We start from the raw sequence: 143,432 nt of genomic DNA, 5'->3' as shown, positions 1-143,432 counted from the left end.
AAAACAAAAGCAGTGTTGGACAGAAGCAGCTAAGAAAGTAATGGACTCAGGTTGAAAACAGACAAAAACAATGAAATGTTGGATTGTGAAAAAGCAAGTTGGCTTAATGAAATGGACAACTGGTGGACATCAATGTGAAATTTTCCAGGTCTGACAAAAATGTTCATTAAAGAGTGGACGTCCAGTAATGATGCTGAATCAATTCGATACCAGTAAAACCAGTCTGAGGCTCAGCGGAGGTGCAGCACCAGATGAATGTGGCTCATTGTCTGTTGTTGTTTTCGTCTTTCTGTCGATCTCTGAATCTTCCACAGAGCACCTGTCCTCACTTCCTCGTTGCGATGACTCCTGTTTGCTCCATCCATGAAAGATTGGCTGGGAACATCCTCTATCTGGGAGGAAGCCGTGCTCTGTGAAATTCACACCACTCGCCCCGTTTTGGGAATCACCGGTAGGACTTCCTAAAAAATAAAAATACATAAAAATATAGTCTAAATAAAGGGGGGAGAGGGCAGAGTGTCATGACCCGGGTCAGCCGCCTTTGTTGTCTCATTGTGTTTGTGTGTGAACGAGTGTGTCCTTGTGTGTGCATGTGTTTGTATATGTGAGCAGCTGACACATGCGTTTTTCTTGTGCGCATTTGATAAAAATCTGTTTATTTGCGATTTATGGGTTGATTTTATTGTTTACTAAAATTTGGCTAAAAGTAGTGGATGGTCAAACATGAGAAGTAACTCTGCTATTGCGTTAATATTTCAAAAAAGAGAGGTAAAATTATATGAAACAGCTAAAAATAGCTAAACTAGCTAAAAGCTATGGGTAGCGTCAATTAGCCGAAAAACTAAAAGTGGCAGAAAAACTGCAAATTGCTCAAATTAATGAAAAAAATATTGAAATAGTTAACTAAAAGTACTATAAACTTATGAAATAGAGTACATTTAGTTAATGAATACATTGCTGAAACAGTTTGCTAATGACTAATAGCTAATAGGTAATTTTCGTTAATCAATAAATGTGTGATAAAGCTAGCTAAAAGCTATGCTAGCACAAAACAGCAACAAATAAAGTTAAAAAAGCAGTCAATAGATGATTTATGTTGCTGTTTACCTACATTCGTGTCTGTTTTCATCAGTTTATTTCAGTTTCAAGGCAGATTTTTAACACTAATCTACTGATATTAACTTTAAATGTTGTATTTTAAACAAAATGGCAACCTGAATGATCAACATGGTTTGTTCTTTTTCATTACAAACAACAATTAGTAGTTTATATTGAGTGTATTCTTAGATTCAGTGAAGTGAAGCTACAGCGCAGCGATGTCTAGACACTGTTTGCTGTTTTTATTTTTCAGTAACACTATCAGTCTGAAGGCTGTCTCTGACACAGGAAGAGTATTTGTGCTCATGTTATGGGATTATGAACTTCAAACAAATATCAAACACATTTCTACAGAAATAGCAAACAGTCCACTTCCAGTTCCCCCAGGAGCTCATGTGGGTTCCTCCATCTGCAGGTCTCCTCCGACGTGGGCCGGTCCTGTTTGTCAGTAGCTCACAGGAAACGTTCACATGCAGGGTTTCTATATGATTTCTCCTGTTTGTTGCAGGACTTGCTGGCTGAGGAGGAGCGTGTTGTGTTGTTGGCTGCAGCCACCAGGGGTCAGCTGAGCACAGGGCGACGTGAGGCTCTGTCCCACTAAACCTCCAGCAGGCCTCATAAACCTATAAAACAACAGGACTGCTCACTGTCATAAGAGTAAGAAACAGAATATTTATTATTTAACTGCCTGACAGGTAAAGTGAGTCCTTTATTCTGTGTGAAACAATAAAATCCCTGATAATTTAATCATTATATTAAATGGCTCGTGTGATTTTCAGCTTTCTTTTAAAACATTGATGAATGAATTTGAAATGTTTGAATGTGTAACAGCAGATGTTACGCTAATGTTTCCTACATATGTTCATATTGGTGAAACTAATTTAATATAATATCATGAAACAATTGTAAAAATGATGAAATCTGATTTATCAGCGAACAGGTTTGACTCTATTTTATTATAGAACATTTAACCTCATACCTGTCTTGCATTTTGACTGTTACATAAGTAGTTATTATGTAGTTATTATGTAGTTATTATGTCATGTATTTGTGTATTTATAAATGTAGTTATGATGAAAATGGATCTTAATCAACCTTATTCCAGTAAAGGTTTAGTTAAGTCTTCCTGTCTTTTAGTTTCAACATTGTTAGATATATTCTTATTTACTACATGTTATTAAACAACAAGTTTTCCTGCATTTGTGAAGAAAAAGACAAGATATAAATTAATCAGAAAACATGAAAGGAAGAAACTGGCTCGTCACTGACGCTTTAATGATCCCATGACTTTATGTGAAGGCCGACACAGTTTGGGAGTGAGTTCAGGACCACCACAGGCGTTTGAAGTGGCGTTGCAGAGCGAGGTCACCGCAGTCCTTTGGGGGAAACGTACGGGAGTGTGGCAAGGTGAGAGCACGTGAGGCCGCCACCATCCCATATGGATCCAGGTGAGGTGACGAGGCCCAGTAATCCCCGACAGAAGTCACACGCAGCCGGTGTATTTTAAGCTGCAGCTCTGCTGCCCTCACTTCTACGGCAATAGACGAGTGAAAGGCTTCGCTGTAGCTGCACCGCAAGTCATCATTAACACATGACAAGAATAATATAAGTACATATGATTATAGCTGCTATATAGATGTGATCATGTGTAATGAGGTGAGCTTATGACACACAGTAAATTAATTAAAGTGTGTAGGAAGTTTAAAGAATAATATTACATGTTGTACATAGAGAAGAAACAAACAGAAATATCATGTTTTTAAATAATTAGCCTTCAAACAGGGTGAGGCTGAAGTGTATTATAACAGTTTTTGATGAACATATAATTGTGATTATTGTTGTTCTCTTTTCAAATACAGGTTTTTTAATACTGTTTTGTCTTTTGTGTATAAATATGGTTTTAGAACCCCTGTAATTAAGAACATTCAATAAAATAATTGTACATTATATTAAAACTGTCATTTTGTTGGGGGATTATGATGGTTTTGTACTTGTAAGCCCATATAGTAACATATCTGCTATAACCAAGAACTTTATGGAGAAAAAGTCTTGCCAGATGAGTCACAGAGCAGAATAATTTTTTATTTAACACCCTGATGAAGAAACTATTGTTATGTCAGGATTTGTATGTTTAAAATCAGTGACAGTCTTCTGACATTAATAAGAAGGGGGACAGTCTTTCTTTTATCTCAATCTATTGCTGTCATTATTCTTGAAGTCCTGATTTTGTTTTTTCTTCACTTTTAAACAACCAACATTTTAGTTCTTGACTCTAAATATAAACTTTATGAACTCATAAGAGAATCACAGGTGGACTTGTGAGTCCTTATACTAACATATATGACCAATAAGATGAGCTCTTTTCTTTGTTTATTCCAACACTGTTCTTGTCCACTGATGATAATTATTTATTACACCAATTCTGTGTATGTGTCTGGGTGTGTGGACATACTCTGGCTGCCTCTGGTTATTATACTGAGCTTGCCATGTGATGTTTTGTGCAGCTAAAAGTCAGATTTACCCCTAACAGTATCAATGGCATCACATTCTGTATTTAGTCACTACGACCAGTTTGGACCATCTGGATGTTCTGCTCTGAGCAGAAATCTGATGGAAATGTGGACTCCTCTGAATATTGCATAATTTCTACATGTGACATCATCGTTTCCTGGTTTTGTCCCGTTTCCTCGGCTGTCGCAGAGACTATGAAAATCAGATAGCCATAAAAACATGAACAAGCGGATGATTGTTGTATGGTGTATTGTTCACATCTTAATCTGAGCCGATAACCGTTTCCCTCAGCAGCTGCTATCTGTCATTTGGTTGTGTGGAAATCTGTGTCGCTTCCCCAGAGACTGATGGTTTTTAAAAATCTATATGTGATTTTTAACATTTTTTTTATGACAGTGTTTTGAAACCGAGTACAGTCTACAGTAAGTGATGAATAAATGATGATTCAAACTTTATTGTAAATGAGGCATCAGGCAGTGAGACATTTCTTGTTGAAGTCTATTTGAATGAGATACTGAACCAGTATGAGCTGCATTTTTGTGGTACTACCCTGTTTTTGGTCTTTTTTTTCCCCATTTTTTTTTTTTAAACTTTTTTTTTTAACAGAAAATTTAACTTTTTCACAACACTAGACTGTTCAACTACATTCACAAATTTAGCATAATTTCACAAATATGTTACTTTTGATTAATAGATGAAACTTTTACATTCAAGTTTAATACTGTAAATATGTTTATAAACTGGATACAATCAGTGATAATTACCAGAAAAAGAAGGATTGATTCTGTAATTTTACACAGATTTATCTGTTAAAGAAGAAATATCTTGGATAATTAAAGACGTTTTCACAACAAAATGTGAAATTAATGTGTTTTCTTCAGTGTATGCTGTATATAAGCACCAAAAGTTATTATCATCATATAGATTATTTATCTTTGTGCCTATTTATCTATCTAATATATATTTATTATAGGAGATTTCATCGTTTGTACCCATGTAAATACATTGAAATATACCATTTAAAAGCCAAAAATACACACATCCCCATGTAAAATTAAGGATCGAAAATGTTTTTTTAACTATGCAAAACTACCGTTTCTGTTATTTAACTCTCTTTTTGACAGTGTAATTACAACTCACAGACAATCCTAAAAAAAAAAACTGTCCTCGGGGATGAATAAACTCTAATATTGTACATGCAGGAATCAAGACAAACAGGATCCAGATTCTTCTCTTTTAACGGTTGTGAATTCTGAGTAAAGCAACAACACCGTAACTTCTGTCAGCGCACAGTTCAGTATCTGAACTGGAACGAGAAGTTGAATTTCCAGCTTAAGCAGAAGTACTGTGCATGATTTAAATATGAGTTCATTAAAAAGAAGATTCATGGGAGAGCTGCTGTTTTTACGGAACAAGACTGAGTGCAGGAGGACGGATGAAGTGAGTGAATGTGAGATTTATAGTTGACATAAGGGTTGTGACAGGGTTTAACTTTACCCAAGTAGAGCCCAGATTTCCTAAAGACAAAATACACACCAGTAATAACAAAACACTTTAACTGAAAGCAGAACTCATTTCATCTCATCTGATCATTTACTCAAGACGCTGTAGGTACATAAAAAAAACAACACGGGTGCTTTTCCCCTCTTGGCAGGATTCGTGTACATGCATACAAAACACAAGCATCTTCCCTGACATTGACGGAGGCACTAACCTGCTTGTGAACCCTGAACATCAGGAACACTGATCTTTAACAGCCCACAGAGACAAGTCAAACAGTGGGCGACTCAGATTCACCACATCCTTTTGTTGTCAGGTTGAAAGAAAGTCAAGGCCAACTCAATAAGTCTTTATCTTGGCTTCGCAGTGTGTGTGTGTGTGTGTGTGTGTGTGAATGTATGCAAGACAGCCAGTGTGTATCAATACAAGACAGAGGGCAGAAATAATGACTACGTGCACATTCCTGTGTATATGCCCGCTGGTTACAGTGTGAGTAAGTGTGTGTGTGTGTTCAGTGTACATGTGCTGCTTACAGCGTCTGGAAAGTCCATTTGTGTGGCGGTCAGGATGCCAGTGTCTCACACTGGGAGGCCGCCTGTCTCGCCCTCTACGCTCAGTGACTGACCCTTAATCAGAGGAAGGTTGTCTGATGCGAGCGCAGACGGATAAATCACTCCTCACCCCGGGCTGCTATCTAGGCCTGGTTGTCCCGTCAGCCGACTGGCCCTCAGCCCGGACCCACCAAAGCTAACAGCCATGTGGTGCTGAGCCCTGCGGTGAGGAGGACCCTGCCTGCCACTGCACCCTGGAGAATAATAGTCCACATTCTGTGCATATCAGTATTTAGATTTCTGTTGAGAGACTCGGTTGTTGATATGCTGTATCCTCACAATCTGCAGACGGCGTAAAGACACACCGGCTCCCTGCACATTTTCAATTCGTTCATTGTATTTTGTCTTTGTTTCCTTTATATAACTAGTGTTTTCAGTCCACAGTGTCTCTTTCCTTTAGTCCTTATTATCTTGAAACTGTACTTTGCTTATATGGTTTTATTATTTTATGTTCTTGTAACTAGTAAATATGTATTTAACTGGTTAACTTAAAGCAGCAATGCCGTTTTTCAATTTAAAGATCAGCAGCAAAATGTCCTTCAGAAGTTTCCATTATGAAAGAATAGACCAACTCAGTGCTATACTGTATGTTACATTACTTAGTAATGAGTACCAATATTATAGAATTTTACTGCTGTAGTTAATAAAGGAGGGGGACATTTAAACTACTTCATATACTGCTGGAGAATTGTATGTTTAAAATCTTTTATATTCATGAACAGATCTTTGGATGGAAAGTCAAGTACTTATAGCTGTCAAATAAATGTGAGGAAGAAAAAGTACACCAAATGCACAAGAGTACAAAAAGCATAAAATGAAAATACTTAAGTATAGTCTTTTTGTCATAAAAATGGTTAAATATGAAACTTTTTGCTAAAACAAATTAAATTTTAGCCATCTTGTCCTTAGTATGAGCATTTTAACATTAGTATAAATCATATTATGCTTAATGTGTGAATTCTACCCGTTAAGGCTAACTGCTAGCTAGCTAACTAGTCAATGTATTGATGGCTTGCTAATGTTAGCTTCCCAGTTAGCTAATGTTTCAACTTTTAACTGAAAATTTCAACTTCATATAGCAAGTTTAGCATCATAGAAATGATTACGTAAGTATGTCTTCTTACAGTTTTTATTAAAGATTTTTTAGTTAGAAAGGACCTTGACTTAAGTTAATACGAGCTAATTAGCCATGATAAAACATGATTTAACATTCGAAAGCCCCCTGTCACATGGGTCACACTTAGCTAATGATGTAGAAATAGTTTCAACACTTCAAGGTTATTACAAAATTTCTTTTTCCCCTTGAAATAGTTGTTGCCTAATTCACCAAAGCTATTTCTAATGCTAAGCTAACATTAGCCAGACTGGTAAGCTAGTGAAGCTAGATGGGCTAACTGTGGTTGTGCTCGCAAAACATATGGGTGTTGAAGTTATTCAAATGAGGTTTATTTAGTTCCTGTTTGAATGTATAAAACTGAATAATACATAAATGTAGTAAATAATATTTTGTAGAGTATAAATAAATTGTAAATAAAGATCTAGACACACCGTTGGAGGTTGAGACACTAAATTCCCAGTTAATAAATCTACAGTAGATTTTTCATTATAACGTTGCTTCTTAGATTACAGAAATAACAGTTAATTTATAGTCTGCAAATACCTCAAAACATGCTTAGCTTCTGATAAACGCTTTAGGATGTTAGTCACTGAACAATTAAAGCAGATGTTGCCGAGAGAGCAAAAGATTAGAAGCGTGACAATAAGGTCCAGGCCTAATTACCAAGAATTGTGGTCGGTTTGAGCGCGGCCTAATTGAATAATGGCAATATGAGGGAATGAGTGGGAGTGCGGAGTGATTTACGGCACAGAGGACCGTGCTTATCTCTGCCTCTGTCCCATGCAGGAAACACTGGGATGTCACCAGGCAGATTAAAAGCTTGGCACAGCTGATACGGAGCGCTCAAAATGGACGGGGTGGGGACCTCTGACTGCTGGGGAGGGGATCGGGCGGCGGCGGCGTGACCTTATGAGTCCCGTTTGGCAGGAATTCATTCAAAATCTGGGAATTCCACTGGAAGTCGAGGATAGATGTAACCTGAATGGAATTTGGAATAGTAAGCATATTTTTGTCTCAACCGCTGCCAAACCACATTTTTTAGCTCACACTAAATGGCCCCCAAGGGAAAAAAGTCATTTATCAACATTATTGCTTTTTTTTATTTTTTTTTTTTTTTATTTCTGGTGTGATTTTGGATACCACAAAAGCTAAATTGCACCGAGTGTTTGAAACGGTTTTTCGGCCACAGTGCAGCTGTATCGCTTTTAATTGAATTCCTGACAGCTGCAACGCCAGGAATTTTAACCAGTTCTGAGGGCTGGGGGGAAAAAAAATAAAAAATAAGCTGAGCATTTCATTTAACGTGACACGTGTTCAACATCAGAGCAAACTTGTGTTCCATGCAGCTACAAATGTATGTCTGCCGTTTTAAGCGGGCGCTAACGGAGCCTCTTGAATTGAGGCAATATATGCCGACTAAAGAGAGGTGTTTGATGGGAACACAGGGGGGACAGATCTGGAGGAGCAGCTGCATAGAGGACGCTGGGCCAAATATAGAAAGGGGACAAGGGCCAAAACATATCACACATTTTTTCCCATTAACAACATAGGTTTGAATCTAACTTGGCGCCAATTAGTTGCAGTATAGGCGCAAGGGCTTAAAAATAGAGCGCGGCGGGGGGTCGCAGTGCACCCGGAACGCGGAGGCAGATACCTCCGACATGGCGACGTGTGATTTCACGTGTAATCATGTGAAGGGAAAATAACAGTATTCATATCAGCAGCTGGTTTGTTATAACCATGTGACAAATGGCGCCTCACGCATTCGCTGCCGCTACCTGTCATGCTGCATTGAGCGCTGAGCTTTCGGCCTATTTCCAGTCCCGATTCGGGTATGTTTGGCAGGATCCGCGCCGCTCTATCAGTGTGACCAGCCGGTTTTTTTACCCTCAACATTTGCTCGCCTCTTATCTCCGCAGTGGAGGGCCAGGAATGAGGGGCATGCAGGCTTCAGGCCTACCTGTTTACGCTGAGGGCTTCCTCCATTGTTCCACCACCACCACCCCCCTCCTCGGCTTCCTTTTGAAGGATTTTTCACATTTTTGCGCTGCTTGTTGTTTTGGGAACAGGTCATGGGTTGGATCACGGGAGCCTTCCTGAATCTCCCGTCTGGTCGGGCTCAGCAGGAATCCTTCCCTCTCTGTTTCCTACACACCTGAGATATTTTGACAGCAGCAGCACTAAACAGTATGATGGAGTGTTATCACTTTATCCTTTTATACTGAGCTGAAACCTGATAACGTTTGTATATTCCTTTGATTCCTTCACTCCAGCCCCAGGTTTACTGTGGAATGAAGTCATCCCTTGTCCACTAATCCCACACAGGAATAGACTCCGTTCGGTCCGGTTTTGGTAACTGTTATGCAACACGAGATAGTTCATGGTTAAGGATATACATGACCGGTTAATACCTTCAGTAATACGCTTCAACCTAATCTACTGGACTCCACTAGCCTTCTGAACCTAATTGTATTTCTAGAACACTAGCACTATTTCATTACATGTGTATTTTAGTGGCGACTGTGAAGGCCCGTCAGTGTGTGTTTGCTATTATAAGAATGTTCGAGTTATTTTTAACTTTCTGCTCATGCAGTGTGTGTGTTCAGATCACACAGGGTCAAAGCAAATGTCCAGAGACAAAAGGAATCTGTGATATGATTTATGAAATAATAATCTGATTATTTAGATGTAATAAGGTTTGTTTTTTTTCACTCCTTTCATTGAAAACAAGTGCTCCTCTCTGAGGGTCGTAAGAATGAAGAACCCCTTAATCCTTATTACCTAAAGAGGTCTCTAATGAGATTACAACCTGCACGAATATTACAAGAGGATGGCAATTTAGCATCTGCCGTCACTGATAGAGGAAACACTTCTCACATTTAGCCTGTGTGGCCTCCGACTTCAGACTCAAGGAAACAACACTGGAAGATATTTAAAACATCTGAAACATGGGTGAGATTTCTGCCCTTCAATTGGCAACATACATGTCAGCAGGTTAAACTGCATGCATGAACGTGTTAGAGGCCCATTTTAATACAAAATAAATACTTAGCCGAATAAATCGGTGGCCCTTACAGGCCTCTCCTCCAACCTGCAGTGACAGCTCTGCTAGCATCTGTGTGACACACCTTCCCGAAGAGGATTTCCAGGCACTGCACTTGCAGCGGAGATTAACTCTGAGCAAAGATTAGGCAAATTAACCACGACGACGCCTCCCGAAATACACTGTTACTGTGCAGTTCGTTCAGCGGCCGTCATGATGTAGAGCACGGAATCTCGTTTCATGGAGCCTTTCGAGACTTTTGTGATGCCAACGAAGGTGAGTTTCCTTTCAAATCCTGCAGCGGTGCATTTGTTTGCTGGCTTTTGTTAATTTTTGTTTTAAGTGGTATGCAGTCTCCAGGTGTAATGAAGTGTTAGATTAACAGTGTCTGAAATGCCACATGGCCAAAACACTTTCATTAGATTTGTTTTCATTTTGCTATCAGGAACTAAAAATACTTTTGCCCTAAAAATGCACAAAGATTTCATGATGGTTTGCTGAAGGTTGATACTAAAGCTGCTACTACTGCACTGCTAATGCAAATTAAAACCTCTGAAATACTATTTGTCAACTTAAAAATATGAAATTTACATATTTATTTGATAAAATCTGATTTATTCTTTATTTCTCATGTAAAATCCACAATACATTTGCAATTCAATGCTTAATTTTTTAAAAAATGTATTGATTTAAATTGTTTTGAGAGATAAATATAATTAGTAACTAACACATTTGGTATAAAATTGTTCTTTTACTCTTACATAAATGCTAAAAGAAGTTCTGGTAAAAGAGAATTATCTGCCAAACATGTCTGTATCACTTGCTGAGCCTCGGCGTGTTGTTAAAACCTAACTAATTAAATAATTGAAGATAACGTTCACCTGACCGGTTTAGCAGAGGCAAGGTCACGCTACCTGATGGCCGCAGTCTAACCAAGTAAACAACATATGCTTGCAAGACGTCATTTAGCTGTTTACACATGATAAATTATTTAGGTTGCCTTGAACAAGATGTTGTGTTGTTTGTGTGTTGATCCCTTTACAAAGGTCCTGTGAGACGGTTTTCTTTACCACAGAGTTTTATGTTTGACACTGTGGCCCAGAAACATGTGACCAGTCAAACAGTTCAATAGCAAACTTTAGTGAGGATCAAAAAGTACTTTTATGAAACGTTAAACTTGTATTTGGTCCATTAAATAATAGATTTAGCACAAGTTATGAATCATTTTCTGCTAAAACAGCTAAATAGGGTTATTTGGACAAGTTCTGTCTGCATCTACTATAAACTACATAGAGCTGGTTAGAAGTGTCAAAGACAAGTGAATTAAGCTCAGAGAAAAAGGTAAACAAAGTGTTTGTTTTCACACTGAAGGCCACTGTATTGTTAGATCAGCAAAAAAGAAACCTCCAGCTACCATCTTCAACAGCTGGGCAAACTGTCAAAGTATTCAAGAAAGGAGGTCCTGTGATTGAAAACAAGATTGGCAGAAGATTTGACCCAACAGTTGTGGGTAAAATCATGAAAAATGGCAGCAACAATCACTTTAGAGACCAACGAGATTCACCAGATACATTTCGGTTTAGAGATTGTTTTGAATAAGATTGAGTGTGAGAATGAAACTGCATAAGAAACTGCATAGTAGCTTTTGGAGATGCCTTATTTTTGAATGAGTCAGAGTTCCTCATTTATGGATTTGATGGTACAACTTTCATTTAGACAAAACCAGGGGAGGATTTCAAACCACACAACTCCAAATGTGAATGTCAAAGTCTGGGGCTTGTTTTTCTAACAAAGTCCAGCAGCCTAAGAGTAGCAAGACGAGAGGAAAGTTCATTGTTCTTTCTAACCTGTATCTTCTCTTTTCTTTCCCTTTGCAGCCAATCAACGATGATGAATGAAACAGGGCTTCGCAGGATCCTCCCTGAACAGTATTCAGGGAGTGGGCAGACTTTTGGCACCCAACGCCACCCGAGCATTATTGACCCCATCCTGTCAAAGCGGGTCTGCTTCTACAAAAGTGGCGACCCTCAGTTCAACGGTCTGCGCCTGGTCATCAACAACCGCACCTTTAAAACCTTTGACGCGCTCCTGGACAGCCTCTCTAAGAAGGTTCCCCTGCCGTTCGGGGTGAGAAACATAACAACCCCCCGGGGAGTTCACGCGATCAACACTTTGGATGAACTCGAGGATGGAAAATCCTACATCTGCTCTGACAGCCGTAAGGTAAAACCTATCAATCTGGCCCTGGCCAGGAAAAAGCTGCCGCCTTGGTACCACGCCAGGCCCGTTAGTTCTCGACGCCGGACTGTACAGCAGGCCAGGTTTTTCCCAGGCCGAAGCATCCACAAGCAGGAGCAGGTGCTTGTGCGAACGCCGAAGAGGCTGCTGGTGTTTCGCAATGGAGACCCCACTGCAAAACACACCGTGGTGCTCAACAAGAAGACCATCCTGAGCTATGAGGCTATCCTGGAATACATCTCAGCACTGCTGCAGTTCCATGTGGTGAAATTACACACTCCTGATGGCAGACGTGTGAGTGTTCTCCTCTGTCACTATAACACAATTCTTTCTAAGAAAAAGTAGGATTTTTACAGGCAGCGTAGCCTATCGACTTACTGGAAACACCAGAATAAAGTCACAGGACTCTTCCTCTCCTGCTAATGCAAAGAGATCATTGTCATTATTAACCCATGAAGCACTGACCTAACCCTGGCACGAAATAACCGTCACATGAGGAGAGAAAGTCTTAAGCTTCTTTAGCAACTCACCCTAATACCCAGAAAGGCATTCTGGGATACTGCACTGTAAGGCTTTAGGTCAAGGCTCTGTTATTAGTTCAGAGCCTGCAGGTATCACAGTAAAGAATGCATTTAATTTGGATTTATTGTACACATACATGCATTTAATTTGGACTTGTTGGATTGATTATTAGAATCAAGGTTAATAATATTTTTTTAATCAGATGATAATTGTGCCACTATGTAGAAGAGACTAATTGTTGTTTTTTTTCTGTCTGCTGCAGGTTGATGGTCTTCCAGGCTTGATATTGTGTTCTGGGACTGTGGTTGCTGTAGGCAGGGAGCCTTTCAGACCTGCAATCTACTCTGCACAGAAATCACCAGCTCCAACATGGCTGCATACCAACCGAATGGGTGTCCGAAGACAAAAGGCTTTGAACCGTACGTTTATATACTCATCTAGATTTTCAGTAGACGAGACCATTTCACAAGTACATTTTGAGGAGTTGTGTCAGTCCAGTGGACCTTTACTAGCACGGCACACTTCAATGTGGCTACAGTAATCTACCTGGTCTCATAGGATAAAGCTTGGCAAAGTGCTGATGCAATAATATTGCGCGTAATACCGTAGATGGCCTACATACACTGTCTGCACTGCTGCTGGCTTTTGTTCTTGATAAGCAACGTACTGTCTGTCTAACTTTTCTTTTCTTCTTTCTCCTGTCACGCTTCTCTGGGATTGTCCTTCAAATTGCCACCTATCCTTGGATATTTCTACTTTATCTCTTGACATTTTTTGCATCTGATTGGCTCTTTCGACTGACTCAAAAGTTAAAAAGAAGTCTCTGCCATACTCTTCAAAGTCAAGAAATTTTTCCCCATCATCTGAGAGGTACATTGTTCATCAGATTCATAACACCATCGCAGAGAGTTCGTGTGAAATACACAGCAATCCCACGAACTCTGTCGAGTTTGAGTCCAGTCGTATATTGGAGTCGGTAGCAGAGACGGAAGGAGACACCTGCCTCGGCGATGGAGTTGACGGACAGACATGTTCGCTGCCCAGCGAGGACGACATTGAGAAGTCCTTTCGGGTGAATCAGGATGGCAGCATGACAGTGGAGATGAAGGTGCGGCTGACGATTAAGGAAGAGGAAACCATCCACTGGACGACCACCCTGTCACGCTCAAGTGTAGCCAGTCAGCTCAATGCAGCCTGTTTACCGGAGCCTGAAGCAGAGCAAGAGATGTGCTCACTGAAATCCACCTCACTGGATTTACAAAGTCCTACTTCTTCCATCGACACCTTCAACAAGGATAGAACTAAAGACAACAATGACGAGGATCCACCGTCGCCGAGCAATGGCGCTTTCAGTGAGACTGGTACTGAAGAGGATGAGATCAAAAACCACACCGATGTGGCGTCCCCCGGGAGAGCTCCTACCCCAGGACACAAACAAATTAGCACAAAGCAAGCTTCTATGGAGAGCATCAAATCGGTGACGCCAGATGGGATTCAGGAGGGAATGATTGGATCTTATTCTTACAGAGAAAAGACAGAAAATCGAACCATGACAGAGCAGTACTGTATGATCAAACAGAGTAGCACTAGACCAGTGCCTAAACCGAGAAGACTTGGCTCTGTGGACACCAATAGTAGAAATGTCTCTGCATTCAAATCAACAGGAATAATGCAGATTGAATCCAGTGGAGAGGAGGTCACTGAAACTGTCTTACACATATACGAACAACAGACTTGCCAGGAAAATTTCCTTGCAAATGTTTGTGCACACAGCATGTCTGCTTCTGGGATTACTTTAGGCAGGCCAGCAACTGCAGGAACTGGGCATCTTTCCTTAACAAACGAATTTGAACCAGAGCTCTGGAGACCTTCAACTGCCTCCGAGTCCGTTAATATCTGGAGAGCTGAAAGCGTGTCGGAAACATCAGAATTAAATTTGCCGTCACTGAAGACTGTTTCAGTTCAAGCAGCAAGTAAACAGCAATTCCAAAAGCTCACAAAAGGCCAAGTCAGGCCCCAAGAAAAGAGGGTATCCCCAAAAACCAAGGTGATCAACAAACATGTTCAGCGGCCTTTTACACCAGGGAAAAGACAAAAAGAGAATTTCACAGGAGCAACCGAGCCACGTAAGAGAGTAAGGACGCCTCCAACTTTCTCCAGCGCTGGGTTCATAAAGAGAATTTATGGAAATAAATTTAAATCAGCAAAAACTATGAAAAGGCTAAAAAAGAGGCAGAAACAAAACGGGGATGTTACAACAAATAGCTCACAAGTGACGGATGGTACAACAAAAACTGTGGTTAAAGACCCAAACAAAGCTTCAACACTGAAAGAAAACATGACTGAGAGAGGTTCTTTTGAATCAAACAGGTTGGGCACTGTGGTGAGCCAACCACGAGGAATATTGACACGGCAGACATCAATGCATATGGAGAAAAAGAGCGAAAACGAATCCTGTGATATTAGCGAAAGCATGTCACTGCCTGCTTTTAACTCCTCCACCTCTGTCACTAATGAATATGTAGAGAACTGGCTGGAGAAAGCTCATCTCAACCTGCCACTGTATCCAAATGAGGAAAGTACAAAACAAGAGGAAGTAACAGAAAATGACAGATGTGAAGAGTCTGAGAAGAAGCATGGCTTGATCATTGCAGAAGAAAAGGTAAAGTGTTTGGCAGAGACATCGGAAACATGTCAAACTTCTGAACAACCACCAGAGAATCCGTTGGGGACATCTGTCAAACTAAGAGTCCAGTCTTTCGAAAACAAATCAAGTCCACCAGCGGAGACAACTTCAGTCGGTCAGCATATTGCTCATAATCAGACAACTACAACAAAAGCAGACAACTGCAGAAGCGTTTCTCAGATAAATACTGAAGAAACAAATCCTCTTTCAAATGGCATCTGTTCCCAAATGATTGCACCAACTAGTAAGACCTCAACAGAAATGCCATTATGCGGTGAAGTGGAACATAAATCATCCGCAATCAAAATCTCATTTCAAAAAGCAACACCTACCAATACACTTTCAATGGATCTACCACCACCTCCACCTGAGCTATCAAACACTGAATATTGCATGAGCGATGTGTCATCAGTGGCCAGCAGCTCAATATACAGGGTCTCATCCTTGAGCAGTGAAAGCACAGATAATCACCCTTCATCTAACAGTCCTACATCAGACAAGGCTGCATCACCAACCGACAGCACGATGGAAATAACATCAGTTCACACTGACGTTCCTTCCCCATCGAGGGAAGCACCATTACCAACAACTCCATCTATTAAAAGGGCCCCTTTGGTCAGTAATGTGTCTCTTGAAAAGAAAATGTTTCTCAGAAAGGCTTGTCTGGATAAATACACTTTAAGCAGTGACGTCCATTCAGAGACGAGTGCATTGTCTGCTCCCATCAGCACTGTGGGTTATGATGGGCTGCCAAATGGCATCTGTTTAACCGGGACTGAGCAATCAATCAAAGCAGCACCAGACGAGACGCATCAATCAATCTCAGATCTGATGGGCAGTCCATCATGTTGTACTTCTGTGTCCCCAGTAAGTTTAACATCTGAAGAAAGAGCGTCATCGCCCAGCGTTTCATCAAGTGAGGCTTCGATGAAAAGAAATCTTCAAATTAAAGAGACAAAAACACCATCTTTACCTCAAAAAGACGCATCCTCACCTAAAACAATGGCGAAAAAAGCAAAACTAACAAGCAGCCCTTCTCCAGAGAGAAGATCCCAAATGAACAAATCCTCTTTAGAACTTCCAAGCAACCCTCAAAAATTATCATCAGTGCATATCCGTCTTCCAGATAAAAATATGTCTTCAAATACTGGAATACAAAAACATGCTGTCCCAAATGCTGGAGCTCCGACTGAGAGAAAGCAGAAGCTTTATAAACCAAAACTGCAAAAAAGATCTTCTCCATATTCTCAGTCTCTAGACATGGTGTCAACACCTGTCAAACACAAGACAAGCAGGAAGTTGCTCTCCAGAAATCTCTCCTCGGATAATCCATTAGAGCCAATAAACAAGACACAAAGGAAAACAGCATCCCAAAGGAAAAGCACTCAAACACCACAGTCAGTAAAATCAGAAACTAAACTGGACAAAACACCAACCTGTGGTCCTCTTTTATCACCGGGAGCTGATCAGAGAGATGAAAATAAGGAGGATCAAGAGAACTCCTTGACAGATATGCAAATAACACCACAGCCATTAAACATCGCAAACCAGCCAAACATGAAACCAGTCCTCGAGAAGATTTGCTTCTCAATCAAGTCAATAAGACAAATGACTCAGAACAAGCGGCCGTCGTGTCTGGAAAAGTCCAACAGCTTGCCTGACTTCTCCTCTCATGTGGCCTCCACATTCGGTTCCTCATCTAAAGCTCTCCTTGCTTTCCTCTCCGTCATGACCCTAAAGGAAGGCATAACTAACCTGAATATGGATGAGCTGAATGCCAACAACGTCAGCTGTGCAGAGGCTTTAAAAATGATCGATTCTCTCAGAGAAATTGCCAGCATTGAGGATTCCCACAAACTGAAAACTAGCCTGTCAAATCTGCAACAGTCAGCTTCGAAGCAGCTCCTGCAAAGTTGGAAGGGCTTTCAGGAACTCGGCGACAAGTGCAAAAGTCGCAGTTCGACGCCAGAGAGCTTAGAACTCATAACCGAGGATGGTCCAGAGCAAGACTGTGGCATTGAAGAGAGCGTTATTAATGAGATCATGGAAAGCCTCGACATACCCGAGAAGCTCAAGGAGGAACTGGCTTCTCTTAGAGTCGGTGCAAAAAGTGACAATGATGAAAAGATATCACCAAATGCCAACGCCAACCATTTCTCCACGGAAGATTGTGCTAATGTTACTCAGGAAGATAATGTTGATGTGAGGTCCATCATTAAAAGATTCACAGACATTAACCAGACAAAGCGATCTGGAACTGATAATACTCACACAATAGCAGAGACAGCAAAACACAAGCCAACCAGACCAGCAACTAAAGACAGCGACGGTCAATATGGGCAGAATGGTGAGAGCAAAAATCCACCAGCTGAACTCGATTCTAAACAGAATCCCGAAGAAAGGCAGCTTCACAGTGCAGAATTGTTTGTGCAGGAGAACGGGTTGGACTCATGTAGGGATGCAGTAGATCAAGAAAATCAGGAAGACGATGAAGAAAAAACAACTCACAGGACGGCAAATCTTAAAAAAGAGCCAGAGGAACAAGATGTAGAATGTAGGCAGCTGCAGACGGAAAGTGAGGAAAGCATGAATATCCCTGACAATGAGTCAGAGCATGATGATAAGTCAGAGTCAGAAGAGGAAGGACAAAAGAGTGCCAATAAAGATTTAGCACGAAAAGACAGCTGTGAGCAAACTGTGTCCAGTTCAGAGGCAGGTGAGCAGCAGAGTTCAGAAGAGGAAGAGCCAGAGGTTGCATGTGAGGAGATAAACCAGGAGAGCAGTGAAGCTGACGATTTGTCCAACCCTGAAAGTCCCTCAGACGAGGAAGAGGACAAGCAATCGAGTTCCAACTATGTGGAACTGAACGTAAGAGAGAAGAAAAGCTGTCCAGAGAGCGAAAATCAGTTTTTGTCAGAGGAAGAGCAATCGGAGGTCGAATGCAAGGAGCTGAGCAACAGAGATGACTCATCTGAACCTGCACGTCCTTCCAGCTCAGAGAAAGAGCAGCAGAGTCAGACATGCAGTATGGGTCTAAATGCCAGCGTTGAGGAAAGCACAGGAAACTCAGAGTTCGATGAATCATCTTCAGAGGAAGAGCAGCCAGAGGTTGAATTTAAGGAGCTGCAGGTTATTGTTGAAGAAAGTCTGTCTGGCATTGAAGACGAGGAGGAGGACGTGGGGGAAGAACACCGTCATAATCCTCCAAATGATGGGGTGCAAACTAAAAAATTCAGAGGGTTAAATGCTTTGATAGAAGAGGCAGAGGAAGACATGGACAGCTCAGAAAATGAGGACCTTCATGCTGATGAAACACAAACTTGTGACAAGAGTACTATAGGCAGAGATTTGATAGAAAACAAGGATTCATATACAAATAAAGATAGCAGCAGTTTGATCATGTCTGACAGTTTAGGAAAACATTTTAGATTTAGTGCAGATGACGACAGTGGGAACGACCACTGTGACGAACATGTAGAAGAAGAGCAACCAATGGTCAACGATGAGCACATCAGCAGCTCAATGGAAGAAGAATTAAGCTACTACGACAAAGAGTCCAGCTCTGAGGGGGAACAAGTCAACATGGAGAGATACGTAGAGGAAAGTCGTATACAGTATAACCAAGCTCCAGTAGTGGAAACACAACCCGAAGATACAAAATGTGAAAAGGCTGCGGAAAAGCTCAAGCATCACTCTGAGGAAGTGACATCCCAATCTGTCGCAGAGAGAGTAAGCCTTCTAGAAAAGCAAGTTGCCGATGCTCAGAAGCGAAAAGACACAACAAAAAGTTCTCCCATCAGACATTTCTCACAAAGAAACGTCCCTCTGGAGTCGGACGAGGAGGACTCGCCCTCTGATTCGCCCACATCTCAGCTGGCTCTCTGCACCCGATCAGCTCCTCAGTCGTCGCTATCCTTCAGCTACGACTCCAGCGGCGTTATAACCACGGAGCCTGAAAGCAACAGGGTCAGATCCATCAGGGAAATGTTCTTGGCGAAGAGCGCCACGGACGTCCAGGAAAGACGATACCCGAGCTCACACGAGTTAAGAGCCGAGACCTCGGTCAGCGGCGGCTATCAGTCTCAGACTTCGAGTGAGCTGTCCAGTGGTGAAGATGACTCGGCACGAAAATCCATTACCAAAGGCTTTGTGAGGAGAACAATCGAAAGGCTTTATGGCAAGAAAGACGCCGAAACCAACGAGGAAGCAAGTGAAAGGCCCCCGTCTGAGCAAAAGCAGAAAAGAAAAGAACATCCAAGCATCTTCTCTCCTTTCCACACAGCTCGGGCGAAAGCGATGTCCGAATTATCGTACTTCAATTCCGCCAATGCACTGGACACCTTGAGCGAAGCGACGAGATGCATTACTTTTAATGCACAAGTCGGGCCTGGAGACGGCGTTCGTCTTGATGACGGACAATGGCTCCTCAGAGAGAACACGCTGATCAGAAAGTCAGTTTCAGATCCAGTCGGAATAAACAAAAACTTTACAAACGCTCCTAAAGAAGAGGACATATGCAAGGACACAGAGGAGGACACTCCATATTCTCTCTTCAGCACAAAGCCCGAAGTGGAAGAAAAAAACAAAGTATTGTCTAGAAAGTGCACCTACTTTTCTTTACCTCATGCCAGCGACTCAGATGCATGTCAGGATGACGTTAGCATGGTGAGCAAGGGCAGCGCGAACAGCAGCGACGGCGTCGTGGAGCCGAAAGACAACTCGGAGGACACCAAGTCATGGGCAGAGAGGAACGGCATGCTGCCCGGCGTCCCTGACTTCAAGATAAAGGACAACAAAGTGCACCCGCTGACCGAGCCTCCGCCTGATGGTGAGGTTGTTGTGGTGCAGCCTGGGAAAGGTTACGGCGTTGTCAACAGGAGGTTACAGGAACCTGATGTGTTGGACATTTTGTACAATTTTTGTGGTGAGAATTGCCCCATCCTGTAAGGGCCTTCTTTTTACTGAAACCATCATCACAAAACACAGAATAAGGACTTCTTTTTCATCTGAATTCATGTACACAGTTGGGCTACAGTTGAATATATTCTCTTTGGTGCCTACATTTTGATGTTGCCATAACGTTGGCACGACACACGATCATATGTCAACTCATCCGAGCGAACTGTTGAATGTGTAACAATGTGTCACAGATGCACAAGCCAATGGATTAACCTTTATTCAACCTCCACGTGTGTATAAAGAGCTTGTGGTATAATTTGTCGGTTTATGCTCCTTGTTCGGTGTAAAGATTGGCCATGCACACTCCAGAGCAGCTCTTTTCCTCGTATAGGTTGCCTGTCAACAAAACAAGTAGCCAGAGCATTACTGTAATCTCATCTTAAAACTCTTTAAACAGATCAAGCCCCCGCAGATGTCAGGCGACAGGGCCAATCCCAGCTGCACTGAGCGAACGGGTCAGTTTGTGGAGTTCACGTCACAATGGTGCTGTTTCTTTTCTAAAACAGTCAACAAAAAGCAGCTCAGTATCGAACAAGTTGTGTGCAGATGGTAGAAGTTAATACGAACGTTGTATATTGTATATTGGTTGTCTACAGTGTAAATAGGACTTTTTTTATTTTCTTGAGGTAATCATAGCTTCTTACTCATTTAGGTGATTTTTATTGTTAGGATTACGTGTTTTATGGTTTACAATGTGGCAGCTGTGAGATTTTTCTCTTTTTAAATTGATGTGTAAGAATAAAAGTGTGTGTTTGCAAATATGTGTCTGATTTATTTATTTATTTATTTTAAATTCTGAGCTAAAATCAGTCCAAATACTTTTTTATGGATCCTGTATTAACCCTGTGAAACTCAAGCAATTTGTAGGTGTTTTTTTCCCCCCTTTCTGTCACATTTTTACTCATTGTGGGCTCCTTTTTCACGGAAATATAAAGTCCTGCACCTCTATGGAAACAGCACAACCATGGCTAGAAGTTCAGAGAATTCATCATTGTCCTCTGTGCAGTAACACACGGTTTGATTATTTTCCAAAAACTTAAAAAAAAAAAAAAAGTTCTATCAGTAGGGACAACCCAATGTGTGCCCACTATTATACTAATAGTAGAAAAAAAAATGGTAGCTTCACATACTACAAAAAGCTTTACTAACATATAACAGTTTTACAACCTTTACAAACTTGGCTTTTTCACACTACTCTGCATACAACTCTACAAAGATATTTCACCGTGCTGAATGTGTCTTCCAACAACTTGCTCCGCTGTATACCGTTTTTGAGCCGTGCTGCGTTTAGTTTATTGTTCAAATATGCTTTATTTTCCTCTTAATCTCTCTTGTTGTTGTCTTTATGCTCTGAGTAAACACAGCCTGCAGCTCATCTGGACATTCTTTTGTCATGTGACTGTTGCTTCCTCAGTTGAGCTGAAGAATGCAGATTTTGTTTTTGTTTGTTTGTTTTGTTTTGTTTTTTTTACAAAATCTGTCTATTTTTGCTCAATTCTTGAGACATATAGAACAAAAGCAATTAAAAAAAAACACACACACAATTTTTCCTGCACATAACACTTAATAAAATGAAGAATCTGACATTTTTTAACTCTAATAAATTGTGTTATTTTGGTGAGATAAAAAAAAAATGTGCCTTTCAAACCTAAAATTTTTGGGGTTCAGAAGGTTGCCCGTATACTGCGCATTTATTGATGGATTGATTTATTAAGATGACCCGGTACAAGTCCAGAGGCCAAGGTGGACGCTGTGTCAGACACCTTAGGAAGCTCAGCTCCGTTGTTGTTTCTTGCTGATTAGCATCAGATCTCCGAGGAGGAGCGGAGACCTCTGTTTTCTCACTCTGTTTGAGGAAGCTTTCGTGTTGTTCTAAGGTTGTTTTGCTTCTCAGAAGTTGCCATCGAGCTGCCCCGTGTTGTGACAGGAGCGTCGAGGAATGCACTAAGAGGGGAGTGTTTACATCTGCAGCTACAAAGAGGAAACATCACAATTCCCACAATTTCAAACTAATGTCGAATTCTACATCAAAATAAACCGTAAAATCTTTTGACCATTAAACGTTGACCACATCGACCACCACTAGATGGCATCGGTCATCAATACAACAAACAAGTGGTCATACGCTCACCTGCAGCCAAATAAAAAAGTGTTTTAAATTGTTTATTTAAATAAATATTTACATAACAGCTTCGTATAAATCAAATTTCTTTTTCTTACACAACACATCTTTCTAAAAGCGACTGCTTCAACAAGGAGGAAGAAGAAAATAAGGGATGGATTACAATGACACTGTTAATCGGTGTGTGTTGAGAGAGGCATGTTGATCACCTGTTTTCAATCATAAAGGCAGTTGATACTCATTTCACATGTACGACCTTGCTCATCTTTCATTATAAATCTTGTTATAGTATGCATAAATCTACATGATAATTTGATATACATTTTAATCATCGATACTAAGGAATAGGAGGATGATACTCTACACTAACAGAATAAAAAAAAGCCACATGCTGCTTAGAGGACCACGTGGCTAAAAAAAAAAAAAGTAAAGAAAATAAATCAACATTTTAAGTCAAACATGATTCATTCAGGCACAAACAAAGCAAAAGACAGCCTTGGTGAAATTTTTAAGACACCACTCATACAGTATAGGCTACAATGCCCTGCTAAACGGTGTACAGTATATATGGCTCGGCTCGGAAAAACATTTCAGGCGAGGTGATCTAAGAAAATTAGAGCACACGATTAATGCCCAAGCTACAGTTCTAACCCACATCTCTTCGGATAGTTGCAACGAGTCCTGTTTTCCACGGTTAATTTGAAATATTACAACAAAAAACATGACACTGTAATCGATGGGACTAAAAAAAAAAAAAAAGAAGTTAACCGCTCAATAGGAATTGTGCAGTCGTGCCCTTTGAGACACAACTTGAGACGAAGGCAGCGTCATTGTCGACGGTAAACAGATGGACCCTCGCTGCAGCAGAGTTTGCTGCACGATAGAGGCGTAAAAACATTAAAACAGCATGAGGACAAATTCTAAAATAACCGCTTTTTTGAAACTGATGTTATGCTTCTCAGTGATTTCAAAGTTAAAACAATGAAATGCTGTTTCTATTGCTGTCAGGTCATGCATGTAAACGCTATACTTCTAATAAAACCAATTGTTTACTTAAAAATGTATAAAGAAAATACTCTTTTCTTTTTTTTTCTTCTCAAAATACTATGCAAGGAGGGATTAAAGGGTGAATTAATAACATTTTTCAACAACGCCTTGTTGTTTTCATCCTGAGATTTAAACCAATGTGTAATCTCTCCAAGGAGTAATTTGCAGTTTGTTTTTTTGTTGTTGTTGTTTTCACACACATGTAGATTCAGTGTTTGGTGAGGGCGGCTCCCGCTGCTCGGCCGGCGTCTCAGATGGATCGTTTTCCTGAAGGCCGTCATACCGCGTCGGTTTTGGGTTGGGACGAGCGTGTTCCGCTCACAAAGTTATAAACCAAAAACTGAGAAGTGCCGAAATATTGTGTGGCGAAGAGTTTTCCGTCAGGAGTTGGGTCTGAGAAAGCGATCTCGTCTTTGCTCAGGTACGAACCGTAGATGAAGTTATTCCTGCGGAGAAAAACACAACATGTCAGTTGGAGCTCGTCTTCGGCTGATGTGGGATCTGGGCGGTTTGCGGATGCACTGACCTGAGGCACTCGATCATGCGCGAGGCGATGCCCTGGCGTCTCATCATGTTCACCACCCAGATGCGGCTGATGCCACAGATGGCCGGCTCTGGCGTCGTGGAGCAGCACCAGGCTCTCTGACGCTCAAACATCACCTTCTCCCCCTCTGAGCCCTCCGGTACCGGCTCCTCGATCACCCTGTAGCCCTGTGAGAACCCACAGGCCTCAGCATACAGCGCAGACTCATTCTGACATGATGAACACACATCTGCAGTCTCCTACCTCTTGTATGTGCTCCGCTATGAGACACCCGGCCACTTTCTTGTCATTAGAGATGAACAGGAAGGTTTTGGTCTGAGAGGGACACTTGGTCTCCACCTGCTGGAAGCCGAGGTCGTTGTCCACCATCTCCCTGATCTCCTCCACCTGAGGAACAGCGGTCATGCAGTCAAGAAACAATATGTTGACGGCAGCTACAAATATTCTGGTACAGCAGCGGGGAAAATGTGCTGATATTTAACTTGTTGTTCTTTGTAAACACACCTTCTTCAAGGCATATTTGGGATCATCTGGCAGGACAAGAATGATCTTTCCATCAGGATACTCTCCCAGAATCCGCTCTTTCTTCCAACCCTGGAACAGAAGATGAAAAGTGTATATTGTCACTTATATTTGCTTCAGCATTTCTTTGCTGCACCTTCTCACCTGCTACACAGTTTTCTCAAAGGAATAATGTCACATCATCTTAATGAAACTGGGGCGGCATAATCTTAACATTTCAGTTGGCAATTGATTCTAATACAACGCAGTGTCGTATAATTGTTGCCACAACACGAGGCAACACAACAAATTTTAAATAAGCTCTGGATGACAAGTGCAAAGTCAGATGTGAATGCCATCCAAAGTTAAAAACTATTTTAGATGCCTTTCCCCAGTGTTGCACCAGATGGGAAAGCTTTCAAACAGCTGCTTTTTAAAGTAATGTTGAATGTTCTATGCAGATCCCTTAAACAATCAGCCCAATCATTATAGAACGATTAATTCTTTCCATATGTAGCTATTCAAGCAATCTGGTGAAAGTTCCTGTATGTTTTCATATTGGAACTCATGGAAATAGTGATTAAAACTGGATATTTCTGTTAGTTTCATGCAGCTGCTTCACACAGGTGAACATAAATGACTCTTGTGACTGAATCACTTCATTCTAGACGTCGTATTTAAAAATTTGGCAAAAATAAACCGTTTGCACCGGATTCCACCGAAGACAAAAAAATGTGGGCTCCTTGGTGCAACCTAGAACACATTAGTGACTCAGCTATAAGCATGTAACAAAGATTCAGCAACGTTTTGGCTCAACTGTAGCAGAGTTGAGTCAAAACAGGGGAGATAGGGGCAGATAGGGGCTGCAAGGTGGAGCAGTTGGTAGCACTGTTGCCTCACAGCAAGAAGGTCGCCGGATTTGCGTCCCGGTGAGGACACCCGGGATCTTTCTGTGTGCAGCGTGGGTTCTCTCTGGGTTCTCCAGCTTCCTCCCACACAGTCCAAAAACATGTTGAGGTTAAGTGGTGATTCTAAATTGTCTGTTGGTGTGAATGTGAGTGTGCTTGGTTGTCTGTCTCTAAGTGTAGCCCTGTGATAGACTGGTGACCTGTCCAGGGTGTCCCCTGCCTTCACCCTGAGTCAGCTGGGATAGACTCCAGCCCCCTACGACCCTGGTGAGGATTAAGCGGTGTATAGATGATGGATGAACAAGGGAGAGCCATTATTTCAGTATTAGTAACACCTGTAGACACTTGGAAAAATGTTGTACACGTTGATTTTCTTTTTTTAACCTTCTTTGTAAAGTAAACAATCAAAAAACAGATTTCAGTCATTATCACTTTGTTACTTTCTACAAAAGACATTTTTGAGTTCTGCTGTTTCCATAGAGGTGCATGATTTTATATTCCAGTGAAAAATGAGCCACCAGTGAGTAGACAACATCTCTGAGGTTCTGAGGGTTAACACTGATTCTGTCTTTTTACCATTACAGAAGTCAGAGAGTGATATTTCATATGGGCAGGCTGTGATCACACTTAACCAATGTTATAACAGAGATGTGCTGACCTACTTTACTGGTGGTAGAAAGTCAGAAGCAATTTGTAAGGAAATGCGCTCAACAGCGAATATTCAGGAGGAATCTCATCTAATACCTGCAGCCTCTGCGGCACGTTTTACTCCCGTTATTGGTTCAGATAACCGTCTTGCTTCCCGCTGTGCAGCCTGCTTGGAAGAGGGCCGACACTCACATTTTTAGGTGCTTTTAGTCGCTTAATTGGTACGCAATTTAAGTTCGTGCTGAACACTAATGAACCCCTCGACTGTGCAAATAAATTACCAGCACATGCTCGGTGTGAACGCACCTCCAGTGTGTTTTTTTAAAAAGACGCATCGTGCATGAACGCTTCTGTTTATTGCCTTGATTAGTCGGTACAAAGAGAACAGACAAAGGCAGCTTCCCCTCACCACGTATTTGACAGCGCTGATGAACTGGTTGTGAAAGAGTAAATGCTGAGATTCGTCCTCAGGGTTGGCAGCAGAGTAGAGCATCCCACACACATTGCAGGCCACTGCTCCAAAGTGCTTCTGTCCTGCATCCTGTGAGACGAGAGGAGACAAAAGATCACTTCTTACATCCTAATATGTACTTCAGATGCACAACAATTCAGTTTATAAGCGACGCACAGCAAAAACAACTCAGCTAATGACCAAGCGTTGAACTAATCCACTCACAATAATAGTTTGGGTGCCATCTTTGTCAGCCTCCTTTAGTTTCTTGACTTCTTTTTGCAGACAAGCATCAGAGAGAGGAGTCCCGCCATCTTGTGGCTTCGCGGCTCCGCTGTGATACGAACACACCTCAGATTAGTACAGATTTCAATTGCTAAAGGGAAAAACACGTCAAACAGCGAAGGAGAAGCTTCTTACTCCTGACAAGGCTTTTCCAAAGTCTTCTCCGCTGTTTTGACTGTTTCTGCCTTCTTCTCTGGAGAAGGATCAACAGCAGTGACTGTAAGAAAAGGAAACGATTTTACAGCAGCAGTACAGCTTTGTAGGAAGGTTGCTGACATCAAAAGAGGAAAAAATATACTACGATATTTATAACATCAGATTACCAAACTTTTTGGCAATTATAACCACCAATGGGTTGAAAAAAGGCATTTTATCTTTAAAAACTACCAAAATTACAACCTTTGTTACAGAAAAAAGTGTTAAAACTGTTCATGAACTACTCATTTCATCGACATCACTTCATTCTACACATCTCTTTTGAAAAACAAGATTCTGCAAAAAACAAAAAACTGTGTGCTCTTTAGCGCAACCATTAGTAATTTAGCTGCCACAAAGAGTCATGTGAGAAAAATTCGGTGACTTTTCAGCTGAACTGCAGACGGTGTTCACACAGAGCAAATAAATATCATACTAATATACATAGTTAAGTATCTATAGTGTGTAGAACCAACTTTTTCTTCAGTATCAGTATTACCTGTTGGCACTTGGAAAGATGTACATGTAGGCTTCACTTTTTTTTTTTTTTGTTTTTTTTTACCAAATACTTAAAGAATTCTGTTTTTTTTTTTTTCTTGTAAGATTTATGACATTACAACTTTGTTATTAATTATTTAACAAATTGAGTTCTAACCACCTCCAGCCAGAGTTGTACTGTTTCCACAGAGGTGCAGGAGTTTATATTGAAGCAAAAAAAATGAGCAACACCCAGAATCTACTTGGAGCTGAGAGGGCGAATAGTAAAATAAACACAAGCTACAAAACTATCAGCAGCACTTTTTATAGGTCAGTGATAGCAGGGCAAATAAAACGAAATGCTTACTGGACGATATCTTGAAATCTGAATCAGCCCTGCACTGAGCGATGCAACAACATGATACAACAAACACAAACCTGCAGGCTTTTCTTCACACTGCTGCTTGTCATCAGACACTGTAGAGTTTTCCTCTGGGGCAACGGAAGAGGCGGAAGCTGATGTAAGTGGATCAGTTGTAGCCTGTGAATGAAAGACAAGAGGCCGTAAAATACCAGATACAGCGTACTACACAAAGCTGTCCGCGGCACACATTAGAGAGTAATTATTCTGACTTACCTTGCATGTGCCGTCTTCCCGTGATGGGAGATTCGGTTGTTTCTGAGGCACTGAAGCAGCATCAGCCTTGAGAGCAGCAGGTTTGGTCTCGGATGTGGTTGAAACAGACGGCTGAGCTGCTGCTGGAGTCGACTGCTTCAACTGTGCAACGCTTGCACCAGCTGTCTTTAACAGGGGCGAGGCAGAAGCAGCAGGTTTGGACTGACCTGCAGCTGAGACAGCTTTAGACTGTGGCGCGGTCGATACAGGAGGCTTCACGGGAGCTGAAGAGGCGGGTTTTGATGAAGCTGCGGCCTTTGACTGGGGGGCTGCTGGTTTTAACTGGGCAGGAGCTGCAGCGGTGGGCTTGGACTGAGCTGGGATGGTCTGAGCTTTGAGTTTTGCCTGGTTGGTAGGTTGTGATGAAACTGTGGGTTTTGATAGGAGTTTAGATTGGGCTGCAGGGTTTGACTGAAGGCTGGGTCGGGGCAGTTGTTTGGCTGCTGCTTGTGGATTCGGCTTCGTCGGAGCAACTGGTAACGGATCATCATCCAGCTCGAAGTCATCAATGGAGTACTTGGGTCTGGGTCTGTATGGTTTGTACTCGACTTCAGGCTTCTGTTTTTGAGAATTAAGCCCGTTGGGCATCGGAGGAGGCACTGCTGGGAGGGTCCTCTTGGCTGCTGATCTGGTCACCTTCGGGGCAGGTCCAGGAGCAGCTGCAGCTTTAGAAGTCTGAGCTTTGCTTTGCCTCGTAGATCTACGGGTCTCAGTACTAGGAGGTTCGGTTTTAGAGGCTTCGGTTTTGGCAGTTGGAGTTTTAGAGGGTTCAGCTTTTATGGGTTCGGTTTTGGGGGTTTCTGTTTTAGTGGGTTCTGTTTTGGAAGGTTCTGTGTTGTCCGGCTCAACCTTTGGAGTCTCAGCCTTGGGAGCATCCGTCTTGGGCGTGGCAGGTTTGCTGCTTGTGGCAGGACTCGGCGGGGGCGTTTTGGATGGACTGGCTGCAGGTGGAGGCGTCGTGGAGACTGGACTCACTGAAAACAGAGAGGCGGCAGACAAAGGCGACTGCCAGTCCATGTCTGAGAACATCTGGTTTGCTTGGTCAGACTTTAGTTTCTTTACTCGCGCCCAAGACATTTTCTCTCTCTGCAGCTCAACCTGTCGCAGCCTTTGATATCGAGTCAGCTTCTTCTTCTCGTGGGCTTTCAGCGGCACTGAAACCTGTGTGATGAAGAATCGTCTCTTCTGAGCCTCTGCAGTAGGTTTGGCTTCGGCTGGATCGGCCGTTGAGGACCGGGCTGCATCAGGCGCCTCCTCAGCAGGCGGCGCCGAAGCAGAGCATCCTTCTGGTCCAGCAGGAGTCGCCACATTGACCGTGTCTGCATCCTGCGTGCTAACAGGTGGACGCTCCTTCTTGCTGGCTTCACTCTTGGCTGCCGCCGCCGCCGCCGCCGCCGCCGCCGCCGCTGCTGCTGCTGTTGCTGCTGCCGCCGCCGCCGCCGCTTGTTTCTCTTCCTCTATCCTCTTCAGCAGCATGCTGTCTGTGGCAATGTCCTCTGCGATTTCCTGACACAGGGCTAAGAGGTTCAGCTGCTGTCTGTTTGCTGTTCTCTTAGACGCTGCAGCCTTTTGCTCAGCCAGAGCTGCCAGACGAGCTTTGGTTCTCGCCTGTGTATTCATTTCTTGTTTCTTGGGTTTTTCTACCTCCTGTCCCGTTTTTTCATCTACAGTCTTTTCAGCTGTGCTGTTCTGCTTCAAGTCGGTTCCATTAGTGCCATCTTTAATTTTCTCATTCACCTTTTCCTCCGGCTTTTTCGGAGGGCCTGCCTCAGGTGTTTGCTGTGGTTTTTCTATGATTGTAATGTCACTGTCTTCCTCGTTCTCCTCCTCTGCCACTACAATCTCACGACCGATCTCTATATCTTCCAGAATCTGCACTTCTTGCAGGTCCAAATTACTCTCAGCATTCTCTATCACCACTTCATTACAGTCTTCATTGGTGCCTGGAGCACAAGAGTTAGTCACCTCGACCTCTGGGGTATTAACATCCATAATGCCAGATGATGTTTGCTGATTAGAATTTTGAATATTCTGAAAATCTCCCTCTAAAGGTGAAATGTTTGAGCCCGTCTCCTGCTGCGATACCTCACCTGAACTGGTTACTGCAGCATCTGTGACCCCATCAGTTGTTTCACACTGCTGCACTTCTGCCTCCAGAGATACAGTTTGTTGGGAACCAATTAAAATCCTCTCATTTTCCACTTCACTGTCTGGACTGACCTCCTCTGAGAGCGAGGCCGACAGACCCGACTCGGCTGCAGCCTGAGTGAGGATATCAAAGTGAATGTCGCTCTCTGGGACCGGCTCTAAGATCACATACTCCTCAGATGCACTATCTGGCATCTCAGCTTCAGTGGCGGCTGTGGTCGTTGTCACCGTGACATCTGCAACCTCCTGAACTCCGGCGTCCTCCCGCACCTGCTCCGAAAACTCCGTGGCACTGACGCACTCTGGAAAGCCGTTCCTCTCACTTTTTTTGGCGACATCTTCTGACCGACCATCTGGCACGCTGACGTCATCGCTGGAGCTGATCACTGCGACTTGTTTCACATCCACGGTCGCGTTATTCTGCTCCAACTGTGCGGGAACAGGACTCTCTGGCACACTCATAGCTTGTACTTCCATTTCAACTACTGCCTGGCTGTCCGAGACGCAAATTTCTCTCTCGTCGTCCAGCTGTGGGTTGGCACTTTCTCTGTCTTCCGCATTGTCGGAAAAGTTTGATGCGTTGTTTTCTGTCTGCTGGCCGTCTGCGCTCTGTATGTCCAGTAAAGAAAGGCCATCGTGCCTCTCTGCTGCACAAACCTCTCTCTCGTCATTACTCTCCGGACTGCTAATGGGCTCATACACTATCTGGTCTTCATGAAGCTCAGCCGCTGACTGATTAACCGTCTTAATCTGCTCCTCTGCTGCCTGAATTACAATATCATTGTCATCTGGTTGGCCGCAAACAAAAACGATCACTTCGTTGCTTTCAGCTCCTTCTCCTTCAATATTACTGACGGATTTGTCAGCCTTGACCTCATTAATCACTTGCCTCCCCGTCTCCTCTCCTAACGCAGAAGCTGCCCTTTCTATTGATCCACTTATTGCATCCATATCCACTTGTTCATCCTCAGCACCAGGCTCCGTCCGTCGGTCGTTTTCTTTATTTTCCAGAGGAATTTCATTAGATAAGACCGTAGTGTGTTTGCCGACGTCCTCCGTCACGTGGTTTTGCTGTTCTGCCACAGCTGCCGGATTAGAGCTCTCTGCGGTAGTTTCCATATTACTTTGAATCTGAGGAACATTAACGCATTCAGAAGCAGCCTTGTCTTCATTCTGCTCACTCTCGCAACTTGAAGTCATTACATCTCTTTCAACATTATTGACTTCGCTGACCTCCTGGCATCTCTGGTTTTGTATTTCCCCTTCAGGAATCTCCCCCGGTGTTACTGTTGTCTGCACGTCCATGTTTGATTGATTCTCAGTAGCGCTCACACATCCAGCGCGTACCTCGTCATCTTCACCTTCAGCATTGATGAAATCTTTTTGTTCTTCAGTGTCTGCGCTGAGTTCTCTGACCTCCTGACCCCCCTCCTGGCTTTGTGTTTCTACTGTAGTTGTTGGCTTTGTTACCTCCTCTTGTGTTTCCACTTTTACTGGCCTCTCAGCACTGACACATTCTATGAGTGCATCGTTCTTAATTTCTTTACAGTCATTTGTGGGAATGCTTATTCCTTCTTGGACTTTTTCAGAGATGTCAGAAATGACTTCTTGGCTCTGGATGGAAATCTCTATCTTGTCTTGATTCTCTGCTACAGTTTCAGATTGTGTATATGTGTGTGTAGCATGTTCACTGACATCCTGGATCTCTTGGTTTTGTATTTCCACTGCAGGTTCCATGTTCGATACAACCTCTGATGTCGATGCGGCCTCCATATCCACCTCATTTTGGCTTTTCTCACTTTGCATTTCCACTGAAGGGGCTGCGTTGGAAATCTCTGATGTTGATGTAACCTGCATTTCCATTTTGATTAGATTTTCTTGTACAGCAGCACATTCGACGTGCATCTTGCCCTCATTCTTCACATTTTGACAATTTTCAATCATTAGGTCCCTGTGAACCTCTTTAGACTTGCCGTCTGAATGTTGCATTTCCACTGCAGGTGCTGATGTTGCAGTCTGCTTGCCCACTTCTGTTTGATTTTTTTGGATTTCCACTGAAGGGGCTGGATTGGAAACCTGCATCGTCACCGCTGTGCGCTGTTCCACTTCACTTCGACTCTCCGGCACAGTCACAGATTCAAAGTTCACCCTGTCACTTTCAACGGTCTTGACATTTTGAACCTCATGATCCTGATGAAACTCACTTGATACACCTGTGGTAGGTTCACTGACCACCTGGCTCGTCTGTCCATGTGCTCCCACAGCTGGTGCAATGTTACAGACCTCCTCTGATGTGGCTGCAGTCTGTGTATCTACCTCTATTTGATTCTCCGCAGCAGCAACACATTCAGCATCTTCACTGCTCTCACACTGTGCAGCCTCTAGAGGAGCAGGTACATCTGTGGTGAGTTCACTGACTTCTGCTCTCTCCTGGCTTTGTACTTCCACTTCAGCTGCTGGATTAGAAAACTCCAAAGCTGCTGCAGTGTGCATTTCCATTTTGCTCTCAGCTCTACTAACAAACTCAAAGTTTTCCATGTTGTTAGATTTATCAGCTGTAACACAACCGGGAACTTCAGCAGATATAACAGTGGTGGGTTCACAGACTTCCTGGTGCTCTTGCACTTCCACAGCAGGTCCTGGATTAGAAATCTCTGATGTCTCTACAGTCCGTGTTTCTAGTTTGTTTTGGATCTCAGCTCCACTGACACATTCATAGTTCACAGTGTTTTCCATCGTTTTACAGCGTTCACCCACGTGATCCTCGTGAAAATTTGTAGATACGTTTGTGGCAGGTTCACTGACATCCTCTCCTTTCTGGCTTTCTGTTTCCACTGTAACAGCTGGATGTGAAACCTCCTGTATATCCATTTTGATTTGGCTATCTGGTGCAGTGGAACACTCGATGCTCACATCCTTTTCTTTTTCTGTGCTTGAATCTTCTTTAGCTTCAGCCGCTTTTTCTGCAGTGTTGCCATAAAGTTTGTGGTTCTCCTGATTGTGTATTTCCACCCCAGGTGCTATTTGACCCTCAGGAAGTGTGAAACATTCAGAAAGGAGCTCTCTTTGATTTTGCTCATGAACAGCCTCACAATCGGGTGTCAGTATTTCAGTACAGCTGTCAGTTGTCAGAGAGCCAGAGCTCAGTTGTACCTCGACCAAAGCTCCAGGACAAGCAGCAGCCTGAGTCGAATGGAAGTCAACTCTTTTTCTGTCACTTTCTTCACATTTTTCCTCTGGCTGTATAACTGTTTTGTTGACATCATCACACGAGCTGGTGACTGTATCTGAAACCTGGTCCTGCACGTGTACCGATTTGGATTCCTGCTTGAAAGTCACTTGAATTTTGACACTGAGGTCAGTTTGAGTGTCCGAACTGCCAACAGACTCAGCCGTTGTTAGATTTTCACCGTCCTGACTTTCTGGATTACTACTTTCTACCAGGAGCTGTTCTGGTGCAGAGTTTGTTTCCTTTGACGGTGCTTCATGCAGTATAACATTACTGTGGGCTGCAGAGACTCTTATATTCAGCTTATCATCTTCAGACACAAACTCTGTGGTCTGATTTGTTTTAGTTTGAGTGTTCAGGTCTGTCTGACTGTCTGATGAGTCCGTCTTTCCATCTGCCTGTTCTTCATCTCCACAGCTTGGACTCACCTCTCCAGTAACAGAACAAAGTGTTTCTACTTGTGCTTCGTTATCTACATCCTTTTGGATTTTAATGGACTCTGCTTGATCCTTTTCATTGTCCTCGGATGTGACGGGGAGTTCTGGTGCTGCTGCAGTGACAGGGTCTAACGTTTGTCGAGATGACGCTGGTGTTTCGTTATCTATGAGGTTTTGGCTGTCTAACTTTTGTAATTCCTCGTGTTTACTTTCTTCAGCGGTAGACTCACATTTGATGCTAACATTAGTGCTCCCTTTTACAGAGGCTGAGGTTTCCTGTGACACCTCCTGTGTTGCGTTATCTGAAATGTCTTGCCTCTCTCGTTCAGTAAGAGGCTCTGCAGATTCTTTCTGCTCAGACTGATTAGCATCATCAACGCTTTGAATACTTGCTGAATCTGAGAATCTACCATAATTGTGGTCCATCTGTACAGGGTCCACAGGTGCAGTTGGTAAATTCTCCTGTGGATCGGAAGTCGACTCTTCAGCCCTACGCTTGGCTTTCACTCGGTTAGAATATTTCCTTATACAGCGGGCCTTGTCTTCGTCATCCCTCTCTCTAAAGAAATCAACTTTACTACCGTCGCTACTTAACTCATCGTCAGACTCCGTGGAGGCTGTTCGCTTCAGGGAAGCTTTGGAGTTCGCTCTCTGTGCGGGAGCGTCTCCACAGGAGGCACTTGTGGCTTTTAGGAGCTTGGCTTTTTTAACAGGGGGGTCAGAAATGGTTTTGCTGGAATCTTTTGGAGGCGAACTCTGTGTGGATGACTTGGCTGGTTTATGTACCCCTTCCACCGACAGTTTTTTCTTAGTCCGTGGTGCTGCTGTCTTTTCTTGCATATTTCCTGTTTTGAGGGACTGATTATTGGTAGCTGGTGCAGTTTTGGATGGCAGCGCCTCTCCATCGTCCTCCAACTTCCTTATCTTGGGCTGAGAATCATGAGGAGCTGGTCCTCTCTTTGGGGCCGGCATTCTGTGAAAACATTATACAAAAGCACAATGAAGCCAAGACAACACAACACATCCCACTTAATCCTATATAATAAGCACAATATGTTGTTTTAGCATCAGCATTTTAACGTATGTGTGTACAACTGTGACATCTCAAATGAATTCAAACGCATTATTCTGCAACCTTTTTGCTGATTAATCCAAAAGGAAAACCTGCATGGTTCTCGTTTTCTGATTTACTGGAGAAATTTGTCTGTCACATGACACAGAGGGTGTTGACATGCAGGCTCCACATGTGCAGCGAAATGACCAAAGAACAGGAGAGAAACACTGAAAAGGAAGATTTGATTGCAACAAAAAGAACAAAACACGAGCTGTTTGGAGATATTTCAGCTACAGAAAGTGTAACACTGATCAAAACAGTGTCTTATAGTAACACAACTTAATTATCTGACCATTTAAATCAACACCACAAAGCTCTGTGGTGCAAAGTCAGATCTGAATGTTATCAGGAGGAAGAAAAAACTATTTTGGATACCTTTGGCACTGTTACAACATATGAGAAAGGTTCCAAACGTCTTAAATCACATTTCTTTAGATAATATTTCATGTCTAAACAGATTCACTTCGCTGTAAAATCACCCCAATCACTACAGAGATAATCATTCTTTCTACATAAAGTTATTGAAGTAATCTAGTGAAAATTCCTGTTTTTTTTAAATAGAGCAAATAAAGACAATCTTGCAATTAAGTTTATCTAATATAGTCCAGGTTTGCTATTGAACAGAACTGGATGAGATTCACATTTTTGCCGAGCACCTTACAGTTTCTCTTGTTGGTGTAGTAACACAATAGGAAGTCCTGCTGAACAGAAAGCATGCCTTCAAATGTCACCATAAACATCATACATGTATACAAACACTCAATGACTAAATTTAAGAGCTGTAATATATTAATATGGGCTATAATCAAAGCCCAAGTGTATAAACTGAGACCTGTTTTTTTTTTCTACAAGCAACAAGGCTGGCTAACGTTGGACATAAACACTGAGAAATCGCAGTCAAACTAGCTGGCTAGCGACTCACACAATATACGAGCTGCATTTACTCACGTATCCTACACAAACGCCCTTACAGACTGTGTGACAGAGACTGTTGTCAGCAGGAGTTGAGCAGTCAGTCAGAAATGGTCAGTTAGCTAGCTGAGAGTGGCTAGCCTGCTAGCTGAAGTGCTCAGTGATGGGAGCTAACGTTAGCAGCAGCAGCAACTCGCAACAAATGAGCGAAGCGAAGTGAACCTAAACAGCAGCCGGACAGGCGGAGCGGAGCTTTAACACAGCGGTCTGTACCCTACTAATGTCAGCGAACACGTAAAGACGCGCCGTTCATCAATTAAACTCACTTTGATGTTTTCTTTTCCAACAGCAGCTGTTTTTTTTTTTTTTTTTTCCTGTGAATAAAAATTAACTGTACTTCCGGAGGGAAGCTGCGGATGTGACGCAGGCGCACTAAAGAGCAGGGTTGTAGTTTTTTTTTGTTGTTTTTTTTAAAAATAAATTTTAAATTTTATTTTATCTTTTGAGATACATAAAACGCACGAATGGACATTACTGGAACTCTCTGGACAGTTTAATGGTAAAAGTTAATAATAAACACCCGACAGGAAAAAAAACAACAAAATAAAGAAAACATCGGCGCTATATTTAATAGAGGATTAACAGGGAAGTTTAATAAGGAATCATAAAAAAAAGCGCACATTTCATACAGAATTACACACAAATCAACATAAAACATGTGATTGTAAAACAGTAAACTGTTCCATAAGGTGCATTAAGAAAAGTGGGGATCAACTCTCAGGCAGTATCTAAAGTCCTGCACCTCTGTGGAAGCAGCACAACCAGGGCTAGAAGTGACACCTATAAACCTCTTTTGCAAACTTTATCAAGATTATAATGCCATCAATCAAAAAAAAAAAGAAAAAAAAGAAAAGAAAAATAAACACGTGTTTTTACACAAAATGTGGAAATGTGGAGTCAGCAGGAACAACATTTGCCAAACTCTGAAAAAAATGAAATGATTTTACATACTGTAGATATTTTACATTTTTATAACTTCTACGCACTAGGGATTTTTCACACTACGCTGTACATCAACTTTAGGAAGAGGTTTCACCACATTGAATGTGTCTTCCAACAACTTGCTGACCACTTGCTCCTCTGCAAACAATCTCTGCCTTTACTTTACTGTTCCAGTGAGTTTTGTTTTCTTTCAGTTTGTCTCTTCTGTGCCTCGTGTAAACAATCTGCAGTTAGTCTGAAAAATCTCTTCATCTCTGTTTTGTATAAGTGTTTATTTTTGGCATATATTTAAATTAGATATGAATAATAAAGTGATTTTGATGAAATATCAATATTTTAAGCTTAATTTGGTTAATTTATCTAATGGAACCATGCATTAGTCGGAACATGTTCATAGATCAGATGAAAGCTGAACATGGTCTGATTCATTGTTTTCACAGTTTCTGGCTCTGATAAATGGTGTCATTGTAGTGATTTTTTTTAAATGCCGATCAAACTGATCAGCAGGTTTTGGGGTTCAGAGGATTAAAGTCCAACACATGACTGAGCCTAACAAATCAGTAGGTGCTGAAGCGGCTCCATAAAGGTTTGTTCAAGTTAATGCAATCAGGCCAGTGTTACACAGGTTCAGACTGTGAAGATAAGTGTGTGTGTGCACATGATTCCAAAGCAGTCCAAGAGGTTGAATATGGATCAAATCAATGAGCTCCACAGGAAATAACCTCAGTAACATAAAACCTGCAGGTAGAACACAGTGGCCAGTGTGATGGGACACCCTGGTTAAGCAACAACTCAGGAGCAGTCTGACACTTCCCCAGCATCAGTTTACAGATTAACTGAGCTTAAATTATGTTGAATTTGTTTTATGGAACCGAACCAAAGGACAATAAGTCAGACTAAGCGAAATCCTCAGTTGCTAAATTTGTCAGGTGAAGTGTTGAGAATGTGAACTTTCCTTTATTGACACTAAATCAAGTGAGTCTTCTGTGGGGCATCTGTTGCATTTATACGTTGGGAGTCTGAACACATTTGTATCAGTGGGTTTTAATGTGACATCTTTACAGTATTTTTAGTACTTTTTGAGGAACCAGCAGCTTTTTTCTAAGTCTTAAGTATTTAGATCCTTCAATGAGGTAAAGGAAGCCGTAAAAGCCGCAAAAGTACAATAGTCATTATAGTAATTGTGTTTTTCTTCAAATCTTTGTTGATAAAGAAGAAAGAAAGAACATTTAATCTAAGAAGTGATCAGTGCATCTGAATATTTCACAAAATTTCCAGACTCTCAGTCTATCCAAGCTTTCTATCAACAGTTCTACATATATGTGCACCAAGTAAAGTCGTTGTATGTGGAATTCAAAAGAACAGTCAAATGACACCAATGAATGAGTTGAATAAATTAATGTCTTCTTCCCTGACAACCATTTTCACATGTTTTCTGAGTCATGCAAGTCTGTTCCCAACTACAGACACTCCAGTACAAATCCCAACTGTTTCTTTTTGGAATTATTCAATGAAATCTTTGATAACAACATAAGATAATGTGCATTTCTCTAAGTTTTCCCAGCATTTTGTTGAATGAAATAATTGTTAGCACACTACATATTATGTCAAAGTTGTCGGCCACTTAACTGTCCTTTAACTAAATTCTTTGGTTAAACTGGAATAAAGAAAACACGTGTAATCATCACACACAAACCAAATAGAGTTTTTACATGATTTTATTTTTCAGACATTTCATCACCAACATTAGTGGCGAGCAGAACAAGCACAGCACGTAACAGTTGTTAGGAGCAAATATACACAGACGGTCCAGTGGATATGTTTAGCATTTTTGCCCGCATATAGTTCAGCAACTGGAGGAAAGTGATTTTCTTTGATCATTGCACCGGGGAAGCCAGGGGAAAATGAGACATAAAGCATCAATAATAACAGTGAGAGTGCACGAATCCTTGTTACTTTTTCATCTCGAGGATTCCACTTCCAGGTCCTCGTCTCTTTGCGCTGCAGATGTTACAAAACTGCACCCCAGGAATCTGAGCCGAGGAGGAAGAGGAGAAAGGCACACAAGTCTTACTATGGGACAGCCAAGATGTATTCATTATTTGTATTCTTATTTAAATATATTTTTAAGGGCTGACAAAGATGCAAATGTACCCTTTAAATGTATGTGACAACAAACTTAAAGTTATATTTGAGATTCTCAGATAAAATAAACATACGAGGACATGACTTACTGTTCCTGAAGATGGTAAACATTCCTTGTGAAACATGTGTCTGCAGTGGAACACCACCACATTGAAGGGTTTGGCCATGTCTGAAACACAGGTGTGGAAGCAAACGTTTGCGATAAATAGCTTTTAAATGCCTCATAGCTCTAAAACAGTAGGATCCACTGATTTAAATGACCTACCTGAGGGTAATATTGTAGCGTGACATGACTCACAAATGTTCTCCTCTGAAAAGAAAACCAGAAACAACATGTTCAGGAGGTTGGTTCATTATAATTCACCTCCAATGCTTCTTCAGTAAACAACAATAAAAAAAAAAACTGCACCCACCATCGACTCTGACTCCTCTCATCTGTGTTCGATGCATCTTCTGGAGGAGGGACAGAGAGTCGGCCACCAGGATCTTCTTGCATCCTTCCCTTAGTAGAATCTTAGACACAAGACAACACAAGTCGGTTAATGAAGAAAACAATAAGACGGTAAAAAGTCGACGGAGCGATTTAAAAGTTCCCTCCTATTTATTACAGTAACACAAGTCTTCAGTATAAATGATTATACTTGCAACTTTACACTCTTTTTTTTCTCTTTTATTTAAACAGAGTAGACAAATAGAAGAACAGTGTTTATGGATGTTAACTAATAATAACCTGTAAGGAAAACAAGAGTTTAAATGAGTGTTATTTCTACATTTTAAGGACTTTAATCACGGTTTCTAAGCATCTTTTTGCTAATGTCACATTTTATAAAGTCCTATATAAACATAAAGTCCTGCACCTCTGTGGAGAAGTCAACAAAACCATCTGTGCAGAATGACACGATTGTAATGCCATAAATTATAAAAAAGTAGAAATCTTTGAATTTCCATGATTATTTACTTTAAACTGAAAAAAACCCTGATATCAACATATGCAACATTTTTCCAAGTCACCACGGATGTTACTAGCACTAGAACAAGACGGTGACCCTGCAAACTATAAATACTTTACCACTTAGGCTTTAAATTTGCCTTTCTTCTTGTCTCCTATCTGCTTTGTGAAGCACAGACTGCAGTTCAGCTGAAAAGTCCTTGAATTTTTGTGACGTGGCTGTTGGTTGTTGCTGAGTCATTAATGGCTTCTAAGTTGCACCAAGGAGCAAAGTTTTAGGTTTCTTTTTGCAGAATCTAGTAACTAAAATGATTTATTTTTGGTCATTTTCAAATGAGATGTGTAGAATAAAGTGACTTCAATGAAACATCACAATTTGGAGTTTCGGTTTTCTGAATTAACGGCATGTCAGATGATTCATTCAAGGATCATCAGAAAGTTATAATTTCTGAAGAGCCTCTCTGCTTTTACAGTGCTGGCTCTGATAAATAGTGTCATTTCGGCAATTTTTCTGTAAAGATAACATTCCTTTCCAAGCAGCCGACAGGTAATAGGGTTGAAAAATGATATTTTAAGAGAAGCTCGTCTAACCTGTAGATTGTAATCCTGGAGGATTTTCACGAGTGAATCTCTGAGGTTTGGGATCTCCATGCCTTCCTTTATGCGGTGGATGAGCAGGATGGGATCAACATGAGTGCCGATATTGTTGAGGAGGCCCGTGATGAAAGCTAGAATCAACAACAAGGCGAAAACACAAAGAGAGAAGACATGAATGATAGTTACAGATAACAGGACAGATGTTTATTAGAACTGAGTCGGTAGGAGACGTGGTGTCATACGCGGTTTGTCAATAGAATAAGAGATGAGATCCTCCCACAGCTCTGCGTCGTCCTGCTCTTTAGCAAACTCTATGGCCTTGTCCACGTCCTCCAGCTCCTCCATGATCATCTGCAGGGCTCGTCTGCAGTTCCCCATCCTGCCTGGGAGCAACGTGCCGGATTAGTTTCCTCGTTTCAAATCGCAGACACAGCGGACCTTAATTAACACTTACTGAGCAGGAACACGGTCTCCTCTACAAAGTTCCTCTGCTGACAAATCTCCAGAGCCTGAGTGAGAAGTCAGAGAAGTAACGCCAGATTATTCACGTTTTGTAAATTCTGCAGACGTTAATGTGCGACGGGATGACATGTACCTTCTCAAGAGGGCAGTGTGTGCTGTCTCTCAGGAAAGGTAAGAGATTAGGTCGGTCGTACTCAGCGTACAGGCCGATCTGCCTCTCGTGGTACTTCTGGCCTTTGTGGTGGTCCCGCTTGAACAGTTTGTGGAGGTACTGCGGGAGGAGGGGGGAGTTGTGGTTGAAGTCGCTGTGTGATCAGTTTGATTTTGTGAGCTGAGGTTTTTTTTTTAAAATTTACACTCACCACATGAAGAAGCTCTGGCCTGTCTGCTAGTTCTTCCACCACTCGGTCCGTCTGTTAGCGGAGAGGAAGAAAAAAAGGTTTAGCGGGCAACAGGTTCATCAGAACAATCATAAAAAAGATTCAAGAGAGTCAGGTGCACTCACTGATATCTTGTCTTCATTGTCGAGAAGCATGTCAACAGCTTTCTAAAGACACAAGTTCATACAGTTCTTTACTTACAAATGCAACACAGATTGTATTACAGTCGGTTTGCGATTATGATACAAATGAACGTGTTTTGATTTTCACCTCTTTGTCAAACTCCATGAGGAGGACGATCTTGTCCTCTATGGAGGAGAAAAGGTTGTGTTTGTGGATCAGCTGGTAAACATCTTTGTGCCTCAGCTTCAGGTAGATTTCTAAGGCTCTGTCGTACCGCTGGTCGTAGGTGTATCTGACAGAGCATCAACACAGCGTCAGTGTCAACAAATACCAGTAAGTTATGCTGACCTCCATAAAAATGTCTCTAAAATGATACTTTTGCTATTTAGCTCTAATATTAAAAGGAATCTTGTGTTTTGTGAAGTAATGCACATGTTACGATCACTCACAGCTCCGCCAGCGTGGTGAGCAGAATGCTGTTGGTGGGATACTTCTTCAGTTGATCAGTGACGGCCTGAACAATGGCCATGTTGTTGTAAAGCTCTCCTGGCCATTCCCGGATCAGAGTGGCGAAACCCTTCGTGGAAAGAAAGATGGGCAAAGTATCAGTGAGATTTGGGGGAAACATAAAGCAGCAGGAATGGTAAATGTTCTGCACAGATATGGCGCTTGTCTAACTTGGCGGTGCTCAGAGTTCTTTACAGCGTTACAAAGACTCAAGGGAGAGTTCAACAGTCAAGTTTTTGTTTGCTCTCACAAGCGACTGTTCAACAAGTTCTGCAATAACAATAAGACATTATAAAGAAGAAGCATTCTTTAAAAACAATAGAACAATAGAAAAAACTCCTCACGTTACAAATAAGTATCAATAAGTGTTCAGCGTCTTGCCCGAGGACAGTTCTGCATTCAGAGGAGCCGGGGATCAAATTACAAGCCTTCTGATTAGTGAACAACCTGCTTTCCACCTGAACCGCAGTCGACCTTTTTAATTTGAGTAAGGCAGCATTTTGAGATGGATGTAAATCATGGTACAATTTATCAAAAAGTCATATAAGAAAAATGACTTTATTTTGAAAATTTAGGAGTGAAGACAACCCCAAAAAATTTTGAACTCTAAACACTTCTTTTCCTGCATTCTGGTGACTTTTTATTACCAATTTGTGTCTTTTCTGCATCAATTTATGAAGGAAATGACTTCATTGATTCAGACAATTCAGGCATAATGAAGAAACGTGATGGTGGCTGAAAGTTTGAGGCTCTGGGTTACTAATCCTAATGATGGGGTTCAAGTTTTAGTGTCGCCACAACTTCCAAACAAGTCGGGTTATGTAAAAAAAAAGAAAAAAGAAAAAAGAATCTCAGTGCTGTAATGTATTTGTGACAAATAAAGGCTTCTTTTTCAAAAATAAAACTCTTCTGCTTCTATCGTGTTTTTATTTGCAGATGTTCTAAATATCGACAGGGACATATCCCCTCTAAAATCTACGTCTCTGTGTTCATCAACCAATCAGGTAATACCAGATTTGTTACAGGACTTCAAGATTACAAGACGACAACGTACCTCATAGTCAGTTTTAAGAAATTCATGCAAGATCATTTCATAGATGGCTGGTCTGAGACGCAGGTCTCCTCTGGGCAAATACTGACTGATGGCCTGAAATTAGAAAGAGGTGTCAATATATTGACGAGAGACACAGCTTTCCTCCTTTTCACTGCAGATTTAACAACTTTAAAAATGCAATTAAGGTACAGAAATCTGTTTGCTTAAAACACAGACACTCGGGCCTACCTTCAGCTGTCCGATGGTCTTGAACCGGTACACTTCGTTCTCCCACAGTTCCATGTTTTTCCCGAGAACCTTTTGACACTTCCTGAAAAACGTATTTAAATCATTCAAACCAGACTTTTACAACAGCGGACATGCTTGTTGCTGTCAGAGTCAAATCTCTCAAAAGTAGAGTTGGTGATTCTGGAGAAAGGTTGTTGATATTTATCTAGTTAGCACATTTAGACCGTTACAATGTGCCCGATTTATTTGGTTTGAATCGACCTTAACCCAACATTAATTTTCCAACCTATCATCAGATATCGAACAGTGTGAGAAGATACAGAAAACAGCATTAAAGTTTATATCTGACCTATGAAATAATAGTTACACAAAATCAATCTAAGAAAATAACAAATAACTGAAGGCGTGTATTTCAGATCACCAAACTCTCCTATTACCGATTCTGTAGCCGTGATAAGTTAAAATAAACCTGGAATTCATTCTTTTTAAATATTCTGTAAATCTGTGTGCACTTCATTCAAACTGTCTACAATGGTTTTAAAGCATTTTTTAAAAATAGAATTTTATTACATGTTTTATTTTATTCATTTGTTTTTACATATGTGTATGTATTTTTGTTGTTGTTTTTTTATTTTTTTATTTATTTTTTTTACATATTTTACATACATAAATAACCTTGCTTGCACTGATTCTGTATAGATGATCTGAAAATAGCATTACGTTTATGTAATATGGACAAAAACCAACATACACTTTTTCAAATATCTCATACACACCTTTTATCTGCAGGACACGTAAAAAATAAAAACCTACCGTGCAGCGCTGTCATAGTCTCCCTTCTCCACTAAGTGATTGATGTAAGCCATTCCAATTTTCTGAACATCATGTCTCTTAATGTTTTTGAAGCTGATCTCTGCGGCCATCAGTGCCTCCTGTCACAGTTAAACCACATTAACGGGACACAGAATTAAACCCTGACATATCCGACCGTAACCTTTAGCAGCATTCGTACCGTTCAACAACACAAACCTCATATTTCTTCTTTTCAAGCAGCCAATCAATATGGTCATCCTGGTCCCGCTCCTTGGCCACAACGATGTCTTTGGGACTGATGATGTAGAAGAGCGACTCTCCCTCTGCATGCTCTGTTAATGAAAATACATTTATGGCTCTGCGTGCAGCGCATTACAGCTGACATTTGATAGTCGATGCATAATGAAATCAGGACGCAGTAAAAGGCTGTGTGACATTTCTGCCAGGGCGGGTTTTATAGTCTCACCGAGGCGGTAGTCTCTGCACTCGTTGTCTTGGAAGTTGCGCACCGTCAGCGCGTCTGAGGAAATCTCCTCGCAGCTCTCAGGGAGAGGCTGGATGATGTCCAGACGAGGCCGCGCACGAAACTCCTCATCCTACACACACATATGATGGGTGATAAAGTACTTTTCTGTACTTATATCTCCTTTATATATGTATTTAAACATCATAGCTACCATTTGATCGGAGTTTTCCTTCACAAAGAACAGTGTGACCAGCTGATCTGCCAGCGGGGCCAAACCACTGATGAAGAACTCTGTTTCAAACGCAGACACTGAAAGAAACGCAGAAACACCTTTGAAATATTTCACAGGTGAACGACTGAGTGAAGCTATAAAGAGAGCTGAGGGGGTTTAGGGTGACAGGATTTAATTATATCGATTCTTTGCTTTGTATCACACGTCTGTTGGCTTTATAACAGCTAAACTGAATCCCTGTTATCTGTCTGTGAAGGAAACTGTTCAGCGGAATATGTGTGAAAGTGAACCAGAAAGAGAAACCGAATCAAATCGTCCTTATTTATGGTGCATTTAATGCAGTCATATGTTGGATTCTTAACACAGTTTTTTTCTGAGTGTATTTTGATGTTGCATCTTTACAAGATTTACTTTTTAGGAACTGAGAAAAGCAGCTTTGTTCTGAGTCTGACAACCACTTTAACTTCATCTAATGCCGCTGAATGACAGGTTCTTCTAATAAAAGTACTACAGTGAAAAATAAAGCATCAAAAAACGCTTAAAGAGCCTAAAGTTAAAGGAACTGGACCGAATGACCCATGTCAAAATCATATATATTATAATACTGGATTACTAGCACTGATTCATAAATCACTCTAATGTTGCAGGTAGAGATAATTTTATTTACTTCATACACTGCTGAACAGCCTAAACTAGAATAATACTTTATCATTTATTAGCTGATTTACATATTAAACATCTTAATATGCAAAGTTCTAGTAAATAAAGCTTTAAAATAAATGGAGTTAAGTCTAAAGTGCATTATCTGGATTTGAAATATAACGGGGTTGAAGTAAAAAGTGCCAGTATTTAGAAATACTTAAATACAAATGATCCTTAAGTACAGTAATTATGTAAATGTCCTTGGCTACATTCAGCCAATGCCTTCTACTGCAGTCTGCTGTCAAAATACTACTAAAGTTAAAGTACAAAAGTTTTAGCATCAACATATACTTAAAGTACCCAAAGTTAAAGCCCATTTAAGAATCATATATATTACATCATACATCAGTTCATACATCACTTTAATGTTGCAGCTGATGCCAACTTTAAATACCTTAAAAGGCTGGGTAATAATGTAATAATAATATACCATAATTTACTACTTCCTTTATATAATAATAATCTGAATCTGCAAAATAATTAGTAACTAAGGCTTCAAACAACTGTGGTTGAGCACAAAGCACAAATATTTAGGTAGTGTACAGAAAAATTGTACTTAAGTAAACATATTTCTTGTACTTTTATCCTATTTGGAGGATCATAACATTGTAATAATACAATTCTAAGAAAGCCAAACAGAATTCAGAAACAAAGGATGACCAAGAAGGTAATTCATTCAATGCACAGGCTTCATTAGAGACCCCCTCTGGTGAACACCAAGATTTTTATCTTGTCAGCATGCCAATTTGGTGTTTTTTTATATAACAGAAGACATATCATGAGTAAAATAAGCACTCCTCACCGTGGCGGAGCATTTCTGCCTTGATGCTTTAGATTTCCTGGGTTTGATTCATAACAAACCAGGAACCAAACCTGTCAGCGGTCAGTGTGTGGCTTCCTGCATCACTATTCGTCATCAGAATCAGTTTCCTGCGTGAACATTGGCTAAATTACTCTAATAATAGGACTTGTCAGTGTGTAGCTTAGAGTAGTTTACTACAGTGTTTCAGCAGTTATAGGTGAGCTGGTGTGCTGAGCTGCAGCGAACAGGGAGTCGTGGATGGACAAAGAGACTTCATTGGTCTGCAACAGTCCAGTGTTGAAGCCTTTTTAGGGAAGGAACACATTATTTTTGTTCTTGAAAAACTTCTAAATATGTAACTTTGATATATGGAGATGAGTTTTCAGGGGCTTCGTGAACAACCAGAGCGGGACTTTAAGTGATAGTCATAGTATAATTCACAGTGTCAGCCTTTTTAGCTGCCTCATATTGAGAGGATAACATGACTTTTATTGTGACGGCTGCTCTGGTTCTCACCTATTTCCACATAGCGGCTGGGCAGATCTCTCATTTCAGTAGGATTTCGCTCTTTCACGACACAAATCTGATGGAAAAAAAAAGAAAATTGCAATGAAAAACAGTCACAGTGCCTGTAATACTTGGTCAAATGAACAAGAAACAAACCTTAATGGAAGAACCCCAGCCGACAATAAGGGTGGTGTTGTCTTTCCAGCACAGACTGCACGGGTACATGTCGGGCCTCAAAGCTACGTTATCCCTCAACACGTTGGTGATCCGCTGCTTTGTGCTGATGTCATAGATTTTAACTCCCTAAAAAAACACGAGGAGGATAACATGAGCATCTTTACATTGCACAAACAGTGTGACTGGAGTTAGGTAGATGTCACAGAACACTCACCACATTATTGGCCCATGCAATCAGGTTGGCTCTCCACTGGATGTTAGTGATGGTGCCCTCGCCTTCGTGCAGAACCGACGTCTTCCAGCGATTCAGCCAGTTTCTTTCATACAGAAGAAGCTTAGAGGAGGAAATCAGGACAACATTTAACACCGAAAAGCAACTCAGGAGTGCAGCAGCGCAGCTCCACCTACAGAGGGCAGTAGATGAACAGCACATTGCACAGGATCGAGCTGCTACGTGGATGAAGCAGAAGCAGCAGATTTAACTTAAACTGCAAATAATGAACCTGATTTTCCCCCTTAAACGCAGACTTAACTCCACTTCAGAGCATTTCAGGACAAAGAAAATGAAGACAGAGTGCTCATTTGACTTCACATTAGCTTCACATTCGCTGGTGGGAGAAGTCATTGTGAGGATTCACTTGGCTGATGTGATTTGTGAGTCAGAGATGGTGTTAAAAACCATAAAGGAAGAGTTGAAAATGCGTTTCAAGAATGATTTCATAAATTCTTTCTTACTCTCATCATAATGGCTACAGCCTCTTTTGGATACGCACCATTTATTAGACATTTTAAGTGGTGCGGAATTCAGAAGTAAGTCCTTAAACAAAAGTTCATTACGTGCTCATGCTATAGTTTAACTCACATGTCTTCTAACAGAGGTACGGGGAGTGCCGTGTGTTTTTAACCACAACGCAACGTGGCATTGACGGGCTGCAGACTGACTTCATCAATAGCAGTTTAATGTTCAGGCCTTGTACTGTACATTCTGCAGAGGACAAAGCCTGTCATTCACATTCCCTGCATTGTTACTGTCCCCTCCATATAAACTGATACGAAAAAAAAGCGCCCAAAAAGTGCATAATATTACCAAGGAGGCCGCCAGAAGGTTGTATAGGCTCTTTAATTCAGCAGTTGGGCTATGTTAATAAACAGTTTGCTCTACAAAGAGATGATATGACAAAAGAACTGGGGAGACAAAATTGAATTTCCTTTGACAGGATGTGGCTCCCGTTGAGGCTTATTGATTTTCATCACAGGCACCTTGTGGAGGCCTTCACAACTTGGAGCTGAGAGGAATCAGCGCCAATTGAACGAAAATGGCACTAACAATGGAGTTTCATGGAAAAAGTTTCCCCTCACCCCTGTTGTATAAATGTCAGTATACTTTATTTATAGACGGCTGTGCAATGACGCCACATCAGTGCAGTTTATAGTAGTGTAGTAGGCGTGCTGTAATAGGCAGCTGGTTCTACTTCCGAAAAACAAAATGACAAATCTAATGTCTAAAATACTTTTCACCTTCCGCAATGACATATCTACCAGAGACAACTTCCAGGAAAGAGATCACTGTATGCGCCCGGAAATCCAAAGACTATGTACCCTCTTGATAATGACATCTATTTGCTGTGCTTGTGAAGCATTGCCTTTCAAACACTGTTGAGCGAACAGCACTTTGTGAAAATGGGCAGCTCTCCCGAGAGCACTCCAGCAAAGAGACAGAAAAGTAAGAGCCTTTCACACCAGACAAAGGCCTGTGCATCGCCTTCAGCCGAGCCAAAGTGAGACAGCTTGCAGGATTCGGTTTTACCCGGACACAATCAGGATGAATCACTGCAGCAGGAAATGTAAAAAAAAAAAGCAACAAAAAAAAAAACACTGACACATAATGAATGCACAAATAAAAAGTGGTATTTGAACCTACCTTGTTGCCTCCGGTGACAAACTGTTTGTAATTCGATCTGGTGAACTGAGGGTGTAACGCAACCACCTGCAGAAAACATTCAAGAGAGTGAATTAGACTTTTCGTCATGACACAACTCATGTACGACAAAACGCTGTGAATGACGAGAAAAAAAACTTACTTTGACGGGACAGTCAAAGTTCTCGTGGAAGCCCTCTCTCGTGTAGAGGCCGAATACTTGAACCTGAAACAGAGACGAGGCAGCAGAAAGGTGAATAACTCAAAATTTCTCCTTTAATTGCTGCCTCTGCAACTATCGGAGGCCAGCGGGGGGAAGAGCGGTCAGAAAACACTTTGATTGGCTCCCTACTTCTCCGCTGGGTCACCAATTAGTGGACAAGTTGATTCTTTGAACCCTGCAGGGTTTAGAACAGAAGTCCTAATCTTAGACTTGACCGCAGCCTCAGTCGGCTACAGTAGGCTCTAATGTACCATTAAAGTACATGACACCCACTTTTCCTTTATCCGAAGCCCCAAAAAGAGAAATGTTTTAAAGATGTGGGAATAATATGAAACTCTGATGCTATCTCTCTTCTTGAGCCGCATCAGTGATTAGGGATTAAGTTAGATTTCAAAGGATTAAAAGCCAACTGAATTGGTGAGGGCAAACAATTGCTGTAGCATTGATTTTAATTGTCTGCTCCACTTTTTGTGCGACAAGATCTTGTTTTCTGCCACCAGAGTGCTGGAAGTAGGGGGAGGGCGATATCAGAGAGCATATCTTGACTGCAAAATCCATGAAGGATGGTGGTAATGATGAGAAGAGACAAGATAACAGCAAGGTGGAGAACATGGAGAGGGTATCCATAGACGGCTGATGGCTGACTGACAGCTCGACGGATCTGAGTGCAATCCTTTCCCCCTACTCTTCAAAATTGTTACAAGCTTTTTATAAATTCCCGCATCATGAAAAAAATATGGCTTTATGTGTAGATATGGTGAAGATAAAACTCCAGGTTAATGCTCTGATTGTGGAAGAAGTGCCTTCTAAAAATTCACTCCCCAAGCAGCTCAAGTTCCAAATCATTAGCATAAAGTTTAAGGCCGATAAGATGAGTTTTAGACGAATTATGAGAGATGAAAAACACCGATCGGTCCAAGGATCAGTGACCAGCGGTGATGAGTGAGGGGTGGGGGGGGGGGAGATCTCACCTTCCCATCCTCGGAGCAGATGCCCACATGCTCTCCACTTTCATCCAGACTGATCTGGTTGATCTTCACCGAACTCTGAGGAGACACAATATCACAGCATCTTTTTTATAGAGGTGGGCGAATATCATTGTGGCTGGCCAAATGTTGCTGGCTGACATTTTACCCCAACTAAGTGAAATGCCAGGAAAAGCAAAAGGCAAAAAAAAGTGAGTGTGTAATAGATGCATGGCCCCATATGTGTCAATGCATAGAGAGTGCACTAATACTGAGAATGTTAGGGGTCCCTTCCACTGCTGGTGCTCTTAAATTTAGGGCTCTTAAGATAAAAGGATCAACCAAATGGCATAAATTACAGCAAATGTTGCTTCAAAAACATCCCTGAAGTGAAGACGCCGGTGCCTCTGTGTGGAGTAAGGCAAAAAAAAAAAGAAGTTGTTTTGCGTATCATACATTTACAATGTCTCCACTGCAGCACCTATTTGGTCATCATATGAAATCCTTCTGATCTGATCATTCTGAAACAGATCCAGCAGCCGGAATTCAGCGGCGTCTCTTCTGCTTAGAAAAACAACTTCCTTGTTTCTTTCGGGCAACGGCTGATAACCGGCAACGCGTTCTTTAGGTGAGAAGCACTTGAATCAACATGCTCAGCAGGAACACTACAGTCAGAAGTGCAGGTCCAGCAATGTGATGTAAAACTGCTCATTTGTGACGACCAAATCAGCCCTGATTACGGATTTATTTTAGACTTGCAAATTAAATTACTGCTGGGAGTTTATTTCCTTCAGATAAAGGGAGCAAGAATGTACAGGGGAAGTAAACAGGGGCACTAAATCGGATTATGTAATGTCATTTCTGGCTATAAACTCCACACATACATTACTTTGGTGAAATCTTCCTTCTATGTGAAACCTCAAACTAACAGCATTTTGTCTGCAGGGCTTCAGCTCACTGTGGACACCGAGGTCTGTCCTTGGTTCTTTGTCTCAGGAATTTAGAAGTTTCATCAAGCAAAAGGAGGTTTGCATCCTACAGAGTGCTTTATGGGCCACTGTTGTTTAGACTCAGTATGTTAATGCGGCTGTAGACTCCAGGTCGACCGGCTGGTCGATACGTTTTCATCTGATCAAATTCTCTTTGGTTTAACGATGAGAATTTGGTCAGATGAGGACAAAAGGACGAAAGCGCTACGTCAGGAGTCTTCCACAATTAATCCATTATTTTTGAAGGTGGGAGGAACAGGATACCCATAAACGCTGCTTTGTTTTTCACCTTTAAGCTCACCAGCCTAATAGAGACTGGTAAGTGTAAATGATTTAACATTCACATGGAGTCAATACAAAACTACTTGACATCATGTTTAAGAAGTCGTTGGATCAGATATTCAGCTTTCTGTCGATTATTATTGTTTGTTAGCTCATTACCAATGAGGAATAGCCTTTTGACACTGGAGCATAAATGTTGAAAGGTTCATCATTATGTTGGACAAATGCAAAAATAAGTAAACAAAGATCTTTATTAGTCTATTAGTTTTAATATTGTTAAGTTTCTAACTGATGACAGCAAGTTAAGGAATCACAACAGTGGTTTCAATTCATCTACCGTGGACCCTGAATGTCTGTTCGTGGCAAAACCATCCAATAGTTGTTGATGTATTTCAGTCTGGGCCAGAGCAGTGGATCCACTGACAGACTATCAGTATTCATAGAGCTAACAAAGCCTAAAATGGTATGACATGTATAAGCAAATCTGAAGAATCTAATCATTTTAATGTACTCACAATCTCAAACTTCTGAGTTACATTTCCTTGGATGTCCAGCAGGAACACCTTTCCAAAATGGGTACCTAGAGCGAGAAACTGAAAGCAGAAAAATGTGATGTAAATTAAAGCAGAAGACAACCAGTTTGAGATTTTAGGGAAGAAAAAAAAAACCTCCTGTGTTTAAGCAGGCTGTGGGAGAGGATAAAAAATATTTCCTGGAGCTGCAGTGACATGGGCAGAGTGGGGATTGGGTGGGCTTGGAGGCAAAACTGTGAAATTGCAGGGGGTGGAAAAGCCCTATTTATTAAAGCAGACAGTGTGAAATGGCATTTTTTTTCTCCTCAAATTAAAATGCTTAAGCATAATAAATGCACTGTACATCTGACTTCTTCCCATGCAACCCAATCACCTCCCTGCCCAGCGCAGAGCTATTATTTCTACTGAGCAGCAACTGGTTTCTGTGTTTTGTGCTTCAGCAGAAGCTCACGTGCGCATATGGACGTGTGTGTGTGTGCGAGTGTGTACGAGTGTGTACGTGGGTCCACCGGGACAAAAAAATTATAGAAACTGGGGGCTTTTGGCATTAGATTAAGTGTGTGTTCTTCCACCCCAGCCCCTGCTCCATGCCCTCCTCCTAATCCCCCTCCCTTCTCGACCAGCATGTGGATGTGCGGCGAGCCCACCATGCTTCAGTGCAGTCTATAATGAAATGCTTATATTTACAGGCACAGCTGAGCATGTCAGACAGAGCCCCTGCAATCTCCCCAAATAAAATAACCAAAAATAAATAAATAAAGGGTTCAACCTTGTGAGGCGGAGCGACTTTTAAAGGGATTTATCAGAATGGAATTGTTCAAATGAAATTCCGATTCAGACACTTAAAATATGAGGCAACATAAGGCAATATGTGCCGTGTGTGGCTTTAAGGTGGTGGGAGTTTGCCACGGCGGAGGGGGGGCTGCTCTGACCACACACACAGGTAGCTGCATGGCAGAAGGTACATAAGCACAGAAATCCCAGGAAGAAAGACAGTCACATCAAATTTAGAATTTCACCAAAGCAGTCTCGCACCGCGGCACGGCTGCTGTGTTGAGGTTAAAAAAAGAAGAGACCAAATCCTCAAAGTAAAAATAAATAAATGAAAATCAATAGTGGTTAATAAAACATCAGGTGAGGAGACATAACTGGGTATGACTTTTGCTCTGCTCAGGCGTGCAAGTGTGCTGCTGGTGCCACGACGATTAAACATCTCGCCGAGAGTGGCCCTCTTAAAAATATCAACATTCGACAAACAAGAGGAGAGGAGCGAAAAATACGTAAGAGTGGGAATAAGAAGGGGAGAAGACAATGGCGCCTGGTGTCTTTTGATGCACCTCCCTGAGAGGAAAAGCAGGGGAAGGTGAGAAAAGAATGGCCTGCCTTTACAGATTGAGCAGAAGGGATGGAAACCAACTTTGAAGATGACATCTCTCAAATGTGTTCATAAACAATGTGAAATCTCTTCTTGAGATGGGTGGACTTGAAGCTGAAATGCCCTTGTGGGTGGCGGATTATAACGTCTACCTTGTCATGGACGGTCATACAGCTGGCTGCGTCGTTCTGGAGGATTTCTGTCACCCCATTGGAGAGCCTCTCGTACTTCAGCTTGGGCTCCTCCTCGCTGTCCTCCTCCTGGTGGAGAAAGCAGTCTCCTGAGATGTAACATTCTCTTAAAGGTATTCATCACAGAAGTGTCACCTCACAAACTTTGCAGCTGCCAATGCTTTTAGAAAGCCATGCAGTGAACTGAAATTTTGAAAAAAAAAAAATGTTCACCTCCAATAGTGTTCTGTCTTCAAACGTGATCTTTGATTTAAAAAAAAAAAAAAAAAAGTGAAAACTTTTACAAGAAGGCAGCATAACTTCATATGCTCCCAGTGCAGCTTAAAGGCACCCTGTTGAGCTTTTGACCACTAGTGGCTCTCCAGAGCAGCATTTTAATATTTGGATCCCTGTTTCATTGGGTTCATACATGCAAGCAGTCAAGCGTGCAGATGTGTAGAAACGTGTGCGAAGTAATTTACATTTTTTCCCTCCTGGTGGTGGAAGCACGCCCAAAAAAACACTAATAATGCTCCAACAAAGGTAGTTTTAAATGCTTAAAAATCAGCAGCACAAGTGTATTATGACAAGTGTTTGGATGAGAAACAGCAACTGCACTGCTGCACAATAACCCCTAAAATGAGAATTAGTTTGATGAACGTTGGATCACATTTACTCAATGTGATTATTTTGTGTTTTAAAACGACTTTTACATTTAAATAGAGCGCTGCCTCCAGTTTATTGCAAGAAGCCAAAATTGAAATCAAATCATGCAGCCCTCAAAAATGCAAATATAACTTTTGGTTGTTTACAAGAATGCTCCACAGGGCACCTTTAAGTCCATCACACTTAAAATAAGCTTTAAATAATAGTGTTTGAAGAGCGAAATGGTTAAAACGCAACATTAAAACATGAATAAGGATATTTTTCTTACACAATTATTAAATTGTATGAAAAAATCCAATTTAATTACTTACATAATACATATATATAATATAGATAATCTATATTTTGCTTGGAATTTCAAATTTGACCGGAGAATTTTGATAAATTATTACATCCTACTATCTTATCATCACAATGACATAACAAAAAAATAGTCCATAAACAGATGACTTGTCATTTTAAGGATTTGTTGCAGACATCAGCTGATTTTTGCTTATTTTTTTTTTAACAAATTCCAGACAGAATCTGGGATAACATGAGTCAACATTTATCTAGATTTATCTAGAACAAGGTTAAACATCCATTTAGGGCTGCTCAGAGTAAACAGCTGACTTTTATGTCCTGAGGCATCATTTTGTCCACCACATAAGAAACATTGTAAAAATAAAATAAAATAGAATAAAAAGCCCCAGTATATTATTCTAAAAAGCCAGATTCTATTTCTGCTGAAGCGTTTCTAACCAAACATATGTAATTAACTATGACATTGGATGAAGAAAAGCATTAAATCTTTATATTTGAGTGTCTGGAACCAGAGAGTATTTGGCTTGCAAAATGATCAAAACATATATTTGTCTACTCGTTTTCTCCTGTTCATCCATTTGCATACACAATACTAGTGTATCAAAAAGGCACAACAGTAAGTGGCAGCATTCCTACAACAATTTCCAAGCCCCAATAACTAATAATATGTATCTAATTCATTTTGGGAGGCTGGTGTGTGCACATGTGTGTATGAGGAGATATATGCACAAAGACAAACTTCCATTACCTTGTTTGAAATGCAGGATAAAACAATTTTCATCTCTTCATGAGGCTGTTCATCCCCAGTGAAAATACATGAATTTAGTCTTTTTCATAAAGCAAACTTAAGGTATTCTACTGTGTTACACTTTCCAGCATGAGTCAACATTTGCGGCCAGTCACAGCCTGAATATTACTCATAATTCAGTTTATAACCAATGCTGCACAGTCTGTGGCTGCCCAGAGGGTGCATCAACTCAAAACATTGTCTGCCATTATGTGCTACTGGGTTGGAGGTGGGGGACAATAGCGTGGAAAAAATGTTATTTTCAAAAACAATCCTTTCCCACTCAACAACGCTATATCTAGGCTATTTCCTGTGTATTCTGGTTGTGAGATTTCTGATGCGAGGGCATTTGTCACGGGTTTCAAAGGCGTATCAAACAACAAAGGAAAACTTCATCCCCAGAGAGAAACTACCCATTTTAAAACTTTTGCCATCTCTTGTAAGTTGCTCTTTGTTTTGTCAACTACTGAGCTGGCCTTTGTGTTGTAACCATTTTTGCCATTTTCTTTGCCTGTTGGCTGGTAAAAAAACAACAACAGGTTGAGCTTTTGCTTGTGTGTAAAATACTGCTTTACATGCACCACTGCAATGGTTAGGATGAGAATAGAAGGCATGTCCCCTTCAATGTAAAAAAAAGAAGAAAAAAAAAGAATCATCCTGACACCTACATCATCCGTCTCAAACACAAGACAAACAAAACCAATGCAGATGTTTCTACAGATGTTTCTACAGCATACACAGCACATGTGAAAATGATGTGACTCAAGTGCTGTATTACAAAAGCACCACATAAGATGAGCTGTAAATCAGTGTTGTTAATGCTTCCAACAGAGCTGCAGAAACTTCTCTGTGACTTAAAGCTCCTGCTGTAACCTTTCCTTGTGTGCTTTTTGGGACCATCGAAGTGTATTTTGTAACTGGCTTTCTTCTAATTTGCCCTTTTGTTTTCTCATCTTGCTCACTTCGTCTGTGATATTTTGTCATATTCGTTACAACATCTCTTTTAAAGACAAAAGCTAGAATCAAGGAAGACTCATTTGTGTTTTTGGAGCATCTTAAGAGCATGTTATGGGAGTAAATTGTACCAAAAGAAACCAGTTATTCTTTCTTTTTTCTTTAACTCTCTGAACTCCAACGAAGTTTATGGGTGTTTTTGCTGCCCACACATATAGAGCTTATGCCAGGGGTGTCAAACTGCGGTCCTCGAGGGCCGCAATCCTGCATGTTTTAGACGTTTCCCTCTTCCAACACACCTGATTCAAATGATCAGCTCATCATCAAGCTCTGCAGAAGTCTGATAACGATCCTGATGATTTGAATCAGGTGTGGTGGAAGAAGGAAACATCTAAAACATGCAGGATTGCGGCCCTCGAGGACCGGATGTCGACACCCCTGGCTTATGTGTTAGTTCAGACAGGCACGGAGTCAGGGCGTCACAAGGCCCTTTCGGTCCAATCGTTCATTGCTTAAGTCCAGCCCACCCACTTAGTGTGCTTTATAACTGAGGCGGCGTTCATTCATTCTACCCGGTCCTCCGGCTCACCAGCCTCTGCAGATCGACAAATCGCCTCCTCCTCCCTAACCACCTCCTGTTTTAAAACAGTTCAATTTCATAACCATCTATTAAATAACCAATCATTCTCACCCAGCCAGTCGAGGCAGATGGCCGCCTTTCCTGAGCCTGGTTCTGCCGGAGGTTGCTCAGAGAGTCCAAAGGCAACTTTGGATTGTTGGGTTCTCTGTTTAAATTTGCAAGGTGTTCATCTTACCATGTCAAGCACTATGTGGTGACATATGTTGTAAATTGCGCTATACAAATAAAATTGAATTGAGAATTGAATTGAATTGAATTTCAGTGAATAACCCCGGTTGTTTCCCACATCGTGGGACTACAGGATGCAGATGGTTCATTATTGTACCCTGGAACTATGTAATCTGGACTTTGTAAAGTGAAGCCCATTTAGTTTGTCTCCTTGTTCTTGTGTTTATACTGTATTTATTTGAATATTGTGAATTTAAGGCTCTGCTGGGGGGGGTTTGTGATCTCAGGGATTATCTGTGTCACGCTTGCTCAGATTATTCCAGAGCATCACTCGAGCAGAGTCACTGCCAAACTCAAATGCCTGTGATCCCAAATAAATGGGTAAAATTGACAAAGTGTCCTGTCTGAACTTTAGTCACTGTGGGCTCATTTTTCACTGCAATATAAAGTCCTGCACCTGTATGGAAACAGCACAACCATGGTTCAAGGATGTTCAAGGAGGTCAAAAGTCTGCCTTTTATGCTCTGTGAAAGAGTTGTAATGCCAAAAACTATGAACAAAAAAGACAAAAATGAAAGAATGAAGAATTAACACGTGCAACATTTTTGTTTTTCACAGGTTGTTTTTGTTTTGTCCACAGGTGTTACAGATATTGGGGATAAAAATGGGGTCTCCAAATTAATTGACAAACCTGTTTACATCATACAACCTCTACAAATCAAGCATTTGTCTGCATGTTCCCTCTTTGAAGATGTTTCACCATGGTGCATGTTTTTTCCAACAACTTGCTGATGATTTGGTATTCTGTATACTGTTTTTGAGTCACGCTGCATTTATTTTATTTATTCAGCATTTCTCTCTCAATCCCTATTATTGTCTCCCATCTGCTCAGTGTAAACACAGCCTGCAAGCCACCTGAGAAGTTCTGAATTCTTGTCACATGACTGTTGGTTACAGCTAAATCAGTCGGAGCTTCTCGGCTGTTCTGAGGAATTATTTTTCCTTTTTCCTCCCCCTTTTTACAGAGTCTACTGCAAATGGTTTAAGTTTGGTAAATCTTTGAAGGAAATTTTTTTTCACAAGAGCATGTAAAAGCTGAAAATCTAACAATTCTTTCTGTTTTACGGTTTCTAGCTGTGATAAATAGTTTAATTTTGGTGATGTTCTTAAAGAAAACACAAACGTGATGGCCTGTTTTGGGGTTCAGAGGGTTAAAGTGAACTAAGAATTGATCAGACAAGTTGTAATGACAAGGAAAAAATTGTAAAGGTTAAAGTATGAATTAAAATAAATGGTTTTGGGCATAAAGTGAGGAAAATCAGTTCAATAATATACTGTTTTTATCTATTTTGTCTCAGGGTTTGATCATTGGTATTCCACGGTTAAAAATTAAACATCTTTCCTTCACTAGGCATCAAAACAAGATCAAGCAAAGACACTCAGCAAGCTTGCTGCTGCATTTTGCCATCACAAATCAAAGTGGTCTGAGAATTACAAATTATAAAACCAGGTACGAGTAAACCTCTGTTTATCCAAAGCCACAATTCTGACAAATTGTTACCCTGCTCATTTCTTCGGTGTACAGCAAACAGACCTTACTGCCTTCACCCAGCAACACCGCTGTCAACCGCAGCAGACACCAGGCCAGCTGCAGTATATTGCAGCATTCTAAGCAAATAATCAGCTGTTTGCAGCCACTTGGAGGAGACACACAACCCCACAGTCTGTAGTGCTGTTTTCCTGCGAGTGTTTTTGTCCTACAGTCCTGAACACATGGCGCACAGAGAGAAAACAAGATGTAGGAGCTCTTTCTATTTACAAGCCTGGAATTTTTCTGCTTTCCTTCAGCTCACTCTTAACTCTTTTCTTGAGAGAGGTGCAGGTGTCCAACGCAGCCTATCCCTTATATTTCATTCCACTCTCTGCTTCCTATAAAGACAAATCCCCCTTCCTGCCAGGTTGATGTGTAATGTTATATTTTATTTAGCCCATGTGTGATTCTCAGAAGCACAGGTGTACTGTAACATGCCAAAGTTCAGTCATACTATTGATGGATCTGGAAAGCTATCTGTAATTCATGAGTGTTTGACACCTCTCAAAAACCTGACAAAGATCCTTCAGGGATCAAGCTGTGCTGATAAAGGCTGCCTATGTATTACAGTCCTTTCAGTAAGCAGGAAGCTTTATTTGAGTCCAGAAATCACTCATGCTTGACAGAACTATGCACACCCCTGACACTGACAATATGTTGCTGTTGATGCATTTCTACATCAACATAGTGGTGCAACTGCATGACATTTTTAGGTCTAGTTTTTCCTTATTGCTGTGCATCTTTATAAGCTTGTCTTTACGGATATAAAGTCATCCTAACATGCGTCTTTTCAGGAAAAAATAAATAAAAAATGGCAGCACATAATGATACAGCAGCTGCGGTTCTTACCTCAGACTCATCTGTGAATTCCTCACTTGGTTTCCTTCCCTGAATGAAGAGACACGTTGAGTTTTGATTAAAGTAAGACACCAAAGTTTACATTTGGAGGCTGGTGCATGTGCATTTAAACTACTGCATTTTTTTGGAGATTAAATACAGACATAGCACCACTGTCAAGCTCTAACATCCCGATTTTATCCCCTCCACGCTACAGACACGTCATATAACAAGCCATATCATAACAAAAAGCAGCTGACAACATGTTTATCAACATTTCTGGTGTGTTTTGATGCAGCTATGTATAAAACATCAACATTAGCCAGCTAGCATTAGCATGATGTGCTTACCTCTTCCTCCACTTCCGCCATTGTTAGATTCGTTAGCGGTATATCCGAAGACAATTGTTATAATATTTCAACATGTGTGACGAAAACACATGTTGAAAATCCGCTCAATGTGTGTTTTGTGCCTAAAAATGTCCACTATAACGTTACAACAAAGTGAATTGTTGTTATCGAAGCCAGCTGCCTGTCATAAGTTAAATCACATGACTGAGTCAAAGCCGTGAGGCATTGTGGGTATTGAAGTCTTCCACACGGAGGGGCGACGCCAACGGCCGAGACGAGGGATGGACTCAGCAACTAATAAAAAGAACAGGTGACAACTTACATGTGTTTTGTATTTTTTGTCCTAAAAAGTCCGCGCACGTTTGAAATTAGGTTTTAGTCGCTTTAAACTCGTTTTTTTTCACGTTTCAGACAGCACGTTTCTGAAGGAAATGTCTTCAAGCGAAACTGAGAAAGTCTTGAACTGCGTCAAGAGCAGGTATGTAAAAACCACAAATCACAGCCTCACGGACGTTTTATTACACCAGCCTTAACAGTTTGAACAGGTGCCAAATGCTATAAATTAAAACTGGACTATTGTCCTCCAAACTTTTCCCAACGGGATAAAACGGTTGATTGGTGCTGAGATTAAATCATGTGGTGAAAAGTAGCCAAGTCAGTACATTTACTCAAGTACCAGTGGTACTGCTGGAGTATTTCAGTTTTATTTAACTTCATATATCTTTTATCTTACATTTTAAGAAGAAATATTGTGAATTGCTTTCACTACATTTGCTGTTTACCCTTTTCACCTTCAAAACATATAATAAATGTAGTATTTTAATCCAGTAGTAGCAGGTCAGACACCTTCACAACAGCCACATACAACATTAAACTACCATATACATCAATTAACCCATGATAATTAAAAACAAGCAGTATAATATGACACTTAAAATGGTATTTTTGCTCTACAATGGGTGCTTTTTACACGTTCCTACATGTATGTAAGTAGATCTGCAGAATACAGAAGATTAACTTATATGGTACCTCCTCCACTGAGTAAAAAGCAGTATTAAATTATATATGTCCTCTTTGATTGTGTGAGGAACAAAACTGCATGGATACAAGCGTTATTATCAAAACTTAAAAGTGCATATTGTGCAGAATGGGCCCTTTTATCTTGATTAATTAATGTTAGCGGTCAGATAAATGCTCTAAAGTAAAATGTACAGTATTTTCATGGGTAAAGTGGCATAAAAGACAATTGTACAGCACCGCACTAGTTTTTTTTTCCACTCTTGAACAGCTCTTGGAGGGAATTCTGAACCCATCACCAACAAAGAAAAATCCTTTTATTAAAAACGCATGCAAACAACCAAAACTTTACACATAAAAAACCATCTTAAATGATTTTTAATGCGTGTTTCAATCACACTAGTCATTGGTTTTGCATATTTGCAGACATTCCTGGACACGGTGGCTAAATCAAGCCTTCAGATATTGGTCGACTCCTGTGGTCCTTCGTCACTCTGCTGACAGCTGCTTGCCAGAGTCCAGATGAATGCCAACGGTATGATTTGCCTCTTCTTTATTGAGATTGTCTCACACCCCCGTCTTGCCTCATCCATCCTCAGGAGAATCCTAATGCACTGATACCAAGGGGGAATAATTTTTTTTTTTCTTTACAATCTGCTTAGCAATGATTTATTGATTGCGGCTTCCACCCTCACAGAGAATTACCGATCCTTTTTGGGAAATCAGATTTTCACACCTTTCATGAGTGTGTATGTGGCGCAGGTCTCCAGAGACAGTGTGAAGGGAAACTGACTTTGAGGAGCAGCGGTGTGTGAATCTCTGCGGTGTCACTACTCTGCTGCCAATGGTATGTCCAATGGATGGCCCTGTGATTCTCTGCTCCTTTCCCCATCTCTCTCTATAGTGTTGCATTATTTATTAGTTGATAAATACAGTGTCCAATCTGGATTTCAATATGCTTTCATTCCCTTTCAAAGCATTAGAACGCATGGTTTGCCCACTCTCAATATCATAAGCATGCAGTAGCCCCACCAAGGTATGAGCATTTCTTAGACAAAAAAGGAAAATAATAAAAACAACCCTTGCCCTCATAGGAGGAGTCAGATTAGTGCACTGAAAGCTTTGATGCTCCAGAATGTCAGCTCGGTGGATCGATCTAGCAAAAAACACACACGCACACACCTGACCAATCAGAGGCGTCTGTCTGTTGTGGACCTGCTGGGCACCGTGGTTTACAAGCTTCAAAGAGCTCCTTTTAATACACTGCTTTGATAGCCCTCAGCCTTCACTGACCCACCAACCATCCACTGGGGAGCATTTTAGCTTTAGCGGAGTACAGAGGGATAACTGTTGATCATATTAACGAGCGTGGAATAAAAAAAAAAATATTAATCTCAAGTCTTGACTATATACACTCCTGGCTTACTATTGCAAAGGAATGCACACAAAACAAGTACGTTTGCTCTTGATTTTGCAGATTAAATTAAACAAACCTGCATTTTTCATGAGTAAATTGCAACAATTATTAACGACGCTAGTAGACGTTTGTTTGCATAAAGGTGCTCTGTTGAAATTGTCACTCAAATATACAAGGATTCATTTGCTACAAGATGTAGGGGGGACAGTTTGGTTAATAACCCTAAGGGGGAGACAAATCATCATCTACCAAACCACATTAGACAACTCAGGATGCTGCAAAGTAACACAACACATACATATAATATAATTAGTGCTTCAGAATTATTGTTTCTTGCCACTTTCTTATTGATGCATTAGTTCTGTAAACACAAAGTCAGGATGTAGTATTTAGCTCTCAGAAAAGAGTCAGATTTGTTTCATTTTTCTGTTATATTTTCAAAGCAACGTTGCACTTAAAAGACAAAAATGTAATAAGCTCAGCTGTGTTTAACATTAATGAAACTAATATTACCTTTTGCTGAACTCACTCCTAGAAAATGAACCAAAAAGTGACAGAGAAAGAAATACATTTTATTCGTATTACTGTAGCAATTAAGCTAATATCTAATGGCTGACATAAGATATTATTATTCATCATTATCTGTGTCCTTGCGTGCACAGGTCGTAACAGTTGCATTTCACCAGGAATAGCACCCTATTCGGTTCTAACTGAAAAACAAGTCGCCTAATGACAGTGTTTACCAGCTTTTAGTGACTAGGTCACTTAGACCTGTGATACCAGTTTAGAAAAAAATCCGTTATAGACTGATTTCTGACCAGAGTGCTTGGAATACATTTACAGCCCCAAAAAGTCACATAACCTGACAAAGCAAACGTATGATTTGACATGACATTAATGTTTAAGAACACAGAAAGCTTGAAAGAGAATTCTGTCTTTTGAGTAAATTATAAACCTCATTCTGTCGTAGGTTTTTCAGACTAGACTGTTCTGGTTCAGGGTCACTGGTGTACTCAGGCCTTATTCCAGCATGTGTGAGCCACAAAAAACACCCTGAATATGTCACCGGTACATTACAGAGATCCTAAAAAGCACACGCTGTGTCTTAATTCCAAACTTAATACTTATTCTGAGCTGGTTTTAAATATGCAGTCCGTTCTCTCTGGGGAGTGAGAAAATTACTTGCAAAAGTCTCTGCATACTAAAAAACACTTGAGTTCTGAGTGCGCTGTTGTTTTGACTGCTCACAAGGCAATGTAGAAAGAAAAACAGGTACTGGAGAATATTACACTGATGATGATATAGGTAGGAGACATTGGAAAACAAAAGCAGGTATTGATTGAATTTGTGATTTCAAAGTTAGATTTGTTTTTAAAAAAAAGAAGAAAAAAGAGTTTCACTTGTGAGATGTAAGGCTGTTAGTAACTGTCATTTTCATTATCAAATTATCTGCCAGTTATTCCGTCAATTAAACAATTAATTATTTTGTTCATTAAATGTAATAAAACCTGCATATTGTAATATCCCACAGCCCAATGTGACGTATTCAACTTGCTTGTTTTATGCACATATTAGTCTAACACCCAAACATATTCAACTTACTGCTATGTATGAGTAAGAAAAGTCATAGTAGTAATAGTAACTTATTTTAAAAGCTTTGAAAAAAAAGGTTTTTGCTGAACTAAAATAAACCACCAAAGTAGTTGCTGATTAATTTTATGATTCACTAACTGATTAATGATTGACTGTATCAGCTCTGCTTCATCTTTACCTTCTTCCATGTCCTTGCTGTTATCTTCAATATTTAACTACTACGTCTTTTTCTCCATTTAACTTCACTCGTTCTCTTAAATAATTCTTAAGCTTCATCAGTAAATGTATTGCATACTTTCTGGCTAATACAGAACAGTGCAAAACATGCATTTCGATTTGCTATCTGCTCACTTTGCATGCAGCTGGAATATAGATATATAACAGCAGTAAATACTGGTTTAAATATCCAAGCTCATTGTAAATAAGATCTACCAGTCAGTTATAATGAGTGTTGTTTTTTTTTTTTCTCCGTTCATCACCATGAAAAGCCTTGAGTGTTCAGTCACAGACTGAAACCGCTCACCTAGTGTCCGTCACACTGGGACAGCCCTGGTCAGACCACCAGCTCTTAGCATGGATATCTGATGACGCTCGGGACTCACTGCTAACCACTGATTCTCCGGCTATTGGGGGTATTTGGAGAGCGGGAGGCAGAGGTGGGTGGGTGGGTAAGGGGGGGCATCAAGTGCTTTTTCTTGTTTCAGCAACCTGTTCCCGATCCGTGGCCAGACTGAGTGAACAGAGAAGAAACGAGACAAACCTTCTCCCCCATGTCTGCTCCCGCCAGCCTCCTTCCACACACTTTCACAAGCTCACGTTATTTGCTTTAATCAGGGCGTCTGAGGGTTACTTTAAAAAATGAAGCTAATCCGTTACACATCCACTGCTTAGAACCAGTAATGTCATTTCTTATGGTAATTTCCTAAATATCCCCTTTTTATTATGTATTTTTACAATAAGATTAGAGTTATCCCATTATGTGTAATTACATTACTCCCTCGGCTTAAATTAATAAAAACATCCAATTTGGTGGCATGATTGCAAGAAAGGCGAAGCCGGCTGTTTGGAAGTAATTAACAGCAGCGTAAGATGGTGAGAGATGTGTTGCCCCCTTATCCTGGAGCCTCAGAGGCCAGGGGAAGATTAGAGCTCTGATCTCATTCCCAGCACTTGTTTGGAGTCTGTCAGGAAGAGAAATGCCAGCATTAGAGAGGTACCGCCACGCTCCTGATATGATGAAATAAGGAGAAAAGGGGAAAGGGAAAAAGATGGAGGGATGGACAGAAAGGACCCTGCCCTTCTCTAAAGTGTCAGTAGCTTGTTTATTCTATTTTTCATCGTTGCTGCTGGGGCAAAGATTCCCATTTTTCCTTTATTTTTTCCCCCCACCTCCCTAACAAAAACCAGTGCTCTCATTTTTTATAGGTCTTGCAAACTCTCATGCCCCAGTGAAAATTACATTGTGAAACGGTAGAAATTTCAGGGGCTGCCTATGCTCTCCGCTGTCCCTCTGAGCTTTCAAACAGTCAACAGACTGTGAAGAATAAATAATAAAAAACTATTGATTATTTTGATGACTGCAAGATTCAATTAGGTATTAATTTTGCCCTCCAGTGGACCTATCAAGCAACTCAAAGGAGAGGAGGTAGGAGGTGGGGGTGGACCCAAATGCATGCAGAGTGTGGCCAAGCTCAGACAGAGGGGAAAATGTGTTTACCTCGGCGGGCAGAGAGGTGCATTGATGCGCAGTGTCCCACATTTAAGTGCTCCACAAATGAAGCCCTGATGACTAGTGACATTGTTACCAGGGATATGAGTATTGACCAGTCGGCTCACGCTTTTTAACGACAGCTTAAACTACTCTATTGATTAACATTTTCATAGATTATCATGTGTCATATCAAAGTGGGCAGATTCCCGTGATGAGCACATTAAAAAGGCCCCTCTGGGTAGGAATTCATCGACCACTCTGATAGACATGGGGGCGGGAGGGCTGCTGATGATGATGGGTGCAGGGGCAAGATAAGACTCTTTTTTTTTTTTCTTTTTTCCTTTCTGTCCCTATACGAGCTGGTTACCTGTCCTTTGCTCAGACATATTTAGGTTGGACTCGATTCATAAATAAGAAAGAGGGCCGTGGTCCTGCTGATCTGTGCCTCAGAGCCTGAGGTGGGGTGAACACTGTCTGAGGAGCTTTCCAGTCAGAAGACACAAGGGGGAAGAGACAGAGGGAGTGAAAGCGGGAGGGAGAGAGTGTATGAACAAGAGAGGGAGAGAGAGAGAGAGAGAAAGAGGGAGGGAGGGAGGAGGTGACATCTCCAGGGCTTGTCTTAGGAAGCAACCTCAGGCTTGAACCTGTGGTGGCCATTCAGATACAGCAAGGTTTAGGAGGCTGCTTCTGGTTCAGAAAGCATGAACTAGCTGCTCCCCGCGCTGTGGTGGCATGTTGTAGCTGCTGTTTGACTGATTTCAACATTTGGACTTTCTGAAAAACACTTTTTTTTTTCTTTTTCTTTTTTTTTTTTTACTCTTTTTTGCTGGAGCTTGGTCTAGGTAAGAGAAGTTTTTCCAACACTTTCAACTTTTTCTTGAAAGAAAAGTTTTCTTATTTTTAAAGTTAAAAAAAAAAAAAAGAAGAATTGTTGTGCGCAAGTGTTGGGAAAAATTGTTCTGTTTTTTGCATCATGATGTTATAGTTTATTTCTCTGAATTTGCTCTATTCCGAGATAATAGTCTTAATCGTGTCATGTAGATGGTGACGAAAAAATGCAAATAATTGGGGGAAAATTTGGGAACGTCGGCGACTTCATCTCTTGTTTAAATCAGGCCTTAAGTTCACGTTGTCTCACGCTGCGCTGCAAGATGTCACCTTTGATCTCATTTTGTGTCCCCCGCTATGTGAAAATTGACATAATCAGTGGTGTGTATTTTTCCCCTCATATCTTTCTCTCAGATGTAGAATTAGATTTATTTCATTTATTTATCAGCGCACAGCCGATGGACCTCTTTGTAGACTGCTGTCAGCTTAGTGTTTGCTGAAGATGAGGCACATGTCAGGTAGTAATGAGCCCTTGGAGATGGATGTATCACCGTTTTAGGGCTGCAGGGTATAATGGTAAAGCCACGCGATCCGTAACAGTTCTTCACCAGGCAGCAGCCGGCAGTATCAGCGGGGTAGCACCAGCCTCAGATAAAAGAGAGAGCTGGAGAGGGAGGGAGCAGGAGAGAGAGGGAGAGTGATGAGTGAGCGATAGAAAGGAGAAGCTGGGTAGAGAGAGAGTGAGTAGAGACATAGAGAAGGAGCCGGTGAGGGTGAGACGCCGAAGCACATCTAACCAGGGGCATTTTCTCTTTTTTTTCTTCCTTCCTCCTCCCTGTTTCCCACCTGGGCTCCCAGCTCCCTCCAGGATCCGATGATTACAGGGCAGCTGAGCAAGCCGCTGCTCTCCCTGCGCAGCGACATGAGCGCGGCAGAACTCCGGGCGGACGACAAAGCGGCCACCCCAGACAGCGATCTGAACGACGAGCCCCTGCTCCTGCCCTCCGAGGCCACGGACAGAGAGGGCACTCCCAACAAGCTTTACGGTAAGTCCCGTCACACCTCACGTCTTGTGCCTTTTCCTTCACAAAGCTGCCGGCTGAGGTCTGGGTTAGGCAGCGGTGAGGTGCAAGCAGAGGGCTTCCAGTGCTGGGACAGGTGTCAGCGGTGTCAGGCAACAAACTAAGTGTAGACGCGAGCAAGTCAGTGTTTGGCACTTTGAGGATTAGATCTGTTAGGGGTAACATTTTCGTTTTAAAGTCTTCAGATTCATTTATACAGGAGACAGTCTGTGTCAGTTTAAAGTGTACGAACAGTCCTACAAGTAATGAAATGCAGTACATTTTTATTGCACAGTCAGTTCTAAATACGTCCTCATTTTTAAAATACTTTGACCACTTTGTTACTTGTGTGTGTTTTGGGGCATCAGCTTTGCAGACTCTCCTTTATATAAAATCTATTAAAAAGTTTAACTGACCTGTAAAAAAAATCTAATTTTACCTGTGAGGATATTTTCCTTAAACTCCATCGTAGCAGCCCTCGTAGTGTTTTGTAATATCATGCAGCTTTTCCGTAAATCAAATGGAGTACTGCTCTAATTGTAATTTAAATATAAATTAAATGTATTTCCCGTTATGCTATTAAATCATAAATTACTCATTAGTGGAATTAAAACTTAGATTTTGTACAAAATGTGTTCATCTTCAGCACTTCAGATATATTATTGTTTCTAGATTCTTGCTGAGGTTTATTTTTTTTATTTAGTTTTAGTTCTTTGAGTTGCAAATTATCTCTCAAATTAGACAATTTCTCTATCAGCATGCCCATTATTTTTGCAGTTATCTCATTAATGGAGTGTTGACACTATTTTGGTTGTGTCTAGATAAGTGTGTTTCTTTTATTATTAGCTGTTTCAGTCATGTGGACAAATTCAATCACTGGGGCTCGTTATGAATCAATAAGCATAATGACACAAATAATCATTTAGCAAATTTCCTAATTATAATTTGTAATGAAAAAGTGACTCAAGCTCTAAAGTTTTTTTTTTTTCTTCAGATGCTTTCATTATAGAGACAACAGAGTGAATATCTGTATTTACATCAAATTGCACTGTCCAATAACTGCGGATTTCACACATTTATTCTGTTACAGAGAGCTTGAAGAATTTAATTTGAATTTATATATTCAATTTTAGGGAAATTATGTGCTCTCATCCTTATTATTTGTCAAATTTACCCATCTCCATGTACCAAATTGTTTCTAAAAGTTTCCTTTTTATTTAATTTAAATAGTAGATTTTACATTCAAATTTTGTTAAGATCAATTTGAAGGATTTAAAAAGCTGATTTGCTTATCGTTTAACCTTTTTGTCTAGTTTTAATATTACTATTATATTATTCATTTTTTTGATGTGGATGCAAGATGACAAGTGACAAAATCCTTCTCTAATGGCTTTAGATGTTTGTTTTGAATATTTATTCAAACTTTGGTGCCTTCTCAGCTTGTGATGGTCTGTTTGTCTGTTTTTCCATTTCTGAAAGTTAAACTGTGTGTGTTTGTGTACGTGCTTGCCTGCTGGATGTGAGTTTGTGAGTAAGTGATTTTGGTATATAATTGTTTTTTGATGGTTATGAATTTATAATGCAGTACACAGTGCTTTTTTTTTTGGTTTGTTAGGATTTAATAAGAGTTGTTAATGGAATATGACTATGTGTGACTCTGTCTGACTGTGTGTGTGTGTGTGCTGCCTGAGAAGTGGCAGAAAGTATAGTAAAGTGACTATGGACGGAGCTTGCCAAACATTTGTGAACAAAATAAACTTAGAATTTGGAGGAGGGAGAGCCGAATATTACTCTCAAACCTAATCAGTGAGAGTTCAGCTGTCTTTTAAATCCTTATTTCAAGAATAACCTGAGGCTAGTCTTCTAAACAAGGACTGCGTACTGCAGGATTTGTCTCAAAAGTGTTGCAATTTGGTTTAATAAGCATCAAGTCTCTCCCTCTTTCTTCCTTTCTGATCAGTTTTTATTTGACTTCTCTCCTGCTTCTCACTTACTTCTTTTTGTTTCTCTTTTTCACTCATGCACGTACACTTTAAATGTCATTAATTGGATTTCTATTTATTTGTATTTGAAGCTATTAATTTTAGCATAACAAATGTGCTTCCAGTCATTTCTGGAGCCATGAGATTAAAAATTTTAGCGTCAATTTTCTGCTTGGCGTTTGCTGAGGGTCTGTCGTCATGTAGCACGGTGCTGGTCGGGGCCGCTCTTGTGTAACTTGTGAATTTGGGGGGATGGTTTCTCTCTGCCCGGTGGCAGAGCCCTGGGCTGCGCCAGCAGCAGGTTCGGCTGCCCACATGACCTGTCAGAGAATGGCGAGGAGACGTGGCACAGTCGTGTCTTCTGCAGGGGGAGATAGGGAGGAGACAAGGTGGGGGGGCTGAAGAAGAGAGACTCAGCATCTTTCTTTCTGTCTTTAAAAGCCTCCAAACTAAAAGGAAAGGTGTAGTGGTAGTGGCTGGACCCTCGAATTTTAGTACCTATAAGGAATTCGGACGGTTGTCTCCTTGTTGCACAGATTGTTTTGTTTGGTATTTTGTTGAAGTTTGAGCGAACATGTTGGGTATGTTTCTGTTTTAACTGCAGCTGATGGATTATATTATCTGCATGAGTTAAATGAAGCTTCTCCAAAACTAAGTGAGCGTAACACATGCAGCTATAAAAGTAAAAGCTAGACTGTTCATCTTCATTTCCTAAAAGACCAGTGATGCAGTTGGAGCTATTTTGGCCAAATTAATGAATAAATAATTTATGAAAACAGAAATTTTGGAGAAAACTTGTTATCTTTAGGATTGTTTCTTTTGTTGGATTTGTTATTGTTGTTAATTGAGTTGCATTTGCTGGGTTTTGTGTTTGCTGTGAACTCTCATGGCTGCAAAGAGATTGTATTAAGTTTGCAATTCACCATTCTATTATCAGCCTGAATGCCACTGATATGAGAGCAACCCTGAAACAAGCCTTTAAACTAGGCCTTACATTATTCAGTGGTTTTCTTTATGTGGTTCAGCACCGTGCAGAAGCCACAATATTTACATTCTTGCCCTTTTCTGGGTTTGTGGGGAAGAAGCAGGAGATGAAGGTGTACTTTGATTCCTCATATTCAGTAGAAAGAAAAATTAGCACTTTGTTCTGTTTTACGTCTCTTACTTTGAAACATCTTCCCGATAGAATGCTCCAGTTTTGTGACTGACAGACGCACACAAACCAACATGCTTATCACACGCATGAAAAAAAAAAAAAACCCAGCACACTCATAGTTTCAAGGAAATGCAAATCACATTGAGACCTAATTTACTCCACTTGAATTTGAGTATCATGTAGAGGGAAATTAAAATGCTCTTAAATGCTGTTAGAATAGCATTTATTACCTGCCTCCAAGTGCATCTTTTCATTCATGATTAAAGCAGTTTTGAGGGTAGTCTTGTGCTGAGGACAGCCAGCAACTGAAGCGTTAAAGACTCACAGAAAATACATAAAGTTGCGCAAGATCTCTTGTCAGTTGGAGAAAATGTGTCAGAAATGTGTATTTTCTGGGAATTTATATCCACACGAACATTTTAGACTCATGATCACGAACACTTTGAGTCGTTTTTGCTGTCACATTTCTGAACGTCGACATCGCTGCGTGACTACATTGAGCTGTAATTTCGTGTGCCATATATTTGTTTTTATATTTCGAGAGCCTTCCGCAACTTTTCGTCCGCATGGAGCTAATGCATGACTTTAGCGTGAGTGCCTTAATACTGTTTATGAGAGTTTGTGCCAGCATGAGAAGAAGAAGTCAGTGGGAGACAATGACAGTAGCGGTCATGTTTGTCTACAGTAAATTGTCCACCTTCTACACCCACCACATGCTTACTGCAGTGGTGAAAGGGTCGTTCTCCTCCTAAAAGCTTGCCTGTGCAAATAGTCTTCCACTTCAGGTAACAGGGGCTACGAGGCACCACAAACATCCTGCTGCCTTGTATTTATTCCAAGTAGAAGTGGACATTAGGTGGGAAAGCTGTGGTTAGTAGGGCAAGCAATTTTTTTTTCAAAGGACGAGATGGTGTTGGATGCGTACAGTTTCTGTCTTCTCTTCTCAAGCAAATCTCCCCCTTTCAGACATCAACAGACAAGATAATAAGACACTCAGAGCACAATTCCGTATTATATTCAGCAACCAAAGGCTCATCTCTTGTCAGTTTGCATTTACTCTCCCAAGGATGTGACGCTTCTATCATCATGCTGTCAAAGAGAGCCAGGCTGGAACGACAGGAGCACTCATTTCATACACTTACTGTCTACATGAAATGGTCTGCACTTATACGGATTCTGCCAAAATGGTGGAACATTTTCACAAAGGTCACCTCGAGACCCCCCTCCCCAAAAAAGAGCAAAATGAATCTTCATTGATTCCTGGTATTGGAGGTCATTCAGAACAAAAAGTCCACTCCGGATGGCGCATCTGCTGTAATGCTGCATGTTGCTTTTATGTTTTTTTTCTGCCTCATTAGGTTTCGTTTACAATCCGATTGCACACTGGATTCGTGAAATTAATTTCATCTGGACTATTTAACACGTATATTGTGTGGAAAAGTTGCACTACGTTTACTTGAATGTAGCTTTAAACAAATTCGTAAAACTTTCTCAACCATTTCAGGTTTAGTGGTGTCAGCGGTTGAAAGATGCTGTGTCGAAATTTCTAATTCCACCTTTGCTTTTATCTGGTGCTTAGCTTGTAATTGGGCACATTAGGTATTCTGAAACTCAAATGTTAGATATTTGAGTGCTGTGTTGATGGAGAAATGCCAAGAAAGCATAATTATTAAATCTGTATTTGTATCATTTCCACTTCCTGAAAAATCGTAAACGACGCTAATTTATTTGATGTGGGCGTACTTGGTGTTAGTCATATATTGTAGGCAGGAGACAAAACTACTGTCTCTCATGCAAAATTCTCTTTCATACACACATCTAATCACACAAAGAGACGCGCACAAACACACACTGCTTGAGGCTCGAGTTCTTATTATTTTTGTGTAATCAGCTTAGTGAGCAGGATGCATGGTGGGATAGGCTGCTTGCTGATGCAAAGAGCCTCGTAATGTTGTGTGGTGAGGTTAAGTAATAAAGTGGCGCAAACCCAGTGCTGAATGGGCCACGCTGAGTAAATAAGAGTGGATAAAGGAGACCGAGGGGGAACAAGTCTCTCCCCAGGAGGTGGATCTCATTATGGGGATTTCAGCTGTCTGCGCAAACTTGAAAACAAGCTTAATGCATGCCTATAAAGCAGGTGTAATACATTTGCTAATGTGCCCGCAGCGCCCATGGCTACAGCAACACAATCACTGCGTGGCAAGGAGGACAAGGAGGGGAGGATGAGCACGAGGCAGACTTCTTGTTTTCCTCACAAACAGCAGCAAAGGTCATCAGGTTTCACGGATGCTTGTTTATGCAGAAATGACTTTGAGCAACACATAGAACTTCAAAAATAACCGACAATATAATTCCCCCCATTGTCTGCATGTATAAAATTAAGAAGATTATTTTTGCCTTGACTAGAAAGAATTCCAAAGAAAAGCGCATTGCAAGTTCTATAGGTGGGCATCTGTGGAGAAAATAAATTGAATTTCAGTACGCATCTGTTTTAGTTATACACTTTCTTTAAGTTGGGGAATAATTTTCAAAAAAAAATGTGCATGTCTAGTACGCGCTCCATAACCAATATCAATAAGCCTTTCATGTAGAGCTAACAAAGAGGCATCACATCTCCTGGCACGGACACGGTTGGTGTTGTTGAGATGTAATTGAAGCTGCAAGGGTCACATTTTCGGAATAGAAATTACAGTCTTGTCTTTGACTTGTGTGGCGTGAACCAGAGATGCATCCCACAGCCCTTGTGTCCTTCACAAGCCTTTATTATTTATAACGCTCACTCTTTGAGCAATGACCAGTACTAATGCATAACCTTCTGTCCTTCTGGCTGATTCGCTTCCTTTGAAACCAAAGATTGAGGCAGGAGAAGTGGGTGTATGGTGGATGAGGCAGGGGTGTGGGCGGGCGAAGGGGGAGAGCTAGTATAGGGCAGTGGAGATCCAGGCTATCGAGAAGTTATTATGTTTTTTCCCTTTATATCTGAGGATGTGGAATAACACTGTGATGCTTCTTTTCTCCAGAATAGAGTTATGGGCTTCAAAGCAATACTATTTCCTGACGTCCCTCCTTCCACTATTTGTCTGCTCCAACGGAATAATGTGCTGGGAGTGGTGGGGTGGGGTGGGGTGTCTTTTAGCTACATGATTATTTGCTTGTTTCCACCTGTACCCACTCAGCTCTGTAAATATCACCACAACAGGGGAATACAGTAACATTGAATACAGTACTTTTTCCAGATAAACTCATTTCTAGATAAACTCCGTTTAGCTCAGGTTCAGTGGAGGAAAGATATAGTCTTGTGCAGCCTGTATCACCTGATGTTATCCTATAGTGATTGAGCCTGTGCTGCGGCGCTGCTGTGATCCATTGTTATTATACCTCTATGACAGAAGGAACGGGTGAGGAGGAGGGGAGGAGGAGGAAGAGAGGAGGCTTTGAGGGGCAAGGGGTAGAAAGTGGGACATAGGCAGCATTAGTGCCGGATAGCCTGGGGGGCCGCGGCTGATGTGTCAGGCATGACATGTGGGTGTCTAGCCCCCCACACGCACACACACACAAACACACACACACACTCTGCGCTGGACGGTCCTCACACCCCACCGGCTACTGCTAAATGTCCTGCAGCTGACCACACGCATCTCAAGGTGGACAAAAATCTGGAAAGTAGCTGTTTACAATTTCAAGATACAAGTTTGAAGCTCATTAGTAGACGTACAAGTCGTATATTCTTTCATTTTTTAAAATTAATATATTTATTTTCTGATTAATTTTTAATTCTAGTAAATGTCAGATACCATTACACCTTAATAGAACCTGAGACAACATCTTCATATTCCTTGTATTACCATTCCTTGTTTTATAACAGCCTTAAACTTAATACCACAGGAGTTTACAATGCTTTAAATCAGAGAAGAACATCAAATATTCACATTTGAGAGGCTGAAAGTATAGAATATTTTGGATTTTTTATTTATTTTTTTTAATAGATGACATTAAATTGACTGCTGGAGTAGCTGCCTCACTGTTAGCAGTAGTCCTACCTGCCCTAGTCATTAAAAAACTGTTTTATTTTAATTTGGCGCCAGAAACTGTGAAGTTTTGAGCATGAGATTGTAATCCGTCCTTCTTTTCTTTAAGCACGATAGAACTGCAGCTAAAAAAAAGTGTTTCATTATTGATTATGCTGCCAATTATCTTTTCAGTTAGACGATCAATGGTCTGATGTATTGGTTTGTAAACATTAGAAAAAAGTGATTCACAAAGATAAATGTTTAAACGTCCTGTTTTGTCCGACCAATCGTCCAAACTCCAGTTGTATTCACTTTACGTGATGTAAATGTTGGAAACCCTCACATGAGAGCTTAAGCAATAGAGTTTTTTTTTACATTTTTGTTTAACAAAAATCATTTCAGCTTCAGTCAACTGAGCCCTGGGTTATATATACGGACAAAGTGAAGGTGTATGACACAGAGTGAGAGGAAGGACTTTTTTCATCACGGGGTTGTAGGCTGCAGGCAGCAGAATCCTATTTACAGCAAATATCATTTAAGTAATTTAGGAGGAGGAGAAATAGTGAAGCAGGCATCTCCTAAAAGGCTTACAGCTTTCTAAAGCTAGTCATCATCTCAGCGTACCGCCTTTGCTGATGGCCGTAAAAGGATGAAGAATAATTTGGATTGTTATTTGCCTCTTTCAACCCTGAGCTAATCAGGTTGACATTGCTTTGGGAATGAGGAGGACGCTCCATAACAGATGTGCTCATGTGCAAAGTGTCCCAAGTCCCTCGTGAGGATGAAACACAAAAGCCCTCTTTTCCCCTTCTCCTCCTCCTCCTTCTCTTCCCTTCTCCATTTTCCTCTCTCCATCACACCATCTCTCCTTCTTGACCTTTGAAATGGGCATTGCCTCTTCTCACCAATTTACCTCCCTCTGGTCCCTCTTGTGCTTGTGCTGCTTCCATCTCCACTCCAGCATCAAGGGAGAGACAGGTAAGAGCTGGAGCAGAGCACTCTCATGTCAGAGAGCCTTTTGGTGAAGACCTGTGGCCACGAGTGAGAGCTTAAGTGTTGGAGCACAGAACCCTTACTGCTTTAAGCATCCTTTGCATGCAGATTCCCCATCCATTCATCAGAAACTGGGGGCTTTCTTCTACAAACTGAAGTGTACAATTTTCGTTGTTTACATTGAAAACCTGCCGGTGGAGACACCTATTACTCCATTGCATCCATTTCCTCTTTGCATGTTCTTCTTCTTCTTCTTCTTCTTCTCCCCTTCTGCCCTCTGCGTCTTCTCTCCTCTGCTTGTGGCTTAACAGTCACCTCAGAAATAGTCACAGAACTGCTGAGGTGTAAAATCCTTTCTGTTCTGCACACTCCACGGCACCACCTCCTATGTAATTCCCTAACTCCATAATTCCACTTTGTGCCAGAATAATGAATGAGATAGATTTTTTCTCCCCTGTAAGGTCTACGCCCTTGCGCGATGAGGAATCAGGCTTTAATGTTGGAGGCCTGGAGAGATTGCCGTGGCCTCTTCTCACTCTTGCCCCGCGCTGCGCTCTTAATTAAGGAAATGACAGCTCTCCTAGCAGCAGCAGTAGCCATAATGTAGCTAATAGTGTTACAGGAAGACACTCAAAAGTCAGTCTCTGGTGATTTTCTATCCCCAGAAACACTATTGACCTATCCCTTGCAGCTTCTCCATCCAGGCCTCTAAACAGAGTATTACTTCCCTGCAGGTCCAGAGGGAGCCATCTGACTAAGAGCACCTGGAGTTATTGGCAGCAGATTATGCCCTGTGTTATTGTTGAGGGCTTTGGTGGGAGTAATGAAACACTGAGCTAAATCACTGGTGATTTTGGCTCTCTTGCATTCTACAAGGAGTTAAGTAAATCACTATAAAGCTCGCGCTGCATATTACAGGCCGCTCTTTTCTGTACAGCTTTGTGTGTAACATTACTTTTTGGTCTTTATTCCGCACTGCTTGAAACAGAAAAATTAAAATGAAAATGGCCTGTCTCTCTCTCTCAGCTCTCTGCGATGCCACATCAACTTTCCAAGTGGTATTAACAAAATCAATGGTCAAACAATCTGGGACAATTGGTTGCGTATTGAGGGAATTAAACCTCGTGTATGATGTGGCTTGTTGTCTGTCGGGACCCATCCTTTACGCTCCAACAGCTCCCAGATCCCTGTCCAACATAAACGCTCCGAATCAACAGCAACGCTTTTTGATGATGAAAATCATTATGCATGTTTTTTTGTGTGTTTTTTCTTTTTTTTTTTTTGCACTGCTGCAATAATTCCTCTCAGTAAACAATTAAGGATGTAATTAGCTCATAATCTCCGGTCTTTTTTAAATGTGAAATTGTTTTCCGTGGATTAGATTTCAGTGGGAAAATGATTGACAACATCTTAATAGCAAACACATGCACTCAGCCAGACATTTTCAAAAGGACCATTATAAAAATGGGGGTTGGCTGTTCATTCTGAATAGCCTGAATCGTTACCAGGCCTCTCTCGTACATTTGACAACTTACATAATGCATTTCCAGTAAAATAGCTTAAGTGTTAAAGCTTCTTTTATGGGCAAAAATTGATTCATAAATGCACTGAGGCGAAAGCTAACGTGAACACAAAGCTTTCAATAACACCCATTTTATACAGACTGTCAATGTATGAAGCGGTTGCATTAGACAAGGTGGCATGCTGATTGCTTTATGAAATCCAGGCTAATTGTTTTGTGGTGCAGTCCTTGGGGCACCCTGCATTAAGACAGGCCGAATGAAGTCAAATAAATATAGCTCTTTGCACCCCCCCTCCCTTAACACACACAGCCTAACACACACTCAACCCACAGAGGCCTTCTGCCTTGTGTGGCATTGAAAGTCGCTCTCCAGTGGCCACTTTGGTGATCAATGAAAGAGAATTTATATAGTGGTGGATATTGGCAATATTTCCATGACATAAGTCACATTAAAGTGCACCCTGTACCCTGTAATAATAAATAGAAGTAATAAAAATGAGCGTATTTCTCCTTAAAAAAAAAATTTCATCACTCATCACTGTCAGTAGGAGTTTGGAATTAATAAGACTTGTTTTGTGTACGCAGTCAAGGTCATAAACCATACATTTTTTTGTACATTAATGGGCTAAAGGGTACTTTTGTTGTCAAGAATGAAGCTATGAGGTAAGGACACTTGTACCATCAACAACAGCAATTAAACTGCTCAGGAAATTCAAAAAAAAAGATACAGCCTGAATGTCCTAGATAAATGTAAAGCTATGCTGAATGTGCGTCGCCTGTTCTTTCATCCGTTTGGCCTCTTCTTTCATCTCCACTCACATCAATACATCCATTCATTCCATTTTATCCATTGTGTGACCTGTGTATAATCACAGCATCAAAGGACTATCTTTTCAGTAAAGGTTTGATCGAGATATTTTCTTTCCCCCTCCTCTCCGTATGCAGTATTAATCTCCATCTGGAAATCCATTTAAGAATCATTCACATTGGATAAGTAGATTTTTTTTAAACCGAAAAGAAAAGCAAAACGTGTACCAAGATTCTAGTAATAAAAAAGAATTGAAGATTGACTCCCTGGGTATTTCTCCTGTCAGCTATTTAATTTAGTTAAAGAAATTACACAAATCCTTCGGGGGGACGATGTGCATGTGTATTTATTTATTATTGATTTTTTCTCCCGCGATAAACATGTTAACGTTACAGATATTTGCAAAGAGATGAAGCTTTCTAAGTTATTGTGAAATGATGCAATGAAAGGCATCAAGGAATCGTTATTCAGTAAGTCTCAAACACTCTTTATCAGATAGAATACATTATTCACAACCAATATCTTAACTACAGTCATTAGCCATACTGTCTGGAGCTTATTGATGATTTTATAAAGTCTTGTTCTTTCATTATTAGCTGAATATCCTTATTTAGCTAATTGACTTTGTTATGATGGTAATTGGATAATACACTGGCATAGGAGTTGCTCAGTAGCACTGCTGGGTTTATTATTGTTATCACACTGTGGCAGCTGCATTTAGAGAATTGCCTTTGAGATGGCTGGAAAGTTTGAACGGCAGTAAATGAAAATAAGAGTGTTTCAAGTCTGGAGGAAAGAAATTGCTTTAATTTGATAACGTCCAAACTGAGAATTAACTGCTCAGAGACAATACCGCTAATGAAATTCAGTACAATTATTTATAGCCTCATAATATCCACTCTCTGCTTTTCCAAATAAATTTGTAATTAAACAGCAGGTTATGATGATCTCGTACTTGATCCGCGGCTTCATAATACAGCCACATAGCATTTCCTGTGTGCTCAGATTGATCTTGATTCCAGATACTGAGTGCACAGGGTGGGGCTGGGCACAACGTGATCTGTAATGGGTGAAATAATTGGTGAAAAGAGACTCGCTTGTCAAAATAGCCACTGCGTTTGCGAGGCTGATAAGCGAGAGGATGTGGACCTTTATCGAGACGCAGGGCCAGCCAGCCAGAGGTAGAAACCAGCTAGAAAAGCAGGCTTCCCCTTGGGCTTTCACATCAACCATCAAATGCTTGAGGTTCATTTGTTAGGTCATGCCATTCACCAATTATTTGGATTTTATGCAAAGATGAAATGATTTTAGTTGGCGGAGGGGAGTTTAAAATGTACTGCATAAATATACTTGACAGGCAATGAGATCTTGCTGGCAACGCTATTGAATTGTACGTTTTGTATGAAGCTTTTATGAAAGGACTAGAAACCACTGCACGCCTTGTATGTTTAACAAAAAAAAAAGAAGAAGAAAAAAACCTTTTCATCCGTGAATAAAATAGACACAATGAAACAGGGAGTTATTCTTTATTTAAAAGCTGCGATATTCCATTTAAGAAAATCGATCTTACAGTGGAAATGTGATTACATTTTTTTAATTCACTGCCAACATTGTGTTGTTTAACAAGGTTTTGTGGCCTTCAAATGCATTTCCACATGGTTTGCCTGATTTCATCTGCAAAATCCATTTTGTTCAGGGGGGAAGAGCTGTTGAATGAGGCAGACAGAACATTTGAAGAGATGTTCTGTTAACTTTTTGTGAGGGGTTTTTGTATCTTGCATTCAAAACAGGGTCACGCTTCTTAAATTACAGATGGCACATCAGCTTTTTATACAGTGGTCACCTCTGTGCTTTTAAAATAAGTAAGTCAATTTTATTGAGCCTGTAAATTGACTTAGTAACTATGAATAATAGAGGTTTCAGGCACACATGTGTGCAGTTTAAAAGGCTCCGTTTACTCATGCTTTTTAAAGAGAATAGAACAGAATAGGTTCATTCACCACAGGTTGTCCAGTTCTTTAAGAGTTTTATCATAAGCATAACACCCGTGTTACTTAAAATCAGTCTGTTTCATATACTATAGTATAGCAAAGCCTCTCAAAATGTATATTTGTCTTTAGTGTGACATTTTTGTGACTTAAAGCAACAATCTGTTCATAAAATCAAGCAAATCTGCTGCGTTTGGGTTTTTTCACACTTAATTAGCAACGTCAGCAGACATCCTACCAACTATCACCACATTTTGGGTGTGTTCCAATTCCTTTACTACCATATTATATAGGTGCCAGAAATAGATTTAGTGTGTCCCAATACGTAGAAGGTCAGTTGCCATAAACACCAGGATGTCCTGCTACATCCAGTTTGCAGTATGTAAGCCAGCATGCTTTATGGCCATTCTGACCCACAATCCTCTGCACAGAGGAAGATACGTCACATATGTCACAGTGTCCTACGCAAATATAAACAAGCTTGAGCAGCTGAGATCGCACAGACAGGTGACAACTCATTTCACACTACAGACGGCGGCAGACATATGAGCAAGACAGTCAAAGCTTAAGGCGCAATATTATGATAAAGTGGTATGTCCCAATTGTATGCGTACTAGATGCAACAGTACACACTTTGTAAGGGCAGCTGCACTACATACTGACAGTACAAAGAAAAATGCAGTGATTTGGAATGCAGGGTTTATGTCAGTTGTTGCTCAATCCTGATTGGTGCGTGAAATTATGTGCCATCATGTCTAACGGCACTCTGCCCCGTTCAAACCAGCTAACAATAGGAAAAAATATAGAAATCCCTCCAGTGACATGAGTAAAACTGATTTGACAGTGACAAAAAATAACCTTCTCGTGTACGACCTCAGGAGAAAAACAGGGTTTAAGAGGTTTTAAACTAATTATCTGAGGCAACTCGAAGAAACAGAAACTCTCCAAACTTTCCAGCTCACTATGTACCAGTATAGATAGGTTGAATCACTCAATCCCAGGTTGCACATTTGCTCAAGTGGGCAGAAATGATTGCAAAAAAAATACAAAATTGACTGCTTATTATCAGCAGCGTTCACTAAAAGAGACATTAAACGAAGCACACGTTTCTTAAATTTTTGAACTCAGTCAGAAACTCAAGGAACAAAATGTCACACTGATGACATTTTCATACAATCTAAAAATCTTCACAAAAGATCACTTAATAAAGATGTCTCCACATGAAAGGCTTCTATACTTTTGATAACTGCTTGAAGGTCAATCACAGATCAGTTTGTTCACCCAGGTTAAGGCTAATGTTGTAAAACATGGCACTTAGCAATAATAAAAGCCAAGAATCAGACCAGAAGATTAAACCATGAGTAGATATCCAGTGTTTGGAAGAATGTGTGTGTGACAGTGAAGGACCTTGTTTGTAGCGGCACAGTTTTGCCAGATTTCGTTTCTACGGCTCTCATCTTAATCAACTTATTCAAAAAGCATTAATCCTCTGAACCATGAAACTGCTTCAACTTATTTCAAGTTTTCCCATGAAAATTAATCCACAGTTGCTGTGAGTGTTGTGCCTCATACACATATTTGTCAATTAGTTTTGTATTGTTTGTTTGAGTGCTAACAATGAGAGAATCACAAAATGTGCTCTCATTGCTGAACCTAAATTACTTATTTTCTCACCAGCATCATATGTTGTCCACGTTCACAAAGCTAGATTTAAATTCTTTCAGATTCAGAAGGTAAAGCGCTCCTCATGTCTTTGTGTCCACAGTGAGGCATCATGCCATCTCAGTACACTCGAGGTCAAGGGGTGAGGGTCAGACCAGTCTTTCGGACCCTTTAGAGCAGCTCAGTGCACTGCTGAGAGATTCTGCGAGATAAGGATTGCTATGATAACCAATCGTCGGTGTCCTTTATTTTCCCCGCAGCCATCAGCAAGCTTATTATCATGTCCCTGTCTGCTCCGCTCCACTCTGCCCTCATAGCAAACAGGTCTAATTGTATCTCATAGCTGCAGGCTCAGAGCGGAGGGGGGGGGAGTGGGTTTAGATGAGTGATACTCAGTGATGTAAATGACTGAATAATATGGCCCCAGCGTTTGTGCTGGAGCTCTATCTCTCAGCGGTAATCTAGGCCATCGGGGACCCGCCAGTATGCATCATCCCCCATCAATGAGCCTCTCCGCTGGTTGGTAATTTATTCAGTGCTACAGCAGTTATTGATAAAGCACTTAAATACAAATTCCCCCCCTTTCCCAGCTGCCCTCCTCTGCTCTGTACGACTCTCCGTGTTGTAATATCACAGCGCGGTCCGTGTTGTGTGTTTATCTACTTATACTGCCTGTGTTGATCTCAGGTGGAATCTTTGTTTTCTCTTTTTTCCTTCTGCCTTTCTACATGAATCTCTGCCTGTTGCTCTTTCAGGAGCTCGTGACGGATCGGTTCAGTCTGACGCCAGCAGCAGTCCTTCTGAGCAGAGTCAGCTGGGCCAGTCTCACCCAGGATACCCCATGGGTCCACAGGTGAGTGGCAGGATATGAATCCACACTTAAAAACTGTGTGACATTTACATCACGCATAATTCTCTAGTAACTCTAGCAGTTAGGTTGCCCTCTTTCTGATTTGGACAGCATTTAATTATAATAAAAGTAATATGACAGGCAATGTAATGTAAGAAGTTTCAGCTTTTTTGAATCTGAGTTTTTCAAGAGGTGTGTGGAGCTACGATGAACAGTCATGCACATATAAAGAATCAAAAAATGATCACCTGCTTGACAGCATATTTAAAGTTTAACAAAACATGTTTGGGTAATATGTATTAATAGTTTAACTGTTAGAAGCTTTGTTAATCATGACTGTATCAATGGGGTTTGATCAGATTTGATTGGTGGTATATGTCAAATATTGCAAAATCCTCCTTGGTGCCTACAGTATGCATATATGGCATAATCTGTATTTCGTTTTATTTTATTGTTTTACATATGCCTATTTAACCTATTGAGAAATTCACAGAGAAGAAAGTTAAAATTGTAAATCTCAAATGTAAAACAGTCATAACTTTTACAGTAAGCAGTGTGTTTGTGGAGGATTCCATTTCATACAGTCAGAGGCTCACTGAGACAATACATTTTAGGACCTTTAAATCATATTTTGCATAAAGGCTTTATTTTTCCTATAAGATTCTTTACAGTCTGTGTTTGACTCCACAAACAGAAGCTCTTGTTGGGTTTCTGTGGGTTCCCCCCATATTCTTCTTCGTGCCCTTTTATTGGTTTGAACTATTTCGGCGGCGCACAGTATCTCTAATCTTTTCTGTCTGACTTCAGACTCGTATTTGTTTTATTTCTCTGCGACCACTAGCCACGCTGTTCTTTTTTTAAATGCATCACCTTGCATCTGGCTCACAGGTCACCCGTTGTGGAACGTGTGCAGAATGAAAACACTCAGACCAGGTTTTGTACATTTTAAAGCTTAAAAACAGAGTCAGCTCGAGTTGTGTTTATTCTGATCACAAGAGCAAGATTAAGGTGTTTGCATCAAAGTTTCAGTAATGAAGTCACCTTCCCAACCTGCTCGCATTCAGGTTTTTTCAAACACGTAAACACCCTTGACTGAATCTTTTCCAGCAAAAATCGTAAAATATGTAGTCATCACACATCATCTTCAAATGTAATTGAGTTGTGGCACTAATGAGCTGACAATACAGGCCTTGTCAAAACAAGCAGGGGAGCACAGAGCCCGAGCCTGCAGCCTTGTTAATAGCTCAATCAGGCATTGTCCTATCTGATTGGATTTATTGGCCTGGTGGCTCGGCGATGTTTAATGAACATCTATCTCATTAGTGTTGCTCAATGTCACCGCACAACACACACCCACACTAACTCACACAGAGCATCAGGTTTCCTCCACCCTCTTTAATAAGGCCATTCCCCTTGCACTCAGTGTTACTCAATGACAGTCAATCCTCATCAGGATAGACAAAAGAGGAAACATGAGAGGAGGAGAGCCGCTCAGTTTTGTCGGGCAGGTTTGCAGGGTGAGAAATCCCCAGTGAACGAGTCAATCTGCTGTAAGTGGAGATAAGAAATGTGCTTAATTAAAAGCACTTTTCTGATTACACACACCCTCCCCGGTCAAAACTGCTATTTTGCTAATAGATAAGAAACAAACACAAAAGGGAGCGCATCTCGAGCAGGCAGCAGTTACAGTCTGAGCCTCAGCAGGCGGCTCTCAACAGTCACCATCTAATATATTAATGCTGTCAGTACAGTCTCTGTGAAGCTAACACTTTTCAGAAACAAAGGCGCTCCGCATGCCATACCCAATTCTCTTGTTCCAGGATCAATATGTTTTGATAGATTCTCGCTCCAGAGCCGGATATTGTTCGAACAACCATTATCCGATGGTAGTTTACCCAACATGAATCTACCTTCCTTCTGTTTCCCACTCGCAGTTAGGATGACAAAAGTCTGCTATCTGGGTGATTATGGGCAATTTCTCAGTGCCAGAGCTGCCAAGCAGATAGAAGGGCCTATTCTCCCCCTGATGGGCAGAGAGGCTGGGTACCACATCCAGTCCTGAGTGGGGCTGCTTCCCCATCCAGAACCCAACACACACCCAGTCTGTGCGTCTGTGTGGGCCCTAGGAGACCACTTCTCAACACTTAGCTGTCAGCTCTGCCAAGCACTGTACAGCAGCTTTCCAGCAGCACCTATGGAGAGGAGGAGTGAGCGTATCAGACGAAAAGGCAGAAGGTGAACTGCTTGTAAATCCAGATGAGTGATGCTGGGGATTCTCGCAGCGAATGCTTGTTGTGTGGCTGCAGCGTCGAGCTAATTATGTTCTCAAAGAATTTGTTCTTATCTGAGTTTTTGATGTTGCATGTACAGTGTTCTCACCTCAGATGAAGATCATAATCAGCCTTTAACTGGCACAACAAACAGCCTAAACACCAAGAGCTGTTGCCGGCTTTAAAAAAAATCTCCACAGTGCTTCCTCTTGGCAGCTGCATGTGTGCCTCACAGCTGCCTGCTTCTCCAAAGCTGCCTGTAATGATAAATAAATCAGGGCTACATCTGATAATTGCAGAATTGTCTTTTAATGTTATTCCCCTCTCCATGTGAGGCTGTCTTTGCTGTCAAGCCTGGCAATCTCATTTTGTTTGATTCAGACATGAAATGTTCAAAGAGCGTCTTTGATTATGTGCTGCTTCGATTTGAGATTAAATTTAGTTAAAAAAGCGAGATTAAACATATGTCACTTGCAGCTAACAAACGCGTCGCCTTTGTTAGTGTCCTTTGAGGATTCTTTGAGCTCTCGAATTATTAATTCATTTTTTAAAGTTAATGGCAAATGTCATTTTGAATGCTCTCAGAAGCGTCAGATTGTCATTTATTATGCACTGTTGTTGTGTATCAAAGCACATGTTGAGAAAGAGGAATCACAGTGGAAACAGTGCGTTTGAATACTCCTGCCAGCAACGTTCACCTCTCCTAGCTTTTTTTTTTTTTTTCCATTCTTTCAACAACTTAGAATCACAAACAATTATTCATTTTTCTGTGAGTGTGGATATTTTGGCCTAAGATCTCTCTGTGCTTTGTGGCTTTAAACCTACGTGACCTTCTACCTCTTAAACTGTGATCACATGTATGTCGGCGCGGGTGCAGGCGTTCTGCACCATGCAGGGTTATCACAGTGACATGCCTGTCACCTAGGAGCACCAGGCTCGAGAGTAGGGTGGGCTCTTCGCACCAGTCAGCCCGTTGTGCATCCTGTGCAAGCTGCAGACACACCATGCAAAACAGAAGCAGATAGCTGACAATTGGAGTTAAAGGCTTGTGAACTTAAGTCACAGTGGACGAGTCAACACAGTGCTGCCAGGCTCACCTAGCAACATCTAAAGCAGTCTGCTTTGCCGTGGACACAACACAAGCTGACAATGTACTTTTATGATTTTACTCCAAACAGTTCAGTTGCATGTTTAAACTGTAATTTTGTAGGATTTTACAGCATCTTAAGTACCTCCCGTATCTGCCGCTGCTGCGGTCTGATATTCTCAAATGCTGATATAATTTGTAGAAGGTTTTATTAGAATGAGTAAATAATTTCCCGTGTGTTCATGGAGATTTCAGCCATGGTTCAAACCTTCCCACTTCTGGCTCAAAACTCTCGATGAAAAACTGTGTAGGTGTATTTCCAAACCCACTTCCTCGGAAAATACATTTTGAAGAGATCTTCTACTGTGCAAAATATCTCAGAGCGATACTTCTGATAACATATCTTTTCCTCTATGGGTATGACTGCACCGATTCCACTTTAACTAATATGAATGAATGGATACATGAAGAGACGAGAGTGATGTGTTATATCCCTCATCAAAAGAGTAAAGTACTGCTACTTTTTTTGAAAAGCGCTGTGTATTTCAAGCACATTATTCCGTGGTACCAGGGATTTGTTCAGTGGGATGAAACATAAATCACTCTGCATTTCTGTGAAAGAGAAATTCTCAGCTCTTTCACAGAGATGGAGTTTGATTTCTGTCAGTACCAACAGCAGTGTGTTTTGACTGTCAGTCTGTGACACAGCAAAGCACAGCGCTCAGCTGCAAAACAGCTTCATTCATCAAAACACATTGATTAGTGATGCAGTCAAGTTGGTGACATCTGCTTTGCTCCTCTCAATTAAGTATTTCAGGAAATAAAACAGTGTGTACATTCATCACTTAAATGTGATGCCCTCATTCTGTGTATTACTTCATTGGAGGCACACACGAGCAGTACAAAATGACAATTCAGTTAGCATTATTATTTACCGACCACAGAGGAATCTTATCGTTCTGCAAAAGTCTGCAGTTAAAGATTTTAAGCAAGGTGCAATTACAAACTAGGAAAATGTGCTTTTAAAGTTATTATTGTGTCCATATAAATGGTTTGTTTTCCTGTAATTCTTACCACTGGATCACAACTCATTGCTTTACACATTAATTAGATTATATATTACTTTCAAATCGTTTTCCATATTTTCTAATGCTGGATATCACTTAGGGAATATGGTCTAAAATTGGTTTTAACCACATCACATAATATAAAATACACATTGGATTGTATAGTAACACAATGTTTGGAATAAGTGGTATACAAAATGGTTCTAAATAAAACACCATGGCTGTAATCTGCAATTTTACATTTAAAAAAAAAGATGTACTCAGTTTTTAAAGTAAACACATTTTGTTTAGTTAAAAAAAAGTAAAGCTTTTACAGTAAAGGTGACACTATGTGGGTGATATATGTTCAAATGTGGGATTGTAGAGAATTTGATTGTGTTTACCTTGGCATACAAAAATACAATAAATTAAGATATTTTATTTCTTTATTTTATTATGATAAAGGATACTGAATCTCACACAAATATAAAAATGTAAAGGGTGACATTATTAAGTGTTTTTCTAATGAACTAACTGAAGATGTTTTTATCACATTTTATGAAAAACTCTCTGTATGTTTATAACAATGTTGCTGTGCCTGTGTGTCTTTTTCTGCGTACATATGTGTCTTTCTGCAGTCTCTCCTGGTGGCCCAACAACTGGCCAACGCAGTTGGTGGCGTGATGTCCGGGGCGGCGCCAGGCATGAACCAGCCCATCCTCATCCCCTTCAACGCAGGCGGACACCTGGGCGGGCAGCAGGGCCTGGTGCTCTCCCTCCCCACAGCCAACATCCAGAGCCTGGTGGCTGCTGCTGCTGCAGGGGGCATCATGACGCTCCCCCTCCAGAACCTGCAAGGTGAGAAAAAGGCCAAGACTAATGTGAAGCTACAGGAAGACGTATAATAAAACAGCATCAATGTGATGTCTGAGGAAAAAGGTAGAAAATAATTCAGCTATCCAGGTCAAAACAACAAACAAACAAAAACAACATTGAACTTGAAGTTCCTTTTTATCACGATCATGTAAAACTGGTGAATGTGTGTCTGTGTTATACATGATGATTCATAGAACACAAGACTCCAGAACTATTAGTAATACATACAACAAATAGTGCTCCCTATAAGAGTTTGTTATACATTCTTTAAATGACATAGAACAGCGTGTTTTTTCCAAGAAAAATGCTTTGTAGAGGTCCTGACCAGGTAAGAATCCTTGAGGGGTTTACATCCCAAAAAGCAGCTATCCTCAACTTGCCCAGAGGAACAACCATATTAATTACAGGTCAGCGTTTTGCAGTGCAGCGCAAAAGCACTTTATGCCTCTTTCCTGTGCATAAGAGTGCACTGTACTTCACTTTTTTATCTCTTTTCCACCTCATCTGTCCATCCACATGGCTGTACTTATCCTTGCCTTTTAAACTTTAATGCCCAAGTGTTCTCTTTTGATCACAGTTGTAAATGGTTTTCATTTTAATGTTTAAAACATTGTCTCTTTTATACCATTAGATTGAGGGATGGATGGGAAAACCGTCAGTCATAAATCTTAGATGAGAGAGCCGCACTAATGTAAAAAGATGCCAGGCTACATGTAAAGCAGTGTGTTTTTAGGATGGAGATTACAATAATGCCGGTGCAGCACAAAGTGCAGAGAAGGCTCCCTTCATGTGAGGAAATGGATGGACAGATGCCCTGAGTGAGGAAATGTGGAGGTAGAAGCCTAATGGACACAAACATGCATAAATAACAGCAGCCATCGCTGTGGGCAGAGCTTTTAATAAACCCGCATCTATCCAGCGAGCCCTTCAATGTATCCGTCAGTAGTGGACGATAATGGGCCCAGCAGGCCCGTCTGACTCACACTTCAACAGATCTTCTTCCTGGCGTGTGAGGGACAACCCAGAGGCTTCAGTGATCTGATGAACTGATCGACAAACACATTGTCAAGGTGTCAGAACACCAAAACAAACACCTCTCCGTCATCCATATTGTCCACTGCCAAACAAACCCACAAACAGTCTGAATCCAATGTCCTGATAAAATTCTCCAGCCACGAGAGATAGAGAGAAAAAACTGTTGTGGAGAAATGCCTCTGTGGCAGATCTTTTTTTAAGCGTGTGGACTGACAGACTGCCTGTTCGCACGTCCTCTTATCTGAAGGGGATGCATTGAAGGGACCTCCGTGGAGAGAAAGTGACACAAGTCACGAGTGAAGCTAAATGTCTTGACTGTGTCCGGGCCCCTCTGGCCACGAGGCGCTCCTCCACTCTCCCCTGTCTGAGTTCATCACAGCTCCGCTGAATGAGGCCTGCTGGCACAGCACCTCTGTCAGACAACTGCAGCTCTGGCCTCTGCCCCCGTGTCCCCCTCACTTCCCCTCCCAGCCGCTTCAGGGCTCCAGGCCTGATTAATCACACATATAATACAGCGCCGCACTGTCGCCAGGGAGCAGTCAGCTCATTTCACAACCTCAGGAGCAAGTGTGCTTTACAACACTCACACTGCTAGCTAATTAGCGTCAGATCAGACACAAGACAACATTGAGGCACAGTAATGAGACTCTGAGAGAAGCCCAGCCAATGGCTGTATTTAAATGTAATGAGGCAGATAATGACCAACTAATAAGGCTGTTTGTCTCGGGGAATGGGCGGGTTGGGGTGAAGGAATTGTATTCTTTACACGAGAGCCGGCATGCTTGTAGTCTCATAGACTTCAAGCTTTCTCTGTGTATACTGTAAGAGTGCATTATTTCATAAGTCACATGAGAGCAAAATAAGGGTTTTCTGTCCAATTCTTTTGCATTTTGTGCATTTCTATATTAAGCTTTAATGAGGGACTAGAAATGGAAAGACAAACAGTGACAAGAGCATTTTGATGACACGTTCTGATCATGCTAATCAAAGCTGGCCCTGTGAGAATGAATGTTGACAGAGGAGAACTGGCTGGACTTGTGCAAGCTTTCGGAGGGCAGTCCTCTCAGACTGTGATGAATAACTATCACTGTAATGGGGTTGTGCTATAAAGTTGGAGCAGTTGCTTAAATAAAACTGAGCAGCATCTTGTGGCAGACTCAGTAAACACAGGCACCAGTGTAACTGGTTATTTGTCAGAATGATTTATGCCCGCAAACATGCAGTAAAAACAAATTCCCAATGAAACTAAACAAGGGAGAAAGTTATCTTTTGTGACAGAGTGCACACAATTCTAGCTGACTTCACAGAGGCAAAAACTAGGTTGGGTCATGCTAGAGGTCTGTAAATATGACGGCTGATAAGAATAAAAAAATCATACATGAGCTTCACATTTTCAGATTTAAGTGTGTACGACTGATGCAGACAAAACATCCACCGATTTTTGTTCTTGGATATGATGCTGACTTTCTGCTGCATTTTTAATGGGTTTTCATTTCACATGATTTTATAACAAGCAAAGCATGATTACCATACTTGTAAAACTAGTTGTATCAAAGCACTGTACATGTAATGCTCAATGGGAGGAAGCAGAACAAAGTCTCATCTGTCTACTCCTCTCCTCTATGACTCACTCAAAGGTAATGCAAGAAGCTAGTTTACTGGAGCGCTTTCATATTAATAAGCATATCCCATCTTATTTGCTCTCAGCAGAAAGCCAGGCAGCACATCACATCAGAGAGCTGAGTTCTAATGGTGAGGTGAGAGCATTGTTCCTCTGTACTCGTCCGCAGGAAACACAAAACAGCACTCAAGCTTCCCGATAAAGGTCGGCATCCCACTCACCTGCAGTAATGAGACCCCGTGTCAGTGCCAATCAAAGGCATGTCTGTCGTTTTGATGAAAACGCTCAGCGGTGTCGTTCGCAGGTTGCGGGTTTTGGCATGATACAAATTAGGGAAATCACTCTGCTCATTACACCACCAAAGGGTGGGCTCCTGGGGGAAAGAGCCAAATGTTTCCACACTAGTTAGACATGTCAGACTGCATCTCTTCTGCCTCAGCTGACTGCTGCTCCTTTAAGAGGTTAGCTCACCGGGCCGGGCCACTGACTTAACCTCTGTCTGTTGTGGGAATGCCTCTATGCCTCTGTGTCCCTCTACCCATTACATTATCAGAGATAGAGAATTTCAGACATCCTTTTTGGGCTCGTTGTAGCCACACTAGTTGCTCATTGTGAGAATCTTTTCTCTCTTGTCGAATCGTTTTGGTCAAAGAAACAAGCTGCTGTTTGTGGCCACGTTCGGTCAGGAGAAGACTACATTACGATGACCGCGTGCAAGCAGTGCACACTTCCTCACATCAACATCTGCCATCGTAACACAATAGAGGCCAAACCCATCCCTTCTCCCTTATCGCTGTTTAATTTGAAGTGTTCTCAAGCCGTATGTATTCCACGTCGTCCTTTAATGATTTAACTTTGCTGTGGTTGTAAGATGACTCGCAGGGGAGAGAGCTGCATTAAATAAATAACAGTGATAAAATGTAGACCTCATACATTTCAAAGCTAATGCAACTAGCGGTGCAATAGGAGCAGCTGCACACAGTCCTGGAGCGGTAATTTGATTGATTTGTTGTGACAGCAGCCAAATAATTGAGAGTGAGAGGTGCTGCTGGAGATGAAGCGCAGGCAGAGGCAGGTTCGCCAGGCAGTCCCAGCAGATATGGCACCCGGGTTCTCATCTCTGCCATTGATATCTGCCAGTGGATTATTGTTTGTCTTCAATAAGCAGCTTGGAAACGTGTGGGGTTACTGCCTTTGTGACAGTTTGGCGACGGAAAGAAGAGAGAAAAAAAAAAATCACCAATCAAATGTACAGAAGAGCATTGAGAGGGTTAGAATCAAACACACAAATTTACACTGAGACTCAGGTTACTGTACGTGCACACACACACCCACACACACACACGCACACACACACACACTCCCGTGAGACTGATTTATGCTCTGATGTCTGTTTTGAATCTGAGATGTAAGTAAATTTTCCCTCCTGCTGTTTCACTTGTTGCAGACATGCTAATCATTTGTTCTAAATTCAAGTTACATACTTTTCATAATTGCACAAAAACAGCAGCACAAATGAGCCGCAGTGAATTTGAATATACAGCATGATTCTTTAAATCCATGAATCCCCAGACGTATTTATGTTCTTGTGTCTGCTAAGAAAAAGCAGTGTTGTTTGTGTTAACCTTCTGGCTCTTGACTCGTGTTTTGTTGCTGTGGATGGTGGCAGTGTCACTCTGGTTCAGCCATGCCACAGGACAGCACGCTACCAGAGCCTGAAATAGACAGAAAGAAAAGAAAAAAGGGGGGCAGGAGGAGGAGGATGAGTCTTTATGGCGGTGTGGAGGAGGACAATAATATTGTTAATCAGATGTGGCTGTGTCTGCTCCTCCACAGCAAACCCTGACATCTGCCCTCACTGGTAAACACTAAGGGAGGCTTTTTGCAAACCTCCTCCCATAAACACACAGTCTACAAGACAGTCACTTTACATTACACAGTGTCTGTCTGCACTGTGTATGCAGGGTGAACAACGCATTTATTTAAATGGATTTTTACTGAAGGTAGCAAAAAAAAAAACAGCAATGTGTATTAGGAGAGCAGAGTTTTGTGAATTAGCAGGCTGAATTACAACATGATGAATTTTGAAATTAGCTTCCAGTTATATGACTAATCACAAATATGCAATATGATTCCATTTTAATCCTACTGTTTGCTTTTCCCTTAGCTCCTGAGCTAAAACAGATTACCCACTGCCTGGTGTAATTAAGTTTTTAAATGTGAAACATTCACACCGTTGGGTTCATTTAGCCAAATTAACAATTTAGATTTGAGAAAATATTAGATCTGTTTCAATAAAACCTCAATTATCTGAACCTCTTCTGAAATAGTCTGCACATTAATATTCTAAATTAAATATCCAGCATTTCAGATTATTGCTTTAATTGATTAAATATTCCCAACAATTATGCTCAATCAGCTTTTCATTATGACATATTGTCATTGTTCCTCTACAGTAGATTGAGTCTTAAGTTTCAGTAAATGAGGGAGTATTGAATGTCACATAAATTGCAGTACATATTAGTGTATTGTTTTCATGATATTTCAGCACTTGTAAAGTGCTTCCAGTAAATGCCTTGACCGCTTGGCCCCAGAGTTGTTTTGTAGAAATTACATCTCACTTTTTTCCTCCCTTTTCCGGCCAGACTGTTTCCGAAAGATTTGCTAAAGGTCTGCCATATTGCTGAGGCGCAATTCAGAAGCTTTCAGCAACAATCTGTAGTCAAGCATTTTAAATGAAAATTGATTTGTGATTTACATGGTCAGTGAGGGGAAAATGAACTTATGAAATGTTGTAAATGAAATATTAGACAAGGTGCAGTGGGAGAGAGCAGACAGAGATGGTAATCTTGTGGAACTGGAATTCCTGCCTGGCAGAACTGGGTGACATTTTACATTTATCTGTGTTCTGCATGAGTTGTAATGTTAATGGTAATTTTATGGGACTGAACTGGAATGAAAATGGTGTTATCACCGATTGCTTCAAATGTGGAATTGTGTAAAGTAGCACAGCTGCATCCTTTATTTCCCATTCCCCAATAATGTGAGTTATTGCATGATGTGTCCTCTGAGGTTGAACGTGTGTATTCAGCCTGTTTTTATCAGTCTGTTCTACTCAGAGCGCTTATATCACACACCTTTTCCACAAGATGAAACACACAGACTGCCGTGTTATGATATTAGTATAAATGCCACATTTGTTTGTGAATGTTTCTCACATTTCTTCAGCAGGTCTTTGCTTTTGTTAATGGTTTCCTGTGTATTTGTTTTCCTCACATTATTTAAAAGACTGTCCTGATGTAAATAATCGACTTTTATACTGTAACCGCTTTATATTCAGCAGCATTTTCATATATCCTCGTTTTCAGTATAACTGCATATAACATTATAATGTAAACGAACATAATATCAATACAGATCTATTTTGGACTTAATAATACAAGCAAATCAATGTAGCATTACGCTCTAATCAATACTACTTACACTGAGCCCAGATGTTTTAATTTTGTTCGATAGCTTGTGCAGTGAACGTTTCCTATTCCCACTCTGGCCGTGTACAACATGTATGGATTTTCATAGAGCTTGTTCTTCCGTGTTTGAGAGAGAAAAGAACCAAAGAAGTGAGAAGAACAAACAAAGTGATGCAGCAGCAGCGGCGGCAGCAACACAGCAGCTGTGGGAGTCTGGGAGGCAGCCTGGATCACACAGAGGTCATTTTTAAACACGGCTCTCCAGTTCCCCGCGTGTGAAACCAAAGAGTCCGTGGTGACATTTGTCAGCAGATGGTATGGAACCAAACCCCTCACCAGCGGGGACGTCTTAGCCACTGCTAAAAGCTATCTGTGGTTACTAATTGCTGACCAGGGCCTAATTACCTTAATTAATGGCAGAGGTATCTGGGGTCCAGATTTGTGGGGGCTTTTATCAGTATCAGTGCAGCTTAAAAGGTCCCGCAGGAGGCCTGAGGAGTGTGTAAGTCCCGTGGGTGCTATTTCTGGACTAACTGCAGACACATCACAGATGGATCCTGTGGCATCAGTACAGGACAGCATGTTTGGAAAGAGGTATCTGTTACTTACAGATCATAACAAAGCCTCACTAAGTACATGTGAGGATATGGAGGAAAAAAAAGTCTTTCTTCTTCTGCTTTTTTTTTTTTTTTTTGCCTTTCTTTCTGAACATATTTTCTACTCCTCTCTCTCATGCACAAGGCCGTTTCCTGAATTACACCGCCGTAATTCACAATGACAAAGTAGACTTAGCACCTTTTTCCACAGACCGTGGGGGGTTTTGTTCAGTGAGCTCTCACTGTGAAATTAGCCCTGGTACTTTCATTTTCCAGCTGCAGTGAAATGGTTAAAAGACACAGATCAGCCAGTATGAAAATAGAACTGATTCAACAAAATCTGCTGCTTGCTCCTCAGCCATCCAGCAAAAAAAAAAAAAAAAAAAAAAAAAAAAAACCCCTGCCCCCCATTCTCCCACTTCCCCTCCTTTTTTTCTCGCTATCCCCTCCACCTCACCCCTCCCCCAACCCCGTCAGGCACCTTGTCCGCATCTGAAGAAGGCTTGTAAGTTTCGGGTGCATACATTTCTTTTGATGATATATTGTCCTGGTGCGGAATTTCATTTACTGCCGCTGCCCTTTGCTGAACCTGTTGCTAGTCAGTGAGCACGATAAGCGTATAAGTAGCATGCTACTTCATTCATCATACATCGTTCTGGGCTCTCAAATATCTCATATGCGATTCAGGAAGAAACTACTAAACCGGCACAAAGGATCCCACCAGGATCAGCTGAGGTTCCATTAAACGCTGTGTACAAAATAGAGCACACTTGGTACTTGTTATCAAATACACATTTCCATTGTTGCATCTACAAAACATTAGCCTTCATTTCATAGTGTACACATTGTTTATGTAGGCAGGGGGAAAATGTATCTCAAGTGCAGTGCTCATGTAGTACATAATTCCATTCACATTGCATTTCGAATGCATGCATTTTGAAATCTGTTTTTTCCCTCAGTCATAGTGGCTGCTCTGTGTTGTATTAAACAGCATTAATAATCACAAGAGGCTCAGTGTCACTCAGAAGTCTCCACATCACTAAGGCAGACAGTGTTGTGCTGCTGGGCATGTTGTGCTGTGTGAAAGTGCTTACACGCTCCCTCAGACAACCAAAGGGAATAATTAAAGACAGAAGATGGAGGCAGAAGAATGGAAAGCAAATCCCATTGTTTGGGGTTATTTCATCCCACTGAATTTCTTTTTCTCACTTTCTTTCGCTCTCTTCTCACATTCCTCCCCAAATGCACTGTGGGTATGTGGCACGTTATCAAAAGCATATGTAAGCGAAGCAGCGCAGAACAAAAGCCCTATGATGTCCTCCTCATACCCACATTGCCTTTTGATTATTCTACAATCATTTTATATCTGTGTAAGTTGGGAAGGAAGGGAAGGCTTAATAACCCCATAATATACAATACTGTAGCTGCTCAGAAGCCGCAAATGCAAGATGTGTTTTAGACGATTTGAAAACAAGCTTGCTTAGTCCTCTTTTGCTCTCTTTTTTATCTAATGGTGTAATTCTTCAACCCCTCAATATCCAAGTTGTTACCAAAATAATCCACAATGAAATTCAAATTTAAGGTGAACTAGACTATTAGGGCAACTCTACTCCACTCCATTTCTAGAGCAGTAAATGTAGCCCCTCAATCTCTCTCAGCTTTTACTGTCAGTCAGAGAGCACTCAGTCATCTCCGTGCATCAGGCCCGCAATATTGATTTTTCCACCCACTGAAACAGCCGCATGAACATAAATTTTGCATGAGGCTTTTACTCGCGGCCTCCGCTTTGGTCTGACGACACATGATGGGACCATGAACACGCTGTAATAACCCAGTCTGTCCTGCCAAGCAGACAGGCTCCTTTTTCAAGGGGTTGGACGGGGGGGGGTCCAACACCTTCTGGACTCTGAAGGACAAAAGCGAGACACCCCTTACTGGGTTCCACAGCACTACATACTGTCAGAGCAGAGCTGCGTTTGACACGAGAGTGAAACTCCAAAAAATGTGTCCAAAAACAAAGAAATCTTTGAATGTATATCAGACATTTGGTCGGCTTGTTCATTCATTTAAATTAAGAAATCACTTGAAGCCATTATGTATGCATAATTAATGCAGTTTAATAGCTTCTTAGAGGTTTTCCTAAATATTTGAAACCATTGGAATTTCAAGTAAAATACATTTCTCTGAGTTTTCTCACCTTGGAGGAAAGCACTTCTTAAAAACTGCTTTTCATTTAATGAGATTTTGTTCAGTTATACTAAAATTAGTTTTTACATTCTTTTTGTGGTTAAACCAGGATCAGTACAGAAAGTGCCACTTCACTGATTAACGAACCTCAACTGAAATTATCTTGTGCAGTTTTTAGTTGTAAGTGAAACCTGGTCAGTATAAAAAGGCAACAAAAAAAACGTCCTCCTCTCTACGGGATGAAATCATTGCAAAAATAAACTGTATCTCACTTTGCTTGGGACCCCCTGGAACTTTGTCAGGGGCCCTCGGAGGTTCCTGGACCACACTTTGGAAATCAATAACAAAGCGTAAGCAACACCAAAAGGGCAACATTATTGAGTACACAGGGATTTTCTTGTATGTGTAACAACTCCATGGAGAGGATTTGATTCTTTGAAATGCTTCCCCCAGAGTGAGAATTCTACAACACTGCTTGATATTGCCTTGCATCACAAAGTGAAAGCATTATCTGTGGATCCCTACAAGCGATGTGGTTTACTCTCTAAAATCCTGTGGCTGCGACTCCGCTCAAATCTTAACTGCCTATATATATATATTTATATATATATATTTTCTGTATTCGCGGAGTTCCTCCTGCAGCAGGACTGAAACACTGATATTGCCTGCTGTGGCTCTGAGTAATGTTTTTATTCACTAGCTCACTAGCTCCGTTAACATTTCATTTTCTCCATGTTTATTCCAGCCTCCGCAAAGGCAGGAATCTATTCTCCGCTCCTTAAATGTGATTACCAGTTGTGTGGATTTTTTGGTAAAAGGAGAACAAATACATGTTCCAGTTTGTAAAAAAGAAAACCTGTAAAAAAGGAATACTTGTGTGATTTTTCTGCCTTTTAAAAAAAAGATTCTAGCCTAACTTGAGCTTTCAAATAATTAATGCTGAACAAAGAGCAGTGGCAGAGAGTACATTTACCCAGGTTTACTTAAGTACAAATTAAAGAGGCTTGTACTTTGCTTGAGCAGGGTTTTTCCTGCATGGAGATTTTATCCTGCACCAAAATGATTAGAGAATATAAAACAAATCTTTATTTATGCATGTTTTGTTAATTGAGGTTGAATTTACTCAAGCATAATAGACATTTTTGTTCATCAAATGATCAGAATTAGCAGAAAATTGCATTGATTCCTGTCAAACAAGTTAACTAAGACTCACTGCCTTTAGTGTGCATGGACCGATTATGCCTGCTGTCATGCATAGTCACCACCCACAGGCCCGTTCAGAGCCATTTCATGCTACTTTTTACTTTTTCTCCACAAGATTTCAGAGTAAAATATTGTACTTTTTACTCCACTACATTTATCTGACATCTACAGGTACTTCACAGAATAAAACTTTACATAGAATGAAATCACAAAACGCGATGCGCTGTTAAAGATTTAGTAGTACCTCGACCTGACGCCAAGTGCTACTTTGATTTATTACATATATGTGTTCATGCATGAGTAATAATAGCTGTATAATAAGTTGTAACTATATGCAGTAATTGCTTTGTAATCACAAGCACCATCTTTTGCATGATGTGCACTCATGCTGTTCTTACTTTTAGCGCTTTTTGCTAATAACGCTCTCGTACTTTTACATCAGTGACATTTTCATTGCAGGGCTTTTCCTAATAAATGAGTATTTTTATATTGCAGTGCTGCAGTGTTGCTACGTTCACTGATCTGAAGATTGGTGATGAATCAGTTATTTGATGAGCTGCTAAACTGATTCGTAGTTTTGGTCATTTTATCAAGCGAATGCCAAAAGTCGCATCTCAAGTTCCAGTTTTATTTCTTGTTTTGCGTTTCTCCGTGCATTTTAAGAGATCACCTTTCAGGCTGCTAACTTTTAAAAGGCTTATTGACAGAAGGATTATTAATGAAAATAATTAGTTTTAGCAACGTACGAGTGTTGTCAAGGTGTCACAAAGTGACCCACAGTGATAAAAGTTAACAGTGAACAAAGGAAATGAGTGCAGAAACAGTGATGTTATCCCCTTCATCAGTGTGCGAGTGCTCCGATCTAATCCACAGAGTAAAAAATGACCTTCCTTTGACCACCTTCATAATTACCAGATCTCATAGAGTCTAAATCTCCTTACCTCCAGTGGAGTAATTATCAGTGTGACTCACTGAAAAGGCAATTGAGACAGTGGTTTATGGACTCCCATAGTGGAACGTGAGGCAGAGCAGTAATGGGGAGCTTGTTTGTCCCTTCTCACCTCTCTTGTTAGAGAAAGACAGCTGTGTTTAGACGAGAGCAGTTCCTAAAAATACAGGTTGGGTCACATTGGGCAATTTCATTAACTCCTGACAGGCTCCTCTGCAGTTTGTGATTAGCTCCTAATTTACAGCACTCCTCTCCCAAACGATAGCAGACATTCAGATGGTGCAGCAGCAGTTAGATGAAGATGTTTTATGTAAAAGTACAAGAACTACTTCAGAATCAATAACCACATCTTTAAGAAAGGCAGTGTGCACACTTACACATAACTTACGGATCTGACACAAAAGGTACTACTAGATTTTATTCATTCCCTGAACTCAATACATTCTTTTCAAGGTTTGTGAACTATGCTTTCTTTCTTGATGCCCAGGAATCTTGAATTTCTTTGACATGAGATGATCATCTCCGCCTCCTTCTGACCGTACTTTATGCAACGTGGCGTGCTTGCACTTTGATAGAATGAAAGACAGTCAAAGTCCTTCTGCTTTTGTGCAGATGTGATTACTATTACACTGCAGTCACTCTTCATGCTGGCCTTGGCTGGGCCTTTTATAAGGACTATAGAATGATGAGCACCTATTTGTTGCTTTTTAGAAAGACTAAATGCATCAAAAGATGTTTTCATATTTCATTTAACTCAATAAATGTACAGTGGGAGTTAGTATGACATGAAACATTGGTATTTATGCCCCGTATACCTATCATTTATACCACAACGGAGCCTAAAGACTTACACGTACATTAGACGTACTGGGAATTTGTGGCAGTTTTCGACGCTGCAGAACTACAGATTCCTTTAGATTTACTTTGACTACATGTGTGCCCCAACATGCACACACACAAACGATGTATAAGGTAACTCATAGGGGATAGTCGTAAACGCAGGTGTTGTGCACTGGGAGGAAAACAAGGAGTCGAGCTTGAATCAGCCCCAGAGAGAAAAGTGCTGTAATAGGTGGGTTGGCAGGGACTACTGAGACAGCGCTGGTAATGAGAGAGCAGGCTGCCCCCCCCACCCCACTCCTCAACCACACAGGAAACAAAAATAGCATTTTGTCTGACGAATGAGCCGGCTTTGACCTAGCCTTTCGACCTCTGACAATCAGTCTCGCTTCGTCCTCCAGTACTTCAGAATCCGGGGCCGGGACAGTCAAAGATAACAGTTGATTTCTGCTGTGGCACTAAAGCAAAAAAAAAAGGAAAGAAGAAGCTCTGAAACAGAGATGGCAGACACTTTCTCAAAGCACTGAGGTTGGAGGTCTCAGACTTCTCACTGCTGGTGTTTCAGAGCCCCGAATGATTGTTGTTAAATATTTCAGCGGAGCACAAGACGCCACAGCTCAGCTTGCGTCCGATTATTTAGCGTCGTGATCTGGCTCATTCTTCATTATAAACATTAACATAGAGAAGTTGTGACAACAGCGAAAGTGAGACCCTTGCTCTTCCACCCCTCGGGCGTGATGACTAAGTGGGAGCGCTCCTCGCATCGCAGTAGACAAGGACTAGTGAATATGAAACACAACAAAGAGACAGTGGGAGATATAATGAGCTCTATAGGATCCCGGCACCCTTTTGCCCTCTCTCCATCATAAGTGAAGCTCCCACTCTCATCCTCGGCCCTGTGTCTGCTGGAGGAAGGAGCACAAACAATTAGCTGAGACAAGCCGTTTGGATTATGTGCTCAACCAAAGCAATCAGACAGCTGTGGTTAAAAGAATGAGCTTCAAAATGCCAGTTGCCCAGTTAGAGGGGAAGGGAGGGTCAGTGGTCCTGACAGTCTTAACAAGATGACAGAATTTATAAAGCACTGCTGTTAAAGAATATAGTTACCTGCAGTGTAGCCCTTATAATAAGGCCACATGGGGCTTCTTCCATATTCCCTCTGTATTTGTTTTCTTTTGCCTCATATTCTTTTGTTGTGCCTCTTGTTCTTCAGCGTAATGGTTGGCGCTGGAGGAAATTCTTCAATCGTCTTTGATCTTCGGCTGGTTTCGATAATTTTTTGACAGAAATCTCATTTTGCCCCCCTTTTGTTTTCTCCGTCTTTGTTCCCTTTTATTCCATCTTTAAATAGGGCTCAACATTTTGTCGTTGTGAAGTTCCAAAGGAAAAGAGTCGGTCCTGTCAGGGGCTCAGCGCTCACTAGACAACTTGCCCCAACATTTCAAGTGAGAATTGGACTCTTGCCGTTTGCACAGATGATATATAATTCATGGTGGGGGTGTGAGAGAGGTGTCAATGTGTCAGGAGGTAGAAGAAATGTAAAAGTGTACTGTTTACTGGCCGAGAGATGCCGGCTTTTCTTTGACTGCGCTTCTGCAGAGTGAGGAAAGAGGAGGATGATCTGATCTTCATCAAATGTTCATCTGTGCCTGTCCTGCAGTCGTAGTGACCACACTAATCAAAGACTTGTCTGCCCTGATGTTTTATTCATCTTTTATGAGACAAGCATACTTAAATTATTTAACTGCATTGATTCGGTGTGTATACAAGCTTGTCTACGCCGTGTTCACAATTGCTGGGCTGCATTATCAATGGCTTTTCACAAGCACTCCTTTGAACCAGCGTTTGTTATTCAGTCCTTTGTGTTTTAAATCATCTTAATAGTAAACTGTGAATGTAAAGGCCAGTTGTAAACCTTTCCCATAATGCTGTCGGTATTTAGTCGTAGTAAAGGCTCTTTAAAAATTACATACATTGTGTGTAACCGTTTATTTGTAATATGGATTTTAACATAATATTCTTACAATGTGCAGGCTAGTAGTAGTCAAGTTAAATGTGTTAAGGAATTCAAATAGAGGTAAAGACATTTTTATTGTACTTAGGGATGCTTGGAGAGAATATTTCTGTTGTTTTAGTGGAAAGTAGTATATTTTGTGCTGTTTAAGCAGTTCTTATATTTGCTTTATTATTTATTGTGTTTTAATATAATTTACCAGTTAAATGACTTTAACATTTTGCCAATTCTAAACACAGACAATAAACTTTCTAAATCTTATCATATCTACCTTGCTTTTTAGTTGTGGAAATAATCCATCCATCCATCCATTATCTATACACCGCTTAATCCTCACTAGAGTCGCGGGAGGGGGCTTGAGCCTATCCCAGCTGACTTAGGGCGAAGGCATTGTTAAAATAATGTCCTTTTTTTACTATTTTTTCATCATTAGTCAGGAGAAGTATAAAGGGAAATTTGAAAAGATTGCAGACATTTCTTTCTGAAGTGCAGTCAAATATCTACATCTGAATCAGTGACCTCCAAGCCTGTTAATTCAGAGAAATCACCTTGTAATTATGGTCCTTTCATCCTTTTGTTTTTCTTGTTAAAGCAGCGTAACATCACAGAGTAAACGGCAGCACCACAAAATCGAAAGCTGTCGGGAGTTTTCTGAATATGTACACAGGTTAAAAACAATTCACTCAATCCATCTTATCTGTGTAGAAACTCAGTTTGTCCTTCTTCTATTTAATGAGGTGTGAAGGTCAGTTCAGATGTTGTTTTTCAGCCCAATTCTCCACATATGTTATTACGGTTGATACCTTTAGTAGACGACATTTATTGCCTGTGTTGTGTTATTGCTTTCTTCTGGCATTCAGACACAAAGTGTGTGTGTGTGAGCTGATAGACGATCCACCAAATTCTGTAGTCAGATGTTTCTGAGTGAACTGCAACAGAAAATTACCATGAAGTTGAGAAGCGCCTTCGCAATGTTCACACCCAGATATTTTACGTCTATTTTATTTTTTATTTCAGATGTACATTGTGGGTTCTTTGCGGTATTTCCCTGCCTGGTGTGGCTGCAGCCTGAGTGTTAACCGATTTTTTTTTAAAACAGCATAAAAATTTATAAGCATTTAAATGTAGAAATGAGGTTCTAATGGCGTGCCATTATTGGATCCAATTAGTTAATGGGTTTATTTCTGAACTCTTCTTGTGAAGATGGATGTCTCTTTCTTATGAGATTTTAAGCCATTAAACCAAAGATTCTGTCATTCTCCAAGTGACAATGACGACTTTTGGCTCCAGAGAGAGCAATTATATCAGTCAGGCTTGATAGCTTTGTCCTCCAACTAGCTAAATTAAATTCACTGACTCTATCATGCAGGCTAAAAACCCTGGAGGACCTTGTTGTGGCTCTACGCAATTTACATCCATCTCTCACTCTTCACCCTATGTACCCCACACCTCCAAAGTGTGCATGTATTTCCATCTCAGGTGATTCTTCAGATAATGAGGGCTTCCTGTTGATGTGCTAAAACACTCGCTGTCAGTTTGTCAGTCAAAGCGCGTCTGTGTTTGTTGTGTTCTGTGTGAAGAATAAAAAACAAAACAACTGCCCTTTCTTCAACAGCTACCTCATCACTGAACTCCCAGCTCCAGCACCTGCAGCAGCTCCAACAGATGCAGCAGCACCACCAGCAGCAACAGCAGCAGCAGCAGCAGCAACAACATCAGCAGCAACAGCAGCAGCAGCACCATCACCAACAGACCCACTCCCACCCCCAGAACCAGCTGCCACCCCAGCATCACATGACCCCACCCAGCCAGCAGCAGACCTCAGTCCCGTCTCCAGGTTCTGCCTGCTCCTCCACCTCCGGACAGCCGCAGCACTCCCCGCCGCACCGGCCGAACCAGTCACCGGCACGCAGCCTTCCCTCACCAGTCACTCCGCCCATGCCTTTGCCGGTGAGTGCAAAATCTAAAATATGAAGCAGTGCACTGATCCAGTGTTATCTCACACTGATACCAGTTCTGATACGGCTCATGGCCTAAATGTTTTTTTTCCTAGAAGATTTATACAGTTGTGTCTTTACTGTATTTATTGTGGATTTGTCACTTCTGACTTATACCTGCTTTGCTTTATCCAACGTATATAATTTTTCATATTCCTTCTATAATGAGTTAAATGCCTGCCGCTGAGGTCACCAGCTACATTTAGTCCATTCATAGAATTTTCTTTTTAATATATTAGACGCTGTACGAAGATAATTAATGTAAAGGGCAGGAACTAGGTATTTAATCTTTTTCACATAGAAAAACACCTCAAGAGCTGAAGTGTGCATGTGAATAGTGTCGTTATTAAAGATGTGATTTGGGCAGGTCACCCTTAAGCAGTGCTAAAGCAGTATACACACTGCTTGATGTCAGCACTTGATCTTTATCAAGTGACGACGTTTAAATGGAAGCTGGCAGCTCTTCTGTCTATGTGGCACTATTGGAATATGTATCTTGTTGTTGAAGCCTTGACGCACTTGAGCACATCCAACCTCACAACCAGGCAAGAAGCATGAATCACATCTTCCTGCTGCTGCAGCTTCAGGAGGGATTCTGAGGTTATCTGTCCTTAGGCTTTCCAGTCATAATCAGTCCCTTAATCTTTGCTGCTCTTCCTACTCAACCTCCTTTTTAGTCACTTTGTCTGTCCATCCATCTCTGCCCTTCTGTCCGTCTGCCTGTCACTGTTTGACGATAATAACCTATTTTATATCCCTGTGGTTTCATTTCTGGTGGAGACTGGCCAGGGTCGCCTTTCTGTCCCCGGTCACATTCATCAGCGTCAGACCCTTATTGGGTTGTGGTGCAAGCTTCTTTATGGCCAGGATGAGTTGGGCTATTTGTTTCCCCTTGCAGCCCTCTCCGGCCCTGTCACGGCCTAGTGAGACTCAGCAGGAAAAACAGCCTCTGGATTTAATGGGCTCCAAAGGCTAGCCGGTACATCGCACCAAACACACTGTCCAGTCTGACTGTGGATACAAGAGCTTCTGACCAACATACAGATTCACACATTAAGCTTGCGTCAGGCAGTGTACAAACACCTTAGGTAACAGATACTCTACAGTCAGACTCTCCTACTTATAAGTCTTTGCTTTGCTTGGAAATCGCCACCTTGGTTAAATTTCCAAGGAACTGTGAATATCTTCCTCTGATGCACAACAACAGCAGAAGCACAGTTGTTTTAAAACAACCCCACTGCATTGAAAAGACTGTGACTCTTAGCTGTATATAGATTGTCTTCTTCTAAAAGAAGCAGCATGGCTGATTATGATGACTTAGGACAGACCTCCCTTGAGGGGGGCCAAAGGGGCCACATCAGGTATCATTAAGATATTGCCTCATCAAATAGGATTATGGAGTGTGTGTGTGTTTGTGTGTGGCAGAGGCAGAATGGCCGTAAAAGGTTTAGTTTCTCTGGGTCAGTGCTGGGGTTGTCAAAGAGTGTGTCACCCAGCGAGGGGCTCGCTCAAGGACAGGCCCCGGCCTCAGCACCCTCTCAAGGCTGCAATAGGATTTAAACCGCAGCTCCGCCTCTCGCCACCACTTGGGCCAGTGATTGGATTTTCAGTCCCAGAATCCCCGAGCAGCTCATTGGTTAATTTACAGAAGTTTTAAAATTCAAGGAAACTCCCCGAGCAGAGACTTTGTCACAATCACACGTGAATTGTCACTGTGATCAGCCTTTTGTATGTTTTAATTAAAGGCACAGAAGGGCATTTCTTGTGTTTCCATGTTTTACCCAGAGGAACTGGTCTGTGCAGTAAAGTGGAGTCATAATTACCATAATACAATGAGCATTACACAGATAACACCCCTATTTCCTACTGTCATTATTCAGGCAAGTAGAATCACTCAGCCATTCAACTATTTGCTGGAAATACAGCACAGAGCTGCAGAGAGACAAACACTCATTATGTTCCAATTAATGTCCCATTGTAATTCTCTTCTCATGGGAGGTGTGTGATATTCTTTGTAAACTCATAGCGAGGAAATCCTGAGCATTCATTACATCCCTAGTGTTTTTAGTGTTTTGTGTTTTTAATTTGTGAGACAGAATTCATTAATTGGCTCATTATTATCCCTATTAGAATACAAATCACACCACAACAGACTGTGTCCCCTTGAGTCAATAGGCTAAACTTAGATTACTGCAGCTAATTTGGTTAGATTGAGGAAGAATTTACCTTTCTACGCCTCCCACTACAGTTGGATGCGGCCTGTAGCTGCCTGAAATAACCACCACAGTGATGACAAATAGACGGGGGAAGATTATGAAATTTGCTTAAGTGCGTTAATGGGCTGATTGCGGGAGCCCGCTGGATTTTGCTGGAAGTTGATTGATTAGAGCTGCGGGTTTTCTCCACGCCCGGAGAGCTCAGGGATTTGACGGGGTAAAGGCGCGCCAAGTCTGTTACACCGGAATTGATCTTAATTAGATCTGAAAGACCTGCCACAGCAGAATGGTCGCGGCGATTAAAATGAAAAACAGGAGAAATTACTGATCAAATTAATCATAATGTCGGGCTACAGCTGTAGGTCTGGTGTAATTTGCCACTCCAGTGAGTTACATCAGCCCAGGCAGGGAGAGGAGAGGCAGTACATACTGATCCGTGGCAGCGGGAAGCTTAGGCCAGCCTATCAAATCTCTTATTCCAGTTCGCATGCCCGGACCCTCCTGACCCTGCTGCGCCATCCAGTGGAGCCCCAGCATCCCTCTCCCTGTTCCTTTGCTCTAATTAGTTGCTTTTTATTGCCCTTTTTTCTTTTCCATTATGTCTTTCTCCATCCAGAAACCGCATCATCTGTAGCTCTGCTGTTCTTGTCATGGCTGTCTTGTCACCAGCGTGTTGTGTGTTCACTAATAGCCTCTGACCTTGGTCCAGTGTCTGGCTGGCTGGTTTTTTTTGGGGGGCCTGGCGGAGGTGGAGGCGTCCTGTCTTCCTCCTCCGTCAGACTCCTGCCGTCTGTCTCTCTCTCCCCTTCGCAGTCGTCTCCTTGATCGCTGTCAGAGCCCCACACTGGGCCTGTCCACTCTCCATCCGCACACTCATAGGGGTAATTACAGCCTAGGGGCCTGCCTCCTGTCCCTGTGCTCCACAATTTACCACCAAAGCGTCCACAGACATCTCTCTTCTTCCCCACTGCACCCCGACATCACAGGACTGCAGGGCCTCAACCCACAAGTGCTGCAATTACCTGAGTCTCTCCTCAATCCTTTTCTCTCTCTCTCTTTCTCTCTCTCTCTCTCTCTCTCTTCTCACTCCCCCCTCTCCTCTCTCTCTCTCTCTCTCTCCTCTCTCCCCCTTGGCTCCCTCACTATTCCCTGGCAATCAGCCTTCATTAGAAGCCTCTGGTGAAAACCCATCGTCACCAAGGTCAGCTGCTGCCAACCACAACGGCCTTTCAGAGGCCTGGCTGTCTGCACTCTCCATCTTTTCTCACTTCCTTGCCATCCTCCTCCTCCTCTTCCTCCCCCTCCCCCTCCTCCTGTTCGCTCCACCATCCCTCCTCAAATCTCGGGCCCATCTCTGCTGCTTTTGTCTCCAGCTGAGGCCCCTTCAGACACTCATGTCACTGTTTTCCGCTGCAATGCACTTTTACTTCTGTCAACCGCTGTTAAAATCACCACTGTCCAATTTGCTCCAAATGTCTCTTTTTTTTCTTTTTTCTTTTTTTTTTTATGGGCGGTGGGTGTTTCTCCCATTATATTAACATGTGTATTAAATGAGCCTTGCACATCGATTAATTGATTTTCCAGATCAGGCCCATGTTCATTCAATTTAGCGAAACGGGCCACCATCATTCTGTGGGATATTAAATCAAAATTAAAATGACATGCTCAAATGTAGACCCAATGGCTCATACTGTGACTTGTCAATGAAACTGACAACGCTTAAGAGGGAAGAGTCCATTATCGTACGCCTCAAAATTTAACAGTGGACTCTGTGGTGTGAAGAAAACTTTGATTTTATTAAAAAATTGTACTCATTTCTGTCCTCCCATGTGCTTGTGACTTTTTCGGGTGATTATATTTGTACCAGTATGGTGGAGATTTATCAACCAGGGAGGCAAAATTGACAGAAATTAGTTTAGTAATTGAATAAATGAATATAAAAAATGTACAAGATGTAGGGGTTATAGAGGGGAAATGGCACTCATGGCCGTACCAAAAATCCTTACCACAGCGCTGGTTGAGTCCTGTTCTTCTGTTTTAATTTTAGTTTCAAATAAAGTTGCGAATAATCTGAATATGCCTACGCTTTGAAGCATCCCCACATCCGAGCATTATCCGGAAAAACACCTGTTTTAAAATCACATATTTCTAATAAAACTTTTTAAATATATACATGGTATGTGGTGGCAGGCGGTGTGTTTAAATGGCTGCTGGTGGCTGTGTGGTGTAGAGCATGAACAGGCCCTCAGCTCTCCAGCAGCTCAGCCCAGCCTCTTATTAATGCACAGGAGATCCGGCTCTTAAGAAGGCAGAAAATTGCCTTACATAACAAGCGCTCCACAATTTAGAAATACAAATGTGCACTGTTGACTGAAGCAGAAAATAAGACTGTTGCCCATCAACAGCACCACATTTCATATGAATAATTATAAAGCATGGGAGCTAGATGAGGAAAACAACCTGACCATGACAGCTCTACTACTTTTATTTACTTCAAATGAGGGATTAGGCAGGGAGAAAATCTACAGACTTAAGGACCAACGATGAGCCTTGAATTTCTAAATAAGGAGAAACTTAAATTTATCATATTTCCGAAGGATCATGTGGAAGACTGTGAAGGCACTTTCACTTTTAAAATTGCACCTATAATGCGCCTTGCACTTACTTTTTGGCTTTTCTGGCTTTGTTGGGTTTTCAGACCTCACCAAGTGGATATTTCCTACGCTTTTTGAGGTCTGCAATTCTTCTAAGCCTGGCCCCGTTACTCTCGAGGTGGGCAGAGGGCTTCCAGCTCAGACACCCAGCAGAAAGGCACAGCTCCCTGATCAGCCCACATGCACACTGGGGGCAACACGCATTAGACGCCCACAGGGGAGCCCTCGGATGGAGCACCAAGCTAGGGCTCACCTAACAGTGGATAAGGAATAGGGTTTCTTTAATTATGAGGCAGGGCTGTGACATTGAGTTCCCCCCTTTCTCCTCCAGCAGCCTCCCAGACACCGTCTAAGTGCTCCGCTCCGCTGAGGAGGCCAGTCCCCCCGCGGGGCGCGATTCCACTGCCTGTAATTTCTGATGCCCATTAGTGACCGCAAACAGAGCACCGGGCTCACACAAGGAATACAGCTGCGCAGCACTGCCACGCTGTAAAAAGACCCTTTTAATGCAATGTTATTGCATTATGCCCTCCTCATAGACCAAGTCAAAAGTCCCATTTGCGGTCCCTGCAGAATATTATCAGAATTTCTTCTCCACAGTGTTTTCAGACGCGGTTAGTTGAGGCTAGATTTGGTCCATATTTTGCAATGTATAGTGGGCTGCGGGATTGAAATTCCTCTAAACTGTACTCTGTTGCCCTGCACTCTATGAAAAGCATTTTGCATTTTTATTTTTTTTTACCCTGCTGGGTGATTTTATGCCCTCTTTCATTATTAGTGGGAATGTGCAATTGATGGGTTTTGTAAATAGACTCAACTAGAATGCAAGTAGAGAGCATTTCCTTAAGTCAACTCCTCAAAGGGGGAAGCCTTTGAAGTCAAAACTGAAGTAATCAATACAAGTACGGCTGTACATTTCATCAATTCATCTCTCCACTTATGCTGATTTAGCTTCTGCCAACAGCTGTGTATATTTTAGGTGGAAAAGTGAGAGAGACAGTGAAGCAGAGAGACGCAGAGGAGAGGGGAGGGAGGGTGGCGGATTTATCGATCAAGGGTGACCACATCTTAGCCACAGAGCCCCTCTCTCGTGATTAATCTTAGGGCTTAGAGTTGGCCAATGACACATGACAGGCCTCCTCCTCAAACTCCTCCATTTCTCTTCATTACTGGCCGTATTTTTGGACACCACAGTGGAGAGTAATCATTTACCTTTATTGTGTTTATAAAGCTGCGGCATGGATGACCCTTCCTATATTGAATTGAGGACATCAAAAGATCACTGGACATTGATTAGGAGGATATTAAAGTCATTCAAATGCTATATTTATATGTCAAACAACAGCAGAGTGAAAAGAGATGCCATTTCCGCCTAAGCGAAAAGGAATGGGATGTAATCAGTCCAGTTGAAATAAAACTCTTAGAATCAAGAAATATGTTTTATTACGTATTGAATATTTGAGATAATGGTCATCTAAAGGCTGAGAATGCACCAATATAATAGTACTCATATTTTCTCCATAGTCTAATCTCCTGACTCTAATGATTATATTTTTCATTTTCTCACGGCAGCTGAGAACATGGCCAGGTATCCACTTTAAAATCATAGCGGGAGCAGCAGTAGATTTACTGCAACACCGGTTGCTGCTATGATTTCCAGCTCAGCACTGGTATGGTACAGAAATAACTGCACCAAATATGTCACATCATGAGCTGAAATGGTCAGCACTTTCCTGTAGATACTTAATCACCAAGTAGTTTCAAATTTAATACATCTGGAAACAGCTAAATATTATAGATCATTCCTCAGGAAGAGAAATAGTGTAAGAGGATTGTAGTATAACTTATATTTTTACTCGCGGAGTGTCCCCTAACCAGAGGAAATATACTGCTGCTGTGATTGATGACAAAGAACCCACTCTGAACCGCTGTGCCTCACAATTATCAACAAATGGGCTGGAGCAGATTTTATGTAATGATTAAAGCTGCTGTTAATTTCACATGAAGGTAATGAGTGGGGAGATTGACGGCCACTGTCCGACACTCCATCATCCCTTTATAGTTAGTTTAAACGTTTTCACGACTCTTTTCCTCCTTCATTTGCATTTTGCCTCATTAGATATGGCCATTTCTGAGACTGCCCGCGATATCCATTTCCTGGAGTTAATGCATTTTATTTGATCAGCCAAACCTCCTCGGTTAACTAGCTGTCATTCTGCCGTTTCATATGACATCACTCCATTAGCACCCGCCATGCCACCTCCACCACCTCCACGTCCACACCCACTGCCACCGCCGTCCCTCCACTGCCTTAAGCAATCACAGTGTCCTGCTGTCACCGGATGCAGCGTTATTGTATTTTGCCAGGTGTTATCTGCCCCAGTTGTTCTATCTGTCTTTCACTTCCCAATATTTCTCCTCAAGAATGGCTCTTTTTTGGGGTTTATTTTTCACAACGGCTGGAACTGAGGCCCAGCGGTGAGCAATAGTCGGCGCTCGGAGGGCTCAGAGTGCACGACCGCAGCGCGAGGCCCCGCCAACCAAGGGACCAGAGGTGTTTTGGAGGGCCTAATGGCATTTTGATGTTCATAAGCACAGCGGATGTGAGGAAGGGGAGACGGGGAGGTGGGGGAGAGGCCGTTTTGGGGGAGGAGGAGGAGGAGGAGAGTCAGCAGAGGACTGTCAGCGGAAGAGTAGCAGAGTCCTGACAGACAGAGAACGTGTTTTCTCATGTCACAGCTGATTACATTCACTCTGAGTGGGAAAAGAGCAGGGAGGAGACAGAGATGTGGGGCCGGGATGAACAAGGGAAACTTCCATGTTGTTCCAGATAAAGGACATTCTTCTCATCCAGAAACAATAGTGGTATTGACTGCTGATTCACCCTACTTGGTCCACTTTGACGCACTTTTAAATAATAGCGTGCAAAGCTTTGGTCTCACATTTTCCCTCCTTCTATCATACCTGCTTCTACCTGCAATCAAAGTTTTATTCAACAAAGGTATATGAATTTATATAAATATCTGCTTTGATTTGCTAAATAAGCCATCATTTTTTTCTTTTAATTTTTTCTGTTAAATTAGACTAACATTTGATTCAGTTCTAGACTCTTAAATAAGCTCAAAATAAGTTTTACACATCGCTGGATCCTGAACATAGACAAATCTAACCCCCCTTTCTGGCGTCTGCACCACTTGTCCATTTATCTTTGCTCTTTTTTTCTTTTTTCTTGTCCTGTGCAGACCCAGGAAAAAAAAAGCAATTAAGTTTAAAACGGCCACATGAAAAGAGCAAAACCAAGAATAAACTCCGGTTAGTTGGTGTCAGACGATTTTAGTTTCCAGGGGTCTCTCCACGGTTTGCGGGGACACTATTTTTCCCTCTATTCCTGAGATTACACGGGTTGCTGCACCAGGTGACCCTCATGGTCAAACAGGCGACGGAGAGCCTGGCGGAGTTTAGATTCCCTTCCCTTCATACCGTACGGAGAAAAGATGCATTTTTAACAATTTGCAGTTTTTTTTTTCCTTGCCTGAGACATTTATTTTGTGTTTGTTGATCCCCGTGTGGCCCTCTATATTTGGCTATATTAAACTGGGATGGCAGAGAGAGTGATAGCAGCTGCAGTGAGTCAAAGGTGACGAAATGGTGTCACATGATATCGGGGAGGCTTTGGTAGTGCTAAAGTTTGCAGCTTCAAAACACAGCTTTTAAAAAAAAAGACATTTCTGGCTTGATTTTTTACTTTGAAATTGAAAACATTTTTTTTTTTAAATACACACAATGACTTAAGTTTATTTTTGCATTTGTGTTATTGCAGCAGTCATCCAGCTGACCAGAGTGCCAAAAATCCTCTTGACGCCCTTTTCATGGCGAATGAAAAGAATGAAACACAATGGTTAACATGCAGGCTCTACAAACTGGAAGATCACTGTTTATCTCGTCCAACACATGCAATCAGTACAAATGCTAGGCCAGGTCTGTCATTTTGTGCCTCCTGCCGAGGTGTTGAGAGGAGTCACCGTGGCGGAAAATCACCTGTTTAGGTGTTGAATACAGCCTCGCCTCTCCTTATTCCTGGCTCTCCTTCCAACTGCTGTCCATATTACCTATTGCCAGGGATGCAGCTATAACGCCTGCTCTCTTTTCACCTAGATTTACCAGAATAACATAGCATCTGAAAGGGCTATCATCGAATGAAACACAATGATAATATTTCAAATAAATCTGAAAGCTTCTCCAACAACCTATCACTCACACAATGACACCGAGCGCAGCAGATTTTCAGGGAGACTCGGGGCGTGCTCGCCTGAGCAGATCACATTATCTGTGTGTTGATCTGTAGCCTCTGTTTAACTCTGTTTAACTGGCCGTGTTGGCTTTTCTCTGCGTCCCCACTCACTATCACAACAACCCCAGTGCTCTGTTTTCACCTACATGGCTTAAAGACCCCTTAAATCAGTATTTTATATTCACAGCCTCTCTCACCCAAACTACCACAGCAGCAGCTGCAGCAGCTTTTATTTCTACTTCAGATAGAAGTAGAGGGGGGATTATCTGCTGAGTTTCAGTTCCTGGCTCATATCAATATCCAGCTCAATATCAAACTCCCTCCGTCAGTAACCCCATTTTGGTCACATCTTTTTTCAGGATTAGCAGTTTTTCCATGTTGTTACTGAGGGTGATGTGCTCTGTAATGTTCTTAAAAAGTTGGTATTGATGTTTTGTGTTTAGATTGGTGCCTGCATAAAAATTTCATAGTAAGTCAGTGCTGACCAAATCTGTCTTGGCATGTGATCTTGATTACTTTTGAACACACATTTTAACAACCAAGAAAACACTACGGGAAGCTGCATGCTGGAGGAGGAGGAGGAGGAGATGTTTCGGCTTTCATGTGTTGCTGCCTTTAGCTGCTGCTTTATGAAAACATTTTCAATTGATTCTTTAAGTTTTTTTTAATCAGTGAAAGCAGACTAATGTGATTCAGTTCATTACTGTGATATTTAAATGATATTTTCTATTGTTAATATATCAAAGTATTGCAAATGTATGTAAAATCACAGAATTCTCCACTTGCTCATGCAAATTAACATTTTTCTTCATGAGATCAAACTCGTTCAGCATGCTTGAAATAATTTGCATATCAGAAATCAGAATATTAGAAGACCATGTCACATCAGCATCTTTATCTTGTGTTACGTCACTATTTAGCAAATATTTTGGTGAAAGCATCTTTGGGTTAATACGACTCTTATCTCTTAATTAGAATCAACTGCAGGAAAACATTTTCAGGGATCAAACATCACATGTATTACTAAAAAACTACACATTTATTACATTAATGCATCTTCCACTATTTAACGAACCTGTGCGATAATGTTACAGCATTATAAAGCCAAACAAGGTTGCATACGATCTCAAAGTATTTTCTCTGCAGTGCTACTGTTTGCATCAAAGTCTTAATTCTGTAATGAGTGATCTTCTCATATTATCGTATATATACAGTTAGAATCAGACCTGCGGTTTTTCACCTTTTTGAGATGTTCAGATTTCCGAAGGACAACCGCTGGACACATAAAAGACAATCTTGCGATTATCGAGGAAAAACTGGATGACTTTCAGACGAGGGGAGGCAATATCAATCACGGCCAATTTGAGGCCACCAACATGAAATATGATTTCATAAGACAAATGCAGTGTCATTCTTAATGTGCTTAACCTTTACTGTCAATGAAAAAGTATTGATCGCTCTGTGGCATTTTTTCATCATTTGATTTCAGAAAGTGTAATAATATATGGTGGTGGGTAAGATAAAAGATGAATGGCAACTGAATGATCTCAGATGAACAAAGCTGAATTCTCTGCAGAGTACAGAGAGTGTGGAAAAGTTGATATTTCAGGGAAGAATTTCGGTTGCAGCTTAAAGCCTTGTATATAAACTCTGCTTTTAATTTCTTGTTTGAATTTGTAGCCAGTCAGTATTAGCAGCAGGGAGCAGGCAGCCGGCTTCTAAGCAGTGTTTCTATTATTTCTCTATTCTGTTGAGTAATTGGGAGGTCTCCTATCTCTTCTTGGTCTTTGATCTACTTACTCAACCTAATAAGACTTTGCTCTGCTGCACTACAACCAAATCAGCAGTGCATTTTCAGCCCCCTAATAAGTGGTTAGCTTGATTTATATGGGTAATCTCAGCGATGTGGCGGGGCTCTACAACCTCTCCCTGACGCAAGGAGCCTCTTTTCACAACCACAGGCCAGACCAGATGAGTCCATTACAGCGGGGGTAAAGATGGTCATTTTAACCCTCCGCGGCTGCAACAGTATCAGTGTGTTAGAACCTTGTGACGCAGGAGGATTTCTTAGTCGAAGCGTATTGAAGCGGTTGACGATACAGTGATGCATGGCCACACTGCCTGGCTCTATTGTGAAGCCGGGAAGCTGCTGGGCCATTGCTGCGGGTGGAAAGACTCGACTCGGCCCGTGGGGAGCCCCGGGGGCCAGAGAAAGCACTTAGAGTGGTAAAATGGCCACTTATTCACAGCCGCCCTCCAGTTTTCACTGCTCCTCCCTACCCTCGAGCCTCCCACTGGGTCCAGGAGCACAGACCTCTGGGAACTATATGATGGACTGCATAGCCCTCGCTGCTGGACTATACAGACCTCACTGCAGTTGGCCTATTCTGGCCTTTGCAGCAAAAAACAAGACTGTGAAGTCTGCGAAACTGCTTCTTTAGGAATGCGTATGTTCTCGTAAACATCTACTCTGGTGGTATTAGCAGATGCAGTTTAGACAGATGATCTCTTTGCCCTCTCTAGCTGAATCCCCTGGCCAGCCAGGCAGCGGTAGCAGCAGCAGCAGCCATGGGATCCATCGCCGGCTCTCAGGTGTTTGGCAACACCCTGTCAAACCTGCAAGGGGCCACCGGGCAGCTGGTCACCAACGCACAAGGACAGGTGAGTTCTGCACACTGGATACAAGCATGCTGATTGATCACTTATACATACAGCTAAATAACTACTAGAGAGAGAAAGCTGTTTCCTTGGAAACCAGTCTGTAAAAGACGCTGCCAGACCATCTATCATGTATGAATGTGTAGTTCCAAATATACCACTTGTATAGTATTTCTGATCTTTCGTCATGGATTTCTAGTGGAGACTTTCCTCAAGCTGTTTGTCTACAGTCCAGTAGCCACCCCACCATATATTAAGCATTTTGGGAATAAACAAAGGCTTTCCCTTTCTTATCCGCATGCGCTTGTCGCAGTAAAACGCTGACCTTGTCATATTTACAGGGTGGCTGCAGAATTGTTCCATCAGTAGCCAGAGGCTTGAACGATGATGCTTGTCATTGCGGGGCTCTATCTAATGAATCATCTTATCTCAGGTGCACACAGCACATATTAAAGGAAGATTGTATGGACAATGTGCCCTTTTGTGCCACTTTGTGTTATTTACCTTAACCCCTGTTTCATCTTTTAACGCTTGCACCGTCCTCGTAGTGTTGACTTAACAAAAACATGATCACACCGGAGCAGCGAGGGACATTTCTTAGCACTCAAACACACGCAAACTGCTGGAGTTCCATTTCAGAGCCACCAGTTTGACCATGCTTCATTGTGTATAGAAAAGCGTTGTCTGTGTGCGAGCGCTTGATGCTAAACGCTGCTAATGAGACAGTATGGACTTCCCTGGCTCACAAGGTGCCTGGAGCACTGGGAACAGATCACTGTGGATATGGACTTGACGGGATGCTCTGTGCTTTTGTAGTGTCTTGGTGGCTGACACTCCCTGACATAATCAGGTCACAGAGACGGTCAAAGCCCTGGGCTACAGCCTTTGCTCCCCACCTCATTATTCCACAGCATTATTCAAACGGAGGGCTCTGAAACATGCACTGCTCTATCAGAAGGTCCTGCCCCTCCCATCCCCCTGAACACAGAAGATATTATACAGGCCAATACATACCTCAAACAAGGCTGGAGGTCCAACGAACACATACATTTTGGTTTGCACTTGCGGGAGATCTGATTTTATCCATTTAGTGTAGTATTTCATTGGAGCAATCTTAATTATCACGCTAACCCATGTGTGAAAAGTCACTCTTTCGTAAATTTAATACACGGTATACTCTCTTCGGCCTCCGAATTTCCTCTACAGCTCTTTCAAAAGACCTTTTCATAAGCAAGAGCTCTGGGGACCTTGAAAAGTGCCAGGTCTGATGGACGTTCAGAGTTCAGTATGTTTTTAAACGTTAATTATATTGGCCCGAGCTTTTTTATTTTCCAAGGAGAATCAATGAGGCTCTTTTATCCTCACTGCTTCTACAACAGTGATTAAGGCTGTGGATAAAAGCCACAATTATTAAGTCACTCTCACTCCTGAGATTTTTATTTTATTTTATTTTATTTTTTTTTGCCTTTACAAATCTGAGACATTTTTGTGAACATCTTCTCTTTAGTGCAAATTCTCATTTTTCCTGCTGCTTTAATATGAGATTAAACCTGCATTGGGCAATGGGGACATTAAGTTCTGTCGGCAGTCTTAAACCGTACATTCTGAAAGCCCTGAAATGGCCTTAGTTTAGTTGACCCTAGTGCCTTTGCTTTGTGCCTGAAAACCATTTACTCCCAGCCTTCTTAACCTTTGGTAAGGCCTTGATCCGCCCCTGGCCGATAATGCTGGCATTAAAGTAGAAAGCAACAGGTAAAGATCACACTCACTGTACACCCACAAAGCAAGCTCGCCTTACGGTTTGGCCTCAGGTGAAGCTGAGCCACTACACGAGTGTGCCCTGTGTATCGATGGAAGCCTCCAGCCCGTAGATCAAGTGTAACCACAGTGTACACGGCTATTGACCTTGTAATTGTAAATCTACTCTAGGGCTGTAACCATTGATTATTTTCATTATCAATAAATCTGTCGATGTCCAACAGGTTCCCAGATTGGTTGTTTTGTCCCAACAACGCTCCATAAACCAACATTATATATACAATGATATAAAGCACAGAAAAGCTCTAAACATGCACATTAGTCCATCAGTTATCAGTAAATCTTGTCAGTCAGGTATTTTTCCAGTACTACTTTATTACATCTGTGTCTTGAATATTTAAGAAAATGAAACAAAGGCTTGTCATGTCGTTTTGTTTCTATAAGGTGTAGAAATAGACAGGAGACAGGGACTACCCTCTGTCCAGCGCACCATTATGAGTCTGCTGTTTTAGGCTTTAATTTGCTCTGAATGTTAGCTTCTTTGGACTTGTGTGTTGACACGAGTCCAAACTTCCCAAACATTTCCCCTCTCGGGTCTCAATTCACTGCATGAACAGTGGAGGAGAGAAAATGGGCAGAGATATTGCCTGGCGACCATGGCTAAAGACACAGATTGCCCTGGCTGGAGAGATGAGATGACATTTCTGTGGAAACAAGAGCAGCATAATCTTAATGAGTTCTGCTGGGTGGAGAGAGGCACGTTTCTCACATGCCATACTACGAACTGGAGCGGGAACACAAACACGGGAAGCCAAATAAAGGCGAAGAAAGCGAAGGATAAGTGAGGAGAGGGACTTAACAGCGAATGAGAGGAGGTCCCGAAGGCCGTTTATTTATGAAATGTGTTGTACGATGAAATTGCGCCTTAAGATACCCGCAGTCAGGAGGAAATGACTTCAGGTCTCCATCATATTCAGACTAGCTGTGGAGTGGGTGAATTCCCTGCTGGCTGCTTTAGAGCACTGCAGGTTTGTGAGGAAACATTTACGAAACCTGAGCAGAGCAGCTTGCTTAATGTACACCATTATTAATAGGATGTAGTAATTAACCCTTAGAGCCTGACGGATGCAGTTTGTGTCCAACATAACATCCTTTCTTCTCTGTTAAATAGCTCTGGAAGTATTTACTGCAGCGTGGTGTTTCATATCAAATTTAAACACGCAACTTGACCTTTCCAACAATGCCAGTTGCTTGTGTGTGCGATGAAAAATAGTCATGTTGAAATGTAAATGATATTTACATCCTGTTTATTTATAGTTACATATGTCCACATCAACACCCATTAAGCTTGTTTGGATTGCTCCTGAGCTCGTCACTTGAACTGTTAAAATATGTGAAATATGTTAATATAATATCACAAGAGCAAGCAGAACCAGAGAATATCCAAGTTAAATATTAGCATGTAATGAATTAATAATGTTATAAAAATAGAGATCTAAATATCTTTGTTAATTTCTTCTGCCATTTTCATACTTTTGCTTATTCGATTAAATAAGTCACAAAGTTTCCTAACATACCATACAGACCACAGGTCAAAATAAACAGCACAACTTACCATTTCCAATAATACTAGTTGTAATTTGAAGATTTCCACATTGTCTCTGGCATAGAACTGACATTACATCCCACTTTGAATGAAAAAATAAACTCAAAATAATCGACTTGCTCGTCATTGCAATAATTTGAAAGTTGTTATGAAACGACGAGAGCAAGATGGTATTAACGATCCTTTACCACCTCTGCATGAAGGCTACACCATGTTTACAGTTTAGTGAATAAAATAATGACACTTATTTCTGTTAGGCACTGTGCTGGTATTTATATTTATGTAGTACCCCACCATTATGGTTCTGATATTGCCAGATTCCATACAATCTATTTTACAGAATTCTATATATATTTATATATCTTTATTGCAAGCATTTTATAGTGAGATTAATATAAAAATATAAGAATTTCCTAAATATGACATCTAATTTAATACATCTGCAAATATCGTATCATAATATTGGAGAAATAATTATGGGGTTAACCACAAAAATATGATGCATTTTATTATTAGAATGACAAGTATTTTTTGCAATCAAACATAAGCATATTATAGACGTTATCAAATTGTATTTGTGACTGTCAATTTCAAATTTCCAATACTATTACCAACATGACAGTTGAATAGATGTATCAATACCAAATATTTTTTGATACTTTAGTTTGAAAATGTGGCCATTTAATACGAATGCAAGTGCCTATTGCATGACTTTAAATAATAAACTGTGCCTGAATAAAACGTAGACTGAAGTTTCCATTCAACACCCTTAACTGAAGACTTGTTTCAGGCATTAATGAAAAGTCATTGAGGCTCCATACTCAGCCCTGATGATGTTTAAAATATAAACTCAGCATTACTACGGCAAAGCGCTCCACTCTGACCATAAGTTAACACTCAGGCAGCTCACTGCTCTAAGATCTCTGCCCTTCCAGCCTGAGTGGAGCTTTGTGACACTGCCATGAAACATCTGCCTGAGATATTCAGATGGAGAGGCATGGCATGGTGGGACAGGGATGAGAGCAAAGCTGTCAGTTGCCTGCTCTTTTATTATGCTTATAGAACAACCACTTAGTCCAATGACGATGAATAATTGAGCGGAACAAGTTCCCTGCCACTGTGGCATGCAAAGCGGGATCAGTGGGACTCAGGAGACACAAGCGTCAGGCAGGGCAATAAAATATGCTAAGTGGCAGGAGAGCATTACAGGGAATTTGTAAAGCCGGCGCAGAGAGAGAGATAAATTATCTCTCCCCTAATGCGAAGCAACGTAAGCAAATGAGCCGTGGCAGGGATGAATTACAGATTGTCGGCCCACCTTTCTCTCACTGATCCCTCCCTATTATGTCAAAGAGACGAGGGGGAGAGAGGAGGGGGAGGCCAGCCATGCGCTGAAGCACATTAGCTGTGGTGGCGATGGAGTCGAGGGAGGTTGTTTGTAGTTCTGTGGTGCTTAGGGCTGCGGGGTAGGAGCTTGGACCAAAATATAAACATAAAGAGAAGGAGTCCAAGACAGTGCAATTTTAGCAAAAAAGTAGCTCTCTGCCCAGTTGCCAAATAACAGAATTTAGAATGATGGGCGTCTCATCCGCGTTGAGCTGCTCTCTGGTGTAATGAGGCTTGGTGGAGGAGCGCTGCCAGCAGGGGGGCCGGGGCGACGGCTGCTCAGGAGCTGCCCAGAACCAGTCCCCAGATGACATTAACCTTCATCATGGTGAAGAGGCGCTAAGTCCCCCCTAAAGCGCCACTCTTGGCCACACTCTGGCAGCTCTGAGAGCTAAAACGTTGCAGTGACACTCTGCCGCCCCCTTTGATCTGCCCTTCCTGATTACAGCCACAGAGGAGAGGAGAGCAGGGGATGCAGGGAGGGGGCTGGAGGAGGGGTGAAGTACCCCTGGGACCCTGAGAGTTGAATTAGAGACACTGGGTCCTGTCTCACTCTCTGATGCTCCTCTTATTGTTTCTTTTCTTGCTTTCCACTTCTTCCTGTCTGCCTCCATGTGTGGGTGAAATGGGGGTCTGTGTCTCTCGGCAGCCTCAGCCCTTCTCACCAGAGACAGACAAAGACACTTAAGCACAAACACATTCACACACACACACACACACTCACACACACACACACACACACACACACACATGTTCGTCCCGGTCTTGGCCTGGTGATGGATAATACAGTCAGTGGTGTGCACCATCACACACACAGGTATTCAGCGCTGACCTTTGCAGTGTGCTCCCAGCAGTCTGCTGGGCCTGTAAAACCACCTCAGTGACAGATGATCAGTGGACACTTCTGCATGTTTTTCCCTCCAAATCACACACAGACCAAATCCAGAGCAGCGTGCCCTGATTAGCCTCATAACACGCAAAAATGACCAGCGGAATAAAAAAAGCAAAAAAAAACTCAGCAACAGATATCATTACGACTGATACCAGTAGCTTTTACCCTCCCAGCTGCTTCTCCTTTTTAAAACCGCCCAGCTGATTTTGTCTCCTCTCTACCCCCTTTGTAGATAATTGGAACAATCCCACTGATGCCCAACTCTGCAGGGCCCTCCAGCCAATCAGGGGGTGGCAACCCAGCACTGCAGGTACAGCCAATTACACCTCAGCTTCTGACCAACGCTCAAGGCCAGATCATCGCCACGGTGATCGGCAATCAGATCCTGCCTGTCATCAACACCCAGGGAATCACGCTGTCACCAATCAAGCCTGGACAGCAGGTAACATATACACTCCGAAACACACAAAGGAAGACAGCTTGTAGAGCAGCTTATTACATTCTTAAACTCCAAAGATGATCAAGCGCTGTTGTTAAAACTGTTGAATGAGCAGCACCTAGTGGAGTCAGACTAGAGCCTTGTTTATTCATGAAAGCAATATTCCAGCACTGCTAGCCAGGTCTGTTTTATGCTAAACACCTCATATTTTTCCCGCTTCAACGCTCATAACGCTCATTTGCATCATTCCCCCTTGGAAAATCATAGTATTTGGTACAATTGTTCACAATGTGTGTGTGTGTGTGTGTGTGTGTGTTTGCATGTTTGGAAGGTACTTGTCAGCCAACCTTTCAGACTCACTCTCAGCGAGACTGCTAAACCCCTGCAGAGCCCAAACTAAAAAAAAAAAAACAAAAACAAAACAACACTTTTCATCACCCCACTTAAAACTCAAACACTCCTGACTCTGTTCTCCACCTCTTTCCGTTTCACTCCCTCCTCTCCTTCCTCAGTCACACTCTCCAGCCTTCTGATTTGTCCTGTCTGACCCGAACATGAAGTATTTTGTTTTGATTTAAAGGATGGCACATAAAACACTCAAGTTTTTTTTGTTTTTTTCATTTTTGCACACCTGATTTGAGTTCACACTGCAAGCAGAGCGCAAAAAACACTTTCCTGCTCCCAATTTGGTGATCCATACGGCGCACAAGTGTGGCGCCAAATGCATGCACGCTGACGGTGAAAATGTTATTGACTTGGTAATGATGATGTCAGTGCAGAATTACAGGGTAAAAAGTTCACACTGAAGGCCTCTACAGTGCAGAAAGGATGAACTCTTAGCAGATGGACACCTAATTGTGGACCCCCGAAACAGCAGATCATACTCTTGAATGAATTAATGCATTTGTAATAATGTTTATGCTTTTGTCTCCACTTCAAAGCCCGCATGTACACATTGTTCCGCGGGCATAATTTACGGTTGTCAGAGCCTGCAGTCTCGAATATTTCCAGTGAAGCTAGATAATTCTCCAAGCCTGTCAACAGTCCTGACAGTGTGTGCATCGCTGTTGACACCCCCCACCATCCAAACAAACACATGCCACGGAGAAAATAATTAATAGCAAAGAAGGAGAGGAGAAGCCAGCCCAGTTTATGGCGGAGACAGCTTTCCGCTTTAAAAGTGAAGACGCACCATCTTGATCTTGTAAAAGCAATTCAAATGTGCATAAAACATGAAAATACATCGTTTTTTTTGCTATCAGAAGACGTAGCTTGTGGATCATGAATTATGTTTGATATGGGGACTGCTGTGTCCACATGTTTTTATTTCAGATTCAGGCTGGCATTATTAGCAACCTCACAAGCCTGATGACGAGAGCGAAGACTCTAATTGTCATGAGCTGGTTTCCTTTTCTTTTTTTTCTTTAAACCCGAGTTGATTCCTGCGAAGACACGATCATAAAAGCTCACACAGACAGCCGAGTACCTGAGCTGAACCACTTCCTTTTAGACTGCGGCAGTAAACTACCGCTGTAGTCCACTGAGCAGACTATCGGCTCTATATTCTCTGTCAGTCTAAATAGTGCAGGCAGTAATTACATTTGTTCATCATCAGGTACAAGGTAAATCTCATTATATTCAACTTCTAAGTGGCTAATTTGATAGCTGTTGATTGGTTGATTAGATTTGATATTACAGTCCAATCACCATAATGACATGATTACCGCAAATTATGATTATTACGATGACGCGCGGAGGGAATAATGGATATTTTTCTGTACTGCTCGCTGTCAGTGTGTCATGTCAGCTCTGTGTATGTGTGTGTTTGTGTGTCCAGCTGCCTCAGGCTCAGCAGGGTCAGACGGGCCCTGCATCGTCTCAGCCCAACCTGCTCCACATGCCCCACAGACAGAGTCCTCTCCACCAGGCCTCTTCCTCCTCCTCCACCTCCTCCTCCTCCTCGGCTCTCAGCGTGGGGCAGCTGGTCAGCAGTAAGTGTCCAGCACAGCTCACGGAAACACAACATGCCTTCAAATACTCGGAATTAGGAATGATGTCCCCACTGGCATCGCACACATTATAACATCAGCTCACCTAAATTTCAGAAAACTAATTTTCCTCTTCGTGCCACTAGTCAAATCTGGCCATGATAATAGTTCTTGTTTGTCTCTGAGATTTCTGCTTCCACTTGAATACAACAGAGCTGCTCTGATCACTGCAAGAGCGATATGTTTTTCACTATCCTGCCACAACAAAAACCCCACCCTTTTCTAAAAGTTCTTTCTTCAAGCAAAGAAAAAAACAACTGTCAAAATTTTTGTTATTGTCACATCTCACTCTCTGACTTCCCTCCGTGTCCGTGGCCCTCAGTCCCATTTGTTAACACTGAAGATATGAAGCTTTAGAAAGCCTAAAACAGCTGCTCACTCTCGTCTTTCACTGTATTTCCTCCAAACAGGATGTATTAGTGGACGTGTTAGAGGCTGTGGAATAATGCACGTTTGGAAGGTCTATGTGAGAGCGACCAAAAATAAACTATAGTGTGTGTTTACATCATAATGGAGGGACATGTCACCCAGTGCAACAGTGTGGCTCATTGTTGTGTTTTTAATACTTGCTGGACGACAATGGAGCTCTGGGACACAGGGGACTAAAATATCAGGCTTTGGCTGCATAAGCAGTACTTGTCAGCAGGATGGTTCACTGTTGGTTTTGGTCGTTTCATGGGATGTGTTGACAGTAAGAAAATGATGATTATCACCAATGTTGTCCTTTAAAACAGGTGAAAATTCTGTAAAGTGCAATGATAATCCTGCACTTTGTTACTGGTGTAAATCAGTTTGAAGTTTAGTGTGACATATTTTCTAAAAGGGCTCTTAATTTGTCTTTATTGCAGAGCAGTAATCTGCCACATTCTGTCTTGTTTCAAGATCCTGACTCCCTGTTGTTCATTCTACTTGAAATACACTGGCATATTTTTTCATTGTACATGAAATGACAGCTGAGAATCTTGATAAGAATGAGATTTATTGCCTGCACTGTGTTTTCAAAATACCCAGCACAATCCAATATGGACAGAAATACAGACAGAAATCACATAATAATGATAGAACTGTGATCAGTTTTTAGTGGAAAAATCTTCCTCCAACGAAACATCATGGTTGGTTTTTTAATGTATTTTTTTTTACTATTTTGGGCACAAAGAAAACCCATTCACCTCCATTGTACTGGAGCGAGGACAGAAATCTCTAAGGCACATATGTCAAAATCTTCATGGCTGCGACGCCTAAACATACCTTTTTCATGTTGTAATTCTGGTGAACTGAACCTTTAACATCACTGGCAGAGGGTTTAATGTAACAGACACACATTACTACATTACTCCCAGTGTGGACAGCTTCTGGATGATCCCCGCCTCCCTGCGATTGGTTTTTTTTTTCCCTGACTGTCATTTTTTTTGGTTTATTAGACAATCCAAAGTGGCGTGTGTTATGCATAATGAACATAAGTTTCATTCTCTCAGTGCGTGGGCCTTTGGCAGGGCCTTATAAATCACTGGGCCACAGCCTGTCAGCATGCAGCTACTGCCTTTAAAAACTCTGTTTTATTCAGATAAATTTCATTTGTCAGAGTCGATTCTCTTAAACTCCATGTAAACTCATTTCAAAGGCAGCTACAATGCCGCAGAATTTAATAAAAAAGCAAGTCGCCATTGATCAACTTGTTGTAGGCATTGTGTTTAGTTTATGTTTACTTGTAGCCTGGAAAATATCTTATAAAACATAGTGGCTCAGTTCTGCAGTAAATAGACTTAATGCTTTATGCTGAGTTTGAGCCGTATCACTTCCTCTCAATATCATTTACAGCATACATACACAAAGCAAAATCCCTTGACAGAATCAGAACGAGAGAAGATGAAATGCCATTGCATTCACTGGCCACAAACAAAGTGCCAGGAACAGATTGAAAAGCTGAGAATGTCTGTTAATAATCAGATGGGAAAATGTCAGACGTGAAGAAGAATGCAAGCGATACTTTGTATTGAGGTTGTTTTTATTTTGTATTCTTATCTAAAGTCAACAGAGCATGCCTGCTGTTTTCCAGCTGCATTAAAAGGAGGTTTTAAGCACACAAATACACTTGCAATGAACATATAGTTAGTGTCAGGATGCATTTGCTGGATAAAGAAAAACACAAGTCAATGCAGGTGTAAATGCACATCTGGTCAGGTTGGGACTATTTTGCTGCTGTACAAACAACACTGAGCAGTGAGAGTGAACCGGGGGAAGCTAAACAAAGAGCTGAAACTTCACGTAACTCGTGTTTACAGTGTCATTTGTATTGATATATTGAATTATAGCTGCTTCACACCACTAGCAATAGCTGCTTGGAAGAACAAGTAGGAAAAATGTAGTTAGCAGTAATAATCTTCCCATCAACAAAGTGATTTAAAACACTTGATAACATCACGTGTTGTCACATAATGTATTCAGATACATATCACATGTTAGCATCAGGTGTAGGAACTGTACAATAGTACTCTAATTCACTTTTGTAAGCCTGTACAAGGATTTAAGTCCACATTTCTAACTTTGACGCTACAAACTCCATCGCTTTGCCTTTGTTTGAAAGACAGACAAAACTTGACTTCATTGTGTGCCATAATAGCATGAGTCTAGCCTATAATTTATAAAGGGAGCTTTTTTTACCTCCCTCTTTTTCCTATTCAACAAAGAAATAGAGTGTTTAACTTGTCGTTGTCCTGTTGTAATTATTGAGCTTATTAGTGTGTTATTGTTGTAAAGAAAAGCCCTTTTGGATTCTAACAAATTGCCTCCATTGTTTCAGTGTTTTTTTCATTTTTTTAAAATTGCCTTTAAAAACCTTTTATTCACTATTATGTTTGTTTTGTGAGGCTTTACTCCGTCGTTCATTACTGCAAAATAAATTAGAAGAATCTTAAATCATGTTTGGGTTGCGACTTAATGTCTAAAGAAGAAAAAAAAAAATATGGATCCAGAGGCTGGACCAGTTGCTGCCATTAGTCTTTCCAACCACTAAGTAAATAGGCTCCTCTGGGAATGATGAAGAGCTGCTCATCACTGTGGAGATGATGGGACCCGAAGCTGTGAGTGCTCCGAGTCTGCAGTCCCTCATCCTCCAAGTGTTCACACGTCTGGAGCACGCCGCATACGCTACACGTCACTTATGAGGCACAACGAGATGGCAGCCCCATAGATTTTTGCTTAAATACGCTTGGAGGATTCCTTTAATAATTCATTGATAATGACCAAGATGAATAATTCAGAGGCACAAACTTTGCTTTAGTAAGCAGGATGCCAGGGCACCTGACATTGATGTACAATGTGAAATCACTTTTTATTAGCAGGGAAATTCTTCAAAATGCTTCAGTCAAGTTTTTCAGATCCGCTCAAATGTGGAGATTCACAAAGAGCCTTTCTTTGTGTGAAAGGGTTTTTCTTTATGGACTGTGAGAAACTGAGGACTTGAACTGTCTTTGCTGCGGGTCAGATGGATGAAATAATGTCTTTAATGTGAGCTAACTTCAGGATATGTGTGCATTCATGCAGAAGGCTATAGCGCTGCACTACCTGTCTTGTCTGTTGAATTAACAAGTTGTGTGTTTTTGTCCATATGCTTTTGTATGTGAGATTAAAGATTTACACTTGCAAGTCGGAGCCGTGACATGCCCGTATTCACAACTCCGATTTGTCAAAACATCTCTCAGATGTGTGCGCTTTACAGCAAAGAGAAATAATAAGTTCTGACCCAGAGCAGGACTATTTTTTTTTTTGAAAGTTGTTTGGAGACGATCATGATCGCATATGGCTGGATGTTTGCCTCATTCACTCTGAAAAATAAGGTAAGCGACGGAGGAGCAGAGGGCTAATAAAATGAGATGTGTGTGTTGTATTGTAGACCCGCAGACCGCCCCCAGCGAGGTGGACGGGGTCAACCTGGAGGAGATTCGCGAATTTGCCAAAGCATTCAAGATCCGCCGGCTGTCCCTGGGCCTGACACAGACTCAGGTGGGCCAGGCACTCAGCGCCGCCGAGGGGCCGGCGTACAGCCAGTCTGCCATCTGCAGGTAAGGACAAACAAAAGGGGGAAGAATCTGACTATGAATGCTCGTCATTGTTTCTAATCAATACGTCCTGATTCTGTCAAGTGAGAGCAGACGAAGCGGTGCGGCCTCAATGAGCTGTCTGGTGGTGCTCTAATCTATTTTTCATTCCGGGTTTTAGCAGACATTATTAAGATATTAAAATACATAATTGACTGACAAACGAAGCTCTCGTGTCTGTACTTAGCCTCCATCCTCTGACATGACAGCCAGGCGTTACTTATGCAAAATACATACACAAGTATTACACGAAGCACTTAAAGCATTTAATAATTACTAAGGCCCGTTGCTGTTCGCTCTGGCTGAACATGAGAGAGCTTGACGGCGATGATCTGTTAATAAGATTGCCGTGTTTTACTGCTTCCACGAGGACAGTTTAGTCGTAAATGGTGCATTATATATTCATGAGACAATCAGACAATCAGTGTTTCATTCCTCCTGTTGTTCCACTTGACTAACGTTTTGCATGAAGACGCCAAATGAGCCACATTTTGCTTTCAAGTCAGAATAATTGGGCTACATGGTGTCTAAATATTACTTTTTCAATACAACTAAATACTTAAATCATGTATTCTGCAAAGCGGAAAAACTATTTTGGCGTCAAAGAGTTGGCAAGTAGAAGATCTAAAATCTAAACTTTCATCATCAGTATTTTTGGCTGATCTTATTCCAGTATTCGTTCTGATGTCGCTCTGCAGTGCATGTGCTTTGCTGATGACCTGTTCTGTTTATGTGACACAGCGACTGCCACGCACCTTTAAAAATTTCATCACATCAACATCAAACAGCCGATAAAATGTGAAACAGAACAGGAGCCGGCGTTCTTATGAGGCCCAGACTAATGTTTAAAGTCCTAAAATCACACATGAAATATTTACAGCCGGGCATAATTCAAATATTTATAACATACATTAAAAGCCATTAGCTTCAAAAATAAACACTCTGTGGGCTGTTATTCATGCCGTTAAGACAATTTTTTTTTGTTTGTATGACATTGGACATGACATCCTGATGTTTTAAGTAGCGGGGCAAACTTCACATGCTTTAGTTTAGTTAACATCAACATAGACATGAAGTTTGAGGTGAAGCGGGACGTCACAGTAGCTCTGGGGCTGCGGCTCTGAGCTCAGACAGTGAACAGACACTGACAGATGCTTCCATCTTGTCTGCTTTCATTGCTCACTGTGTTTCCAGGCATCTCATTAGTTTATCTAAACAGGCACAGGCATTACACGAGGGTATCTTCAAACCAGTGGTGGCTCCACTTGGGTCTGAATTAGGTGAAATAAATAGAAAAACTTTGCAGCAGAAGGAATCTGACTGAAAGTAAAGAGTTGTTGTCTCATATTTTGTAGTTCTACTTATTATTAGTGCTTCAAACTGTTAGGGTTTTATTTAAGCTCAGGTTTTAATAACGATAATTTTATCTTTATAATCAACCAGCGCTACACTTTGTACCAGCTTATAAAATCATCAAATTAGCATCATTTCACCAGGAGGCCAAAGTAGTGCTGGACAATAAACCAGCTTTATCCAAATGCTGACATTATGAATGTAGGCAGGGGTAACGTTCCAAAATAAAGTTCTGAAATAATAATTATCTTGTTATTTATCAAAAGAAAAGCACACTTTTTAAACACGAAGCAGCTTTACAAAAACTGAACCTATGGTCTAATATGAGCAACATTAATGTTAAAATCTAAAAATGTCCGTTTATAGACTAAATCAAATTAAACAAACAAGACCCTAGAATATATGTGATGATGTCAATACATGTTGTTACTGTCTTCAAGGACTTTGTTGTGGTTTTTTTTTTAGTGCATAACATTAAACGCTAACAAGCAGAACATTTTTTTTTTTAAAGGATAAAAAGATTTTTAAAAGCCAGTGAAGCAAATCAATAAACAGGAAGTGTTGCAAGACAAATAAGATCAATGGATTGTAAGTAATCAAAAGTGATAGAACATTTACAGTGTGCAGGAATGTGCAAATTGGTTGAATATTTAGTTTTTGACTAAGCTGAGTACCTGATAAATTAAAATGCCTCATCGTGTTTAATTCAGAATCCAACAGTGCCATGAAACAGTTCTGTTCTTTGCTTTTTTAGCATAACATGACATGGTCTGGCTGCATACAATGTTATAAAACCCACTGATTAAGACCCTTCTCTAAAATATTAGGTTTATTACATTAGTATTAGATACATATTTTTAAACTAACAGTCTCTACAGTCAGACATCTGAATGGGACAGAAACAAAAACATGAGCAACATGACAAAGAAATCTTTTATCATAACACAATAAGGTGATTTATTCATATATCCAACTTCAGAAGTGCTTTGCAGACATTTAAACTTTTTTTTGGAAGCACATTTTAAGACTAAATGAACAGAACTGTGGCCATTTTTGCAGATTTGCAGGTAATTGTGATGTAAACATGAAATAAGGTAAGATATAGATTTCAGGTCACATCGCTCAGCCTGGATTGTAAGTCCGTACCTCTCAGATAGCTCTCTACGGTTCAGGACTGTAAACCCCGAGGCAAACTGTAACTCAAGCCAAACATACAGCATGTCTAAGCAGAGCTCCGGAGGTACTTTTAAGGAGAGCCAGAGAGGCTGCCTCCCTCGTGCTGATGCACTGGAGGAGGGAGTGCATACCCCAGCTGAGCAGCTCTCAACTCATTTTAGTATCTGCAGTTCCTGTTGATCCATGAAATGTCCTGTCTCTGGTGACTCTTCATATTTACTAATGTATTCCCCGCAGTATGGAGCCCTCCTCTTTCCACTGTTTAGGAGGAGGACGGGGTTATAAATAATACCGCCTGTCGACAAGGAGGAATGCACCAACGAGGTGTAGAAACAGGAAGTTCATGCATGCATGGGCATCTCGCCCTCAGCTCACCTCGCCATTAAAAAACTGTCCTTTTTTTTTGCATTGTTTGTCCTGCAGAGAGCTCGGCTGCATTCTGCTGTCTTTCCATCACAGCTATTTTACGAAAAGCATTCAGACATTCTTAGATTTATTTAACAGTTTCAAGTCTTGAAGAGCAGCTGTTATAAATATTCCATCACTCTTCTATTAGCAGATGTTTAATGAGTCTGTGGTTTGACTGTGTTCTGTACCTTAGATCAAGATATTTTCTGCTAAAGAGACATGTGAATGCATCCTGGAGGCTCAGGGGGCTTTGCTGCATCTCTCCGGTTTAATTTCCTGTGCAAAGAAATCCTGACAATAATTTAAAATCATTCAAACTCACCAAGGACACAAAACAGAAAACATCATCCTGCTCACAGTCCTGAGTCCCTTTGCTCCTTTTATTTAAAAAAGAAAGAAAGAAAAATACTGCAATTGGACATTTATTGAGAAAAAGTTAAAACTGGTTCCTGTCATCCTTCACATGGTTCCTGCATCACATCACATGTCAATGTTAAAGCCCAACCAACATCTTCACATGTAGTCCATCTGTTTGTTACCATTTTGTTGGGTCTTAGCCTTAATATATAAATAAGTCTAGTAAATGTATAACACTGATCTTATTACTCTATTGGAGAGCACTTTGGAGACACAAATTTAAAGATTTGTTACATTTTTTTTACTTTTAAATGCCAATCACGTTGGTATTGACCTCATTATCCACTGTTTGTTCACCAGTAACAGTAAATGAAACCCTTCAATTCAACAACATGAAAGGTGAATTTATTTCCAGCACATTATGTAGAAAATTGTTTCAAAAACATCTGAACAACATCACGAGGCCCATATGAAGGCCAGACTGTTCTTTTTTTAATCACAATAAAGTGATACTTAATGCAGAGATGGTCCACCAAATATTAATAATGACATTAAACATTACAGACATGAGAGGAATCGTTTCTAATCCAACCTCCAGCATCCACTTCATATCACACACACACAATGCACCTGACAGCCGTTGAGCTGCCAACCAGCAGTGTTTTGAGGAAATGCATGGTCCTCCGTTCTGTGTGTGCGACTCGCTAAAACGCCGAGTCCATGTGGAGTCTGAATTACGTGTAAAGTTGTGGGAACTTTCAGTATTAAAGTGTGTAAATGTATTCTTATTAAATATAAAATGAGAGGTTGTTAGAAGATGAAAGAAAGTTTGAAAAATGTATTAAATGTACATTTTGATTAATAATTCAAGTTCTTTTTGTAAATAAATGATGGTGCCATATTTAACTGCATGCATTAGTGGATTTCTTTTTTTTTTCTTTCTTTCTTTTTTTTTTTGTGTTGGTTTTTATCACCTGAGGGAAAGAAATGGAATGTTTGGGAGTAATTCCTGTTTTGTTTTTCTGTTGGTTTATGAAGACGTTTGGAAGTACAGTATTTAAAACATTTAGTTTGATTGTCTTTGGTTCAACTGGACCTGACTTTGTAGCCATTGGCAGTATCTCCTTGTTCCACTATTGCCAATTTGGGACAGAGAACCACAACCTCGCCCAGAAAATTTAACACACTGCTGGCAACCGCCGCCTCCAGCTGCTGAAGCTGAGGTGTTTCCAGGTGCAGAATACAGAGGAGTTTGTCCCAGATGTGCACCTGGATGTTAGTCTCAGTCCCTGTGGCATTCTGGTTGAGGAGACTAAAAGGCAGGCAGCTTATCCCTTGTTCTGGCAGGGCACCTAAGTAAGATTCTTTTTTCTCAATTCTCCCCAGACACACCATCCTGAGAAGCCACTTTTTCCTACCACAGGAAGCCCAAGAGAACACTATAGGTAGCAGTCTGACAGGCAAACTGAACCCTGGCCTTTTATATCCTGCCAGGTTTGAGAAGTTGGACATCACCCCTAAAAGCGCCCAGAAGATTAAGCCCGTTCTGGAGCGCTGGATGGCCGAGGCTGAAGCCCGCCACCGATCCGGCATGCAGAACCTGACTGAGTTTATCGGCAGCGAGCCTTCGAAAAAACGCAAGCGGAGGACCTCTTTCACCCCGCAGGCGCTCGAGATCCTCAACAGCCACTTTGAGAAGAACACACACCCCTCCGGACAGGAAATGACGGAAATAGCCGAGAAACTGAACTATGACAGGGAGGTGGTGCGCGTCTGGTTCTGCAACAAGAGGCAAGCCTTGAAAAACACAATAAAGCGTTTGAAACAGCCCGACCTCGGCGCGGCCGCACCAATGGACCCTCTCACTGATTCTCTAGAGGAGCTGCCCAAATGAACGAGCTCTCCCGACAAAAAAAACAGTGGAGTGGAAAAGTGGCAGCCATTAAAAACAACAAAAAAAAAGGTGGATGAACTCCTCTTGAAATGAGAACTGAAACATGTTCCCAAGTCACCTGGATGGACAGTCCTGAGTTTGCAAACAAAAAACTATGTGTTGTCAGTGTGATTAACCACAGTTATGTAAATGGCGAAACCAAAAAACACGAAAAAAGAGATTAATATCTTGAGAATTATGTACAAACATACGGTGTGCTGTTTCAAAGAGTTTTAGATTCTGGCCTTACGGACCAGACTGTCGCCCAAAATTTTGGCTCCCACGAGGAGGGATTTAGTAAAGAGATCATACCAAATCGAAACACTATTTACCAAAGTCTGTTGCATCTGAGTACTAAGAATAATTTTGTAATGTAAATGTGCTCTAAATTTTTACATTTGTACTGGCAAAAATCTAAGCTATATGTGTGAGGTTGAGTATACATTTTATCTTTGTCTGGCTTACTTTTTTCTCTCATTGTTTGTTTGTAAATATCCTTATAAAAAAGAGAAAAAAAACCTGAAAAAATGCTGTCTTCAAATTGAAACCACACTGAAAACAAGTTCTCTTTTGGACTTTAAAAAAAAAAAAAAAAAAAAGAACCTTTGCTGTTTAACGATTGCATAATAATGTTGTTTGCCTCCGATTTGTGTTTCATCTGCAAATATTTTCAGTCACGGTGTAACTTTGTACAACTTTTACAGGTATTTATTAATGATTTCCTGAGATTGTTTCAGAGGATGGACAGAAAAAAAAGGGGGGAGAGGAAACTTAAGGACTGTCACGCGATATCGATGATGATGAGGGGGTTTCGGTGTCTGTCGAATCTACTTGCAGCTTTGTTTTGAGCTACTGTGTCATTCTGTTGCCAAAGCCTGATAGCCAAAGAACACACACACACACACACGACTTCAGCTCAAGGACTGGGGAAGATTTTATTTATTTGTTCACATGGCTTTTCTCCCCCTTTTTCTAAAGTGTTTTACTCTGTGGGTCTAATTGAAAAAGAAAAAAAAAACAGTATCATGTCAAACAGCTACAACAAGTGTCTGCTGTAATTTCTTAAGAAAACGGCTTTTCTTTTCCCTGCATGCTCAAACCACACGAAGAGGTATTTATATAGAACTCCACCACATAGCCCAGACTTTACATCATTTGATTTTATTTTGACTGAAAAATAAGACTTTATTTCACACGTGGGACTCTTTAATGAAGCCCTAAATGTGACCAAACTACTGAGCTCATGTCAGTTTTTTATAAATATCTCACATCAGATTTTCTTCTCTTCATCTCTGACTCCATCCCTGCGACATTCTTTATCTTAAAACAGCAAATTTGTACTAGATTATCTTCAAGAGTTTATCTATCTGTGGTTATTTCTGTTCTACTTTGCATGGGTGGAATTAATTTCAGTCCACTGATTTCATTCATCGACTCTCCGTCTCGGTACACTTTTACTTTTTACATGGCATTACCTTGTCAGAAATGTCAATATTCCAGACCGTCACTACAGATATTCGGCTCTTACAAAAACCCTCACAGGAATAAGGAGAGGAAAAAAAGAAGAAGTGTTCGTTGAGAATAAGTGTCACATGTCACGACGAGTGAACTTAATTTGAAGTGAGGTGAAATTTGATGCAATTTATTCAGAATCATGTGTCTGCTCGATGGATGTCCTTCCATGTCACATTGGTTATCTCACTTCCCCCCCGTGTTCTTCTTCGCTGCCTGGAAAACAATCACACACACTGTAAATGTAAGAAAACACATGAAATAAAAGCTTTACGTGTCTGTGGTTTAAAAGAAATCACAGGAAAGAAAAAAAAAAAGGCAGCCAAACCATAGAGAATTTTAGCTCAGTTTTCATCTGCACATCCACGGCGGCTGGTTTTCACAGATGATTCACCTGCAGTGTGTTTTCCTCCCATTAAAAAGAAAAAAACTTCAGGCAAACCTTTGGCCAAGAAACACATCATGTCTCCACAGATAATTATATGAGAAAGCAGCAGTTCTGAGGCTTACCAATAAAGCTGTAACCAAAACCAAAAAAAAAGAAAAAAAAAGAAGAAGACACAGAAAGGAGTTATGCCTTTTGCTCAACTTTTCAATGCTGGACCAAAGCTCTAGTTATGCACATTGTACAGAGAAATAGATTCATGATGTTGACAATCTTTAAAATCTGAGAAGAAAAGAATTGAAGAGTAGAAATGTACAGTAGTTCATCCAAGGTTTACCTCAGTACTGTTCTTGTGAGAATCATACCAATGCCATAAAAGCAGCCGCAGGTCAGTAGAAAAGACAGATGATTACTCTGCACTGTGTGTCGATGTTCACCTTCGATGTGGAGGGAGAGGCTTGTGGTTTGTTTTGTTCTTTTTTTATTATTATTATTATTAAGTGACACATGATTGTTTGTTTTTTTTATTATTTTGGTGAAGTGGTTTCCTGAGCCACGTGTGACTCATCTGTTTTCTATTATCGTAGGATTATTTCTCATTCTTTGGTGCCGTACGTTCACCTCTCAGTTCTCACAGCCCTGTAGACCCGCGTAGAGGAAAAAGGAGATGTTGCTCTTAAACCCCAAATTAGGATGATTTGTTTGTCACCTTTAAATACATTTGTGGAAAATTTTACTAACACAGCCAAACTGGTTTGATGTTTTGTTAATAGTTGAAGACCTAGAAACCAAAGCTGAAGAGCCTGCAGAGGTTGGTTTTCATTTTTTTATAGACTGAAAACTGTACTTAATCTATAGAGCAATATCTGTTTGGTCAGTTAAGCAGCACTTTGTGTATTTCTAAAAAACAAAAGGGAAAAAAAAAAAACAAAGCTTCAAGTCTGTCACATTGATTTGTACCATAATTAGTAATAAACAATTGTTTGACATGAATTCTGTGTTGAGTTTCCAGTGAAATGACTTTTTTTTTTTTAAATAATAGATTTGTGTCTATAAGGCCGAAACACAATCACTGTGTTTTTTTTTTCATTTACCATATACTATATATTATTTCATATATTTATTATGCTTTATAAATGTATAATTTCCATAAAACAGCATGCAAAACATCAGACAAACAATGACGGCCAAAGCCTGACAGATAAATCAAATAAAATCTAGGATAGCCACAGCTAGCAATGGATTTTTCCATACCAGGAATCTGTAATTGAAATATGCACATGACATGATGTAATTAACTAACATTGCAGTAATCTGTAGCTTATTCCATGTAAATAAATGGAGCAGTAGCTAAGTTCAGTTTTAAAAACAACCACTAAAGCTAATTAGTTTATTTAGCTTTTTTTTTTTTTTTTAAATTAAGTTACTTTTGAATCACATATTTAAATGTAATAAATTGTGTATTATTATTATTATGCTAATTAAATTTGGTATAGAATTGGCAGCTCTGTCTTTTACTGTTCAGACAGGAAATAGATTCAGTCATGATGGAGAAAAACTCCAACTAATGTTTTGCTAATGGTAACTAGCTTCGATTTAATTTGTTGAGTCCACAACAACTCAGTTTTTATGGATAAAAAATGTAGCTCCTGCTAACAGGAACTAGTTAACAGCAGAAGTTAACTGCCATCTCAGATTTTGACCATTGGAATTCATACAATTTAGTTTGATTTAAACATTTAAATTAACATTTAAATTCAGTAAATTGCAGATTAAATTATTATTGATTAAATTTTGCTGATTCAGTTTCCTTTCTCTCATAGCTAAATGAGACAGTGGCTAAATTTAGTCAGGAAGGAGAAATAAACAGCTAGCTAATAATAACTGGCTTTAGTAGTGCTATTTTCATTTGTTCTGTCTGCATTATCTCAAAAATAATGGGAAAAACATAGCTAACTACTGCTAGCTGCAACTAGCTTAGCATGGCGGCAGCAACTGCCATCTCAGCTTTTGTCTGTCTCTCAATTTGTGTGATTTGATTTGATCAAACTTAACAGCTACCTCACATAAATATTATGAACAACCTCTAAATTACATGCTACTGGTAGCTAGCTTAGCACTAGCTATTTAGTTATTACTTCGCCACGATGGAACAAATTTAACTAATTCTTACGAATGATAGCTAGCTTGAGTAACACTAGCTACTAAACTATCACTTGGTCATGATGGAACAAACTTAGCTCCTGCTAGGGGTCACTAGCTTGAGTAGTACTAGCTACTTAACTACATTTTTAACAATGAAGCAGACTGGGCCTATCCCTGCTCATGGTAACCAGCTTGAGTAGTACTAGCTACTTGACTACCATGTTTTTAATGATAAAACAAATGTAGCTAATTCATGCTAATGTTAACTAGCTTGAGTACCACTAGCTATAAAGTTATCACCTTGTCATGATTCAACAAACTTAGCCTAACCCTGTTAATGGTAACTAACTTGAGTAGCACTCGCTACTAGGCTATTAATTTGTCATGATTAAACAAACTTAACTATTTCCCGCTTATAATAAGTAGCCACTCGTACACCACAATAAGTACCACTAGCTTCTTAGCTATTATTTTTTTATTGATATAGCAAACTTAGCTAATTACTGCTAACAGTAACTAGCTTTGCATAGTAACAACTGTCATCATGACTTTTGCTACGACAATTTAGTGATGTTAGACTGTCTTTAAATTCAATTAGGATTCATGTTTTATGTATTTCTGTCAATCTTAGTATACAAAATAGAAAAACCACACTGCTTTCTGTAACTGGCTGTAATTAATCGTAATTAAGGTAATTGTCTCAAAACACATTTTATATATAAAACTGGATTTTCTCCCGTCGTTCTTTTGTTGACTTTATATTTTGTGTTTCAGAGAAATATGCAGTATATACAGGTGCAGGATGCTGCGTGAGTTCAAAGTTTTCAGCAACATACAAATATTCAAAAAACATCACAGGCTCTCTTTTCATCTTTTCCAACTGCACACATAAACACAGTTATTGACAGCGTCAAATAAAATCCAACTTGTCTTTGAGAGGTCATGGTCAAGTGCATCTTAAATCACCTCGTACAAACCTCCCCATTTGAGGGCGATGCGCAGTTATTTGACCCGCGTGACCTAATGTTCGTGTGGAAGGATGGATGAAGGAATTTAAGTGGCCATTTGATGTGTTTTAATGAGAGAAGACGCTATAAAAAGAGTCTCGCATACAATATTTAGCAACTTATTTAGATTTCCTTGGGGTCAGTGGAGAAGAATACATGTCAGGTTTGCTTCTCATCAAAGCTTCATGTGTTTGCCTCGCCAAATAACAACAAGACAAGTGTAAAGAAGGAGAAATATATAAATAAACGAGGAGAAAGCCTTTTGAAACTAAACTCAAAAGTTTGATACAGCTTCCCTGTCCATGATGCCTTTGAAAAACGGGCAGGCTGCTGAAAAGAAAGTAGTAAATAAATAAATAATAATAATAAAAAGCACAGACAACATAAATTATTAACATTAGACTGAAAACTGATGTTCAAGATGCTTTTTCGTCTTCCTTTCAGCTCTCTCTCTCTCTCTCTCTCCCCCTCCTTCATTTCAAAACACTGGATGTATTTTTGAGCGGTGATGGCTGAGGTGTACGCAGCTCCAGCGACTTATTTGATATTCTTTTGTTTTCTCTCTCCGCGCCATTTTCATTGTCTTTGCCATTAACAATGTAATTGTGCAGATGCAGCTCCTGACCCATATCTGTTTTCTCAAACTGTTTGTATTCTGACGCTGATAAAAGTTTACTTCTCGTCCTCAGTCTGCCGCAGAGCTTTTGAACGAAGACTAACAGCTCGGTTAAAAGGAATTCTCACGCAGATATTACAGAGTAAATGTCAGCGCTCGGGCTTTTTATCAATCATCCTCGGAGGGGAGTCTGCTGAGAATGAGTCGTGCCCAAAAGTTTTGTTTTTCATTCGTGCACAATCTAAAGTTTTGTAGTATTCTGGATTTAACAATTTCAGTGTTGTTGGATGAGGAATGTTTAATCCTGTTCTTCACATCGGTCTTTTTGTCGATGCTCGTCGTAGATTTGCCAAACTATGTGAGAACGCCGTAGAAACCTGAAATATTTTAACAGCTGAGAGAAAAAGGAATTTCTTCAAACTGTGTTCTCTGAATCTGAAATCATCCAAACACTGAATTCATCTGAAATGTATGAATCTTCTGTTGTGCAGTTTAGTGAAAATAATCCAAAGAGTCCAGATGAAAGTTGTTTTAGTTTTAGTTTATGCTTATTACTGGTGAAACAGGGACAACACGTCGACTAGGGAGTAGACAGGTGAGAAATGAATAATACATTTAAAGAAATAAAGCTGTGTAGGGACAGAACAGAGAGACAAATACTAACAGTGGCAGCAGTGATCATAATAATAATAATAATAGAAAGGAAGGGAAGATAAAAGTTGAAAGGTGCACAACATTTGTACAAGATCGTTTCCTCATGAGCAGCTTTCTTCTAGATCAAACATCAAATATGAATAAACCTCCTCCTGCTCCTTGATGATAATCCAGAGGTTCCAACAACAATTAGTCAAACAGTGAATATTAATTGTTTAAAATAGTGAAAGAACTACTGCACATGGACGGATTTGCTGCTTCTCTTGACATTTCTGTTTATTTTTTTAGTCGTGAGCTCCATAATGTTGTATGTGAGACTATAAGTGACCAAACAAACTGAGTAAAAATTTGTGTTTTATGATGTTTAATAAACCAAACTACTAATCAGGTGATTAATCAGTCATGAAAACAGTCATTTGTTGCAGCCATACTTACTTTTATTAATAGGTGAAGCACCTGAAACCTCGTACATCCTAAACTTATCAGTGTGACAGCGTGATTTTGTTCACCTCACGATTATTTATTGTCGCTTCAAACTTTCAGATCATTTCTAGTAAATTGATTTTAATGTGAAAATCCTCCTTAAAGTGTCTCTTCAAGTGAATGAAATATGTTGTTTAAAAAATGAACCACTTTGACTGCAACTTCTTGGAATAATTTATAATTTTTTTTGTAGATTTTCCCTGTTTTTTAATTATTGATAATAACGAGTAAAACCACAAAAAATGTGTTAATTAACATGTTAGCTTTTGTTAAAAGTTTGAGTGTAAAATTATGGAATTCTTTAATCAATTTAAATCTGCGAAAGATACAAGTTTACAAATATTTGGCATTTAAATGTATAATATAGATTGAAAAATGATTCATGTCACTATAGCACTACCACCAGTGTGTATAGGTTGATTTTTTATATATTTAATTTAAATTAATGTTTATTTATACTGCATTTTTGTCACTTTTTAAAAATGTATGACACTAATACAAGGTGAGAGAGAAAGTCTGTGTCCTGGATTTATAGAGAAATGGACAATAAAAGTATTCTATTTTATTCTATTCTATTCTATTCTATTCTAATATCTTTTTAAACAATTGTTTAGCAGATGTTCCCGGTTTTGTTCAATCACATGTAATATTTAGTAAAACCACAGAACATAGTCATAACTTGCGTGTAGTTTGTTGTTTTACAATATGTGACAGTAAAACTACACAGTTCTGCTGCATTTAAATCAGTTAAACATGTCACATATTTGCCATTTTTTGCTCAGTTTTTACACTTTTTGAACTCTACAACACTCTGCTGTCCTTTAACATCATGTTTCTGGTTCAGATTTTTACACTTTATGATCATGAGTCATCCATAAGTTCAAATGTTTGGACATACAGAAGCAGTAAAGAAATAAATCATCGGGAAACTCGTACGCAGAAAGTTTGACTTCAGCTGCAGACTCAAACATATACTTTTAAGAGAACTCTGTTTCTTGGAAATCCTACATTTTATCATTGTTTTCTTTGCGTATCAGAGATCTAAGAGCGCCGTACAGTAGTTTGAGGATTCACATCGAAGCCTTTGTGCCGTCTGATGTTTCTAGTAAAGACAGACGCCCAGTAAAGACGAGTTTTGATCTCGGAATCTTTGTGGTTTACTGTTTTTTTATTATTTATTTTTCTGAAGAGGCTAACAGGGGGCAGGTGAGGCCTCCTTAAGAAGGATTTAAAGTAAACCATAAGTCCTCCCTTTTTGTGTGTCCCTTCTTCTTTTTTTTTCCCCCCTAAACAGAATCAAAGTGAAGACTTGGACTGTCTGACTTGTTGAAATAAAACATTCCTGTTCAACCTGCAACCACCTGAAATTGTCCTGAATGGGGGGAAGAGGGAGGCCGGATAGAAATATAATGACATGTCGGCGCTCCAAATGGATTATGTTTCAATATCAGTCAGGACACAGAAACGAGAGAGGTGGAGGGAGAGAGTGCATGTGTTGGATGCAGATGGTTTTAAATTGCTGCCTTTGTTTTCCATCAGGCATGAAGCATTCACTTTCCTTATCTTTCAGACAATGTGCGGTGGGCTGATGTTCTGGGTAAATGAACTGTCTGTATATCCCTCAACCCTCCGCTCCTCCGCCTTCTTGTTTTCACTTCCTCCTCGGGGTTGAGATGTTGCTACACTGACTGTGAAGCCCGAGCTGCTCAGGCGTCTCCCACTTTGCTGCTCTGCACACCCAGATGCCTCTGGGGGTGCAATTACCAATCCTCACATGCAATCGAGGTTGGCCATGCATATGATCCCTTTTGCTTTCGCTGTTGTTTCTGCTTTTTTATGCCTTTTTTCAGCGTTATTAGCAATGACACACTGTGAGGTATTTGCAGGTAGAGGAGTTAATAGCCCGGGTCTTTACAGAGACACCTGTCTGACTTGAGCAGCTGATTGCATCGGCCCATAGTCCATTTAACTTTCTAGCAGCCCAGGTTTTTTGAATGCATGTCTTTAGGCTGTGATGTCTCTGTTTTCTGGCGGCCTGGACAGGAATCTCTTCCCCCAAAAGTATCACAAGCAAACAGGTGAGAGGCTGCACACCTGCTCGCTCTGCTCTCCGCCTGCCTCGCTCAAGCCGTAAAGAAAATTGATCGATGAAGCTGTATTTAAAAGTCCACATCCAGATCTTTAATGCTGAGGAGGTCAACAGACAGTAGCACCACCAAAAAACAAACTCTTCTGTGTCAATAAAAAGTTTTGACAGTTCAATAGTCCAGAAGGAGTCTGTATGTAATCGCTGTAAAGGAGATGTGAGTGTTGCCTCTGAGCATTAGTATTATTATTGTTATTATTTCAGGTAGGAAATTAAAACTGAGTTTGTCCCTAAAGAGAAACTGTTATCAGAAGAAAATCTTTCCAGATGAATCCTGATCTCTTTAGTAAGTTTGTGCTTCATAAAACGTGAACTCCAGCATTTCTTACAACCTGTGAGTTCTCTGGTTTAAACTGCGTTCAGCTCTTGTGTTGTGAGAACGTTTTTATAAAGATTTACAACAAGAAGCTGCATTTTGTCTGAGCAATGACTGTAAGGCTGCTTTTTTTCTTATATAAAAGATCGTTTTGTCTTTTTATCAGAGCGCTGCTGTTCTCAACACAACAGCTCATTTGTCCAACATGAAGTTAAAGTTAAAGTTTGGGCCCGAAAGTGTTCAATATGAAATAAATAAGAAGAACATAAAAGAAGATATGTACGAAGAAATAAATAAGAAGGGCATTATGACATAAGCAATGGTGTGAATACAATGTGAAAAATATATGGAACAATTTATGAAATTAATGATAATAATATCATAACTCAACATATTGCTATAAGATGTTTAAAGTGTTTTTTATAATAATGTTTTTTATTCTGTCATGTCCATTTTTATGCTTTATTTTAAAATGCTTATTTTTAAAGCTGTCATGCATAATATAAAAACTCTGATGACATTTTTATTTCATGTTAGGTTTTGTTCATAAAGTCTCTTTTCATTGTCACTACTCTATTTGACATCTGCATCCAGTTAGCCAGTTAGCATCTGTTAGCTACACCAATGCTAAAGTTACTCTGAATCAACAAACTAGAAGCCATACTGCTGTAAATACACACTGTACACCAACGCAAAACCAACACTTCCTTGGCTTTTTAAAACTTAGCTTAACAAAGCAACTAATGCTACCAATCAGTCAACGAGCTAATCCGGCTCGACTGTTACTTAGCATAAAAGTGGCCAGACTGTGTTAGCATTGCTGGCTAGTGTTTATGAAGAGCAGCAGCACAATAGTTCAGTTGTTTAGAATGACTTTGACATTGTTGTTGCTCAAGCTAACAAAAGCTAACTTGGCAAAAAAAAAGCACAACAATAACAAAAATTGGCTTAATTATTTTATCTGGTCATATTGCATTGCTTAGGATTGCTCATTTATTTGTTTAGTCTTACTTTCATTATTTGTCTAATTTGACATTTGTTATACTGTAAAGCACATTGTCACGTGCTATTCCAAAAATTATTATTATTATTATTATTATTATTACTACTATCATCATTATTATGACACATTCTGAGCTTGTTATTGGCCAAATGGTAAAACCACTGTCACCACATTAAAAAAGTGTTTTAAAAAAAAGATGTTGTTTCACTTGGAGCTCCATATCTCCAC

General features: G+C 40.9%; 3 protein-coding genes across 4 annotated transcripts; 1 reads left to right on the top strand and 2 right to left on the bottom strand.

The window, feature by feature from the left end:
- Positions 1-22,434: 22,434 nt before the first annotated feature.
- esco1 (establishment of sister chromatid cohesion N-acetyltransferase 1) lies at positions 22,435-36,118 on the bottom strand. Of its 2 annotated transcripts, none has more exons than XM_008290802.1 (10): positions 36,016-36,118; positions 28,101-34,926; positions 27,902-28,004; positions 26,927-27,008; positions 26,732-26,840; positions 26,465-26,596; positions 24,503-24,592; positions 24,242-24,385; positions 23,981-24,165; positions 22,435-23,900 (listed from the first exon to the last, which is right to left on the bottom strand). In XM_008290802.1, the coding sequence occupies exons 2-10, from the start codon at positions 34,923-34,925 to the stop codon at positions 23,732-23,734; spliced, it is 7,839 nt and encodes a 2,612-aa protein (XP_008289024.1). In that variant the 5' UTR covers position 34,926; positions 36,016-36,118; the 3' UTR covers positions 22,435-23,731. The 2 variants fall into 2 exon arrangements, with proteins under 2 accessions (XP_008289024.1, XP_008289025.1); XM_008290803.1 differs by lacking the exon at positions 36,016-36,118 and having other exon boundaries at positions 28,101-31,718; positions 32,808-32,813.
- Positions 36,119-38,681: 2,563 nt separating this feature from the next.
- On the bottom strand, positions 38,682-60,036 carry vps41 (VPS41 subunit of HOPS complex). The gene is made up of 28 exons (XM_008290800.1): positions 59,877-60,036; positions 59,539-59,577; positions 53,563-53,670; positions 52,018-52,095; positions 50,238-50,312; positions 49,207-49,269; positions 49,047-49,112; positions 47,340-47,459; positions 47,105-47,251; positions 46,958-47,024; positions 44,917-45,014; positions 44,706-44,835; positions 44,456-44,571; positions 44,240-44,358; positions 43,427-43,508; positions 43,199-43,291; positions 42,087-42,214; positions 41,785-41,929; positions 41,640-41,681; positions 41,497-41,547; positions 41,268-41,405; positions 41,127-41,181; positions 40,915-41,055; positions 40,667-40,803; positions 39,540-39,639; positions 39,392-39,436; positions 39,216-39,295; positions 38,682-39,014 (listed from the first exon to the last, which is right to left on the bottom strand). The coding sequence occupies exons 1-28, from the start codon at positions 59,895-59,897 to the stop codon at positions 38,934-38,936; spliced, it is 2,565 nt and encodes an 854-aa protein (XP_008289022.1). The 5' UTR covers positions 59,898-60,036; the 3' UTR covers positions 38,682-38,933.
- Positions 60,037-67,316: 7,280 nt separating this feature from the next.
- Positions 67,317-132,898, top strand: pou6f2 (POU class 6 homeobox 2). The gene is made up of 9 exons (XM_008290799.1): positions 67,317-67,488; positions 82,380-82,477; positions 87,516-87,735; positions 103,284-103,618; positions 115,350-115,487; positions 121,359-121,568; positions 123,403-123,556; positions 127,506-127,674; positions 132,391-132,898. Exons 1-9 carry the CDS (start codon positions 67,317-67,319, stop codon positions 132,896-132,898), a joined length of 2,004 nt encoding a protein of 667 aa, XP_008289021.1.
- Positions 132,899-143,432: the final 10,534 nt, after the last annotated feature.

Source organism: Stegastes partitus, unplaced genomic scaffold, assembly GCF_000690725.1.
Source record: "Stegastes partitus isolate 25-593 unplaced genomic scaffold, Stegastes_partitus-1.0.2 Scaffold696, whole genome shotgun sequence".
Lineage (NCBI taxonomy): Eukaryota > Metazoa > Chordata > Actinopteri > Pomacentridae > Stegastes > Stegastes partitus.
Note: the sequence above shows the minus strand (reverse complement) of the source record. Positions and strands in the feature narration are given on the sequence as shown.

Excerpts from the sequence above, each read along its gene's own strand:
- pou6f2 (XM_008290799.1), top strand. The coding sequence starts at position 67,317 with ATGATTACAGGGCAGCTGAGCAAGCCGCTGCTCTCCCTGCGCAGCGAC. Across the intron at positions 67,489-82,379 it reads CACTCCCAACAAGCTTTACG|GAGCTCGTGACGGATCGGTT; the intron begins GTAAGTCCCGTC and ends TTGCTCTTTCAG. Across the intron at positions 82,478-87,515 it reads GATACCCCATGGGTCCACAG|TCTCTCCTGGTGGCCCAACA; the intron begins GTGAGTGGCAGG and ends GTCTTTCTGCAG.
- esco1 (XM_008290802.1), bottom strand. The coding sequence starts at position 34,925 with ATGCCGGCCCCAAAGAGAGGACCAGCTCCTCATGATTCTCAGCCCAAG. Across the intron at positions 28,005-28,100 it reads GGGAAGACGGCACATGCAAG|GCTACAACTGATCCACTTAC; the intron begins GTAAGTCAGAAT and ends TTTCATTCACAG. Across the intron at positions 26,597-26,731 it reads ATGGCACCCAAACTATTATT|GATGCAGGACAGAAGCACTT; the intron begins GTGAGTGGATTA and ends CTCGTCTCACAG.
- vps41 (XM_008290800.1), bottom strand. The coding sequence starts at position 59,897 with ATGGCGGAAGTGGAGGAAGAG. Across the intron at positions 42,215-43,198 it reads TTCTTAAAACTGACTATGAG|GGTTTCGCCACTCTGATCCG; the intron begins GTACGTTGTCGT and ends CTTTCCACGAAG. Across the intron at positions 41,548-41,639 it reads ACAATGAAGACAAGATATCA|ACGGACCGAGTGGTGGAAGA; the intron begins GTGAGTGCACCT and ends CTCCGCTAACAG.